General features: G+C 36.0%; 1 protein-coding gene across 2 annotated transcripts; it reads left to right on the top strand.

Moving 5' to 3' along the window:
* The first annotated feature begins 32,884 nt into the window (after positions 1–32,884).
* LOC141402038 (zwei Ig domain protein zig-8-like) lies at positions 32,885–86,348 on the top strand. Of its 2 annotated transcripts, none has more exons than XM_073982663.1 (6): positions 32,885–33,121; positions 38,139–38,341; positions 43,805–44,015; positions 46,947–47,074; positions 47,214–47,382; positions 85,738–86,348. In XM_073982663.1, the coding sequence occupies exons 1-6, from the start codon at positions 33,052–33,054 to the stop codon at positions 86,064–86,066; spliced, it is 1,110 nt and encodes a 369-aa protein (XP_073838764.1). In that variant the 5' UTR covers positions 32,885–33,051; the 3' UTR covers positions 86,067–86,348. The 2 variants fall into 2 exon arrangements, with proteins under 2 accessions (XP_073838764.1, XP_073838763.1); XM_073982662.1 differs by having other exon boundaries at positions 32,896–33,121; positions 85,720–86,348.
* The last annotated feature ends 57,831 nt before the right edge of the window (positions 86,349–144,179 follow it).

Genomic DNA, 144,179 nt, shown 5'->3' with positions numbered 1-144,179 from the left:
ATTTTGCCCGTGTGAAAGTGTATATACCCTCGTTAGCATAAATGCTGATGGTATAAACATAGACCAAGTTTTGTGACCACTGGGAACTTCATCTGGTAGGTTATAGCTAGTTCAGTTGAAAACTCTAGCTAAAATACTACAAAATTCCTACAATCGGGAGGTAAGTCTATATGAGGCCTCTACCAAAACTTGAAACTTCTTTCACCCTAAATACGCACGAGAATTTACAAAGGAGTTCTAAAACAGACATTTCCAGTAGTGAGAAGCATTTTCGGATATCCCGAGTGACAATTTCAGTACGATTTTATAAACATTTGTACACTTCGAGTCATCAAAACTTAAATTTTTGAAAAGAAATGAAGATATCCTGGAGGTGCCGTCATATTCTACAGATGCAGATATTCTCTAAAATGTATAGGAATCACTAATTATGAAGGTCTTGGGCGTCAATTTCTTTCACCCTAAATGTGGTCGACAAATTACAAAGGCGTTCTAAAACAGCCATTTCCCGTAGTGCGAAGCATTTTCGGATACCCGAAGTGGCAATTTCATCACGATTTTACAAACTTTTGTACACTTCGATTCATCAAAACTTAAATTTTTGAAAAGAAATGCGGATATCCTGAAGGGGCCGTAAATATTCTCTAAAATGTATGGGAATTAGAGTTGAGCAATTGAACGACATAGTTCACAATCTAGTTCATTGGACACCGGTCGTTTGTTTGAACAAAATGCGTATACTTATACTCATACGTTTTTGAACTAGGACAGTGAACTAGGTCGTTTAATTGCCCAACTCTAATGGGAGTGACTTATGCGTAAAATATACGACTAAAGGAGACAGTACGCTTCCAAAAATAAAGTTGTTGAAAGAAAAAAGCAAGCTTTGTTAGGCATTACACCTGATTATTTAAAGAATCCTTGTCAAAGCAGGACATACAGGTGTATCCCTAATCAGGAGGGATATACTTTTACTGAATATTACTGAAAGTACTTCGTTTTCAATATAGAGTGAATATGCATCGATATTCTAATACAATCTTTCTGTATTCCCAAGTATTAAAAGGGGGTTCTATTCAAATGAACCATATTTGTTGCTTCAATTTTTGACTTTACTTTGTTTTCCTTGCATAATTCGTATACAAATTGGATTTGAACGCAAATGAATGACTAAGTTTACTCCAAACACAGGAAGCAAAATATAATAAAACTGAAAAACTACATATCTTTTGCAGGGGGGTTCCATTCAAGTGAGCGGCAGTGTATATACGCCGTCATTACTGGAAACGTGAGGTATCATTATCCGTATTTTAAATTGACATATCGGGGTTTTTGCGCTATATTATTACAACAAGTTAGAAAGTATCAGTCAGCTGTGATGACAGCCTCGGAAAAGTAAACTCAATACTTATAACTTCCCTGTGTTTTTTTAATATTGGGCCAATTTTCCGTCGTAACAAGGACCAAGAAGACAAGAAATGCAAACAAAAAAATTTAAACAATCCGAGACGATTCTTTAAACGGCACTCTTTCCAAAATTTGTGTGGGAGGCACCCGAAGGAGAGTTCCGATGTAGTCCATATTTGGACGTAATCCAAGTCTCTAAGAAATAATACAATGTGCAAAATTAAGACCAAATCTGTTTCTCTCTTCGAGGGTTATCTAGGCACTAGTCAGTTTAGTTGGCGTCGTCAAAGGAAGTATGTATTTGCCCGAAAAAATTGTCCCTTCTGGAACTATCGTGCGAATAACACTATGCAACACAGAAAATGCAAACAACTTCTAGTATGCATTTTTTGAAAGTACATATTTAGACTACAAAAACACTGGTAGGGGTTTGTCAGATCCAGTGCGGATTTTATGGCCTCATCTAAACCGGGCTAATTCTATACTTTTTTGCATTTATCAGGCCTTTATCTCAGAAACGAGTAGGAATTTGGCGTTGCTGTCTTTAGCAATATTGTAGCCCTAAACTAATAGAATTTATCTTTTGAAAAAACCACATAAGAAAAATTCCATCTAGGGCATCAACATCTATAAAATATAAAAAATTTTACATAATTGCTGAAATTCTCAGTATAGGCTAAACTATTGGGAGCTGAACCAAGTAACCTTTTGCAAAAATCTTCCAATTAAAGTTCTCAACAATTCTTCAGAACATTCTGAAACTATAAAATGCTTACTTCAGAATTTTAGAAATATTTTTCGGTAATTTTTATCGAATCGATCAATGAAAAAAGACCAATATTTCGAGGTAATATTAAATTATTTTTTACCAAAGGTATCACAAAAACTTCAAGACCCCGTACAGAATTGTAATTGTAACAATTTAAAAACCTGGGAATCCTTCTTTCATTATTTGAAAACTTTGGAATGTAAATCTATTTCTATGCAATAAAATCACAACAATAAAAAAACCAATTATATGTTAGGCAGTAGTTCAGTTATCTAACCGCTATATTCATGTTGGTTTTCAAGTTTATTTTCGTAAATTGCCGAAATATGTCTCCTAGAAATAAAAATTGAATAGACCAAAAATTGAATTTGGATATTTTTCACACAAATGTTCAACCGCTAAGAACTATCCACTCATTACCCGTGACCAAAATTCTTACCTTGTGTAACTCTGTTATCTGAGCACGTATTTACATCAACATAATTGGCATCTATGGAAAGGTAGAAAGATCGTCTTTCAAAAATATCCTTATGTAAATATAACTCAAGGTATATTTTCATAAGGTAAATGCAATTACAACTAACAAATTTACAAAAACAACATTGTTGTTTTAGAAAATGTAATGTCAAAGAAAATATTGAATAATGGGGTCGTTCTAAAAAATTCTCAAGAAAAACATAACTACATTTTGAAAATCCTCTACAATAGAACAAATTTGAATTAAAATGTAAATATAAAGCATTCAGAACTGTCGTAGGTCATTGTTATTACACGTTTACGATGGAAAGAAGTATTTTATGGTAGCAAATTTCGAAGTTTCAAATTTCATGAGTAGTCCCTATTACATTTAGAAAACCAAATTTTTAAAACGTAAAAATACTGCTGATTGTCACTTCTACCTTATATAAATATGCTTTGGGAACATATAGCTTTATTTCGGTTATGAAAGTACTAAACTCTTCGTTTTATTGCAGGAGTAGTACATATATCTCAACTAATAATACTCCCTTCAAAACAGCTCATATGGGTCGACATTTTTTTCTTTCCAAAACATGGACCAATATTTAAAATTTTCCGAAACGAGCGAAATACATAAAATTGGGCTAAACCGACTAGACCTAAACCTGGATGTTCTGGATTTGGATAGTCAACAACATAGGGAGAACCGTTCTATGGAGGCTTTATAAAACGTTAACCTGTACCGATAAAGTTTCGTAACTCCAGCGAAGACTAAATACCACATTTCAGTTATTCCCATTGAATATTGTGGCTAAAACTTTCAAAATACCGAAAATTGTGAGGGATCTTCGTATGGGTGGTATTTTGAGGCCACAACTTTCAAAATACCATAAATCGGAAGGTACGGTCCTATGGTGGTATTTGAGGACGTCGACCTATACCGGCACATTTCGGCTGGACTGTTTCATACCTTTGTCAAAAACTTAATACAGCTACATATTTTGGTGGAGAACGAGCTAAATGTAGAAAATCGGGAGGTACCGTTCTATGGGGGCTATATGAACACATGGACCTATACCTATACAAAGCGTGGACAGATACAGATAAATTTCTGGGAGAAAGTTTTGCATCCCAAAAGAGAACGAAATATCGAATTTCAGCCATTTTGGTAGTATAGTATAGCTAAAACCTTCAAAAATACCGAAAATCGGGAGGTACCGTTCTATGGGGGCTATATGAAGGCGTGGACCTATACCAACAAATTTCATATGGAATGAAGACTAACCACCAAATTTCAGCCATTTCCTTCAAAGTTACAACCGATTCTGTGGTCAAATGGGACTAATACATTCAAAATATCTTAAAACGACGCGTACTATATATGAGGCCTTATATGAGGGCAATACCAAAACGTGGACCCATATAAACAAAATTTGGTAGAAATAGTTTTTAGCCTCTGTAGACACAAAGTGCCAAATTACAACCAATTCGGTGGTCAAATGGGACAATATCTTAAAATTTCCTTAAAACGTCACTTACCAAAAGTCCACTTTCAATACCAAAAGTCCTACATACATATAATAGATTTTACCAAAATTTCATCCATCTACTTCAATCCATCCATCTACTTCATCCATCTACTTCAATCCGTTCGGACACTAGACTGATTTCCATAGACGGACAGACTGACGGACATGGCTATATCGATGTAGAATTGCACGCTGATCAAGGGTCTACAATGATTATTTCGAGTAGTTACAAACGGAATGACAAACTTAATATACACCCCATCCTATGGTGGAGGGTATAAAAACGGTATATAAAATTGGGGGTCAACGACGAATATTTCGGGGTGTTACATGAATTTTTAGCAAAACATAATTGCTTTCCCGCATTGCACAGTGGATCCACCCATTGGCCAAAAATAAAAAAATGAATGTCAAAATTTTGGTACAACATCTGGCAACTCTAACAGCAATGACATTGACCTTTTTAAAAATATATTAGTTTTTGTTTCATTCGAACGCGATCTTCTTAAGAATAGCTTCAAAAGTCAGAACATTTGACTAATATTTTTTGTTGTGAGTTCAACCTATATTTTAAGTGCAAGTAAATATATTCAAAATATCGCGAAACTAATACGTATAGCAAAATATTATAGTGGATTTTGAAGGAGGGGTTAATAGCTTAATTTTCATTAAAAAATAGTGTATTAGCGTTTTGTGGAATTCTAGTTAGCTGCATATTTTCTTAGTGTATTTTGTAATGCCAATTCGATCATATACTTAAATTTGACCTAAGGTTTTAGTCATGATGCCCAGCAGTGCCCACCTCGGGAATAATTTTCCAAAGTAGGTCATGGGTTTAAGATTATTTAGTATTAAAATCAGCTGCCATCTAGTGCCAGACTATAAATGGTGGGTCGCTGACTAAAGCTGCCCTATAATAGCGTTTCTATGGATATATTAGCGTATAATTATTAGCGTACATTAACATAATTGGCATCAGTGGCAAGATGAAGAAATCTTCTTCCAAATTTGTCTTACGTTGGCTGTACGTGCCTTCCAGGAAGAACGCTATGAGATCTATATTAAAAACTTTACCAATTTTCCGGCAAAAATTTTGATTTTTTTAATACGCTAAATTGGTTGGATTTTATGTTGTTTTGAAGATTGTTTTGTTTCCCCAAGCCTATTTTTGCATCATAAGATAATCGGGACCTTTGTTCATGTCATTTTGTATTAACAGCATAAAACAATTGTTACCGTATACGCCCTCCAGAGGGGAAAGGGGGGAGAATGTTACGCTCATGGTTTCTTAAAACACTCTTCGCAGTAGCACAAAGGTGTAACCAGCGCATTGTTCTGATTTTTACACTCTAAATATTTTTGGCCACTTTCTCCATACAAGTGGATCCACTGTGCATTGTGAAGAAGGGTACAATTATAACCATTTATATATCAAAATTTATACTGAAGATATGCTAATATTTTAACTGAAAATAATAGCTCTGTTCCAGAACTAAAAAGTTTTTACAATTTTTACAATTTTTACCACTTTTACACATTTTGCGTTCCCGTACACAAAATTTATATGAAAATCGTTTACGACTTTTACAAATTTTACGAGTTTTACCACTTTATAAAGTACGGCCAAATATTTGATAAAACTTTAACGGCTTTTATATGAGACCATGTTGAACAAAAGCATGGCGAATGCGCCCCAATTTACCATATACGATGAATCATTTCGCCAGTCACTCAACTCCTTTTACTAAAATAGATTTATTTTATGAATGATTATAAAAACTTATCTAAAATAAAAATAACCATACGTTACTTCAAAAAGTATATCTATATATACGCATACAGAAACTACAAACTTAACTACATACATAAACCCATATAATGAACATCTCTTGCTTACTTTCTACGGATGTGAATAATCGTTTACTAACACAAGAACCACCCTCAACCACATAAGCACCCAATTGTTATAGAGATTCATCTGTAACTAAGCCTTCAAATGACAAAGTTAAATCCTGTTGTTGGCTCATGTCCTCAAACGCCCTTTTGACCATATAGAAACTTCTGTGACTTAACATGTTTGATTTTTAAGGAGAGCGCTACCAAATGACCCAGGACTTTGTTTTAGTACAAACAAACAAACGTATACATGTGTATATTATGAAACAATATTGTAGTTTCTTTTAAAAACCAAAGGTTTTAGTATGTTTACTTATCGATCATGTACTCAAAGAGTGGCATAACTCAAAAAACGTGTTTTCTGAGTTAGCAGTTAAATTTTCATGCCAATGTCTTTAAGACTCATCGAGTTATACCTCATTTACTACGAGTTTGACATAATTCAACAAAGCAGTTTTTTTAAGTTTATGAAATATTAAAACACTTAAAAATCATGCTTGATCTACAACTGAAATTCAGCACTGATATCTGGCTAACTGTTTGCAAAATAGGGTCCAAGTTTTTATTCTATATTTTGTGTCATAATCTTTTTATGTTGGGAAGTCAAAGTTCAAAAGCCAATTTAAAACACTTTTTTCTCGAAACTGGATTTTTTGAGATGTGTCACTCTTTGAGTAAATGAGCAATATGTGATCTATTTGCCTAATGTATTGACATCATTCATCCAATGGCCAGCTTGTGACGTTACCAGTTATTACAGCCTTGAATAAGTCATGCATGACATTGTATATGGTTTGTTTGAAAAAAACCATGTCATGGCGGTGACAAGTAAGTTTAAGTTGTGCAATTGACCCTATAGACCGCATACACTTCACATAAGCATGACCAGATATTTTTTGTTTTCTGTTCATTGAAGCCAATCAATTAGAAGGAAAATTGTGGTGCAGAATAGGGAACCTTTAATTGAAAAAGAATTGTGTCTGGTTAAAGTAAATAAATATTTACAATGGTATTTGTTCATAAATTAGTTATTAATTACAATACCATCAGGAACTTTATCAAATGTGAGTTTAATGACTTTTCGATAATGTTTTTTCCTCCATTACTCCTCTTGGGAGCATAGGGTTTCTACAAGATGTTTCCACTTATTTCTATCACTACAATATGTTTTTTATTTCATCAAATTATATGCAATTAAGTTTCTTTATGTCTGTGAGGATTGTTCGTCGCCATGTTGTTATCGGCTTGCCTCGCCTTCTACTGCCTTGGGGGTTCCATTCCAGCGCTTCTCTGCAAATACTTTGTGGGGGTTTGCTAATAGTGTGTCCGATCCAAGTCCAAGTCCACTTCCTCTTCGTATTTTGTATATTTATTGGCATCCTATTTATTTCCCGCCACAGATCAGCGTTGGAGAATGTATTTGGCCAAAATATTCTGCATAGGGTTCGTAAAAATTTGTTGATCTGCGTTTGAATTTTTTAGTTAATTGCATTTGTTGTGCGCCAAGTTTCGCTTCCGCATAATAGCGTCAATTAGAAGGGATATCTGCACGAAATAAAACAGGATAACTATATTTTAAACAAAATTTAACGAATGTGTATATATCTGTAATACATGTAGTTCGACTTTTTTATACCTTCACCATAATGTGGAAGTTGTAATTAAATTTGCCATTCCGTTTGTAACTCATCGAAATATTCGTCAGAGACCCTATAAAGTATATACAGTATAGTATAGATAACCCGTACAACGCGGTAATCCGGACACTAGAACTTTTTACATTGTATACTCGGTAATCCGGACATCAGATATTTTTCCTACCTCGATAATCCGGACATCAATGTTTTTTCATATCTTGAGCTTTATATTTTTATTTATTTCATTGACGTTTTCGTTCTTAACAATAGAAATTGTTGTATAAATAAGAACATTTAAGTTTTTCAAACTTTCCAGTCCAAATCTCGACTATTAGATCTGTCCAAACTATCAGAATCTCTCAAATAATTTTCCTATCGTTCAACCATTGATGACTGGCTATGACAAGCAACAGAATGTAAACCTACGTTTGGGTAGCCTGGTTCCCTGAAAAATCGATGTTGAGTGGTCCTTAGGGGAATTAGTTCATTAGTCCTTGTCCTAGTCCATATCCTCCAGAGTTTGCTACCTTCTGGCCCCGGCCGTGCTCAGTCTGGGGCTGTTCTTTTCCTTCGGAGATGGATTTGTCAAGTTTAAAGCAAGCATGGCCACATTTGGCACGGCGGTGCCGATGATTTTCGGCAATTTACACGCACACGACCCGAATGCACAGAAAGAGCGTACAAACGAGAACAAATGTTTTGATTTGTTATTGTTTTATAGCTTGCGTGAATACAAACTTACTAACACACTATTCACGGTGCTCTTGAAACAATTTTAAATGGAAGGTGCTTACACCTCGGAAGTTTTTGCGGATTCTGAAACTACAATGTTTATAGATGAGAAAGATCAAAAAACAAAAAAATCGCCGGAGCGCTTTTTAAGTAAATCGCGATTTAAGTTGACATTTTTAGGGGTTGTTTAGATTTTCACGATTTGGCTTAGAAACCGCAAGTCCCATCAAAATGACACTAAAGAAAATTTTTTAGCTATGAAAATTCTCTACAAGATTGACCTTTATGGTATTCTCGTCGGTTTTACTGTTTTTGAGATATAGAAGTTCAAATTGGGACAATTCAAATTCAATTCAATTCTGTATCGCCACCTTATAAAAAATAAATATAATTAAAAAAATTAAGTAACATTGTTTTATTTATAAATGCACTTAAAAGTAGAAAATAATTTTTCATGATGGAATCTCCCAAATAAAACGCTTGCCGTTCAATATTGTCACAGTTTTTAGTTCAAATGCAAGCGTTTTATTTGAGAGATTCCATCATAAAAAATTATTTTCTACTTTTAAGTGCATTTATAAATAAAACAATGTTACTTAATTTTTTTAATTATATTTATTTTCTAGTTTTTAGTGCATTTAAAAATAGAACACTGAAACATATTAATTTTATGATTATTTTTATTTTTTTTTTTTGTAAATACATTTTTATGATTTTCAATTTTATTTGTATATACTTGAGATTATAAATGATATTTAATGATGGGCTTACATTTATTAATTAAATGTATAATGTTAGTAAAAATTTATTTAGGTTGGTAGTTTCTCATCCTGTTGATTTTAATTAACGCTTCGTTATTGCATGGCTTCTTTTCTGTTAATTTCGAGCAATCCAGTTCTTCTATTCTTAATCCATCCAGCGATCTTACACGACTCAATGCCACATATGCTTGTCCTTCTTCGAAAAGCTTGGATCCTAGATACACCACTGCGTAGTCCACAGTCGACCCTTGTAATTTATGAACAATTGAGGCCCATGATAGTATCAGTGGAAGCATTCTTCTTTCAGCAGTTTCGTAACTGAACTTAGCAGAAAATTGTATTCTTTTTGGCTGAATCACATGTCTACCAATTCTATCAAAGTCAACCCTTACTGACGGTATATCTGGTTCGTACATTTGTTCTCTGCGGTAGTGAGGCCAATTTATGTTCGTTATAAATCCTATTGCTCCATTAACTAATCCCTTTGTTTGATCAATGTTAGATCGTAACATCACTTTAGCTCCAACAAAAATTTCCAAAGTTTTTGGTAATCAGGCGGTCTTATTGATGTCACTAGAGATGACTTCATCCAAATCTCTGTTTCCCAATTGGCGTGTTGCGTCTACTAACTGATGGGGGCGGTTCCGCTATATGGGGGCTATACCAAAACCTGGACCTATGTCCATAATTTTCTGTACCATTGGAAACCCTAGTTGTCAAAAAACAGTCAGTACCGCTGGATGGGAGCTACAGGAAAAAATATACCCATATTGGTTTTGGTTTCGTATTCATGTATTGTCATCCAAATCTGAAAAGTGTACAAAGTTTTAGTTCGAATGGTCAACTACAACTGTGTAAAAAATGAGTAACCAGATATGAAAAGCAAATTAGATAAATAACTGTAAAACAGTGTAAAAATGGACCAATATTGGTTTTGATTTCATATTCATGTTGTCAAAAAGCAGCCAATACGGGCTTAAAATTACGATAAAATACCTTAAATCGAGTGGTACCGCTGGATACAGGAAAAAATGGACCCATATTGATTTTGGTTTCATATTCATGTATTGTCATCCAAATCTGAAAAGTGTACAAAGTTTTAGTTCGATTGGTCAACTACAACTGTGTGAAAAATGAGTTACCAGATTTGAAAAGCAAATTAGATAAAAAACTGTAAAACAGTGTAAAAATGGACCAATATTGGTTTTGATTTCATATTCATGTATTGTCATTCATATCTGAAAAGTGTGCAAAGTTTTAGTTCGCTTGGTCAACTGCAACCGTTTTAAAAATCAGTTACCAGATTTGAAAAGGGGGGTTAAGTCAGACACCGTAAAACACTGTAAGAATGGACCAATATTGGTTTTGATTTCATATTCATGTATTGTCATCCAAATCTGAAAAGTTTGCAAAGTTTTAGTTCGATTGGTCAACTGCAACTGTGTGAAAAATTAGTTACCGGATTTGAAAAGTAAAATACCGGAAATCGGGTGGTACCGTTATATGGGGGCTATAGGAAAAAATGGACCCATATTGATTTTGGTTTCATATTCACGTATTGTCATCTAAATCTGAAAAGTGTGCAAAGTTTTACTTCGATTGGTCAACTGCAACCGTTTTAAAAATCAGTTACCAGATTTGAAAAGGGGGTTAAGTTAGACACCGTAAAAACACTGTAAGAATGGACCAATATTGGTTTTGATTTCATATTCATCTATTGTCATCCAATTCTGAAATGTGTGCAAATTTTATGTTTGATTGGTCAACTGCAACTTTGTGAAAAATTAGTTACCAGATTTGAAAAGCAAATTGGATAAAACACTGTAAAACAGTGTAAAAATGGACCAATATTGGTTTTGATTTCATATTCGTGTATTGTCATCCAAATCTGAGAAGTGTGCAAAGTTTTAGTTCGATTGGTCAACTGCAACCGAGTTAAAAATGAGTTACCAGATTTGAACTAAACACACACCAAGGCAAGTTAAATAAAACACTGTAATAATAAAAACACTGTAATAAAAAAATGTCCTGACTGCAAATTCCTAACATAAACTTATATATCTAAAAAAATGGTACAACTAAGGATAAGTTACTTAAGCCAGTCTTGTAGAGAATTTTCACAGCTTTCAGATTTTCTCAGGTCCCATATCGATAGGACTTACCGTATTCAAGTAAAATCGCGAAACCCTAACAAAAAAATCTAAAAATGTAAACTGAGGTTCTTTATCTCAAAAACGGTACAGGCTGGGAACAAATGATAAACGTCAATCCTCTAGAGAATTTTCACAGCTACAACATTTTCTTTAGCTCCATTTCGATTGGACTTGCGGTTTCCAAGCAAAATCGTGAAAACCTAAAAATCTCCTAAAAATGTGAATTTAAACCGCGATTTATTTAAAAATCCCTACAGCGATTTTTTCTTATTTTTGGATTTTTCTCATCTATGAACATTGCTGTTTCACAATTCACAAAAACTTCCCCTGTGTAAGCGGTTTTCATCAAAAAGTAAGTTAAGGCGCACCCTTCATGATACTGTTTTATAAGAGGGCGATACAGTCAGTGCATTGTCCCAATTTGAACTTCTATATCTCTAAAATGGTAAAAACTACGAAAATACCGTAAAGGTCGATCTTGTAGAGAATTTTCATAGCTACAACATTTTCTTCAGTCCCATTTTCATAGGGCTTGCGGTTTCTAAGCAAAATCGTGAAAACCTAAACAACCCCTAAAAATGTCAACTTAAATCGCGATTTATTTAAAAAGCGCTCCGGCGATTTTTTTTGTTTTTTTGATCTTTCTCATCTATAAACATTGTAGTTTCAGAATCCGCAAAAACTTCCGAGGTGTAAGCACCTTCCATTTAAAATTGTTTCAAGAGCACCGTGTATTATAAGTTGCCAATATTTTAAATACATTCACAATTTCTCCGTTCTCTTTTTGGTCATGTCTGGTTTAAAGTAGCTGTTTGTTGATGTGTTTTGTATGACATTCTGTTGGTGTGTGTTTGTGTATGAATGGTGTTAATCGAATGTGAGCAACATAAGATGTATGTATGTATGTTGCTTGACGTTCTTCACCCACCCTGCCTGCTAACAAGTCTTTTTATGTCAGCTCTAGAATACCTCTCAAAGAGACATCCTCCCCATTCGTGATATAAAACCGTAAAAAAAGTTTAATAAAAATAATTCGTGAGTACCAAAAGGTATATTAATCGTATGTATTGAAAAGAGTTAATATCGTAATAAGATAAAAAATAAATGAATTGATATTTGATGAGATGAGTGAATAGAAATTTTAAAGATAGGGATCTTTCAACAAAAAAAAAAATGACTTGTTATGTTTTATAGGATCGCAATCTTCTATGAAATAATTTATATTACTATTGGACTTACCCAATTACTCCATCGCAGTCTCCAGGCCTGTTGATTTTGGAATATGATGCCACTTCTTTATACCCTCAGCATTTATGCTAACGAGCGGCATTCGTAATATTTTGTCCAAATATAGTTTAAGTTCGAACATAAACCATATCGGTAAACTCCTTCAGGTACCTCCCCCACAAAAGTTCAAAAATGTTCGGAAAAATTGTTCGCACGATAACTCTATATCTACCAGATATAGATCAGGTTCGAATATGGACTTTGTTTGTCCACTCCTTCGGGTTCCTATCACACAAAATTACGGATAAGTTCACTTTAAGACCTGCTATCGAATTTCTTTGATTTTTTGAAGCAACTTGCATTCGCTGTCTCAATTACGACGGTAAAAGTTTTTTCAGTGGCAAGACCATACTTCTCGAGAAAACAGCCGAAAGGTGTAAAAAACCCAACGCCACCATGTGTAGTGGCTGGTGAGCACGATGACTCTAGAACTAACCCATTTGGTCCAAAATATGGTCATCCTGATATTTTGTCGAACTTACAGTTCGATGATAGGCAATACCGGTCCACAACTTCCGGTAGTCCCCCAAATATTTAAAAAATGTCACTTAAATGGTATGCACGATATCTCTTGAACAAATTTGTTCCAAACTTTGGATCTCCTAATAGTATTGTACGTCCTCCACAAAAGTTCAACATTTGTGTCTAAGTGCAGTTTAAGGTCTGTTCGAAGATCCTTTGGAAATGTATGCCGATGCTGTTCGGTGTTGTCCTGCTTACAACGGTGTTATGTTTTCCGTGGACAAGTCCATGCTTCCTGGCATAAGTTATACTATGACCCACTGAAATGATTAGTGGGCGCGATATCTATCGAAAAGATATGGCTCCCAAAATAAGATCCACTTCCATAATGGACTATGCCGGTCCATTCCTTTAAGTACCTCCTCTGCAACACTTTTGAACTTTAATCGTAATCCATATTTTCGCTGGCAGGTTCAAATGTCCAAAAAGGCCACAAAATAATGAAAAGACCCTAAATACATTCGATCTGACCGTAGATGAAAGTTTCTATTCACATAGGCTGAGGGTATATCTCTGTCGGCAAAGCCGACTGATACTTTTTTACTTCTTTTAAATCGTAATTCCATTTCATATGAATGTTGCGATTACTCAAGATATTTGAGTAATGTGTGTGCTTCTAATAAAAACCAAAACTAGTAACAAATGTTGATGATGCAGGAGATCCCTCTTGAATATATAAATTTCGAGGGAAACGTTGTAAATAAAATATTGAGGAAATTGCAGCTTATTTCAAATCTTCAGACATTGCAATAGATGACTTAAATTCCATCTAATTTTCACCAAAAAAGAAACCAATTACGATTTTATGACGTCTTGAAACCATTCACTAATATTGAAATATTGGTTATCCTTTCGAGGATATTTCGGACTATGAATTAGTTGCCTTTTCTAATTGTCAGCCTTCCGATTTGAAGGTAAAAATTCGGTCTAATAATGTGTGTTCAGTTCGGCCATAAATAGTTTGTTTCAAGCACGAATAGGATTTAAATTCCAAAATAGCTTTTATCCACCAGTTCCTCCTTCCTTAAAAGGATATAGTTCCACAGGATATATATTTACTCGGACCTATCAAATAATGACCTTTTCTTTTAAAAATTGTTAGTTCTTTTCTCGTCGAAGTCTATATATCGATTAAAATTTTTCTTTTATATTTATTTTCAAGATGACAAGTTTTTCGTTTTGCCTACTGCTCCATCAAAACTTGCTATGCCCCCAATACATATATTTTCTAGGGCACAAATAAATAACTAATTACAAGGTGCTACAGTGAAAATGTGCAGGGGTTCTGATGCATAAATTCTGCATTGTGGGAGTCCATGGAAGACTAAAATACATTTGTTTTTTTTTGGGTCACTTCGTTTTTTGATTTTATAACGGTAAATGTAGTGAAAAATGGGTTTCTTGGATTTTCAACCTAAAACGAACATAACTTCTTTTTTCCACAACGGACTTTTACAGAATATTTTTTATTTAAAAGGTGAAAAACATGTTTTTCGAAGAAGCCATAATTTTTAATAATCAAAAATGGTAAAGTTATACTGATTTAAATGTGACAAAAACGCACTAAAAAACAGCAAAATGCTTTTCCTCGTTCTCTAGGCTGCGTAGAAGACACCAAACAGCCTAATAATTTACTTCTATCAAGAAGGAAATTTAGTTAGCTTTACAATATGGGGAAAACCAATGAAATCGGTTGAAAAATAGATGAGTTATGGCATTTTTTGTGTTTTAACATTTTGGTTTTTCCTTTATAAAAGTTGGTACCTTTGGGCGTATGATTGTAATTTGAATTTGTCTACTTAATAATTACGCACAAGGTACCAATCTTTTATAAAGGAAAAACCAAAAAGTTAAAACACTAAAGATGGCATAACTCATGCATTTTTCAGCCGATTTTATTGGGTTTTCCCATTTTGCAAAGCTAACTAAATTTCCTTCTTGCTAAAAGTAAATAATTACGCAGTTTGGTGTCTTCTACGTAGCCTAGAGCACGAAGGAAAGCATTTTCCTGTTTTTTAATGCGTTTTTGTCACACTTAAATCACTCTAAATTAGCCATTTGTTACCCGATTTTTAAAAATTATGGCTTGTACGAAAGACATGATATTCACCTTTTAAACAAAAAATAATAAGAAAAAGTCCGTTGTGGAAAAAAAGAAGTTATGTCCGTTTTATGTTGAAAATCCAAGAAACCAAGTTTTTCACTACATTTACCGTTATAAAATCAAAGAAACCAAAGGTATTTTCGTCTTCCATGGACTCCCATAAAACAGAATATATGCATCAGAACCCCTGCAAAAAAATTTTGTCAACTTTTGTAGCACAGTGTTATATGCTGGACTTTGTGAGGTGACCAAAGTCACATCCTCCTATTAGTGAGAAAGTTCCTTGGGGCATGTAATGTATTCCAAGGATATTTTACCTAGAAACTTTTAAATCATTTAAAGAGTTGGGGTTAATAGATTAGTTTTCAATGGGATTTATAGCTAACGAGGAAACGAGTAGAGTCCTTACATAGGAATTTCAATAAATTTAAAACCAATTGGTGTTGCCCCTTTTATTTTCTTTCTTTAACATACAAAATCACCGGTAATTAAGGATTGTTGTAATGCATTACCGTAAAAATGCAACCAATAGAATTAAATTACATTTTGTCTTATTCGTAAGTTATAAAATTTATATAAAGCAATCCAGAACAATTCCAGAACTGGAAGAATTTACTAATTTTACTATTTTTTTCCGATAAAATAAAAAAGAATAACTTCTTGCAGGTTCTGGAACAGAGCAAATGTTTCTTTTTCTTTTGCCGTTCTATGGTGGCAATATGAGGGCGTTGGCCTATTCCGACATAATTCTGGGGAAAAGTTGTACCATCCCAAAGAAGACTAAGTATAAATTTCAGCCATTTCGGTGTGATAATGAAGCTAAAACCTTCAAAATACCGAAAATCGGGCGATACCGTTCTATGAGGGCTATATCAAAACGTGGACCGATATAGCCCATTTGCAATACCAAACATCATAGGAGTAATAGAAACTTCTATACAAAAGCTTTGTCCTGATTTCAACAGACTGACGGACGGACAGACGGACATGGTTATATCGACCACTTACAACGCGGACATAACGCCCAATTTTTTTGGCATTGTGTCCGATTTTTTTTTTTTTGGCCTTATGTCCGGAGTTTTGGCGGACATAACACCCAATTTTATTCTGGCCGTTAAGTCCGATTCTATTTTGGGTTAAATTCGAATGTTTCTAATTTATGACACACCTTTTTGCAAATATTATAATCGCGTATAAAGCATTCCATTTATGTAAAGATTTTGATAGAAAATCGCGGTTCAATGCACGGAATTGCCAAAATATATTTTTGCAGATTTTCCTACTTTCAAGGTATCTATATCCGCCGTTTTAGTGTATGGATTCGAACGCGGAAAGACTCATTAAATCCGGCGCGTAAAAAAACTAAAATCACGCGGGGTACAAAGGTACTTGGGTCACAGTCGCAATTTTTAAAGCCAAAACATAGGTTTTCTAAAAAAATTTACTCACCAAATTTTCGACTTTGGACTCCTATTACTAGGAAGCTGTACAGAGCACACTCATCAAATATACAACAAACGACGTGGAATCACGAGTTCTACAATCGTATAAATTGTTTATGCCTTTATCTGGATGCACCCTTTAATTTTAACAAAAATTCAAAAGACGCCGAAATCAAAACTTCAAAATGTCATCATAAATTTTTGTGTGATGAAGTGTTTATATCGAAAACCATACATTGGAACCTTGTAAATCAAGGAGTATTCTTTAATTCTTTCTTTGAGCACAAGTCTGAATGTGACGTGGTTTGGCCAGAAATCAAGGAAGTACACAAAAAAACTTGTTTACTTCAACACATTTTTACCCATTTTTTGTATTGCCACCAACACAGCTTCCACGTAAATTATTTGTTATGGTCCATATTATCAGATCGTGGCTAAAACACTTCAATCAACTGAAATATATTCATATTGTATAAAATATATTTATAGTTCGCGATTTATTAAATGGTAAACCTCAACTTTAACGATTGCAAAACTTTTTTGAATATTACCATATATGGTAACATGGGGCGCCTTCGCCACGTTTTTGTTCAAAATGTTCTCATACCGACACCGTTAAAGTTTTTTCAAATATTATTTTTGGTACAAATATTAGCGTATCTTGACTATAAGTTTTGATATATAAGTGGTTATAATTTTGTTTTTAAAATATTATTTTTGAGAATTTACAAAATGTATAAAAAGTGGCAAAGCCTCCCCACCCATGGGGCAGTTTCGCCATCGATATTGAACATTTTCCAACGGACTCTAAAACTGTAATTTACCATACTTTTTCCTTAAATATCAACATTATGCGAAAAAGGAACATGTTTTCTATTGAATAATCAAAAATGATTCTAAAATTCACAAATAGTTACCGATTCTAGCGGTTAATTGAAATAGGTTCCTTGAATTTAGGTACAAAAATCATAATATAACCAAAACAAGATAAGTTTATGATACTATTTGATTTTAACTTCACATTATAGTGTGGTATATCTATGGAATAAAGAATTGAAGTTAAACATGACAAACTTCTGACATTAACCCACCACACCCCTATCATGGCGTAGGCGCCCCAACCCCAACATATCTCATAATATGAATATATTAACATTTATTATTGTTTTTTCATGCAAATTATTGGGATTTCTACTCTTCAGTAGTTGTCTTCTAACGGTATAAAATATGTTTTTGATATCACAAAAGGTAAAGAAGATATAACAAAAAACATCTACCATAATTATTTTTCCCAATACCCTCAAAACACAAAACCGCGTGCGTCCGCTGTCATACCTTTGACACAACTGCCAACTTTTGGGAGATGATAGATCATTATTAAGCTCACAATTTTGCCTTTAACGGATTTTTTCTATCAGTTATAGTTTACGATAAAATCGGCGATGGCGTACCCGCCCCAGTGGCGAAGGCGCCCCATGTTACCATACTCGTACACTTTCATACGGGTAAAATGTTCCTCATCGAAATAATGGTCTTAGACTCCAAGTATGTTGGAACAAAGTCCGTTTCAGACAATAAGGAGTCGATTTACAGATGGCCGTCCGTCTGTCTGCCTGCCTGGCTGGAGCGCACGATAACTATCCAACGGATCAACCGATTTGGTCCAAAATTTGGTAATATTTTGTCCAAACTTATTTTAAGTTCGAAGATGGGTTGCATCGGTCCACTCCTTCCGGTACCTCCCACACAAAAGTTCGAAAATGTTCGGAAAATTTGTGCGCACGATAACTCTTGAAGGGAGGAACCGATTTGGTCCATACATTGCACATCGTGAAATTTCTAGCAGACATAGACCAGGTTCCAATGTGGACTCTATCGGTTCACTCCTTCAGGTACCTCCCACACAAAATTTCGGAAAAGTTCAGTTTAGGACCTGCTCTCGGATGGGGTTGGTTTTTGTTGTAGCAACTTGAATTCGCTGCCCCAATTAGGAATATACAAGTTTTGTCAAAAAATAATTTTATGGCCTGCTTACGAATCGCTTTTATCTTTGTTGTAACAACTTGCCCCCATGACGGCGGTACACGTTTTTTCAGGGGCAAGTCCATACTTCCTGAGAAAATAACCCGAAAGCTGTAAAAATCACTATGGCACTATGCGTACGATAACTCTCGAACGGATCAGCCATTTCCGTCTAAAATTTGGGCTTCGTAATATTTAGTCCAAGTTTGAAGATTGGTACTGTCGGTGCGCACCTTCCGGTACCTCCCCCCTCCCACAAATGTTAATAAATTTCACTAAAATATTACGCACTATATCTGCTGAACGGATCAGCCGTCCAAAGCCTTGATCTATTAATATTTTGTCCAAATGTAGTTCTCCTTAGAGTACCTCCCCCACAAAAGTTCAACATTTTTGTTTAAGTATTGTTTAGGATCTGTTCGAAGAACCTTTAGCAAATTATATTGATGATATTCCTTGTGGTTCAGTTAAGCGATTTTATATTTTTCGTGGGCAAGTCCATGCTTCCTGACATCGTGGCCCAAAACCTCTAAGTTATACGGTGACCAACTGAAATGAATGGTGGGTACAAAATCTATAAAAAGAATGAGTCCCAAAATAAGATCTACTAACAAAATGGACTATGTCGATTCATTCCTTCAAGTACACCCTTCGCAACACTATTGAACTTCAAACCAAATATATTTTTTGTCGGCAAATTTCAAAAGGGGATACAAAATCTCTAATCCGTAGATTCGATATTGTCAATAGATGGACGTTTCAATTCACACAGGCTGATTATTAGCAAAGATGGGGTTAACAAATTGCTTGAGGCGTGAAATGAGAGGTGAAGTGTGTCTCAGAACATACCCGATAATCCCTCAGCAACTACTGACTTACTACTGACATACTAGTTCCAATGTCACTACTGACTTTCGAATGACTTGTTCATACCAAATGTCTATAGGAAATTACGTGAGATGTCTACAGTTTGTCAGTAGTACTGTTAAAAATTTCAGTAGTAAGTCAGTATAGATTCACTATTGACGCTTTCAACTTATGTATGTATGACCGGACGCAATCATATAAAAGAAATTCCTTGGAAAATACACCTTTTTCAGATGTAATTCGAATCTTTTAATTGTAAATCGAGAATTCCATTTGTAATTCGTAACATTTTATTTGTAATTCGAGAATTCCAGTTGTAATTCGAAGCATTTCAGCTGTAATTCGAATTATTCCATTTGTAGTTTGAATTATTCTATTTGTAATTTGAATTATTCCATTTGTAATTCGAATTATTCTATTTGTAATTCGAATTATTCTATTTGTAATTCGTATTATTCTGTTGGTAGTTCGAATTATTTTATTTGTAATTCGAATTATTCTATTTGTAATTCGTTGTAATTGTTGACGACCTGTTGACAAAATGGTGACTTTGTCACCATAATAGTAGACATAGTGGTGACATGTCGACATATGACCCCATAATTCCTACAGGGTATATATATCGAAATGTAGTCGTACCTACATGTGTTTATGTGTCTATATTTACTATATCCTTTTATGTTTTGTTATTTGTGTTGTTCAAATCAATCAACGTCTTTATAGCACTGCCTTTTTATAGCTGATTTGTATTCTTTATCTGTTTTTTGTTTTCCTATGGCCTACGAAATATTTAACGCCTACGAAAGTATATTTATCATAATCGTAAAAAGACTAGATTGTCTCACTAATGGTAACTCGTAGAGCTAATCGCTAACAATAAACATGGTGTTTGTCTATTTTATTAGCCTTGATTTATAACAATATTATCCTAATTGCCACTAAATCAGGGTTGATACTAAACTTATTTAATTAGTTACATATGTATGTACATAAATATTAATGTGTCATATTTATAGACGATATTGTTAATAGAACTGTACAATATCCATATTCCAAACAGTGGATAGTAAATAAAAAAATGTCCACTGGCAGCACAATTACCGCCTCACAGGAAGAATGATGAAACCAAAGTCCAAGAGTGCATTGTGGTCGAACTTTTATGGGAAGAGCGGCCAAAAATACTTAATGTGCAGATAGCAATACGAAAATTTCAGTAAAGGTTAGATTAGCAAGACAAATAAAAAAGCAACAAAATTTAACATAGGTCCAACTTTTTAGAATGGTACCCCCTGTTTTCTGGCATATTGGAGTCTTGGCCACATCTTTTAATGAAATTGCTAATATTTGACTATTGGTATTCCCTAATGTTAGAAAACTTTCTTGTAAAAAAAATTTCGAATTTTGTCCACGTTTTGATAGGGTCCCCATATAATGGTACCGCCCGATTTTCGGAATTTTGAAGGATTCATATAAATTATTAATTCAAAAGGTAGAAGTGCCAGTTTATCTTTTCTCTTTTTTGATGCTATTCTCAAAGGGAACAGTAAGAAGTATTCCATAAAAAATTTATTTTAGAGAATTTTAACATGTTAGGAGTAAATATGAAGGAACATATTTGGTACCAAAAAATTAGACTTTAATTATACCCTCAGCCTTTAGGCTAGAAGGGTATATACACTTTGATACGAAAAATGTATGCCGGTCTGGCTTGTGCGCACAATAACTTTCGAACAGTTCAACCGATTCGAACCAAATTTTGGGTATCGTAATATTTTGTCCAAACTTAGTTTAAGTTCGAAGATGGGAGATATCGGTCAACTCCTTCCGGTACCACACCCACAAAAGTTCAAAATTTTTCTGTTAAATGGTCTGAACGATAACTCTCTAAGGGAGCAATCGATTTGGTCAAAACTTTGCACATCGTATTATTCCTTCCAGATATAGATCTGATTCGAATATGAATATTCGCCTAAAGTGAAGTTTAAAGATTCCTCTCAGATGGTTTTTCATTATTTTTCAGTAAGTTTTCCTTGCGCCTCCCTTTATGACGGTTCAATTTTTTTCTTGCGGAAGTCCATACTTCCTGAGATATTGGCCTAAAAGCTCCAAGAAACCCTGACGGCACCAACCAAAATAGCAAATCCGCAATATAATGCTCGCAGGGAATTTCTGATTGGTGCAGGCTTTGCACATCGTATTATTTCATTCAGTCATGTATCAGGTTGGAATATGGATTGTATCGGTCCACTCCTTCGAGTACCTCCCACACAGAATTCGGATAAAGTGAAGTTTAAGAGCTCCTCACGGATCGTTTTGAAAATTTTTAAGTAAGTTTTTTTTTGTGGTTCGCTTTACGACGGTACAATTTTTTGCCGGAGTAAGTCAATAATTCCTGAGATATTGGCTTAAAAGCTCCAAGAAACCCTGACGGCACCAACCAAAATGGCAAATCCGCAAGATAATCTTCGCAGGGAGTTTTTGATTGATGCAGGCTTTGCACATCGTATTATTTCATCCAGTCCAGTATGGGATTGAAATATAGACTATATCAGTCCACTCCTTCGGGTACCTCGAAAACAAAATTCGGATAAAGTGAAGTTTAGAAGCTCCTCTCGCATTGTTTTGACTCTTTTTCAGTAGATTGTTGGAGCGGCCTGATTTAAAATGGTACATTTTGTTCCGGATTTAGTCAATACTTCCTAAGATAATGGCCCAAAAGCTTCAAAACCCTGTCGGATATTGTGCAAGGTAACTCTAAAACTTTTTCAAAAATTTCTTTTAGACTTATTTTAACATAATTTAATATTTTGAGTCCTTTATGAGGAAGTTTGGTTGCCAAAAATGTTTGGTATATGTCAATGATTTGGTATAAGCCCACGTTACGGTACCTTCAGATTTTAAAGCAAACTCGTGATATAAAATCAATATATTTTATATACGGCATAATTATTGTGTTTGGTTTGGTTTTGTTTTTTTTTTTTTCTTGGTCAGTGGCGGAGGGTATTTCTCCGTCAGCACAGCTGACTGATACGTACTTACTTCTTTTTTTTAATATTGGCCAGTGGCAGCAACCACTGTGCAGTGGTGAACTAAAGATACTAAGGCCACGCATGCAGCATTTCCGAACTGAGATGGGAAGAAGAGGAAACAGCTGGAAAACGTGGAAAGACTGAACAGATGAGGTGTAAAGTATGTTGTATATCGATCACATCAGTCAAAGCTGAATCTCAAAACAGGCCAAGTAGTAGAAGTTGTTCCAAGGACCTTTAGACTGTAATACAAAAAGGCGAAAATATTCCTTGTTTTCAGCAAAAAATAGCATCTGAGTAACATCTGGCAAAAAAAAAACAAAATTATTTGCTTCATATAACACCAAAATAAGTTACGATGCAAATATTTATTCCGAATGTCTGTGCAAATTTTATTTGCCATAACATTTCACTTAACAAATTTTTCCATGAAAAAAACAGCGTTAAGTTTATTTTCTTTTCAATCTTATTTTACTTTGAACATTGCTTTGGCAAAAGTTGTGAGAAAGAAACTCAAACACCAAAAGGATGGGGGTAAGACGAAATAACTTATAATCGTTACTATGGCAACAACATAAATACCAAACAAATTCAGGAAGGGCTGGGTGGTGGCCGGAATAAGTTAAATCGCAATGCTGGTATGGCTGACAAAACTAAACGAAATATTCGTTGCTGCTATAAAAAGAACAAAATTTGCCACTGATGTGATTTTTACGCTTCACATCATAGACTAACAAATAAAAAATTACCATGAAGGAGAACCCAGTTTACTTACGTTAGGTACTAAAAGACGTAAAGCCGGGGTGGAAGGGTATGGGGTTTATAGTCGTATGGATAAATGCCCTTAAATTTTAATTCCAAATTGAAAATGTCATTTAGCATTAGCCTTGTAGCGTCGCCAAAATGTATGTAAATGCTACAAAATAATATCACAAAATAAATTGGAAATTGAATTGAAATGGAAAATTTTGTAATGAGTGTGTTGTATGTTCGACTATGTATATATATGTGATTATTCTCAACTTGATGGCATCCATGCATATTTTCCATTAGTTCACTTTTGCCAAATTCATAATGAGAATTATTGGGATTTTGGTAAATGACATTTATTACTATATCGATTTGCAATTACATTTATGTATGTATATGCTTACATACATACATTGTGTGTGGAAGTGAATTTGTACATTTGTGACAATTTATATAATAACAATGTTGTTAGTCTATGGAGATGTGTGATACAATATTGCGTAATGAGTTCATATCATAATGGCATATTGTTATTTGTCATTAATATCAGTTATTGCTTTATTTTTGCATATGAAAAAAGATTTTTGACAACTAAATGATGTCAAAGAAATATTGGAAACATTTCCAAGAAATGGTTGTTGTTTCAGGTTAATGCATACCATTTTCATTGAAAGAATGAGAGGGTCACTCTGCCATATTTAAGCGTTATCGAGCCAACAGTTACATGTATTGGTGAGGCAACGATTAACAAATTAGGAGTAAAAAATCATTAAAAATTAAGAAAAAAAATACAAGTAAGAACGGCGTTAAGTTCGGCCGGGCCGAACTTGTTATAACCTCCAACACAAGTTGTATTACAGTAAAATGGAACAATTAGTTTCCTTTCGTTTATGAGGAAGACTACTTAATAAATTTATGCAAATTTCTTCGATCTATACCGAAAAATTCATGCGGAAAGTTTTTAGACTCAAAGAAGACTAATTACAAATTTCCGATTTTTCGGTATGATAATGTGGCTAAAACCTAAAAAACCCCAAAATTAAGAGGTATGCTTCTATAGGGGATAAAGGAAGACGTAGACATATACTAATAATTCTTTTTGGGAATTCTTTATAACCCCCTGGAAGACTAAATAACAAAATCCTGTCATTTCGGTGGGATATTGCCGTCACAACCTTTAGAATTACGAAAATCGGGAGCTACCGTTCTATGGGGGCTATATAAAGGCGTGATCTATACCGAAAAATTTAATATGGGAAGTTTTATAGCCCAAATGATGGCTAAAAACCAAATTGCAGACATTTCGGTGTAGTATTGAGGCCACAAACCTTAAAAAACCGAAAATCGGGAGGTACCGTTCTATGGGGCTATATAAAGACTTGGACCCAGCTAAGTCTAAGTACCAAACTTTGGCCACTTCGGAGGAATATTGAGGCCAAAACCTTCAAAATACCGAAAATCGGGAGGTTCCGTTCCTTGGGGTTTATATGAAGCAGTGGACCTATACCGACAAAATTATGGAGGAAAGTTTTATTCTCCCAGCTAAGACTAAATACCAAATTTTAGACATTTCGGAGGAATATTGAGGCCACAACCTTCAAAATACCGAAAATCGGGAGGTACCGTTCAAAGGGGGCTATATGAAGGCGTGGATATATACCGACAAAATTCCGGGGAAATATTTTATACCCCCAGCGAAGACTAAGTACCAAACTTAAGCCATTTCGGCGTAATATTGAGGCCAAAACCTTCAAAATACCGAAAATCGAGAGGTACCGTTCTATGGGGGCTATATAAAGCCGTGGACCTATACCCACAAATTTCATATGGGAACTTTTATACCAAACATAATGACTAAACACCAAATTACAGCCTTTTCGACGTAATATTGAGGCCACAACCTTCAAAATACCGAAAATCGAGAGGTACCGTTCTTGGGGGCTATATGAAGGCGTCGACCTATACCAACAATCTTCCAAGGGAACGTTTTATTCTCCCAGCTAAGACTAAATACCAAATTTTAGACATTTCGGAGGAATATTGAGGCCACAACCTTCAAAATACCGAAAATCGGGAGGTACCGTTCTAACGCGGCTATAGGGAGGCGACGACCTATACCAACAATCTTCTAAGGGAACGTTTTATTCTCCCAGCGAAGACTAAATACCAAATTTTAGCCATTTCGGAGGAATATTTAGGCCGCAACCGAAATCGGGGGTGCCGTTCAAAGGGGGCTATATGAAGGAGTGGACCTATACCAACAAATTTCGTATGGGAAGTTTTATACCCCAAATGATGACTAAACAGCAAATTACAGACTTTTCGGCGTAATATTGATGCCACAACCTTCAAAATACCGAAAATCGAGAGGTACCGTTCTATGAGGGCTATATGAAGACTTGGATCTATACCGACAAAATTGCGGGGGAATGTTTTATACCCCTAACGAAAACTAAGTACCAAACTTTAGCTATTTCGGAGGAATATTGAGGTCACAATCTTCAAAATACTGAAAATCGGGAGTTACGTTCCTTGGGGTTTATATGAAGTCGCGGACCTATACCGACAAAATTGTGGAGGAAAGTTTTATTCTCTCAGTGAAGACTAATTACCAAATTTTAGCCATTTCGGATTAATATTGAGGCCACAACCTCCAAAATACAGAAAATCGGTAGGTACCGTTATATGGGGTCTATATTAAGGCGTGGATCTATACCGACAAAATTCTAAGGGAAAGTTTTATACCCCCAGCGAAGACTAAATACCAAATTATAGCCATTTTGGAGGAATATTTAGGCCACAACCTTCAAAATACCGAAAATCGGGAGGTACCGTTCTATGGGGGCTATATAAAGGCGTTGACCTATCCCGACAAAACTCTGGGGGAAAGTTATACACTCCCAACGAAGGCTAAGTACCAAATTTCAGTCATTTTGGTGTGATAATGAAGCTAAAACCTTAAAAATACTGAAAATCGGGTGGTGCCGTTATATGGGGGCTATATCAAAACGTGGACCGATATAGCCCATTTGCAATACCAATCATCCTAGGAGTAATATAAACCTCTATACCAAATTACAAAGCTCTATCGTAAAAATTGCGAGCTCTATCTTGATTTCAACAGACGGACTGACGGACCGTCATACGGACAAACGGACTTGGTAATATCAACTTACAATTTTACCCTGATCAAGAATATATATACTTTATAGTGCCTCCGATGAATATTTCGATGTGTTACAAACGGAATGGCAAATTTAATTGATAATATGGGGGGTATAAACATGAAATTATCAATCAGCTGTTCTGACGGAGATATACCCTCAGTCACTGATCACAACGAAAAACAAGTACAAAGTATCGATCGGCTTTGCCGACAGAGATATGCCCTCAGCCTATGTGAATTCAAACTTTCATCTAGCGACAAATCAAATGTATTTAAGGTCTTAACAGTATTTTGTGGCTATTTTAGGACATTTGAACTTACTGACAAAAATGTGGATTGAGATTAAATTTCGAAAATGTTGCGGAGGAGGTACTTGAAGGAATGCGCCGACAAAGTCCATTATGAAAGTGGATCTTATTTTGGGAGTCATATCTTTTTGATAGATATCGCACCCACTAGTCGCTTTTAGTGAAAACCAGTTCAGTAGTGGGATTCTCTAACGCATTTTTTGGTTACCGACAAAAATCGGTAAAATTAAAATCCTTATAATTTCGGTAATTAACGATATTATTCCGTAAGTTAACGACCAATAAAAAGTAGTCGCAAAGTTCTACCGATAGCAACAGTGTTGTCAACTTTTACTTCAACTTTTCATTCATAATTTTTCGTTTTAATTTTAGCGATTTTTGTCGGTAACCAAAAAATGCGTTAGAGAATCCCACTACAGAATTGGATATCGCTCCCATATATATGTTCGCCCGATGTGAGATACTTGGTGCACCAAGCACGCAAATTCCACCCATTTTTGATGAAATTTGAAAATGCCAGCGTATTCAAACTATAAATATGTGTGCCAAATTATACTGAAATCGGTTCAGATATATATGTTCACCCGATTTGATATATTTGGTGCCCCATGCACACAAATTCCGCCCAATTTTTATGGAATTTGGAAAATGTCGTCGAATTCAAACTAGAAATAAGTGCGCTAAATTATTCTGAAGTCGGTTCAGATTTGGATATAGCTCCCATATATATGTTCACCCGATTTGAGGTATTTGGTGCACCAAACACAAATTCTGTTAATTTTTCACTTATATTTTCGGCCAATTTCATATTTTTACGCACCGAACACAAAATTATACAGATAATCTGAAGAAATTTGGAAAATATAACGCAATTGTGTTATTCTGAGCTATCATATAGAAGGCTCCGCCCGACGTTAATGTTTTCCTAACTGGTTACGACATAAGTTAGAGTTTTTGACCGAAGTGCCTGTAATTTGATACTTGAGGTTCCCAAAACTTCTCGACCAATAATTGTCAATATTGGTTCACGTCTTGAAGATATTGGTATAGCACCCATACAACGGTACGTCCCAAAAGTTACCTGAATTTTATATTTGAGGTTGCCAATGGTCACAAAAATTGACATTTTAGGTCCGAATTAATTTAAATTAGGTATCTGGCGTTCCCAGCTCACCACCTAAAATTGTGGCCATTAGAGCCTTAATAACAGAAACAAAATTATTTATTCCGTATAAGGTCAGAATATATAAAAAAAAATAAGATTATGAAAGTAGAGCTGAAAATATAAGACATGGGTATCGGCGTTTTTAAAGTTTACATCGGAAAGTAACCAAACTAAGCGGGGCAAGTTCCGTCCATTTCTAGTTTTTTCGAAATATTCGAGTTAAGATATTATCGAATCCATGCATTTTATATAGTGTCTTTGGCAACTTTACAGAGGAGGATGTGGGCAATATTCTTTAAACCCTCATGCGGTTCATCAAAGGGGTCTTTTTGGCCCTTTTTTCGAAAATCTTTCAGAAACTCCTTTAAAATGTGACCATACAAATCCAAATATTCTACAAAATTGTTCGTCATAAAATTTTACTGTAGGGCTCAGAATACACCAAATCTGTAAATCATATCTAATTCCCAGAAATCTCTAAAAATGAAAAACACGTTTTAGGGTTAAAGTCGGACTTCATCTGAGTTTATTCAAAATTGTCCCACAAAACATAATTTTAGAGAGATGACATCAAAGACAGAACAAGTAAGCAAAGGCTATTGTCGGACGGGGCCGACCATGTGTTACCCTACACCGCAACCTGTAGGAATTAGCTATGTGCAACCACCTTGCACGCTGAATGTCCGGGTTCGATTCCCATCAAACTGTCAAGGGTGGTAAAATATCACTTAGTAATGTTGGCGATATTTCCTGAGTATTTCAGCCATGAAAAACGTCTCTACAAGTGGCAACTTAGGACACGCCGTTCGGACTCGGCGATAAAAACTAGGTCACATATCAATAGCTTAATATGAATCCATTGATATAAGAGAAGCCTCCCCTGTCTTTACTGGCATGTTTGTGGAAAAATATATAAATTATACATTTCTTAAAAATATTCGAAAATTGGAAAATTCACATTGATTAGCCCCTTATGCTACATCTTCAAATTGTCTTTGAATATCAGTTTCCTTTTTGTAATACACCTAAAATAAATATATATACCATGCAATTTGGTATATTTGATAACTGGGAAAATTGCGAGTTTATTGAAGATCTATCGCCCAAAATTGTGCACTTATACCTCACTTATGCTTCGAAAATAGTTCATTGTGAGCATATATTGTGATATAAATAATATATTTTATACCGGTAGAAATAACTAACAATGAATACATATTCAAAAAATTTGCATGCAAACAAATTTATTAATTCCAAAATGATTCATATTCAATTACACATCAAAGAAAATACTATAAATTAGCTGCGCTAACGGTGATATACCCTCAGCCTTTGCCGTAAAAAATATATTTATTTTGTAACACGAGTTTGCTTAAAAATACGTGGAATCTGTAGGTATTGTAATATGGGGCTATACAAAATCAATTTTAGTAAGCTAACTTCTGAGTTTTGGAAAAGTTTGAGACTTATTTTTTCAGATTTGTAATTTTAGTTGCTGCCTGGAAGTATGACTTACCCCGGAAAAGGGACCAGAATAGGGACCGTGAAAAAACCTTCTTAAAAAAATAATAATAATCAAATAGATACGATACGGGTCCTCAAACTGCACTTTTGTGGGAGGTACTCGGAAGACGGACCGATATAGTCCATATTCCAACCTGACACACGACTGGATGAAATAATACGATGTGTAAAGTTTCGACCAATCAGAAAATCTCCTTAAGAGTTATCTTGCGGATTTACGGCGCAAGTATAATCTGCTGAAAAAAATTCAAAACGATTCGAGAGGACTCTTAAATTTCCCTTTTCCGGCTTATGTGTGGGAGGTACCCTAAGGTGTGGACCGATATAGTCTTATCCGATCTATATCTGGAAGTTCACACAATTTTTCGAAAACAATTTTGAACTTTTTTGAAGTAGATCCGTTCGAGAGTCATCGTGTGCACCAGCCAGCTAGACATTAAGAGAGACCGATGAACGGACAGGGCTAAATAGACTCCAAATTGTGTCAAACGAATTTCGTCCAAATATACTTGGGGTCTAAAACCAATATTTCGATGAGACACATCTTTGGTCGTATTTTGTTTGTATCCCCTCTACCCTAAATCATGAGGTATAAAATAGGTGGCGATGCGACCCCATGTTGCAATATTTGTATAAAAAATCCAATTTGACAACTGAACTGAAAATTTCTCTGTCATGATAGAGACAATTTGTAGCATGGGAGGAAATTGTGGTTCTCTACACAAAACCCATTATATATTAGGCAGTAGGCCCGTTTTCTTGCAGACACATTATTGCAATTTGCATCAGGGATAGGTCAGTAGTTATTATTCCATATGTAGGCTACTTTGCCGGTATATGCCCTCCAGGAATTAAAATATGGACCAAAAATAAAATTTGTATATTTTTCATACAATATTAATGGTCTATGTAACCCGCTAAATAATATCAGATCATCATGCAAAGTTATAGACATCTTCTTCTACCTAAACTCTTACCTCGTGCATTATCGTGATTATTGAGCTATAATTGCGACCTCTAGAGTGTTAATTACTACACTACAAGCAAAAAACTGGATATATTAGGCTGTAGCTCTGTTATCTGATCACGTACATCAATGTAATTGACATCAGTGCGAAGGTCAAGAGATCGTCTTCCAAATATAACTCACAAGGGAAGAATGTGTCTTTCAGGAACAAAGATATATGCTGTATATTAAAACTTTTCACACAAAAGTTCTGGTCCATTTAACCCTCTAAATATTATCTGATCGGCATTTTAAATTGCAAGCTACTTCTTCTACTTCTTTGTCATATACTATTAGCATATTTAAAATTTCGCGTTGATCGGACTATTATTGCGACCTACAGAGCCGCTACAAAATCTGATAAAAATTATGTTTTTGGTCCTTTCACCCGCTAAATATTTCACGATCATCTCCAACAAAAATAGGGATCTATTCTGGTCTGAACCCGACCTCCATGCAACATTTCGTGACGATCGGTCTATAATTGCGGCCTGGAGTTTGATTACAATTTATAATGGACAGACGGACGGACGGACACACATCTCAAAATCGCTTTATCTCGTCGAGGTATGAAGATTGGTATACCACATTGGGGGTCTCCGACGAATATTTCGCGGTGTTACATGAATTTTTACCAAAATAAACTTATAATACCTTCGTTCGTTTGGCCACATAGTGGTGTAGGCTATATATATTATTCGTCAAATTTCACTATGGGTAACCAAAGAAATGAAATGTCTATTTACATTATATATCATGAAAATACTTACTTACTTAGCTGCCCCTTACAGAACATTTGTTTCATAGTACGAACTAAGAAAAGATAAAGAATAGCAGTACAATTTTGCAGAAAAAACATGAAAATATTTCCCAATTTTTTATGATTTTTTTCCTTTTTTCGAGTTGATACATGAAAGATTTAAAGGATTTTCGAAAAAAGGACCAAAAGGACCCCATTTTTAACAAAAATGTTCCTCACATTCTCCTCTGTAAAGTTGCCAAAGACACTATATACCTAAAATGCATGGATACCAAGATATCTTTACTCGAATCTTTCGAAAAAACTATGTAAACTCTAAAAACGCCGATACACGTGTCTCATATTTTTAGCTTTACCTTCATAATCTAATCGGTTTTTACCATCATTTTGAAAAAAATTGAATTTTGTTGCATAGTGTTATCAGTCTACCAACACGATTCTATGTCAACTATTTTCAGAAGGGAGGGTTGTTAGTGCACTAAGAATTTCAAATGCAAAATTATGCCGATTTAATGCCGTTAAAATGCCTAAAGCAAGAGACCATTGTAGGGAAGCTATACTGACTTATGTCAACATTTTTTCGTTTGGCAATTGAATATACACAGAGAACCCTCGATACAGTTAATATAGTTGAAAAAGTTTGTTATACTTTTTTTCTGGAAAAATGTTACATTTTTTAACTTGATTTTATGGGCCTTTCGGCCCAAAGCATGTTATTCGAAGTTATATGTAGAATCAATGCAAAAGATCGATGCTGTGGAAATCAGATATTCCTTTGGTTTGGCTGGTAAAATTAGGGTTCTTCGGAGAGTAAAAACCATTATGTGCAAACAGTATTCAATTTGCATTTAAATTGCAATATTTAAATTACAAATAATTTTATCAATTGCTAAATTTACCCTTTTAGAACTCACTATGAAATTTTTCAACTCTTAATATTGTGGCAAATAAATAGAAAAATATAAATACTGCATTTTTCCACAAAGAATATGTTCGTAGCAAAACAAAAGTTCTTAGTATACACTTGCCATATAGCCTGTCAGCCATGTTTATTCCGTAAATTTATGTTCGAAACATAATTTTAACTTGAACCCCCATCCAGTCTCCCTTCAAATTCTTCAAAACACACATATTTTGGAATATTTCTTTTGATGATGCTCTGTTATGGCTTTACTTTCATGTCAGACAGATACATTACCAATGTCAGTTATACATAAGTATGGTTTTGGCTGGGTGTAATAAATGGAATGAAAATTTATGTATGGATGTGTCTATGAGAAGAGAAAATGTAATTTGTTATGCTTCAACAGCTATCCCAATATTTATTTTTGCATATTTGCCAATATACATTTTGTAATGGAAAAATACACATTATAACGGAATTATGTTGTAAAATATATTTGTGGGGTTTTTCTGTTATTTAAATGAAATTTGGAATTTGTTTATAGAAAGAAATTTTCCAAAATAACGTATCAGAAAAATAGTAATGAAGGGAAAATGTGTGCTTTATATTTTTAAAAATAATTATCTTTATTCATATTTTAAGAATAAAAAATAAATGTTGAGTTTACTTAAAAATGTTACAATATTTCTTATTTCAGATTTTTATAAAGGAACGATGCAAATACGTATATATTGAAAACATGGAAAACGAGTGAAGGTACCATAACCAATGAATAAAATACATCAGTTATTTTTTCTATAAATAAAGCTAAATCACATTTGGAGCTTTATAGTTCCAGCTAAGTAATAAATCATGCATACGACACAAAGTCTACTACGGAATATCGGCGAGATTTGTCTCCTATTGGTAATAGTAATGAAGGGTAAGTTTATAATATACCTATGTTAAAACAAATAAAAAAGGCATTAAGTTCAGCCGGACCGAATTTGTATACCCTTCACCACGAAGTGTATTAAAGTTAATAGGTACAATTAGTTTTCTTTCGTTTATGAAAGGAAAGGAGCAGAATATTTTAACTGATAATAAATATGTACTCCCTTTAAAAAAGTCATCATGTGACGACATTGTTGTTCTTTCCAAAACATGGACCAATACTTACAATTTTCCGAATTGAGCTTTTGTATATTCTGGGAACACGCAATATTAAATTACAAAAAAACCTCGAGACACATAAAATTGGGTTTTTCCGTCTAGACTTAAACTTGGATATACACTAGCGGTCATCTGAATAGGTTTGAATTTTTTTCTTTTTATATGTTAAGGTATCTTCTGATGTGTTCGTATTACAGATCCATACTATTTAGTTTTTGAGAGTCCTATCCTATGCCAACATTCCCAAGAAAAAACTTGACGGTGTTGCCATATGTTCGGAAAATATCCCAATTATAATAAAAAATGTACAAAAAAAGTGTCAAATTTTTGCGATCATCAGAATAGGTTTGATTCAAATAAAATTGAAAAATTGTACTACCCATGCAAATATTACGCAATTTTTTGGTTTAGTTTAGTAAAATGGAACATTCTGATAAATCCTACAACAAATTTGACCCGCTTTATTAGGAACGTGGGTTCAATTCTCAACATGGAAAAGTTACCAAGAAATTTCAGATAAAATCAAGAAATAGTCAAACAAAAACGTTTTATAAACTTGCTTTAAATGACTTTTTGATTTTGTAAGAGCTTCAAATATTGTCTGAAAGCAAATACCAAGTATAACCATATAATTAGGATCGATAAATTAGAAAGGTCATTGAAAATAGTTGGTATTTTAGTTCAAGTTTCATTTTTTAACTATCCTCGCAGTACAAATTTAAGCATTATCATGGTCACAAATGCACCACAGTGGACCATATGTATCATTAATCTTCGAAAATTGTCTGGAAGATTGTTTCTTCGACGACAATAAAGTAGAAAATTGTAATTCAAATTTAACTCATAGGGGCATGATATCGCCGACTTTTATAGTGCTGTATAACTTCAGTAGTCCATTCTTTTAAACTTATTCGTGTTTTTTTATGACTTGTGAACAGAAAAAACTTTTTGACCTGACTACTTACTTACTTAGCTGGCCCATTACAGAACATTTGTTCCATAGGCCGAACTAAAAAAAGATCTCCATTCCACTCTATTTGTTGTTTCGGACTCTGGAATACCGCGCCTTTTCATCTTATCATCCACTTGTTTGCGCCTTCTATTCCTTGGCCTGCCAATTCTGCGAGCACCGCCAAGCGGTCCGTATTTATACGCCTTTTTAGCGGGTTCATCATCGCTCATTCTTATGATATGGCCTAGCCAATGCAATCGCTGCATCTCGATACGTTTAACTATATTGATGTCGTTGTATAACAGATACAGCTCGCGGTTCATGCGGCGTCGATATTCACCGTGAACGCAGATTGCTCCGTAGATCTTTCGAAGAATTTTTCTCTCAAATACACCAAGTACTGCCATGTCTGCTTGCGCAGGTACCCAGGCTTCGGAGCCATACATCAGCACGGGTAGTATCAGTGTTTTGTAGAGCGTTATTTTTGTTTGACGAGATGTGGCTTTGTTTTTAAACTGCTTACTTAAACCAAAGTATCATCTGTTGGCCAATACAATTCTTCTTCGTAGTGGTCCGATTAAATGTTTGCGCCTCGGAACGATCGTACATCCAACACGCTCGATGAATGTCTTCCATCTATCACAACATGATCAATTTTATTACTTGTCCTTTGATCTGGAGACAGCCAGGTGCCTTTATGAATATCGAGATGATTAAATCTGGTACTGCTAACTACCATGTTTTTTGCAGCTGCAAAGTCTATCAGCCTCATACCATTGGCAGATGTTTCACTGTGGAGGCTGAATTTCCCGACTGTTGTGCCAAAGATATTCTTCTTTCCAATTTTGGCATTAAAATCGCCCGGAATGATTTCAATGTCATGGTCATGGCAACGGTCATATGTTTCTTCTAAGCGTTCGTAAAATATATCTTTGGTCTGTTCGTCCTTTTCTTCAGTGGGAGCATGAGCGCAAATAAAGCTGATGTTGAAGAATTTAGATTTTATTCTAATTGCAGCAAGTCTTTCATTCACTGGGGTGAAGCTGGATACCAGATGTTTTAGTCTCCGACTAACTACGAATCCACAACCAAACTCATGGTTTACGTCATGGCAGCTATAATACAGTGCGTCACTTTTAGGTGTTGTTGTGACGCCTTTCCCAATCCATCGTATTTCCTGTATGGCAGTAATATCGGCCTTGTACTTTTCAAGTACGTCTGCCAATGCGAAGACTGCACCTTCTCTGTAAAGAGTGCGAACATTCCAGGTGCAGATTCGCAGATCATGGTCCTTAAAAAGTTTGAGGGGGTTTGTTTTTCTTTTCTTTCGTTTTTTCATAGTAGGCTGTTTTTTCTAGGGGAGGGTTACTAACCCGACGCCCAAACCCAAGTTTTTAACGTTCTTATGGGGGAACGCGCGGCACATGTTAGCTCACTACCTTTAACGGGTGTTAAAGGCAGTTCCCCAGGTGACACCACGGGGAGGTCAGTGTCCACTTGGAATGAAAGAGGGACCAAGATAAATCCTGGGCTTTGCCATGTTAAAACCGGTCAGGACCGTTGCTTGGTATCTTCCATCCCCTACGTCACCCACTACCTTCAAAATAACCATAATAGGGAGGTACCGTTCCATGGGGACTATATGAAGGCGAGGACCAATACCGACAAATTTCATGACGCTAAAACCTTCAAAATAGCGATAATCGGGACGTACCGTTTATGGGCGATATGAAGCCGTTAATATACACCGACAAATTTCAGGTGTGAAATTTTAAACATTCAACGAAGACTGAATAACAAATTTCAGTTATTTCGGTGGGATATTGAGGCCACAACCTCAAAATACCAAAAATCTGAAGATACTGTTATATGGGCGCTATATGAAGGCGTGGACGTATACCGACAAATTTCAGGTGGATAGTTTTATACCCCCAACAAAGATTAAATAACAAATTTCAGGCATTTTTGTCTGATTTTGAGGCCACAGCCTTCAAAACACCGAAAATGGGGAGGTACTGTTCTACATATGGGGGCTATGTGAAACGTGCACCTATGCCTACAAATTTCAGGTGGAAATTTTACACCTCCCACGAAGACTAAGTAAAAAATTTTAGCTATTTCGGTGGGATATTGAGGCTAAAACCTTCGAAACACCGAAAATCGGAACGTACCGTACTATTGGAGCTATATGAAGGCGTGGAGCTACATATACCGACAAATTTCAGTACATTTTGGAAGTGGACCTAATTTTGAAAGTCATTCCTCTTGTTAGTTTTTGTGTCAAACCAACATATTAGTTGGTCACTGTAAGGTTTAGAGCTTTTGGAGCGTTACGTCAGGAAGCATGGACTTACCTACGACAAGTAGAATATCGTTGTAAACAAGACCGTAAGGAATAGCATTTTTCAAGATGTCCAGTGGATTTTCGAACAGTCTTTAAATTGCACTTTTGTGATGGAGGTATCCGTCGATGTTGTCCCGTATAGAACCTCTTGGAACTTGATATACATATGTACGTCCGAAAGTAATTTTAGGATGTTCAAATTTTCGGTGGAATCCGATATTGAAATGTTGTGTGAGAGTTACCTGAAGGAGTGAGCCGATATAATCCATATTTGTACCTAATCTATGTCTCGAGGAAATCGATTTGGGTCTTCGAGAGTTGTAGTGCGCATCATTTTAGCGAAACATTTTAAAGTCTGGTGGGGGAAGTGCCCGAAGGAATAGACGTGCTTATAATCAAATTCCAATTGCTCCTGAAGATGTCCATTTCGATTACATGACACTTGGGTTATGGTTATAAAGTGTTACGCGATCTGGAGTTTTGCTTCCCATACCTCGATGGCATTTTGGTTGTATCCAAAAACTAGGAACAGCATTTACTACACCTCAAACAATTATTCACTCGACTGGAGTTTTGCTTCCCATACCTCGATGGCATTTTGGTTGCATCCAAAAACGAGGAACAACATTTACTACACCTCAAACAATTATTCACTCGACTGGAACAATACGGCCTTGTGATTAATCTGTCAAAGTGCAAATTTAGTCAACAATCAGTTTCAATTCTTGGACATCTTGTCGAACAAGAAGGTATACGCCCACTACCGAAAAAAGTTGAAGCAATAGCCAACTATCCCCATCCTAGAACCGCCAAAGAACTCCGTCGATTCGTTGCTATGGTAAACTTTTATCGTAGATTTTTCAATTTATTCCTGGAGGTGCAGCCAATCAACTTCCACCAATAGCATGCCAAAAGGGAAATAAGAAAAATGACAAAACTTCCGTAGTGTGGACAGAAGAGGTCAAAACCAGTTTTGAAAAATGTAAGTCCGATATGTCCAACGCTACGATATTATCATATCCTTGTGAAGACTTGCCGATCTGCGTCATGGTCGACGCTCATATGATCTCTCAAAAATAGTATTCAAACAAAAAAATTTTAATATTTCTTAGACAACTTGTTAATAAAGTACATTTTCAGTACAGAACCCTCAGAACAATAAACGTTTTCATTTGAAAATTCCAAATATAAAAAGTATTTTAAAGAAAAACGTAATAATGTGTTAAAGTTGCTCAAAAAATTGTAGTCGACCAAATAATTTAGAGGGGGGACCCCAGCCCCAAGTTTTTCGCTGACCGCATTAGCTACATTTAGGTATTTGGGGCTCCTAACTTTTTTAAAAGAAATTAATTATTCAATATAAATATCGTGAATTTCCTGGAAGAGGGTATTTAAACTTCGGCTTAATGCTTTTTGACTTTTTGTTTCTTTTAATGAATGACTTTTAAAATACGTTTCATAAAATATTGCCGTTTTCCACATTTTTTACAGATTTTACAATAAGCGAAGTAACAGAGCCCTTTAATGCTTTCAAAATCTACGAGGAGTCATTAGCTAAATCAACTACACCATCGTATACACCACCCCCTTGGATTGATCCCTATTTTGATCCGACAACACCACGAAATGTTACTGCTTTAATGGGGAAATCAGCATATCTTAGCTGTCGAGTGCGTAATTTAGGAAATAAAACGGTAAGTGATAAAAACAATAATAAAACAAGTAAAAAAATACATAACCTTAATTTAAGTGCTTTTGGAAGTAAAGTATGCATGAAATAACCCAGCAAACCAATCGTACCGACATCGTAACGAAATCGGAACAAAATTCGGATGATACGTCCGATATCTGATCCGAAATCGTAACGATATCTTAACGAAAGTTGTATGAAATAGTTGACATAATTTCGGAACGAAATGTCGGAGCGACATCGGATCGATTTCGGTCCGATTTCGTAACGAAATCTGAAAAAAATCCTTCGGAAATTCGGAATGGAAATTTCTTTCCGACATTCGTTCCGAAATCGGAACGAAATCGGTACAAAGTCTGAACTATTTCCTCTCCGAAAAATCGTTTAGAAATCGGAACGAAATCTGAACGACTCTGCTTCCGAAATCGTTCAGACGTGTCGGACATCAGACATTTGGTTTGCTGGGTAAACTAAATATATTTACTTCTCAATCCGACAATGACCTCAGTGATATCACCAGGGGAGCTACACTTAGCACCAGTTATAGACATATTTACGTTAATCTGTGGGGAAAACGGAGTGATTAGCACTGATTGGTAGACAGACAGACAGACAAATGGACTTACGTTTGATTTATGTAGAAAATTTTATGTCGATCTAGAAAATATATTTTCGGGGTCTAATATAATTATTGCAAGGAGGAGGAATGCAAAGCTTTATTCAAAATCCACACATTTTAATAAACAGAATTATGCGATACTCATACACATACAGGCACATATAAAGTTTATTACGTTATTAAAAGATTCACATAATTTTCTTGTCGAGAATATTTGCAACCCGAAGGACGTTCAGATGCACAAAGCATGAGATTAGTTGTATGTTTTTCACACGAGCTCAGAATTTTTCTTTTTGCAAGAACTTCACCGTGCTTCACACATAGGGATAAGATATGGATATCAGGGATATGCATGGATTTACAAACATATACATACACACATACATACAAAAGTTGTACATGCTAGGGCTGAAGATACTTGATGCTTTAACACTAAGTTAATTAATATGCCACTTTCTGATTTGCTGCTTGTGTCATTTCATTCTTTAATAATATCCACAACAATTACGTGATTATTTTCACTTACTATTAACTTGTAATTTTGCAGAATATATATTTAACTAGCAAAGTGCCCGCTACTTCGTATGCGGAAAGGATATATAAAACAAATAAACAATATATAACATGGAAATGGCGAACCCTGAAAATTTTATTGTACTTATACCAATTTTAATCAATAATTATTGCTATTTTAGTACTGTTCGTACCGCTTTAGTTCGATTTTCAAAAAATAAGCCGTATCTCACCCTTACATGTCAACAGCGAGACCAACATTGCACACCAATACTCACACTAAATCCAAAAAATACAGATTCCAGCACTGTCCCTACACCAAACAACACATTGAGTACCATTAAGTACTCTTCGTACCCATAAGTACGATTTTCTACAACTACCTCAATCCTTCACTTCACCAGTAACCTTAATTCCAAAAAACAGGATTCCAGCGCTGTCGGTGCACTCAAATTCAAATTGTACCATTGGGTATATTTCGTGCCCATAAGTACGAATTTCAAAAACTATCCCAATCCTACACTCCAACCGTAGTCTTACCAAATTCCAGGACTGTACCAAATTTAGTACCATTAAGTACTTTTCGTACCCATAAGTACGAATTTCCAAAACTACCTCAATCCTACACTTCAACAATAATCTCAATTCCAAATTTCAGGATTCCAGATTCCAAATCCAAATTATACCAAATTTAGTGCTTTTCGTATCCATAAGTACGAATTTCCAAAATTACCGCAGTCCTACACTTCAACATTAATCTCAATTACGAATTTAAGGTTTCACGCTCTATTCGTTCACCCAAATCCTAACTGTACCAAATTTAGTATTTTACTTACCCTTATGTAAGAATTTGCAAAACTAACTCCATCCTACACCCTAACAGCAAGCTTAATTCTAAATTTCATTATTTCAGCTCTGTTCGTTCACTCAAATCCAAATTTGGTACTTTTTGTACCCATAAGTACGAATTTTCAAAACTACTTCCATTGTACACTCCAAATGTAGTCTACGAAGTACGAATTTCTAAATTATCTCAATCCCATACTCTAACATCAATGTTAATTCGAAATTTCACCCTAAATCCAAATTGTACCAAATTTAGTACCACTTAGAACTTTTCGTAACCTTAAGTACGAATTTCCAAAACAACTTCCATTCTACAATCCAACAGTAGCCAATCTTATATTCCAGCAGCAATTTTTATTGCAAATTTCAGAAATTCAGATCTATCCGATGATCCAAAACTTAATTGCACCAAATTTATTACTTTTCGTAACCCAGAAGTACGAATTTCCAAATTATCTCCATCCCATACTACAACATCAACCTTAATTAAAAATTTTACGATTCCAGCTCTATCCGTTCAACCTAAATCCAAATTGTACAAAATTTAGTACTTGTCGTATCCAAAAGTACGAATTTTGAAAACTACTTTCATTCTATTCTCCTAACAGTAGCCTTAATTCAAAATTTCAGGATTCCAGCTCTATCCGTTCGCCTAAATCATGATTGCACCAAATTTTGTATCATTTAGTACATTTCGTACCCATAAGTACGAATTTTCAAAAATAATTCCATTCTACTCTCCAACAGTATCCTTAATTCAAAATTTCAGGATTCCAGCTCAGTCCGTTCGCCCAAATCGTAATTGTAACAAATTTAGTATCATTTAGTACCCATAAGTACGAATTGTCAAAACTACTTACATTTTACCCTCCAACTGCTACCTTAAATCAAAAATGTCAGGATTCCAGCCGCTCAATCCAAATTGTACAAAATTTTGTACCATTTAGTACTTGTCGTACCCATAAGTACGAATTGTCAAAACTGCTTCCATTCTACTCTCTAACAGCAGCCTTAATTCAAATTTCAGGATTTTAGCTCTATTTGTTCGCCCAAATCGTAATTGTACCAAATTTAGTACCATTTAGTACTTTTCGTACCCATAAGTACGAATTTTCAAAATTACTTCCATTCTACTCTCTAACATCAGCCTTAATTCAAATTTCAGGATTCCAGCTCTATCCGTTCAACCTAAATCCAAATTGTACCAAATTTAGTACCATTTAGTACTTGTCGTACCCATAGATACGAATTTTCTAAACTACTTCCATTCTACTCTCTAACAGCAGAATTAATTCAAAAATTCAGGATTCCAGGTCTATCCGTTCTACTTAAATGCAAATTGTACCAAATTTAGTACCATTTAGTACTTTTCGTACCCATAGGTACGAATTTGTAAAACTACATCCATTTTACTCTCCAACAGTAGCCTTAGTTCAAAATTTCAGGATTCCAGCTCTATCCATTCGCCCAAATCACAATTGTACCAAATTTAGTACCATTTAGTACTTTTCGTACCCATAAGTACGAATTTTCAAAACTGCTTCCATTCACTCGTCAACAGTAACCTTAGTTCGAAATTTCAGGATTCCAGCTCTATACGTTCGCCCAAATCATAATTGTACCAAATTTAGTACCATTTAATACTTTTCGTACCCATAAGTACGAATTTTCAAAACTACTTCCATTCTACCCTCCAACTGTAGCCTCAATTCAAAATTTCAGGATTCCAGCTCTATCCGTTCAACCTGAATCCAAATTGTACCAAATTTAGTACCGTTTAGTACTTGTCGTACCCATAAGTACGAATTTTCAAAACTACTTCCATTCTACCCTCCAACTGTAGCCTCAATTCAAAATTTCAGGATTCCAGGTCTATCCGTTCAACCTAAATCCAAATTGTACCAAATTTAGTACCATTTTGTACTTTTTGTACCCATAGGTAAGAATTTGTAAAACTACATCCATTTTACTCTCCAACAGTAGCCTTAGTTCAAAATTTCAGGATTCCAGCTCTATCCATTCGCCCAAATCACAATTGTACCAAATTTAGTACCATTTAGTACTTTTCGTACCCATAAGTACGAATTTTCAAAACTGCTTCCATTCACTCGTCAACAGTAACCTTAGTTCGAAATTTCAGGATTCCAGCTCTATACGTTCGCCCAAATCATAATTGTACCAAATTTAGTACCATTTAATACTTTTCGTACCCATAAGTACGAATTTTCAAAACTACTTCCATTCTACCCTCCAACTGTAGCCTCAATTCAAAATTTCAGGATTCCAGCTCTATCCGTTCAACCTGAATCCAAATTGTACCAAATTTAGTACCGTTTAGTACTTGTCGTACCCATAAGTACGAATTTTCAAAACTACTTCCATTCTACCCTCCAACTGTAGCCTCAATTCAAAATTTCAGGATTCCAGGTCTATCCGTTCAACCTAAATCCAAATTGTACCAAATTTAGTACCATTTTGTACTTTTTGTACCCATAGGTAAGAATTTGTAAAACTACATCCATTTTACTCTCCAACAGTAGCCTTAGTTTAAAATTTCAAGATTCCAGCTCTATCCGTTCGCCCAAATCATAATTGTACCAAATTTAGTACCATTTAGTACTCTTCGTACCCATAAGTACGAATTTTCAAAACTGCTTCCATTCATTCTTCAACAGTAACCTTAGTTCGAAATTTCCGGATTCCAGCTCTACACGTTCGCCCAAATCATAATTGTACCAAATTTAGTACCATTTAGTACTTTTCGTACCCATAAGTACGAATTTTCAAAACTATGTCCATTCCACTCTCCAACAGTAGCCTTAATTCAAAATTTCAGGATTGCAGCTCTATCCGTTTGCCCAAATCATAATTGTACCAAATTTAGTACCATTTAGTACTTTTCGTACACATGTGTGCACTTTCCCTAAACCACCTCCTTATGTCAACCGTACCTTTTAACCTTGATTCTCACACCAAATTTCAACCTTTAACCTTTATCCGTTCACAAAATACGAATTGGCACCAAATTTAGTACACTTTAGTACTTTTCGTACACTAATAGTTCGAATTTCTAAAAACCCTTTAGCACATCTTTCCTACACTCCATCAGTGACCTTCATTCCAAATTTCAGAATTCTAGCTCTTCGCGTTTGGCTAATACTAATGGTACCATATTTAGTACCTTTTGGTACTTTTCGTACCGTTCTAGTACGAATTTCCAAAAACCAAGCCTTATCTGTCACCTTCGGACCAAGAGTGACCCTCACCCAAAATTTCATGATTCTAGCTTCAGCCGTTTCGTCTGGGCGTTGATGAATCAATCAGTCAATCAGTCAGTCAGTCAGTCAGTGAATCAGTCACTCTACTCTTTTATTAATATAGATTATGGTTTTGAAATACCCAAACGAGTTTATGGCAAAGCATTTAAACAAATGCCCTACATTTTATTGAATATTCCACCGAAAATAATTTTCTTACTTTTTTTTGTAGGTTTCCTGGATACGACATCGAGATATGCATATATTGACTGTTGGCACCTACACATATACAACAGATTTGCGTTTCCAGGCCATTCATCACAATGGGTCGGATGATTGGATGTTACAGATTAAATGGACACAAAAACGTGATGCTGGAATGTTTGAATGTCAAATTTCTACACAACCTGTTCGCAGTTATTTTGTGGATCTGCATGTAGTGGGTAAGTGCATGTACATTAGGCTTATAACTTTTCTGTATTTTTTAACAAACATCAAAAATACAACCAAAAAGTTATATAGAGCAAGGCAAAATTTTATGAAATGAATTATCACTTTTCCCCGATTGTTAAAAAAATTTCGCATCGATTGCCTACAAGTTGTTCATTGCAGGTTTTTCTTATATGTTTTCACTATAATAGCATATTGTTACTAGATATTATTTATTTACTATTGAAATTGAACATAATCTTCATCAAATCGCGATATTCTAAACGTTTATTTTAAAATAAATAAAGCATATGTATACACATATAAGTTTGTTCAAAAAACTAAAATTAAATTGCTTCTTCATAAAAATGTTCAAAAGGCATTTAAAAACAAGTAAAAAAGCATTAAGTTCGGCCGGGCCGAACTTTTCATACCCTCCACCATAAAATATTCTGAACTAAAATGGAATAATTACTTTTCATTCCTGTCCCCAACTTTAAGTGGGTACGTTAAAATGTCAGATAATGTTTATGTACATTTATGCTTCATTCGGGAGGCCCTTTTTATGGTGCCTATATCTAACTATGTATGTTGAAAATTTTTGGTGGGCTAGAAATTGGGAGGTACTGTTATATAGGGGTTATAATAAACCATGGGCCTATGTTGACAGTTTTTGATGGGAGCCTTTAATGTCAAATAACTCCTAATTCGGTTAAAAAATTTAGCTAGAATCTTCAAAATATCGAAAATCGGTACATAACGTGGGAACTTCAAATGTCATTAACAGCTAGTTCGGAGGTATCTGGGCTATACGAAAATATGAACTTAAATGAACCGTTATATGGGGGCTATACCAAAACTTGGACCTATGTCCACAAATTTTGTCATATAAGTTTATTGACATTTAAGAACTTTAAATGTCAAATTATAGCTAAATCGCTCTGAAAATGTAGCTAAAACTGTCAAAATACCGTTAATCGGGGGTACCGTTATATGGGGGCTATACCGAAACGTGGACCTATGTCCATAACTTTTGTTATATAAGTTTATTGACACTTAAGAACCCTAAATGTCAAATTATAGCTATATCGGTCTGAAAATGTAGCTAAAAACATCAAAACACCGTAAATCGGGGGGCACCGTTATATGGGGGCTATACCAAAACGGGGACCTATGTCCACAACTTTTGTTATATAAGTTTATTGATACATAAGAACCCTAAATGTCAAGTTATAGCTAAATCGGCCTGAAAATGTAGCTAAAAACGTCAAAATACCGCAAATCGGGGGGTACCGTTATATGGGGGCTATACCAAAACGTGGACCTATGTCCACAAGTTTTGTTATATATGTTTATTGACACTTAAGAACCCTAAATGTTAAATTATAGCTACATCGGTCTGAAAATGTAGCTAAAAACGTCAAAATACCGTAAATTGGGGGTACCGTTATATGGGGGCTATACCAAAACGTGGACCTATGTCCACAACTTTTGTTATATAAGTTTATTGATACATAAGAACCCTAAATTTCAAGTTATAGCTAAATCGGTCTGAAAATGTAGCTAAAAACGTCAAAATACCGCAAATCGGGGGGTACCGTTATATGGGGGCTATACCAAAACGTGGACCTATGTCCACAAGTTTTGTTATATATGTTAATTGACACTTAAGAACCCTAAATGTCAAATTATAGCCAAATCGGTCTGAAAATGTAGCTGAAAACGTCAAAATACCGTAAATCGGGGGGTACTGTTATATGGGGGCTATACCAAAACGTGGACCGATATATCCCATCTTCGAACTTGATCTTCCGACGGCTAAAAAAATGGTATTCCCCAATTTTCAGCGAAATCGGTCAACAAATGCGACATGTATGTTGCGAACGGACGGACGGACGGACGGACATGCATAAATCGATTCAGAAAGTGATTCTATGTATATCCCTAGAAGGAACTATGGGTCTATCTCGCTTCCTTTTGTATGTTACATACAAATGCACTAACACATAATACCCCTTACCACATAGTGGTGTAGGGTATAAAAAGAATTTTCAAGGGAATTTTAAAAAAATATTTTTACAAAGACTTGGATTTGTAAAAAATATGTTTTCTAAGAGGAAGATTTAAAAAAAAAAATTAAAAACGTGGGGTTTCTTAAAATATTTCTTTAAAGGTTTAAAAAATGTTTTTTTTCAAGGACATGGGTTGTTTTTTTTTTAAAATAGAAGTATATGGAATAAAAAAAAATTCAACAACGTGGGCTTTTAGATATATTTCTTCAGGGTTTTAATTTTTTTTTTAGAAAAAAAGAAGAATTTAAGAATTATTTTTGAACTACAACCAGTATGTTCTCGATAATCCAGACATAATCGATAATCCAAATACTCGTTAATCCGGACGCTAAATAAGTCCGGATTATCGAGATTTTTCTTATCGATAATACGAACATCACTAGTTTTTACACTTCGAGTATTTTCTTCTTCTATATTTCATTTAATTGACCAGTTATATGCCTGCCACGAATGATTTAATAATAGAAATTTGGTTTTTTATTGGATTATTAACGGATTTTTTTATTGTTAGGAAATTAACAAGATTGGGGTTTCGTTAAGGAGACTTGTGTTTGTTTAGTTGTGGTTTTATAATTTTTATCATAACAGCGTAAAGATGTTACATAATTGGTCTAAATATATGGATGACGGTCTGGTACAGTCTAGAATGTTTTCTAAAATATTTGTTAAAAAAACCTCTACCAACATACCCAGAAGTACATTCGACACCTTTTCAGAAGGTTCAATTGACAAAATTTAAACTTTTGCAAGTAAAATATGAGAAATATAAAATTTATTTTATTTGCCTTTGTATTACATTTATCCTTGTATTTCTAAATGACACTACAATTGATATTAATTATATTATTATTCCATTTTTGTTTATTTGAACAGTACCCACTGCCACCATCCATGGAGGTCCAGATTTTCATGTGGATAAAGGAAGCACAATAAATTTAACATGTACTGTTAAATTTAGTCTTGAACCACCAGCTTATATATTTTGGTATCACCATGAAGAGGTATGCAGATACATATACATACATTCGCACATACATATATTTATAAATAATGCATTTTAATTAGTTGAATTTTATTACAAACATTTGTTATTAAAATTAAAATGTTTTTTTTTTATTTTTATTTTTATTTTCACTGCAGGTCATAAATTATGATTCGACACGTGGTGGTGTTTCGGTTATAACCGAAAAAGGTGACGTGACCACATCATATTTGCTAATACAAAATGCAGATTTAGCTGATTCTGGGAAATATTCATGTGCTCCGTCAAATGCTGATGTGGCCAGTGTTAGGGTTCATGTTTTGAGTGGTAAGTATATACAATTATTAATAATTTTAATATAATAGTGATCAATAGTCGCTAATGGACTGTTTCTCTAAGACGATTTGAAAAACAAATTCGTTCGAAGTACTACCAAATTCCTGTTGTTGGAAAATTTTTGTTTTGATTGAAAACAAAATTGAATCAAATATTTTGCAAAAAACTGAAGTTAAATCGTAATTCGAACGAATTTGGTTTCGAATCGTCTTAGTTAAACAGGGGGTTAGTTTTGGAATAACATCCAATTTTGTGAAATTTTTAATTTATTTATTATTTATGCAATAGTTTTGTTAGTGTTTGTGCATCAGAGATCATCAATGAGTTACTTGTCCCCGTAAGCCAATTGTGCACGCACAAGTTTTTTGGGCCTTTTGCTTTTTAATGCGTGTGTTTTCTTCCACTCTGTATTTTTTCCACCACCACAAAAAATACTTGCGACGCATCAAGACCGTTGCTTGTGCGTAATAAGTAAAACAAGTATTCATCATATTTTGCACTGTTACAAAACTTGCAATCGTAGATGGTTTGCCAAGTGACTTATCAAGTGGAAGCACACACACAACATTACAAAAGATTAACAATTCTAATTTTATTTGTTGTTGTTTCGTTTGTGTGTGATTTTATTTATTTGCTTGGAATGTTATGCGTGCTTTTGCATGTTCTTCTAACGTTTGAAAATCAGTGTTTAAAAATGATTTTTGCTCTCACTCTCTCGGAGAACGTAAGACAAACGGTTGAATTACAAGGGTTGAAAACAACACTTGATGTGCGATGAGCAAGAAAGTAAAACAGAAAATGTAATTGCGTATTTAAAACTACTTGGCAAAGCATACACAAGTGTGAAAAAATATCCATTTTTAAATAACTTATATTTGTGAGTGGCTAGCCACACTCGAACATATTTTGAGAATGGCAAGCAACACTTCCATTTATTTTTTAGAGTAGCAAGCCGCACATGTGCTTGTTTTTTAGCATGTGGCTTATGAGTGTCAAAATCAGCTACTTGCGCATTTCTCTGTTGTGCATGACCTATATCAAAGACAATTTAAAGGGATATGCGGTAAAGGGACTGAAAAAACGGTATACATTAAGCGTACATTTAATTACTGCCAATATCATTATATTTGAAACGAAACTATTCAAACGGAAATTATTGACAACTGGTGTCGCGTTTGTTACCACCGACCACTACACCATTTCTGTGTTAATCAACAGTATCGTGTTTTATTGACACTTAAAATGGTATCACTTTTCATGGGTCGCTTAACACAATTTAATGGACATTTGTCACGATGCACATTATAACAACTTAGGAAGTGTCACTATGGTTAACAGACAGACAAACTTACAACATTGCTAGCTTAAAAGCAGAAACTTAAATAAAGCACAAACAAGTAATATTTCTGATGGAAAGTGGTATTTTAAGATGCAATTATTGCTAAAACCATTTTATTGCGCGGGTTTTTGGTTATTTTTTGTCTTATAAGCTGCTAACATTGTAGAAAGGACTATCAAGGGCTTATTTACAAGTTTTCGGTAATCAAAAATGGAACCCAACGTTATGCAACGACAAAAAAAAATTGAAATATTGAAACAATTATAGTCATGTTAAAACTCAAAATATGATTTTACAATAAAAACCGGACCTTTCGAACTTGCTGTTACTCTTGTAGCAAGTTTAAATGGAAGGTGCTTACACCTGGGAAGTTTTTGCGGATTCTAAAACTACAATGTTCATACATGAGAAAAATAAAACAAAAACAATAAAGATCGTCGGAGCGCTTTTGAAATAAATCGCGATTCAAGTTGACATTTTTAGGGTTTTTTTTAGGTTTTCAGAAATTTTCTTGGAAACCGCATGCACTATCGGTATAAGGTTAAGAAAAACTTTGTAACTATGAAAATTCTCTTCAAGATTGACCTACATGGTATTTTCGTACGGTTTACCGTTTTTGAGATATAGAAGTTCAAATTGTAACAATGCACTGACTGTATCGTCTCCTTACACTGTGTGTAATTTTTTGAGTCATGTTTTATTAACCATATTCTGACACCGCAGCGTGATAGAAGACCAAAAAATAGAAGACAAGTGTCTCGCCGTTTTTCCCTATCTCATCAACTTTCCCGGTTGTAGGTCTCCAAAGGTTTGAGGCTTTGATGTAAAAAGGGCCATTTTTGAAGACTATATCTTCCAAACCGTTGGCAATTTTGAATTTAACTCAGAGGCAAAGTTTTAGATCTTGTCTTAAAGAACACAAATTGTGAACACATATAATCCATCAAACTTCACATGCAAGGTCAAAATCGCCAAGGTCAAATTTCTTTTAAAAATTTTCTCGGGTTTTTGGTTTGCAGCTATCACTTGATCAAATTTGTAGCAAACAACCAACTACAAAATGTACCTCAGATGCCAATAAACATCTTTCTAGAACATATGAACTCTGTATAGATGGTTCTTAAAGGTCAAAGTAACAAAGCAAATGGGATTTTTATCCTGTGTTCTCTGGTTCTGATCCACAGATACTAAACGGTTCAATATTCAAGAAAACAACCAACTGCAATAATGTAACAAAGACATCAATGAACAACTTTCTGAAACATGCGAAATGTCTATGAACGGTTCTAAAAGGTGAAAATAGAAAAAACATTTGAAAATATTCAATTTTTACACTTTTTTCTCCGATTCTGGTCCAAAGATACTAAACCGGCCAAAAATTAGGGATACCGTCAAAAATTCACCGGGCATGAATTTCCCAATACAAAAGTTCACCGGAGATGACTTTGCCAATACAAAAGTTCACCGGGCATGACTTTCCCAATACAAAAGTTCACCGGAGATGACTTTGCCAATACAAAAGTTCACCGGAGATGACTTTTCCCATACAAAAGTTCACCGGAGATGACTTTCCCAATACAAAAGTTCACCGGAGGTGACTTTCCCAATACAAAAGTTCACCGGAGATGACTTTTCCCATACAAAAGTTCACCGGAGATGACTTTTCCAATACAAAAGTTCATCGGGCATGACTTTTCCAATACAAAAGTTCACCGGATATGACTTTTCCCATACAAAAGTTTACCGGAGATGACTTTTCCAATACAAAAGTTCACCGGGCATGACTTTCCCAATACAAAAGTTCACCGGAGATGACTTTGCCAATACAAAAGTTCACCTGAGATGACTTTTCCCATACAAAAGTTCACCGGAGATGACTTTTCCCATACAAAAGTTCACCGGAGATGACTTTCCCAATACAAAAGTTCACCGGAGATGACTTTCCCAATACAAAAGTTCACCGGAGATGACTTTTCCCATACAAAAGTTCACCGGAGATGACTTTTCCAATACAAAAGTTCATCGGGCATGACTTTTCCAATACAAAAGTTCACCGGAGATGACTTTTCCCATACAAAAGTTCACCGGAGATGACTTTTCCAATACGAAAGTTCATCGGGCATGACTTTTCCAATACAAAAGTTCTCCGGAGATGAGTTTGCCAATACAAAAGTTCACCGGAGATGACTTTTCCCATACAAAAGTTCACCGGAGATGACTTTTCCCATACAAAAGTTCACCGGAGATGACTTTGCCAATACAAAAGTTCACCGGGCATGACTTTTCCAATACAAAAGTTCACCGAAGATGACTTTGCCAATACAAAAGTTCACCGGAGATGACTTTTCCCATACAAAAGTTCACCGGAGATGACTTTCCCAATACAAAAGTTCACCGGAGATGACTTTCCAAATACAAAAGTTCACCGGAGATGACTTTTCCCATACAAAAGTTCACCGGAGATGACTTTTCCAATACAAAAGTTCATCGGGCATGACTTTTCCAATACAAAAGTTCCCGGAGATGACTTTGCCAATACAAAAGATCAGCGGAGATGACTTTCCCCATACAAAAATTCACCGGAGATGACTTTGCCAATACAAAAGTTCACCGGAGATGACTTTCCCATACAAAAGTTCACCGGACATGACTTTTCCAATACAAAAGTTCACCGGGCATGACTTTCCCAATACAAAAGTTCCGACCTGGTTCATTATGCAAGTGGATCTTCGATAGATATCTCGACCACTAGTCATTTCATCGTGTACCTTTTGAACCAGTATGCCAGAAAGCATGGACTTATCCACGAAAAACTTAATATCGCTTAAAAAGGACCTTCGAACAGACCCTATACTGTATTTAAACCCAAATGTTGAACTTTTGTGGGGGACGTACCCCAAGGAGAGGACCGACCATTTTAGAAGTTAAACTAAATTTGGACAAAATATTAGGAGTTCCAAATATTAGGAGGACCAAATTGGTCGCCCCGTTCAAGAGATATCGTGCACACTATTTTAGTGACTTTTTTAAATATTGGGGGAGGTACCGGAAGTTGTGGACCGGTATAGCCCATCTTCGAACTGATGCTAAGTTTGTACAAAATATGACGAAGGTAAAATTTTAGACCAAATCGGTTGATCAGTTCGAGAGTTATCAGGCTCTCCAGCCACTACATACGGTGCCATAGGGGGTTTTTACATCTTTTGCGCTGATTACTCAAGAAGTATGGACTTGTCCCTGAAAAAAACTTTACCGTCGTAGTTGAGGCAGTGAATGCAAGTTGCTTCAACAAAAATCAAAGTGATTTTGGAGACGGTCTTAAAGTAAACTTATCCGAAATTGTGTGTGGGAGGTACCGGAACATTTTTTAACTTTCTCCGAACATTTTTGAACTTTTGTGCGGGAGGTACCTGAAAGAGTGGGGCGATACGGCTTATATTCGAACTTAAACTTAAATTCGGACAAACTATTACAAAGGCCAAATTTTGAACCGAATCTCACTGTTCGAGAGTTATCATTCGCTCCAACAACAACACACGGTGTCCTAGGGATTTTTGGCACCTTTCAGGCTATTTTCTCAGGAAGTATGGACTTGCCCCTGACGAAACATGGACCGTCGTATAGGGGACAGTGAATACAAGATGTTACAACAAAAAACAAAGCGATTCGAGAGCAGGTCCTAAACTGAACTTTTCCGAAATTTTATGTGGGAGATACCCGAATGAGTGAACTGATTGAGTCTATATTGGAACCTAATCTAAGTCTGGTAAAAATTTCACGATGTGCAAAGTATGGAACAAATCGTTTACTCCTTTCAAGAGTTATTGTGCGCAAAAAATTTCCCAACATTTTCGAGCTTTTGTGGGGGAGGTACCGGAAAAAGTGGAACGATATAACCCATCTTCGAGCTTAAACTAAGTTTGGACATAATGCTACGCCAAAATTTAATAAAATCAGCCAGACAGACGGACATGGCTAAATCAACTCCAAATTGTCTGAAACGGAAAGTTCCAAACATGCTTAGGGTGTTTATACCATTATTTTGATGAGGCACATTTTGGCCGTATCAAAGTGTATATACCCTCGTTAGTATAAATAATGTTTTAGACACGAACGAACCCCGTTTCAGCCAATTTGGAATCGATTTAGCAATATCCGCCCGTCTCTCTGGCTAGAACGAACGATGTGTATGTTGTTCAAACATAGTTTAAGTTCGAAGATGGCCATATCGGTGCACCACTCGGGTACCTCCTCTACAAAATTTAAATTTTTTCGGAAAAATTAAGCGCATGTCGTAATATTTCTACCATGCATACATAGATCAAGCTAGAATGGACTAAATTTGTCCACTCTAACGGGTACCTACCACACAAAATTTCGGGAAAAGTCCAGTTTAAGACACTCTTCTAGAATCGTTTTGATTTTTGTTGTAACAACTTGTGTTTCTTCGCACATCGTAATATTTGTACGAAATATAGATCAAGTTGGAATATGAAACATTTTTCGGAAAAATGCAGTTTAGGACCTCCTCTCGCATCGTTTTGATTTTTCTTGCAACAGGTTGCGCTTAAGATCCCTATTATGATGGTATACGTCTGTTGAGTGGCAAGTCCATACTTTTTGAGAAAATGACCCCAAATCTGTAAAAACTCCTTACGTCCAGCATGTGTAGTGGCTGGCGCGCACGACATCACTCGAACCTTATACTGCGTTGGTCCACACTTTGCATATCGTAATATTTCTTTGAATACCAGAAGCAATTCGAACTTGGTGCTTATAGGTTCAATCCTACCGGTACATTCCCTACAAAGGTTCGAAAATATTCGCTATAATGGTACGCACGATATCTCATATTTGGTCCAAACTTTGGATCTCGAAATATTTTGTCCAAACTTAGTTAATATTCAAAAGTGCACCCATTCAAATTTTCAACATTTTTGTTTAAGTTCGGTTAAGGATCTGTTCGACGAACCTTTGGAAATTTTTAGTCCATGCCTCCCGATATTTAGAACATTAAATTATAACCATCTAAATTTTATGGTATCTATAGAGAGGAATGACTCAAAAATTTTGTTTTCTTTCGTATACCTCATTTAATACGATTAACTAAATCATGTAGACTATATAATATGAAGTTCCACTATAGAATTAAATTCAGCTTATCATAATAGTCTTATTGAAATCAATATAGCAATACCTTCCAATGGATTTGATAAGTTCAGAGTTGAGCTTTTGAGTGGCGGATATGCTTGGTTTTAAATACATATCAAACGTAAGCACATTTATTTAAATCCAACCCTTCATATAGGTGGTAGATTTTACCTCAAAAGTAAAAAATGCAAAAACTTCCATTAAAATTTTAAGCATACCACAATTCTGTACTGAGAAGAGAAAAATATCTCCTAAAAATATGATGATGACTTTTACACAGAAAACACAAATGAACTATTTAATAATTTCTACGAAAATATTTATTTCTCTTTGACAAATTAAATTGCAAATTCACAATTTCGAGGAAAACTTTTTAATTATAGAAGTTCTAAAGAATCATTTATGCAATGATCAAACCTTTTTTAAAGGTAATCTTCACAGTTCAAAATTCATACGAAACTGCCCTGTAGGAAATGCCAATAGTGAATATATACTGACTTACTACTGACATTGTCAGCATAACTACTGACAAACTCTGGACAACACATGTAATTTCCTACACAGAAAAAAAAGCATTCATTTATGAATAGTGTTCGAAAATGTTCAGATTTTTTCATTCTATGAACCTAACTCATAAAACAATTAATACTGGTTTCTTTTTTGAATGAAACATAAATATGGGATATATGTCTATTAGGGTTATAACTTTTTTTGCAATTTTTGCAAATATCAAAAATACCACCGCATAGCCGTCTAGAGCATGAAAACCTACAGTGAAGTTTGGAGCAAATCGATTGCTCACTTCGCTTCGTTCACATAAGTTTTCGAAAAAACTTATTTGAACTTTTTTAGGGTAGGTGTGGACCGACATAGCCTACCTTCGAACTTAAACAAAGTTTATGTCTATTAGGGTTATAAGTTTTTTGCAATTTTTGCAAATATCAAAAATACCACCGCATAGCCGAGTAGAGCATGAAAACCTACTGTGAAATACGGTGTCATTTTTTCTCTATCGCGAAAAAAGTATCCGCACCAAATGCATTGTAGTTCAGTAATACATTATTTAATTTTATTTGTTATAATGATATATACATTTTTCGTATTAACTTATTAAAAGTTTTAATCTAATTTAAAATCAATGTCGAACCATTCTGGACCAATTATTTATCAAATCGATATGTTTCAGAGCATAAAATGCACTTTTGACAATATTCAAATTTTTTGTCTTTCTTTATAAACTCGTGAATTTTATGTTTAATTTATTGTACCTATCGGATAAAAAAATATGTGGTCATCTACAACGAATTCGCGAAAGTTACAGGCTGTTTTTACGAATTTTCCTGTGAGAATTGTATTTATTTTCTACAAATATTTATTCAAACAAAGCAAATTTCAAGTAAGCAAAGGCTATAGTCGTACGTGGTCGACCATGTGATACCCTACACCACAACTTGAAGGAATTAGCTATGTGCAACCGCCTTGCACGCTGAATGTCCGGGTTCGATTTCCATCAAATTGTCAACGGTGCCAAAATACCCCTCAGTAATGTTGGCGATATTTCCTGAGTATTTCAGCCATGAAAAACGTCTCTACAAGTGACAACCTAGGACACGCCGTTCGGACTCGTCGATAAAACTTAAAACTTAATATGAATCCATTGATGATGTACATTTCTAAAAAAAATATTCGAAAATTGGAAAATACACATTGATTAGGCCCTCCTGCTACATCTTTTAATTGTCTTTGAATATCAGGTTCCATTTTGGAATACAAATAAAATAAATAAATATATATAAAATGCAATTTGCTATATCTATGATGTTTGATATTTCCGAAAATTGTGAGTTTATTGAAGATCTATCGCCCAAAAATTGGGCACTTGTACCTCACATATGCTTCGAAAATAGTTCATTGTGGCCATATATTGTGATGTCAAAACTATATTTTATACCGGTAGAAATAGCTAACAATGAATAGAAATTCAAAAAAGTTAGCATGGAAGCAAATTTATAAATCCCAAAATTATTCATATTCGCTAATGGTGATATACCCTCAGCCTCTGCCGTATAATATATATATATATATATATATATATATATATATATATATATATATATATATATATATATATATATATATATATATATTAGGGTGGGGCGATTTGTGTGGAAGCAAAAAAACCTTAATGAGCCCTTCGCGTTTCTGATTCCTGGGATTGAATTGAGCAAAAAAGTCCACTGGACCATATATCTACCGTGAAAATCGAGCCTCCCGATTTTGACTTTAAGTTTTTTATTGACGTTTTTTGGATATTTTGGCATATAACAGCCAAACCATTGGGATTTTCGATCCAACATAAAGACAAAGATTGTAGCCAAGACAGTAATTGAAAACTCTCTAATACATCGCAAAAGCATTGGAACGCTCTTTCAGGCAGTTTTGGCCCTAAGAATGTGCAAACCTTTCGGAAAATGTCGATAAATGACATTGTGCTACAGAATTTGACCCGAAAAATATTCAAGTGTTCTGATGCAAAATTATATCGTGTTGGGATCCATGGACAACGACAATGCCTTTATTTCGTTTGGGTCACTTCGTTTTATTTTTTTATAACGGTAAAAGTAGTGAAAATCTGGGTTTCTTACATTTTCAAATTTAAACGGGCATATCTTATTTTTTTCCACAACGGATTTCTTTTGATCCTTCTTCCTTTTAAAGGGGTGAATACTGTCTTTTGAATAAGCTATTATTGTTTTAAATCGGTTAACAAATGGCTAAGTTATAGTGGTTTATGTCTGAAAATCCCCACAAAAAACCTATAAAGGAATTTCTCATAATTTTCAAAAATATAATGTTTTTTTGTTTTGTTCAATATTTATTTTGAAAATTATGAGAAATTCCTTTATAGGTTTTTTGTGGGGATTTTCAGACATAAACCACTATAACTTAGCCATTTGTTAACGGATTTGAATAATAGCTTATTCAAAAGACAGTATTCACCCCTTTAAAAGGAAGAAGGATCAAAAGAAATCCGTTGTGGAAAAAATAAGATATGCCCGTTTAAATTTGAAAATGTAAGAAACCCAGATTTTCACTACTTTTACCGTTATAAAAAAATAAAACGAAGTGACCCAAACGAAATAAAGGCATTGTCGTTGTCCATGGATCCCAACACGATATAATTTTGCATCAGAACACTTGAATATTTTTCGGGTCAAATTTTGTAGCACAATGTCATTTATCGACATTTTCCGAAAGGTTTGCACATTCTTAGGGCCAAAACTGCCTGAAAGAGCGTTCCAATGCTTTTGCGATGTATTAGAGAGTTTTCAATTACTGGCTTGGCTACAATGTTTGTCTTTGTGTTGGATCGAAAATCTCAATGGTTTGGCTGTTATATGCCAAAATATCCAAAAAACGTCAATAAAAAACTTAAAGTCAAAATCGGGAGGCTCGATTTTCATCGTAGACAAATGGTCCAGTGGACTTTTTTGCTCAGTTCAACCCCAGGAATCAGAAACGCGAAGGGCCCATTAAGGTTTTCAAATCGCCCCGGCCTAATATATATTGTTACACGAGTTTGCTTCAAAATACGTGGAATCTGTAGGTATCGTAATATGGGGCTATACCAAACCAATTTCAGTAAGCTAACTTCTGAGTTTTGGAAAACTTTGAGAATTATTTTTTCAGATTTGTACTTTTATTTGGAGCCGGCAGAGGTTTTTGGAACTTCTGGACTATTATCTCAGGAAGTATGACTTACCCCAAAAAAAGGTCCAGAATAGAGAACGTGAAAAAATAAACAAAAAGATCCGATACGGGTCCTCAAACTGCACTTTTCCCAAATTTTGTGTGGGAGGTACTCAAAGGACGGACCGATATAGTCCATATTCCAACCTGACACATGACTGGATGAAATAATACGATGTGTAAAGTGTCGACCAATCAGAAAATCCCCTTGAAAGTTATCTTGCGGACTTGCGGCGCAAGTACAATCTGCTGAAAAATCCGATCTATATCTTGATATGGAAAGTTTGGAGCGAATCGATTGCTCACTTCGCTTCGTTCACACAAGTTTTCGAAAAAACTTATTTGAACTTTTTTGTGGTAGGTGTGGACCGACATAGCCCACATTCGAACTTAAACAAAGTTTGGGCAAAATATTACGATTTATAAAATTTGGTTCTAATCGGTAGATCCGTTCGACAGTTATCGTGTGCACCAGCCACCTAGACATTAGGAAAAACAGATGAACGGACAGCGCTAAATAGACTCCAAATTGTCTGAAACGAATTTCGTCCAAACATACTTGGGGTCTAAAACCAATATTTCGATGAGACACATCTTTGGTGGTATTTTGTTTGTATCCCCTTTACCCTAAATCCTGAGGTATAAAATAGGAGGCGAGGCGACCCCATGTTGCAATATTTGTATAAAATATCCAACTTGACAAGTGAACTGAAAATTTCTTTGTTATGATAGAAAGGAAATTGGTTCTCTACACAAAACCCATTATATATTAGGCAGTAGGCCGGTTATCTAGCAGACACATTATAGCAATTTGCATCAGAGGAAAGGCCAGTAGTTATTATTCCATATGTACCCTAGTCTGCCGGTATATGCCCTCCAGGAATTAAAATATGGACCAAAAATAAAATTTATATATTTTTCATACAAAAGTAATGGTCTATGTCACCCTCTAAATAATATCAGATCATCATGCAAAATTATAGGCATTTTCTTCTACCTAAACTCTTACCTCGTGCAAAATTTCGTGACTATTGAGCTATAATTGCGACCTCTTAATTACTACATTATAAACAAAAAACTGGATATATTAGGCTGCAGCTCTGTTATCTGATCACCTACAGTAACGTAATCGACATCAATGCAAAGGTCAAGAGATGATCTTCCAAATATAACTCACGAGGGAAGAATGGGTCTTTTAGGAACAAAGATATAAGCTGTTTATTAAAAATTTTCACAATTTTCACACAAAAGTTCTGGTTCATTTAACCCTCTTAATATTATCTGATCGGTATCTCGAATTGCACGCTACTTCTTTGTCATACACTCTAACCATATTTAAAATTTCGCGTTGATCGGACTATTATTGCGACCTACATAGCCGCTACAAAATTGGATAAAAATTATGTTTTTGGTCTATTTCACCCGCTAAATATTTCACGATCATCTCCAACAAAAATAGGTATCTATTCTGGGCTGAACCCGACCTCCATGCTAAATTTCGTGACGATCGGTCCATGATTGAGGCCAGAAGTTTGATTACAATTTATAATGGACAGACGGACGGACAAACATCTCAAAATCGCTTTATCTCGTCGAGATATGAAGATTGGAATACCACATTGGGGGGCCTCCGACGAATATTTCGCGGTGTTAAATGTATTTTTACCAAAACAAACTTATAATACCCTTTACACAAAGCGGTGTAGGGTATAAATATCAAAGGGGCTTTAGTAATCGCAGTCGGTGCGGAAAATTTTTTCACCGAATCAACCTAAAACACGCGTTTTCGTTATATTCCGCACATGGTATACCCCTAATGTCTATTCTATTTTGCAAAATATTAACCAATTCATTCATTTCAAAATACATCTTCTTTAAAGCAAGAAAAAGTTTTTTTTTAACTCTGTTTATATTTTTTATGAAGTTATTATTCCCTCCACCATAATATGTATGTATACTCAATAAAGTATGTATACTCTTGATCAGGGTAAAATTCTAATATCGATATAACCATGTCCGTCTGTCCGTCCGTCTGTCCATCTGTTGAAATCAAGATACAGCTCGCAGTTTTTAAGACAGAGCTTTATAATTTGGTATAAAAGTTTCTATTACTCATAGGATGTATGGTATTGCAAATGGGCTGTATCGGTTCACGTTTTGATATAGCCCCCATTGAACGGTTTTTCGGAGATTTTAGCTTCATTATCACACCGAAATGGCTGAAATTTGGAATTTAGTCTTAGTTGGTGGTATACGACTTTCCACCTAAGTCCACGTCTTTGTATAGCCCCCATAGAAGGGTACCTCCAGATTTTCGGTATTTTGAAGGTTGTGAAATCAGGTCCACGCCTTTGTATAGCCCCTAGAACGGTACCTCCCGATTTTCGGTATTTAATCCACCGAAATGGCTAAAAGTTGGTATGTGGTCTTCGTTGGGGGTATAAAATTTTCCATATGAAACTTGTCGGTGTAGTTCCACGCCTTCATATAGCCCCTATAAAACAATACCTCCCGATTTTTTTTTTTTTTTTGAAGGTTGTGCCCTCAGTATTCATTAGTGTTCGTTGGGGGTATACAACTTTTTCCCAGAAATGTTCCTGTATAGGTCCACGCCTTAATATAGTCCCCATAGAACAATACCTCCCGATTTTCGGTATTTTGAGGAGTGTGGCCACCATAATCAATCGAAATGGCTGAAATTTGATACTTAGTCTCTGTTGGGGTTATTTAACTTTCCCCTCTAAATTTGTTGGTATAAGTCCACGTCTTCATAAAGCCCCATAGAACGGTACATCGCAATTTTTGTAATTCTGAAGGTTGTGATGTCAATATCCCACCGAAATGACTGAAATTTTGAAGGTTTTAGCCACAATATCTTACTGAAATATGCTACAGAAAAACTTTTCGTCAAAAATTTTTCGGTATAGATCGATGTTCTGTAGAACGGTACTAAACACGTGCAATGGTATAACTGTTTATATCAACAAAACAGATATATCATATACATAACAGATATAATATGATATAAATGTGGGAATGAGTGTAACAGTTATGATATTGTTTGGGTTGTGTATACTCACAATAACATAACTGTTAGAAACAGTTCTGTGTTGTATATGAACGAGTGAGAACTTTATTTGTTTTTTCGTTCTCAAGTATCTGTTGTACAACAGATATTTTTCAAATACTACAGATACCAACAGATACTATAGGTGTAACAGGTTTGTGTGAATTACTTCTAAGCAAAATTTCATAAAAAATAACATTTTAAACATTTTTATTATTTAGGGGATAAATAAATATTAAAGACATGAAGTGTTATAACTGAACGCATCAATTCGAATGTTTTTCTGGGTTCAGTGAGTGGAATGTACGAGGGCTACTAGAAAAGTTTCCGACCTAATAATGAAAACGCGAATATTTATCAAAAATAGTTTTATTATATTCCAAATATTTATTGCAAATAGTTTTGTTATATTGAAGCGTTTTTTGTGGTTATTTCAAAACTTGGTTTAAAATACCTTTAAACTAGTTTATTTCCCGCAGGGAAGTGTTAGCTTGTTACATTTTTAAATTGGCGTGGTACTGATTAAAAAGAGAGAAAGATAGAGAGAGTAACATATTTGCTTTCCTATTATTAGTTTAAACAAATACTTACATATTATATGTGCCTACAACATCCCGGAAGGGAGAAGGCATACTTCTTCCATATCAATGAGTGCACAGCGATTTATATTGGGACAATGGCACCTACTTTTATCGCCGAACGGAGTATCTTACGACACAACTTGTAAATAAGTTTTCATGGAAGGGAAAAGGGATACTTCTTCCATATCAAGTCCGAGCCCAAACGGAGCATCTTACGACACAACTTGTAAATAAGTTTTCAGGGCTGAAATACTCAGGCCACCACCGCCGAAAATGTTGTTGTTCTGGTCGGAGATTGACCTTAAGAGAATAATACCTTCAAAAGCCCTTAAAACGACGCGTCACTTTGTAAGCTGAATGGACCTACAATACATTTACCGAAGTATTATCCACCTACATACTTCGGACAGTAAAGTCATTTACACAGAAGTACAGTCATGGGGCTGTAGAAGCAGGCTGATAAAGAACATATACACTTTATATGATCTTAAATTATTATTTCGAGGAGTTACAAACAGAATGACAAACATAATATACCCTCCATAACAAATTAAACGATTTTGTTTTTCCTAATGGTTTTCATAATGCAGAATTTGTTATTGTTCCATGGAATGATTCTGAAGAAATTCGAAATTCACATTTTTGATTTGGTTTGTAGTACTCGGTCCAGTAGCACCATGTCTAAGCAGATTTTGTATCCTGACTTTGGGGTCAAATAAGTTATAGGTGCTTTATATGTGCATATCATTATTATGTGACTTTTAGGAACGCGATATCTTATAGAGAATTTTACGGTTGTTGTCTTTTGCTTTAGTCACTTTTTGGTAAGGCTCACAGTTTTTGAGATATATAAAAAAACCCAAAAATATGACCTATGGCCATGAATAAGTTTCTTTGCACGCATGGGATCAACAGAGATTTTTAGGACCTCATTTGTAATGACATTTCCACCAAAATTCAGCTTTGTGGGAATTTTTCTATTTCAATTCCTATTTTGTTTGGGCTAAATACAATAAATACTTATTGTATCACACCAATATCCATTTATATCAGTTTGTACAAACCAGATATAAACAAATATGTTCCTTTTTTTCTGTCTATACCAACTCATATCATACCTGTTTGAAAAAGTATCAGTATCAACTTGTAACTGAAACTACATTCTACATATCCATACTCACTCAATGTTGAAAAATGTCGGAACTGATATATTCAGTTGTATCCATGCAGGTGTTTAAACGGTACCTCCCGAATTTCAGTATTTTGAAGGTTAGCCACATTGTTTTACCAAAATTACTGAAATTTGGTATGTAGTCTTTGTTGGAGGTAAAATTTTATCTGGTACTTGAAGGAATGAACCGACATAGTCCATTATGGAATTGGCTCTTATTTTGGGAGTCATATTTTTCGACAGATATCGCGCCCACTAGTCTTTGCAGTTGGTCATCGTATAACTTTTAGACCAGCATGCCAGGAAGCATGGACTTGCACACGGAAAACAAAATGTCGTTGTAAACAGGACCGTATACAATTCCAAAAGATCTTCGAAGAGACCCTAAACTCCTCTAAATATTGGGGGAACTACCAAAAGTTGATCAGTTGGAGAGGTATCGTGCACTCCAGCCGCTATATATAGTTCCCAAGTGGTTTCTTACACCTTTCGGGCTGTTTTCTCAAAAAGTACGGTATGACCCAGAAAAAAAAAAACGTTCATAATTGAAGTAGCGAATGTATGTTGCTCCAAAAAAATTAAAGTGATTCGAGAGCAAGTATTGAAGTGGACTTATCCGAAATATTGTGTGGGAGGTACCCAAAGGAGTTGACATATAGTCCATATTTGAACCTGATCTATATATGATACATGTATTAGGATGTGTAAAGTATGGACCAAATCGGTCACTCCCTTTAGGGTTATCGTCCGCACAATGTTTCCTAACATTTTTGAACCTTTGTGGGGGAGGTACCTGAAGGAGTGGACCGATATGGCTTATCTTCGAACTTAAACTAAGCTTCGTCAAATATTACGAAGGCCAAATTTTGGACCGTTCGAGAGTTATCTTGCGCTCCAACCACTACACATGGTGTCATAGGGGTTATTGAACCTTGTTTTTTGCATAGGAGCCAGTGAATACAAGTTGTTACAACAAAAATTAAAGCGATTCGAGACCAGGTCCTAAACTTAACTTTTCCGAAATTGTTTATGGGAAGTATCCGAAGGAGTGGACCGTTTACGACCATATTGCAACCTCATCGAAGTCTGGCAGAAATTTCACGACGTGCAAAGTATAGACTAAATCGGTTACTCCCTTCAAGAGTTATCGTGTGCTCTAAATTTCCGAACATTTTCGAAGTTTTGTGTGGGAGGTACCGGAAGGAGTGTACCGACATAACCCATCTTAGGACTTAAATAAAGTTCGAGAGTCATAGTGCACTCCAGGCATCCAGACAGATAGGCAGACGAACGGGCATGGCTAAATTAACTCCAAATTGTCTGAAACGGATTTCGTCCAAACATACTTGGTGTTAGACCCCATTATTTTGATGAGGCACATTTTGCCCGTATGAAAGTGTATATAGCCTCGTTAGCATAATAAACGTAAGACTGTCAATGTAAACAATGCTTCTTCTTATTAAGGTAAAAGTCTCAACTGTTGACAACATGTTGAAAAAGTGTTGACCTTGTCACCATAATAGTAGACAAAATGGTGACATGTCGACACATGACCCCATGCTTCCTACAGGGTAATGTCTAAAGGTACCACCACATACCACCACATACCACCACATACACCACCATACTCACCATTTCCAGTCAATTATGGAATGTGTATGGTCATCAATCAGTATAGCAGTGAACGACTGATCTACCAGAGCAACCAAAACCTCGGCATGTCAAATGATAATTCAAAGGAAATTGGAAATTTTTAAGAAACTTTTGCCCACTCATCATTGGCATCAACATCATCATGGGCCAGCCATAAATAATGGTTCAACTCTATCAAATCCATGCATTTCATACTCCATCCACATACTCGTATAGTGAGTGGACTTGAATGGAAATCAATACAATACGGAAAAACATGTTGGAATTAATGTATGCCATTAGCTCGTTGTTAGCCAGAGATATGAGAGGCAGGCAATACGGGGATGTGCGTGTATGTGTGAAGTTGGGGGTGATAAAATGCATATGTATGCATTTCATTCACATTACCCATCCACATGGAAAGATTTTTTATTCGCTTTTTGCGCAATCGATTTGAATGCGCCAGGAGGGTAAATGCATTCCTTCGGTCGGTCGGTCTGTCGGTCCGTTCCAAAGTTGTTTTATATGTACATTAACATACTCGTAGTGTTGCAAAATATCTTCCATGCTCTATGATTTACGACGACGACGATACTGCTTAGATATGAAATTTCCATTATGCTGGGCAAATAGCACATGGTCACTTCTGTGTTCAAGTGCTCGTTCATGCTGCTAAAAAGAACTGACACTTTGCATAAAATTTGCATAATAATTGAGCGTCTGCTTAAAATTGCAATCGATTGAAGATTCTATGAACACACAGAGAGAATGAGAGCTTTTATAAATGTTGCTTTTATGTGTTTTTTTTCTTTCTGGCAATTGAAATACGAAAATATTTTGTTTTCAATCAATTTTTCGCCACGGTGATAATATCGGTTGCCATAATCGTTGGATTAAATGTAAATAAGTGTTTTAATGTATGGTGATATACCGATCCTTTTCCTTATGTGCTTTTGTCTGTTTGGTTGGCTGGTGAACACGAGAAGTCTGGAAGGGAGATGCTAATCTGGTGGAAACTTGCAAATCACAATTTTTCTTCGAAGCATAGGTCAAGTTCGAAGATCAAGAAAAAATCGTACAACATGCCGAACTAGGAATACATTTCTGCTACTCTCTATTTGCTGCTTATTTCCAATTTTGAACATCATGAATTTTCCACTTGTTTACTCCATCGGATCCTTGTCCTTCCCGTTCTGCCTGTAACACCAAACGGTCCGTACTTATACGGCTTTTTCGTGTGTTTTTCATCGACCTGGCTTATATCATTGCCTAAGCAATGCAATCGTTGTTATTCGATGAGTTTAAATATACTGATGTCGCTGCATAGCCGGTAAAGATCGTTGTTCGTGCGACGCACACTGTTGCCGCTTCCATACAAAAGTGGACAAAAATAGAAGGATTTTACTTAGGTTTATGAGTTTTTGCACAAGTGCTTATGATGGCGTCGTAATGAAAATTTTCAACTTATTATTTTTGTACTTTTTGTTCGGCTTTAGGTCCTCTTTTCAATAAAACAAAATTCTATTTGCTTTTATTTACTCTGTTTATTTCCAATATTTCGGACGTCTTCGACGACCATCATCAGGGATCTTTTTTGATTAAGATAAAAACAAGAATATTAATTATATAAATTAATAACAAAATTACAAAACAATATTTACTTTTTGGTTTTTATTCAACTAACAACAACTTTCATCCTATGTGACTGGTGGTGTTGAACTGAAGTTTTTCTCATTTTTCTGATGTTTTTGGATGACGTTTCGATAAATTTGTGCACAGTGTTCTGTGTCTGACTTATAGTTTATTCTTTTTTCTGTGGGCGTATTTATTATATGGAGCATTTCCAATATATATCGACGTTTATAATTGTCCTCCTGAGTCAAGATTTTGACGTCCTTAAAATTTGGAGTGTGCCCTGTTTTGGAACAATGTGCTGCCAAAGCAGTTTTTTGTTCAAGTGGTTTGTTTTTGGCCTTTTGATCAGACTTGTGGCCACTGAGTCTGGTTTTTAATTTAGATTTTGATGTGCCAACATATACCATTTGGCATATGTTGGACTTGTCTCCATCACATTCTATCTTGTACACTAAATTAGATTTTTCATCGTTTGATATTTTTGATTTTGTGTTGCTGAAAAACTTATTGTTTGTGTTAGTACTTTTTAAAGCTATTTGGTACTGTTCTTTGTTGTACAAATTGGACCTGGAAAAACTTTGATCATTTCAATTCAGATTTGGATATATCTCCCATATACACCTTTTCCTATTTTGCTATAACTCGGTCAATTTTGATCGAATAGCCTTCTAGTTTACTATGTGTTATTTTCTTAGGCCCTTGAGTAGGTTTACTTATTTTCACAGAAATCGGCTCAGATTTGGATATAGCCGCCATTTATATGCATGCATTTTATGTCCGATCTGTTTCAAAATCATATTGTAATGAATTGGGCTACTATGTGTGTATTTTGATTTGGATATAAGTTACACATGTTCCCGATTTTTTTTACAGAACTCACACAATTTTTTTTTCTACCAATTACGAATAATTACATCACATTTTCCAAATTTCAAAGTAGGCGTGGTCCGGTATTTTGTCTCCAAATATGTAACTAGGGTCGGTGACACAACCACTTGTCTATAAATTGTATATAATCATAACTTTGGCATATACATATAGCGTTTAAAAGAAAGGCGTGGGGAAGGTACATACGTCACCTCCTCCGAAACTCATTACCCTGGCTAACCTTGAGCATTTGCTGCAAATTTGGAAATCGGTTCAGTAGTTTTGGAGATATAACATATTTAAAAAAAGTAGGCGTGGTCGAGTCTTTATGCCCCAAAGAAGTACTTAGATTCAAGATGAATTCGTAAATGTTCAAACCGATAAATTCGTTCATTATTTCAAATGTAGCAAATGTATACCCTCAGCATTTATGCTAACGGGGGTATATACACTTTCATACGGGCAAAATGTGCCTCGTCGAAGTATGTTTGGACGAAATGTGTTTCAGACAAATTGGAGTCGATTTAGCAATGTCCGTCCGTCTTTCTGTCTGTCTGGCTAGCTGTTGCACACGATAACTCTCGAACAGATGAACCGATTTAGTCCAAAATTTGGCTTCCGCAATATTTTGTCCAAACATAGTATAGGTTCGAAGATGGGTTATATCGGTCCACTCCTTCCGGTACCTCCCCCACAAAAGTTCGAAAATGTTAAATAAAGAGACGAGTGTTTTTTGAGCTTAAGGTCTTTATTGGGATGTAATTTATTTTTTGTTGTCACCAATATTTCGCAATAGTTTACATTGCATCTTCAGGGTACATCTACAAAAAGAATGTATTATGTTTATTGTATCACAGCATAGGCTTAAAATTAGTAAAAACAGACACATCAAAAACACACATATAGATCGCTTACATTATACAAATGTTTCTAAAAAACTAGTGTCAAGTTTACTTAAATCTACGATAGAATAGACTATCATCGTCGGATGTAAATATTGCACTGAGTTATTTAGTATTGCACGATCTATTTCTTCTGTATGAGATGGCGGTAGCAGTAAGAAATAGATCGTGCAATACTAAATAACTCAGTGCAATATTTACATCCGACGATGATAGTCTATTCTATCGTAGATTTAAGTAAACTTGACACTAGTTTTTTAGAAACATTTGTATAATGTAAGCGATCTATATGTGTGTTTTTGATGTGTCTGTTTTTACTAATTTTAAGCCTATGCTGTGATACAATAAACATAATACATTCTTTTTGTAGATGTACCCTGAAGATGCAATGTAAACTATTGCGAAATATTGGTGACAACAAAAAATAAATTACATCCCAATAAAGACCTTAAGCTCAAAAAACACTCGTCTCTTTATTTAATATCAACAAAAGGTCGAAGAAAATCCAAATTCGAAAATGTTCGGAAAATTTGTGCGCCCGATAACTCTTGAAGGGAGTAACCGATTTGGTCCATACTTTGCACATCGTAAAATTTTTACCAGACTTAGATTTGGTTGCAATATGGACTCAATCGGACCACTCCTTCGGGTACCTTCTACACAAAATTTTGGAAAAGTTCAGTTAAGAACCTGGTCTCGAATCGCTTTGATTTTTGTTGTAGCAACCTGTATTCACTGCCCCCATACGACGGTACAAGTTTCATCAGGGGCAAGTCCGTACTTCCTGAGAAAATATCCTTAAAGGTACAAAAAAAACCCTATGACACCGTGTGTAGTGGTTGGAGCACAAGATAACTCTCGAACGGATCTGCCGATTCGGTCCAAAATGTGCCCTTCGTAATATTTTGAGCAAACTTAGTTTATGTTCGAAGAAAAGCCATATCGGTCCACGCCTACAGGAACCTCCCCCACAAAAGTTAAAAAATGTTCGGAAAAACTGTGCGCAAGATAACGCTTGATGGGAGTGACCGATTTGGTCCATACTTTACACATCCTAATATATTAGATCAGGGTCGAATATGTACTAAATTTTTCCACTCCTTCGGGTACCTCCCACACAAAATTTTGCCTAAATTCAATTTAAGACCTGCTCTCGAATCACTTTGACTTTTGTTGAAGCAACTTGCATTCGCTGCCTCAATTAAGACAGTAAAAGTTTTTTCAGTAGCAAGTCAATACTTCTTGAGAAAACAGCCCGAAAGTTGTAAAACTCCTATGGCACCATATGTAGTGGCTGAAGAGCTCGAACCGAATACAGCGTTCTTCCACACTTTGGATATTGTAATATTTCTTCGAATAATAGATGAAATTCGAAGGTGGTGCTTATAGGTCCACTCCTTCCGGTACCTCCCCCACAAAAGTTCGAAAATATTCGCTAAAATGGTACGCGCGATATCTCATAGACATAGCAACCGATTTGGTCCAAACTTTGGGTCTCTAATATTGTCGAAACTTAGTTTATGTTCAAATTTGGACCCTATCTGTCCAATCCTTGTGGTATCATCCACACGAATGTTCAACACTTTGTGTGGTTAAGGGTCTGTTCGAGAATCCTTTGGCAATTTTTATCAAAGGTTTTCCTAGTGGCCCTGTGATAAAAAAAGTCCTATCTATCGATATCCCCGCAAATCCTATCCATACTTTTGTCGGTTAATACTTCCAAAATTTTGAAAACCCCCTAAATACATAAGTTTTTTTTTGGGGGAAAAATATTTCAATCCAAACAGGCTGAGGGTATATCTCTGTCGGCAAAGCCGACTGATACTTTTTTACTTGTTTTTTCTAATCGAACCAAAAAATATATTTGGAATAATAATTTAACAATACATTTTTTTCTCTTTTGTTGTTGCTATAAGATGCAATTTATAAAGCCAATGTTTATAATTTTGGTTTCATATTTTTTACGCGTTGTCTAGATTCTGTAGGTATTTTAATTTATTTTTTAGAGGCTTATACGGACTCTAAGGTAGTATAATTTAGATTTTCTCCCAAAGTTTTATATTTTTTTGGTTTTGCGCGAAAATAAAAACAAATTTTAGAAATTATGGTGCATCTACAGATGGATGTCAAATACTGTTACTGATATATGTATACATTTTCTCAATACCAGAAAATTTTTTTTTAAATATTCTTTTTTTTTTTAGAGAATAAAAACCGCTTTAACTTTTGCGCGCATCGGCCAATTTTGTGAACGCGAACAGATTTGAAATCCGAATTTTTTCCTTAACCTCTATACCAAAAATCGTAGTTTTGCTCGCCAAAAAATTTTAATTTCAGGAAAATTAACAGTAGTTTTTGCGGAAAATTTTAATTGGAAAAAATGAGCGTAAAAGTGGGAGTGGTCAAATCTTTTTTCCATAACATCCAAATAGCGAACATTTAAAAAAAATTATCCAAATCGGTACAGCTGTTTTCAACTGATGCAATTACCAACGAACGACATTTGATTTTTATCTATAGAGATTATATTAGGGTAGATGTATACTTCTGTAGGCAAAACCGACTGACGCTTTCATACTTCTTTCTATGTCCTCCAATATAATATGGAGTATGTATATCTCAAAAAGTTTTTCTTTGTAAATATTTGATATACGGGTTAAATGCCACGTTTTTATGTCATTCCTTTCATTTCTCCCATGGTGAAGAGTATAAAAGTAATATTATGACCAAAATACAAGTCCCTAATTTTCCTGGTTTATGCTATTCCATTAACTCGTTTATGTGTATGTATGTATGTTTTGTCATAATTCATTCAATGTGTGACAACTATTAAATTAATGGATTGATTCAAACTGATAAACCACAAAGTCTATTTTTTTTTTGCCCCGCCGTTAGAGAGCTAAGCATTAAATTGATTATTTTTTATTGTCAATTTCGTGACAAATGGCCATAAATGCGCGTTAAGTGACCTATGAAAAGTGATATCATTTTAATTGGCAATAAAACACGATATTTTGTTGAGTAACCCAGAAATCATGTATAGTGTTTTCGGTTATGGTAGAAAGCCCGACACGAAATGTCCATAATTTTCATTTCAAAAATAATAACAATAACAACAATATTGGAGTAATCAGAATGTTCACCAATTAATGAAAAAACGTTGTGGCACTGTTGTCAGGTAGCATTCATTGCTTGAAATGTAACACACAACATTGTTCCACAACATCCCATACAGGACAAGGGAGACTTCTCTCATATCAATGAGTGCACCCCGGTTCATATTTAGCTCAATGATATGGGACCTACTGTTTATCGCCGAGTCCGAACGGCGTGTCTTATGACACCACTTTATGGAGAAGTTTTTCAAGGCTGAAATACTCAGGAAATGTCGCCAACATTACTGAGGGGTATTTTGCCACCGTTGAAAAATGTTTGATGTTGCTTAGCCGGGGAATCGAACCCCCGACCTTCTGCGTGCAAGGCGGGCGTGCATACCATTGCACCACGGTGGCACCCAAATGTGAAATGTTATTCGTGTCAATTGTGTCAAAGGATGTGCGGTCATCAGTGATTTCACTGGAAACAATATATAAATTTATTGAATAGCATACACATTTTAATTGATATGACAAGTAAAAAAGCATTAAGTTCGGCCGGGCCGAACTTTTCATACCCTCCACCATAAAATATTCATTCCTGTCCCCAACTTTAAGTGAGTACGTTAAAATGTCAGATAATGTACATAAAATGCTTCATTCGGGAGGCCCTTTTTATGGTGCCTATATCTAACTGTTGACAATTTTTGGTGGGCTAGAAATTGGGAGGTACTGTTATATAGGGGTTATAATAAAACATGGGCCTATGTTGACAGTTTATGATGGGAGCTTTTAATGTCAAATAACTCCTAATTCGGTTAAAAAATTTAGCTCGAATCCTCAAAATATCGAAAATCGGTACATAACGTGGGAACTTCAAATGTCATTAACAGCTAGTTCGGAGGTATCTGGGCTATACGAAAATATGAACTTAAATGAACAATTTTTGTTGCAGAATTTTTGTTGACTTTTAAATTTCAAATTACAGAAAGTTCGTCCAAAAAATAAAGCTAAGGTACGGAAAATCGGGAGGTTTGTTTTGGGGCTATACAAAAACATGGACCTACGTTCGGTTAAACATTTTAAGTTAAATCCTCAAAGTACCGAAAATCGGGAAGTATCGTTATATTGGGGCTATGTTGAAAATTGTTGATGCAGATGTGTGGTGACCACTACAACCTTCAAATGTCAAATTACAGTTAGTTCTGTTAAAAATTGTAGCTAAAATTGCCAAATTACTGAAAATTGGGAGGTACCGTTACATGGGAGCTATATCCGAACATGGACCAATGTTGACAATTTTTGATGGAGAGGTGTTGTGACCACTAAGAACTTCAAATGTCAAATTACTGCTAGTTCGGTTTAATATTGTTGCTAAAATCATCAAATTACTGAAAATCGGGAGGTACCGTTATATGGGGGCTTTCTTGGCAATTTTTGGTGGAGAGGTGTGGTGACCACTAAGAATTTCAAATGTCAAATGTTCAAATTACAGATAATTCGGTTAAAACTTGTTGGTAAAATTCTCAAAATACCTGAAATCGGGCGGTAACGTTATATGGGAGCTATTCCAAAACATGGACCTATGTCCACTAGTTATATAAGTTTATTGACATTTAAGAACCCTAAATGTCAAATTATAGCTAAATCGGTCTAAAAATGTAGCTAAAAACGTCAAAATACCGTAAATCGGGGGGTACCGTTATATGTGGGCTATACCAAAACGAGGACCTATGTCCACAACTTCTAATATATAAGTTTATTAATACTTAAGGACCCTAAATGTCAAATTATAGCTACATCGGTCTGATAATGTAGCTAAAAACGTCAAAATACCGTAAATCGGGGGGTACCGTTATATGGGGGCTATACCAAAACGACGACCTATGTCCACAACTTCTAATATATAAGTTTATTAATACTTAAGGACCCTAAATGTCAAATTATAGCTAAATCGGTCTAAAAATTTAGCTAAAAACGTCAAAATACCGCAAATCGGGGGGTACCGTTATATAGGGGCTATACCAAAACGTGGACCTATGGCCACAAGTTTTGTTATATATGTTTATTGACACTTAAGAGCTCTAAATGTCAAATTATAGCCAAATCGGTCTGAAAATGTAGCTAAAACCGTCAAAATACCGTAAATCGGGGGGTACCGTTATATGGGGGCTATACCAAAACGTGGACCTATGTCCACAACTTTTGTTAAATAAGTTTATTGACATTTAAGAACCCTATATGTCAAATTATAGCTACATCGGTCTGAAAATGTAGCTAAAAACGTCAAAATACCGCAAATCGGGGGGTACCGTTATATGGGGGCTATACCAAAACGTGGACCTATGTCCACAACTTCTAATATATAAGTTTATTAACACTTAAGAACCCCAAATGTCAAATTATAGCTACATCGGTCTGATAATGTAGCTAAAAACGTCAAAATACCGTAAATCGGGGGGTACCGTTATAGGGGGGCTATACCAAAACGTGGACCTATGTCCACAACTTTTGTTATATAAGTTTATTGATACTTAAGAACCCTAAATGTCAAATTATAGCTAAATCGGTCTAAAAATGTAGCTAAAAACGTCAAAACACCGCAAATCGGGGGGTACCGTTATATGGGGGCTATACCAAAACGTGGACCTATGTCCACAACTTTTGTTATATAAGTTTATTGATACTTAAGAACCCTAAATGTCAAATTATAGCAAAATCGGTCTAAAAATGTAGCTAAAAACGTCAAAATACCGCAAATCGTGGGGTACCGTTATATGGGGGCTATACCAAAACGTGGACCGATATAGCCCATCATCGAACTTGACCTGCCTGCAAACAAAAGACGCATTTTCCCAAAATTTCAGCGTCCTATCTCCATTTTTGTGGATGCTAGAGTGATTACCACAGACGGACGGACGGACGGACGGACGTGCTCAGATCGACTTAGAATTTTACCCTGATCAAGAATATATATACTTTATAGGGTCGCAAATGAGTATTTCAATGCGTTACAAACGGAAAAACAAACTTAATATACCCTCCATACTATGGTGGAGGGTATAATAATTGGTTTTATTGTTGATTCTATTAGAGGGCCGTAAAATGTTTGGTCTGTGAGGGGAGGGTATTTTAAGTTGTCTCAAAAGTGAAATAATCGTAGCAGGCCTCCTTCTGCATAGCAAATAATGTAAACAAGTAAAAAGTCGATAACTTTTTATACCCTCCACCATAAAATAGTCTTAATTTAAATGGAATAATTAGGGTCCTTTCACAATTTTAGAAGGAACAACTTTTCGACAATGGATAGACTCCTACTGCCTCCCACTATAACGCTAATTCCTGATGGCCCACAGGGTCGCTAACAAAAATTTCATCACGCCATAACGTGACAGTTCGACTCACGGCGGATCTGTCCTTCGGGGTTCATAATATACTCACCAAGGCCTTTCTTCCCCTAGAGGAATTTTCCATGCCCCAGACTTTCACCACCATTTTGTTGCACAGTGTTATCTAATCTAATCTAAAAAAAATGTGTTCAGCTAGGTGAAAGGTACCACCTACGGGGCTATATCAAAGAGTCAACCTATCTTTAAATCTGTTGGCGGAAAAGTTTTATAGCTGCAGGGAGCTTCAAGAGTCAAATTGATTGTAGTTTCATCAAAACAATGTAGACCCTCAAAAATGGAACCATGCTGACGAATTTTAGTGAAGAAATTTCGTGACCACTGAGAATTTCCGAAAATTGGGAGGTACAGTTATATGGGGAACTGTTTAGGAATGGGATAAGAGTTTTTTGTTTTGTTTCAATTAGTTTGATATTTAATTTTAACCCTTTTGTTATTTCCAAATAAAACAGTTTAGATTTTAGTTTCATTTCATATTTTATTTAATTCACAATAAGTTTTCTTGTGTTTTGTTTTTCAACATTTATTTTATTTCTAAGTTCCAATTAGATTGCGTTTACAGTAGAACTTCGGTAATTCGTAATTCAAGGGACCAGCCAATTTTTACGAATTATCGAGGATTACGATTTATCGAGATTACGAATTAACGAGGTTAAAATAAAATAATACGAATTATCGAGGTTTTTTCATCTATTGAAAAACTTATATAAAAATTCAGAAACAAAACAAAACACGGTGCTCTTGAAACAATTTTAAATGGAAGGTGCTTACACCTCGGAAGTTTTTGCGGATTCTGAAACTACAATGTTCATAGATGAGAACAATCAAAAAACAAAAAAAATCGCCGGAGCGCTTTTTAAATAAATCGCAATTTAAGTTGACATTTTTAGGGGTTGTTTAGGTTTTCGCGATTTTGCTTAGAAACCGCATTTCCTATCAAAATGGGACTAAAACAAATATTGTAGCTATGAAAATTCTCTACAAGATCGCTCTTTATAGTATTTTCGTAGTTTTTACCATTTTTGAGATATAGAAGTTCAACTTGGGACAATGCACTGACTGTATCGCCCCTCTTATAAAACAATGTCATGTAGGGTGCGCCTTAACTAACTTTTGATGAAAACCGCTTACACAGGGAAAGTTTTTGTTAATTCTGAATCAGCAGTGTTCATAGATGAGAAAAATCCAAAAACAAGAAAAAATCGCTGTAGGGATTTTTAAATAAATCGCGGTCAAAATTCACATTTTTAGGTGTTTTTTAGGTTTTTACGATTTTGCTCGAAAACCGCAAGTCCAATCGAAATGGAGCTAAAGAAAATGTTGTAGCTGTCAAAATTCTCTAGAGGATTGACTTTATCATTTGTTCCCAGCTTGTACCATTTTTGAGATAAGGAAGCTCAGTTTACATTTTTAGTTTTTTTTGTTAGGGTTTCGCGAATTTGCTTGAATACGGTAAGTCGTATCGACATGTGACCTGAGAAAATCTTAAAGCTGTGAAAATTCTCTACAAGACTGGCTTAAGTAACTTATCCTTAGTTGTAACATTTTTTTAGATATATAAGTTTAAGTTGGGAATTTGCAGTCATGACATTGTTTTATAAGGGGGCGATACAGAATTGAATTGAATTTGAATTGTCCCAATTTGAACTTCTATATCTCAAAAACGGTAAAACCGACGAGAATACCATCAAGACTAATCTTGTAGAGAATTTTCATATCTATAACATTTGTTTTAGTCCCATTTTGATAGGAAATGTGGTTTCTAAGCAAAATCGCGAAAACCTAAACAACCCCTAAAAATGTCAACTTAAATCGCGATTTATTTAAAAAGCGCTCCGGCGATTTTTTTTGTTTTTTGATTGTTCTCATCTATGAACATTGTAGTTTCAGAATCCGCAAAAACTTCCGAGGTGTAAGCACCTTCCATTTAAAATTGTTTCAAGAGCACCGTGAAAAACTATTATTCATATAGCTTAAATAAGTGCACTTGATTTAAAAATTAAAATAAATGAATGAATAATTGAAAAAGCCTGTGATATGAGGTTGTAATAACAACCAACATTTGAAGCCATTCGTTAAATATTTCAGCTGTCATCCAAGCTTTTTTATTGTACCGGTATTCTACTGGGAAATGTCTTATGTTCTTTAAGCATCTGGTAACATTTATAAAATAATAATGGACCTGAAACTGGAATATTAGACTCTCGGCATTGTCCAAACCATACAACTAAAGCATTTTCTACATCGGGATATTCATGACAAAACATCATAAAAAAACTAACGGTAAAAGCCATTGACAGGGCTTAGTGATTGTGTAATTTCGCCAGAATTATTGATGCTGTGCATTTGGTGCGTAAACATTTGTAATAAAAAGATGTTAAAAACAAAATTATAAAATTTTTATGAAATTAGAAAATGTTTTGAGGTGAAAAAATTACGAGTTATCGAGGGGACCTAAATGCGTGTAATTTTTACGAAATATCGCGATTTTTTCAAGGGACCGGTAGTTTGTTACGAATTATCGAAGATTACGAATTATCGAGGTACGAATTATCGAAGTTCTACTGTATTTTATTAACAATTTCGTTTCTTTTATTTCTAACATTTTATGTTGTTTTTGGTAATTGTTTCTGTTTTTAATTCTGTGACGAGTGTTGATGCGTTGGTTGCGAAAACAAGACAGCGACTCAAATTCTTCTTAACTTTCCGTTGTTATTGAAGAGAAGGAGAAGTTGACAATGTCCATAACAACAATAACATCATTGCCTATGCAATGATCAAATGCGTGTGTTTGTTGTTGTTTAGTTATGTTCTCATTAGGAATAAAAAAAGGCAAAATGAGAAACAGGGAGAAGTCATAAACAGTTTATCCATCGTGTAAAGAAGAAATTAATGATGATTAGGTCAAATATGTGGATAAAGTGATTATGGGGCACTCCACTGTATTTTTTACATTTCCAAAAATGTAAACAAATAAATATTGATTCTAGAGGTGATTACGAATAATGGTTCAATGTTGACGAACATTGAACAGACCTATATTGACGATTATTTTTGAATAGACAAAATTGTAGCTAAAATTCTCAAAATACCGATCATTACAGCTAGTTCGGTTAAAAATTGCAGCTAAGATTCTCAAAATTCCGAAAATCGGGAGATACCGTTATATGGGGGCTATACCAAAACATGGACCTATGTTGACGATGTTTCGTTGGAGATGTTTTATGACCACTGAGAACCTCAAACGGCAAATTACAGGTAGTTCGGTTAAAAATTGTACTTAAAATTCTCAAAATACCGAAAATCGGGAGATACCGATATATGGGGGCTATACCAAAACATGGACCTATGTTGACGATGTTTCGTGGAGATGTTTCATAACCACTGAGAACCTCAAATGTCACATTACAGCTAGTTCGGTTAAAAATTTTAACCTAAATGCTCAAAATACCGAAAATCGGGAAGTACGGTTATAAGGGGGCCATACCAAAACATGGACCTATGTTGACGATGTTTGGTGGAGATGTTTCATGACCATTGAGAACCTCAAATGTCAAATTGCAGATAGTTCGGTTACAAATTGTGGCTTAAATTCTCAAAATACCGAAAATCGGGAGGTACCGTTATATGGAGGCTATACTAAAACATGGACCTATGTTGACGATGTTCGGTGGAGATATTTCATGACCACTGAGAACCTTAAATGGCAAATTACAGCTAGTTCGTTTAAAAATTGTAGCTAAAATTCTCAAAATACCGAAAATCGGGAGGTACGGTTATAAGGGGGCCACACCAAAACATGGACCTATGTTGACGATGTTTGATGGAGATATTTCATGACCACTGAGAACCTCAAATGGCAAATTACAGCTAGTTTGGTTAAAATTTGTAGCTTAAATTCTCACAATACCGAAAATCTGGAGGTACCGATATATGTATGGGGGCTATACCACAACATGGACCTATGTTGACGATGCTTCGTGGAGATGTTTCATGACCACTGAGAACCTCAAATGTCAAATTGCAGATAGTTCGGTTAAAAATTGTGGCTAAAATTCTCAAAATACCGAAAATCGGGAGGTACCGTTATATGGGGACTATACCAAAACATGGACCTATGCCCATATCCTTTGGGATATAAGTTTTATGATCACTAGGAACTCTAAGTGCCAAATTATAGCTAATTCGGTATGCAATTGTGGCGAAGAACACCAAAAAACCTCAAATCCGGAAGTACCGTTATATGGGGGCTATACCAAAGAGTGAACCGACATAGCTAGATTGTCTTAGAATTTTATCCTGATCAAGAATATATATACTTTATAGGGCCGCAACAGCAACCCACAGTCAAAATTTCAGCTTTCTAGCTTCAGCGGTTTCGTCTGGGCGATGATATGCCAGTCAGTCACTCACTCACTCACTCACTCAGTCATCACTAAGCTCTTTTATATATAGATTCCTGTAGAGAATGGTAGGTACATCAAAGACATAGAAGAAATAAGACTAGACATAATGCATACAAAATTTTTTTTATGAAACAATGCATAGAAACATTACCCTTAACAGAAACAATACAGGTTGCTGGTAACTTAAAATCGCAATTAAGAAGGAAAATTTCAAGTTATAGTACACGGTGCTCTTGAATCAAATTTAAATGGAAGGTGCTTGCACCTTGGAATCTTTTGTGGATTCTGAAACTACAATGTTCATAGATGAGAAAAATGAAAAAACAAAAAAAAAAAAAATCACCGGAGCGCTTTTTAAATAAATCGCGATTCAAGTTGACATTTTTAGGGGTTGTTTAGGTTTTCACGATTTTGCTTAGAACCCGCAAGGACTATCAAAATATGGCTGAAGAAAATGTTGTAGCTATGAAAATTCTCTACAAGATTGACATTTACTGTAATTTCGTAGGTTTTAAAATTTTTGAGATATTGAAGTTCAAATTGGGACAATGCACTGACTGTATCGCCCCCTTGTAAAACAATGCCATGAAGGGTGCGCCTTAACTAACTTTTAATGAAAACCGCTTCCACAAGGGAAGTTTTTGTGAATTCTTAAACAGCAATATTCATAGATGATAAAAATCCAAAAACAAAAAATCTTTGTAGGGATTTTTAAATAAATCGAGGTCAAAATTCACATTTTTAGGTGTTTTTTAGGTTTTCACGATTTTGCTTGGAAACCGCAAGTCCAATCGAAATGGAGCTAATGGAGCGTTATAGCTGTGAAAATTCTCTACAAGACTGGATTAGGTAATTTTTCCTATGTTGTACTATTTTTTTAGATATATAAGTTTAAGTTGGGAAATTTCAGTCATGACATTGTTGTATAAGGAGACGATACAGAATTGAATTAAATTTGAATTGTCCCAATTTCCATTTCTATATCTTAAAAGTTGTAAAACCAACCAAAATATCATTAAGGTCAATCTTGTAGAGAATTTTGATAGCTACAACATTTTTCGCATTCCCATTTTTATAGCACTTGCGGTTTCGAAGCAAAATCGCAGAAACCTAAACAGCCCCTAAAAATGTCAATTTGAATCGCAATTTATTTAAAAAGCGCTCCGGCGATTTTTTTTGTTTTTTGATTCTTCTCGTCTATGAACATTGTAGTTTCAGAATCCGCAAAAGGTTCCCAGGTGTAAGCACTTTCCATTTAAATTTGATTCAAGAGCACCGTGAGTATCAAAAACGAAATTTATAATTCCATGTCAATTGGACTGTTAAATTCGACAAAATACGTACAAAACGTATAAAAGAACATAATGTTGTATACATATCGTAAAATTACATGATGTTAAATACAAAAGCCATTCACTGATGAATTATAGCATTAAAATATCCTATCTTGTTACACCCTCCACCTTAATATGAAGGGTATAATTAAATTTGTCATTCCGTTTGTAACACATCGAAATATTAATCGGAGACCCTATAAAGTATATATATTCTGTCCGACCATCTGTTGAAATCAAGATACAGCTCGCAAATTTTTAAGATAGAGCTTTGTAATTTAGTATAGAAGTTTCTGTTACTCCTAGGATGTTTGTTATTGCAAGTGAGCTACATCGGTCCACGTTTTGATATAGCCCCCATAAAACGGTCCCACCCGATTATCGGTATTTCAAAAGTTTTTGCTTAATTATCACAGAAAAATTGCTGAAATTTGGTACTAAGTCTTTGTTGAGGGTATACAACTTTCCCCCAGAATTTGTCAGTATAGGTCCACGCCTTCATATAGCCCCCATAGAACGAAATCTCCCGAGTTACATTAGTTTGAAGGTAGTGATCTTAATATTTCACCGCAATGGCTGAAAGTTAGAATTTAGCCTTCATTTGGGGTAATGAATGTTTATATATGAAACTTGTCGGTATAGGTCCATGCCTTCTTGTAGCCTCCATAGAACGGTACCTCCCGATTTTCAGTATTCTGAAGGTTGTGGCCTCAATATTTCAGCGAATGGCTGAAAGTTAGTATTTAGTCTTCGTTGGGGGTGTTCAACTTTCCACTCTAAATTTGTCGGTATAGATCCACGCTTTCATATCGCTTTTATGGAACTGTACCTCTCTTTTTATACCCTCAGCCTTTAGGCTAGAAAGGGTGTATACACTTTGATACGACCAAAAATGTGCTCATCGAAATAACGGTTTTAGACCCCAAGTGTGTTTGGACGATATTCGTTTCAGACAATTTTGAGTCGATTTAGCCATGTCCGTTCGTCTGTCTGTTTTCGGTCTGGCTGGCTGGCTGGTGCCAAATTTTGGGTATCGTAATATATTGTCCAAACATAGTTTAAGTTCGAAGATGAATCATATCGGTCCACTCCTTCGGGTACCTCCCCCACAAAAGTTCTAAATTTTTTTTGAACTTTTATTCAGTAGGTTGTCCTTGCGGCTCCTTGTACGACGGTACAGTTTTTTTCCACGCAAGTCCATACTTCCTGAGATGTTGGCCTAAAACTCCAAGAAACCTTGACGACACGAACCAAAATGGCAAATCTGCAAGATAAATTCCACAGGGAGTTTCTGATTGATGCAGACTTTGCACATCGTGTTTATGGCCCAAAAGCTCCAAAAACTTTGCCAGCACATACTAAAATGCTTATTGCGCAAGATAACTCTAGAACTTTTCCAAAAATTTCTTCCAAACTTAATTTAACGTTATTTAATATGTATTTCGAGTTCTCTATGAATCAGAAGTTTGCATACTAAAAATTGTTTGTATACGTCGATGCTTTGGTATTGCCCCACATTACAGTACCTGCAAATTCCATGTATTTTAAAGAAATCTTCAGTGGCTGAGAGTATATGTCGGTCAGCACAGCTGACTGATACTTTCTTACTTGTTTCTTAATATTGAAAGTTGTGACGTCGATATTTAATCTTTCTATGTCTCACATAGAAGTGTACCTCTTGATTTTCTTTATTTTTTAGATATCAGCCTCATTATTTTACCGAAATATCGGAAATTTTATATTTAGCCTCCTTTGAGTCTAAAAACTTTCCGCCAGAAATTTGTCAGGTCGACGTTCTGGTGTAGCCCCCATAGAAAGTTCCTCCCGAGTTTCTGTATTTTTAAGGCTATACCACATTGTTTTACGGAAATTTCTGAAATTCGGTTTTAGTCTTCTTCATAAACGAAGGGAAAATTATTGTTCCATTTTAGTTCAATACAACTCGTGGTGGAGGTGATAACAAGTTCGGCCCGCCCGAATTTAACGCCGTTCTTACTTGTTATATTTATGTCTTTGGTACATAGAGCGGTTGGAAGATTTCAACCACGTTATCCAACTGAAATGAAAAAAGTTTGGGTATTAGTCTCTGTTGGGGGTATAAAACATTTCGGCAATGAATTGTCGGTATTGGTGTTAGTTTTCATATAGCCCAAATAGAAAGGTACCTTTAGATTTTGGGCATATTTATGTGAAATGTTTTCTAATTATTCTACCGAAAACACAGTCTATATAAAAACAACTAAAAATCGTTACGTTCGGCCAGGTCTAACTTTTTATCTAACTTTTTTAAAATATTCTCAAAGTATTCTCCTTCCTGTCCACAGGTTGGAGGATAACCCAAATACATAAATTAGGCCAGAAATTGTATCTACTGTTTAATGAGAACTATATTAAAATGTGAAACTAAGTTCACAAATTTTGGTGGAGAAGTTTCGTGATCACTGGGAATTTCACATGTCAAGTTAAATAGCGTTAACGGTTAAAAATGTAACTATGTTCTCAAAATACCGAAAATAGACCTAGGTTGACAATTCGATACCCAAAATCGGAAGGTACTGCTATATGGGTGCTATACCAAAATATGGATCTATGTTGAATAGGTAGTTCGGTCAGAAAATTTGGTTAAAATCCTCAAAGTAACTAATATAGGGAGTTACCGTCTTATGGGGACTATACAGTTATATGGACCTTTGTTGACAATTTTTGGTTGTGAAATGCCGTGACTGCAGGGAACCTCAATTGCCAAATTACGGGTAGTTCAGTCAGGCGGGAGGTACTGTAATACGGTGCCAATACCAAAACATGGAGTTATCTTGACAATTTTTAGTTAGGAAATTTTGTGAACACTGTGAATCTCAAGTGTCAAATTACAGGTAGTTCGGTTAAAAAAGTAGCTAAAATTCTTAAAATACCTAAAATCGGGAGGTACCGTAATGTCGCGATTATACCAAAACATAGATCTATATTGAAAATTTTGGGCGCAAAAGTTTCGTGACAGCAGAGTACCTCAAAGGTCAAATAACGGGCAGTTCTGCCAAAAAAAAAATCTAGCTATAATCCTCAATGAGTTATGTTAACAGCAGCTTTGATACTGCAGAGGCTCGATGACTACGGGGACGGCAAAGCAGCCCGAAGAATTGGAAGTATTGCTAAGGCCTCACATGGTCCTGCGCTTATTCGCATCCCGACGAATAGGAAGTATTGCTATATGATTCACTCCGTCCATTCACCACAAACAGTTAGTTTCTATTGCTCAGCTTACAAAGGCTTAGACTACCAAAGTTGTGCACCTTTTCTACAAGACGTAACAAAAAAAGACAAAGTTGGCCAGGAGACGCCACAGGTAGGGGGAGGGGATACTTTCATATACTCTACTAAGGACCTTAACCGAAGAGGGATTTGAACCGATCTGCTATGCAGACGTTGTTATAAAATGTCGTAGAGGAAAGAATCCAAATATACTACGTAGGAGAGCCGACATGGCTCTAAGAATAGAATTACAACTGGGCTAGACCGAGAGGTTTAAATGTTAACCCAAAAAAAAAGAACTATGTCTTTTCTCTAGGAAAACGAAAATATGAGCTTACGAAGAACCGTCTTCCTAGATAAGAAGATAAACATTTATCCAACAGTTAAGTACCTGGGAGTAATTCTGGACAGGACACTTAAATGGAAAGACCACATTCAAGAAAGGGCTAATAAAGCCCATAGCTGTTGGTCAGCCTGTTGGAGGGCCATAGGCTCAAAATGGGGTTTCAATGCTAAGATGACACACTGGTTGTACAGAAGCGTAATTAGACCGATTTCTAGTGGGGAGAACGTGTCTGGGTCTATATATCGAAGACCAGGAAACTAGAATCCCCCTTCGATTGCCGGATCATAATACGATCCCCCAGGCCGAAATCCGAGCGATCACAGAGTGTTTGAACTGGTTTAACGCTAACACGAAGCCAATCACTGCCAACATCCTAGCGGACAGTAAAGCAGCAATTAAAGCTATATCAAGCAAGACGATGAAAACAAAAACTGTCTTGCAGTGAAAAAGTCAATCAACGACTACTCCCACCATGGTTCGGTTAACATTATATGGGTACCAGGACATGCGTGGATTAGGGGTAACGAGATAGCTAACTCAGAGTTAAAGGTATGGACCAAAAATGCGCATATAAATGCATCTGAAACACATAAGAGAGAGGAAAAAACACAAAAATCCTATGGGGGGAACCCAAACGAGGATAAAACAAAGGAACTACTCTTAGTGAGTAAGAAAGACATTAGTAGACTGACAGGCATCTTTACGGGAAACCTAGGGCTACAAGTGCACCTGCACAAAATTGGTTGTGCAGGAAGCAGTGAATGCAGAGCATGCGGAGAGGACGACGAAACGTTGGAACACTACATCTGTCATTGCCCTGCCTTCGCCAAGCTAATGCCCGTAATTTCTAGCCCTAGGTAACCGGGTAGGTAGCTACCTATTAGTTATATTTACCTACGCGTTTGGTAATTTCTACGTGCCATTTACCAAGGCATGTAAATTTTGAAAACTTGTGGTAACATTGGTGACTTTCATTCATGATTTCGTAAAAACTTTGTCACATATACTCGTAAATGTTTTACAATTTTAACACATTGCACAGTGGATCCACTTGTATGGAAAAAGTGGCCAAAAATATTTAGAGTGTAAAAATCATGATTTTAATACTGAATAATCTTAAACCCATGAACTACTTTGGAAAATTATTCCCGAGGTGGGCACTGGTGGGCATCATGACTAAAACCTTAGGTCAAATTTAAGTATAGGATCGGATTGGTATTACAAAATACTCTAAGAAAATATGCAGCTAACTAGAATTCCACAACACGCTAAAACACTACTTTTTAACGAAAATTAAGCTATTACCTCCTCCTTCAAAATCCAATATAATATTTTGCTATATGTATTAGTTTCGCGATATTTTGAATATATTTACTTGCACTTAAAATATAGATTGTACTCACAACAAAAAATATTAGTCAAATGTTCCGACTTTTGAAGCTATTCTTAAGAAGATCGCGTTCGAATGAAACAAAAATTAATATATTTATAAAAAGGTCCATGCCATAGCTGTCAGAGTTGCCAGATGTTGTATCAAAATTTTGACATTCATTTTTTTATTTTTGGCCAATGGGTGGATCCACTGTGCATTGGTGTAAGTAACACGGCCGATATTGGCCCGACAACGTTACCTATGAGTTGAAATTATAAAATTTTGCTTACACGGGAGATATCTATGAACTCATAGATAACTACGCGTAGAAATTACTGGCATAAGAAATCAATTTCTGGGAAATAACATAATACGAGAACTCAGCCAAACTAGGGCAAGTGAGTTAAAAAACTTAAGAGATTACGTCAATGGTACAGAATTTCTAAACTGACAAATTTATTTTTAATAAATTAAGCAAAACAAAAATTATCCTTCTTTGGGCTTCCGAATTTAGGGTGCACAACGGGCCTACTCTGGCTTAGGTGTATGTCTATACGGGCATATGGCGATTCCCAAAACGCCCCTCTTTTCAACCTAACCTAATGTTTCGTAGCTACTGGTACCATCATCTTAACTTGAAATTTCCCTTTTCCCTAAATTGCTTGTTGTTCTCTATTATTCCTGTAGGGACTGAAACTGACTGAAACATAACTGATTTTTATCGATTAATTTCCCCTATGCCAACTGACTACTTTTACAAGGCGATCGACGAGCGCCTAAGTAGTCAGAATTGTCCATCAATATTGTTTGACAAAACTTATTTTTAAAGCACCAACAACAACATATCCACAATTTACAAAACTATCTCCCTACAATATCATTTAGTTATAATATACAAACACACATCTAAACACTACACACTACAATTCGAACCTAATATACACAATATATAATCTTTTATCTAGAATAGCAATTTCTTTATTCATTCCACCTCGAATATTGTTAACAAAATCATTGAAATCAGTTCGTTCTCTCATTTCAGGCGAACATCCGGAGGCGATGCAAACAGAATCGGCTTCCGGCTGTCATCAATGTACATGGCTGTTAACCACGACCCTACTCCTGCTGTTGTTGCTGCTACAAAAATTCCACTATAATCCTCTTTATATGTGGTGGCAATCAAATGCAAAAATGGTAACCGGGGGACAAGTAGAAACCACCAAAACCACATCAACAACAGATCACACTTCTTCTATGCCCTGCAAGCAGCGGCGGATACATGAACAACAATTTGTGGCAAACAAAATCATCATCGATTTGCATAACAATCCGGATAAATATACTATAAAAAACCATAGAAATTGCTGCTGACACCATGGTCATGAGAGCTGTCATCATCAACATTATCACTATCGTTGCGATAATCACCATAATTGTCCACATCAGCATCAGCACCAGCAGCTACAGCCAATGAAAATCTTCAGTTGATACATTCGAGAGCAGTAAGAAGTATTTTATTTCCTCTTTTATATATAAATATATGTATGTATATGTAGGATCTTGACTTGATAATTCATTGTTAGGGAGATGAATAAAAAATGAAATATAAACATATTTTGTTATATATAAATAATACATAGGTAAATAGATAAAGGAAAGAGAGAAATAGCTGTAAGAAAGAATTTATAAATGGAAAAAAAATTAAAATTTCTTTTGTATAATAAGTTCTTAAATTGCAAAGCTATATTCACACATACATACATATATTCCGTAATGTAAGGTATAGTTTAGGGATTTTCCTTTAATGGAAGGAGGCTAACAATTCATTGCATTACAATGTGGATTTTCAAATATTTCATTAACAACTTTGCGCAAAGTGTTGACACTACTACTTAGCTGGATTTTTACAGAACATTTGTTCCATAAGCCCAGCTAAGAAAAGATCTTCAATCTTCTGCTTTCTGCTGTATTTTACCAATCTGGGATATGTAGCTTTCTGATGTCTGGTTTCACTTGTTCGCTCCAACGAAGCTTTGGCCTTCCAGATTTGCGTGAACCTCCCTGCGCCCCGTATTTATACGCGTTTTTAGCGGGTTCATCATCACTCATTCTTATGACATGGCCTAGCCACCGCAGTCATTGAATCTCGATTCATTAAACTATATTGATATCGTTGTACAGTTGATACAGCTCGTTGTTCATTCGACGTCGATATTCGCCGTCAACGCAGATTGGCCCATAGATCTTTCGAAATATTTTTCTCTCGAACACACCAAGTACTGTCTTGTCTGCTCGCGGACGTACACAGGCTTCGGAACCATACATTAGCACGGGCAGTATCAGTGTTTTGTAAAGAGTTACTTTTGTTTGACGAGATGTAGCTTTAATCCTAAACTGCTTGCTCAGCCCAAAGTAGCATCTGGTAGTTTGTGTATATTGTTCCACTTCTTTTGACCTTCTCGTATCGTATGACCTTTTCCAGCAGGAAGTTGAAAAGATCACACGACAGGCCGTATCCTTGTCTGAAACCTCTTTTAATAATAAACTCTTCGGAGTTGTTCTTTCCTATTTTAACTGATTACCGAGTATCAGTTAATGTCATCTTACAAAGCCGATTGAGCTTTGCGGGAGTACCAAAATCAGGCATGGCTTGGAACACCTTTGAACGTATGGGGCTGTCGAAGGCTGCTTTATAATCGACAAAAAGTTGGAAGGTATCGATCTGTATTTCTTGGGTATTTTCCAGGATTTGTCTCAAGTTATATCTCTGGTCAATGGTCGATTTGTCCGGTCTAAAGTCGCACTGATAGGGTCCAATTATTTCATTGATCACTGGCTTTAGTCGCTCACACATTATGTCAGATACTATCTTATATGCAATAGGGAGCAGACTTATGCCCCTGTAATTGGAGCACAGATTCTTATTCCCCTTCTTGTGGGCTGGACATAGGATGCTCACGTGCCAATCGTCGGATACGCGTTCTTCCGGCCAGATGGTGCTAACTAGCTGATTTGAACAACTCGGCTGGTAGGGCATCGGCTCCTGCTGCCTTATTGTTCTTCAGTCGGTTTATTGCTGTATTTACCTCATCTTGGCCGGGCGGTATATATTCAATACCATCTTCTGGGATTGGATCTGTGGTATCTTCGTTGTCGTTAGTATTGGATACCAGCAGTTTGGAAAAATGTTCTTTCCATATCCCGAGCACACTATATGTATCAGTTACCAAATTACCTTGCTGGTCTCTACAGGAGGATGTGCCTGTTCCAAACCCATCAGTTTGATGCTTGCTGGTCTCTACAGGAGGATGTGCCTGTACCAAAGCCATCACTTTGATGCTTCACTCTTTGATAGAATTTTCGGACTTCATTTTGTCTCCTGTACATATCGATTTGTTCACACTCCCGCTTTTCCATCTCTCTCTGTTTCCTTCGAAAAAGAATTTTCTCCACTCTCCTTTTCTCCCTATACCTCTCTCGTGCGCTACGTGTTTTTACTGATTGTAGAGTAGCCCTATATGCCGCATTTTTCTCTTCGGTAACAGAATTTTTCTCTTCGGTAACAGCACCATGGGTTCCTTGGTGGGGGTCTCTGGTATCCAAATATGGATTTTGCGGCTGTTTGCATGGAGTGGGCAATATGTTGCCATTGAGTAAATATGTTATCTGGACGAGGAGCGCTTTCATTAAGCAATTGGAGCAATTGAGTGGGATATGATGTGGCTATCTGTTGTGCTTGTAGCTTACCGATGTCCAACTTCTGTGTTGTGTTGCTCGTACTTTTTTGCTGCTGCGAAGTCTATCGGCTTCATTCCGTTGTCAGATATCACTGTGCAAAATTTTTAAGGTGATCTTGTGCAAACGATTCGATCTGAGGACTTTTTGAAATTACAGACCCAAACGACAAGAAACCCTAGTTGGGGTTTGTTGTACCAGATCTAGCTCGGATTTTATGGCCCCATCTAAACATGGTTAAATATTGAGTTTTTAAAGAAATTCAGGGCTATTCTCTGAAACCAATGCGAATCTTCTTCTGACCTCTGAAGCAAATTTGTAGATAAGGACAAGAATAAAATATTTGGAGAAATAATGAACTCGAAAAACTACATTTATTGCCTCAAATTTCAAAATATATGCAAAAACTCCAAAATTTTTATACATTTCGCACCGTATCTCCAAAACCGTTAATTTTTTTCTGAATATTTTCTTTGGGAAAAATATTCCCTGGAATGTAATACACTGCTCTTCAGAACATGTTGTAAAATGCCTCTTTGCCGTTGTTTTCAGTACATTTTCAACGGCGATTTAATAAAAATGTCAATAATGTAGTGGAATCCGAAATGCGAGAATGAATTGTTGGTGTGAACTGTGTTTGGAATACGTGTTGTAAAAGATATGATGCAAACTGCCGCTGAAACAACATGAAGTACGCATTTAAGTGTTTCAGAATGTTCTAAAGAATTGTTGAGAACTTTATTTGGAATATTTTTGCAAAAGGTTACTTGGTTCAACTCCCAATAGTTTAGCCGATACTGACCAAAATTTCAGCAATTATGTCAAATTTTCTATATTTTATGGATTTTGATGCCCTATATGGAGTTTTTCTTATGTGGTTTTTTCAAAAGATAAGTTCTACTAGTTTAGGGCTACAATATTGCTAAAGACAGCAAGGCCAAATTCCTATTCGTTTCTAAGATAAAGGTCTGATAAATGCAAAAAAGTGTAGATTTAGCCCGGTTTAGATGAGGCCATAAAACTGAACTGAACTGGTTTTGTAGTCAAAATATGTACTTTCAAAAAATGCATTTTAGAAGTTGGTTGCATTTTCAGTGTTGCACAGTGTAATAAATGCGACATTTTCTTTGATTACAGAAATGCATGAGCTCAACTCCATCCTTATAATCATAAATCGACCCAGAATGTTCTGCTATCTAAATAATTGCAATATCTTTTCCTTTTCCATGTTACATACAAATGCACTGTGTGGTGTAATGTATAATAACGAACTTAAGATATCCTCCATGATATAATGGAGAATAATCTTATCTCAATTTGTTTGTTTGTTTGTTGATATGGCAACGAACCGACATTTCTATATCTACTTTGCCTTCTTTCCTATACTTCAGAGAGTCACAAAAGAAAGACAATGCTTTGCAAACGGAAAAACTAACTTAATATACCCTCCATACTATGGTGGAAAGTATAAAAAAACAAATATGGTAATGAGAATTGATGCCCCTTCCCTAGAAATAGATTGAGTAACTGTATAACAGTGATACCCTAATTAGGTTTAAGTAAATAGATTAACTATAGTTTAGATAAATGCTAGTAAAACAATAATTGCAAATGTAAATACTATAATTAGGAAATCAGTTTGATTTATCAAACACACAAATACACACAGAGGTGGAACAATGCCATAGCATATGTGTGCAGGTATACTGTTTTGTTTATTTTTTATTATTAAATTAAAAATGTAAATGATTATACACAACCTGTAACGTGGCCATCGTAAATTGACTCTTCAAAAAAGAACGAATACCTTTCAAAGAATACACAATGTCATTGATTACAACATGTTAATGATAGTTCTAACATATCCAGTTTTCTATTCAAATGGGTTTCATTAAAAAATTTAAAAATCTAATAATTAAAAATCATTATTACAAAGTATAATGAAGAAAATTGTGAAATTACCAAGAATAAAAGTTACGTAAATTAATATTTTATTACTTTAAACTCCACTGGAGCATAACAGCCATAGGCTGTTATCAGTATTATATTTAGTCCTATTATGTACATTGATTTCTATTGAATTTTATGCGGTATTTGTTATGATTATAATTATATACTTTTTTAATCATAATTAGTTGTCAGGCATTTGCTTGCTTATGATTTATGCAAATGGCATTGTAAACCCTAATCAAAAACAAAATTTCACATAAATGTGAGTGTATAAAAAATTACAATAAATCAAAAAGCAAAAAAAAAAAAACATAAAATAAATTAATTAGTTATAATGTATTCGAATTCATATTAATTATAAATGTAAATTATGAATTTGAATGGAAATATTTAATAAAAGTATAAAAATGTAACAGTTAAAACTGAAACAGAAAATGTGTTTTTAATTTTCTATTGCATATGACGATTAAAGGTAAGTAATATTACTGTGGTCCCACTTGTACGGAAAGGAGTGCCAAAAATTGTACTAATCGAGTTAACGCCTGGAAATTTTAAACATAGTTATATAACAAGCCCAAAAGGGAGAAAAACTGATTTATTGGATGTAGGTCCACATTTGGGTGTAGCCCCCATATAAAGGTACCCCCCGATTTTTTTTTTTTTTTTCTTTTGACGATTTTAGTCAGTCGATTTGGCATTTACGTTAACATTTTACGTTCTGGCGGAACAACATACAACCTTGCAAGAAATGTTCAATATAGGTCCACGTTTAGGTATAGTTCCCATCAGGGACATACGCAGGATTTCATTTCGGGGGGGCCCAACTTGACCAAAAATCATGAAATTAAAAAATGTTGTGTAGCGTTACGTAAATCTATTTTAATGGGTTATGGCCACTTATAAGAATCCATTTTAATGCATTTGTTTAAGAAATCTATTAAACCTTGAGTTACCTTCTATTTTTTTTTTTTGAAAAAATCTTTCTGACAAATGTCCGCCTATAAAGCACTGTTTTTAACTAAAGCAGTTTACGGTATCCACTGTAGTTTGAAAAAGAATAAACCGATCAGCATATATTTTTGTGGGATCATTACGAACCTAATAATCTTGTCCATTATCAAAACGGAATTAAAAAAAAAAAACAATTTTTAAAAATTTTGTAAAGCTAAATCGAAATTTCGATTTTAACAAAAATAAAAACCTGTAAAAAAATTGATATTTTTGTTGGACTCCGTCAGCAGTTTTTTAAAGACTCTCTCGGTTAATCACATGCTTTATGTGTATAATAGTCCCACAAAAACATATAAAGACCGGAGCATCCGTTTTCGAGCTACAGTGGGCACCGCTTTCAAAAGTGCCTCTTCGAGGAAATGACGTTTTTAGTTTCTATGCTACATACAAAACGCAATAAATGTTTCCCTTCGAAAGCTCATATCTCGGTAAATTGTTGTCCGATGGACTGGAGATTTTGACACATATTCTATTCTACATGTACTTTAAAATGAGCCAAAAAAATTAGATTTTTCGAATTTTATATGAAATATTGATACATAGCATGTAAATTCAATAGAAAGAATTCATAATATTTAGGATACAATTTTAAATAATTACAGAGTAGGATATTTAGAATTGAAAATAGACTATAATCATATAGGTCCACGTTATGGTTTATCGCAGAATTTTACAAACACAAAGAATTGCCGTTATCTCTGCTATAGCAAGATTTTCACTATTTCTATGATAGTCCGGTCAAAATAGACACGCGTATAAGGGGGAAATAGCAAAAATTCCCACAAAGCTGAATTTTGGTGGAGAGCTAGGGTTAGCCATTAGAAGCAACGTCCTAAAAGTCCCCATCGATCCCATGTGTGCAAAACAAGTTATTCGGGGTCAAAGGTCATTTTTGGAGCCATTATTCAGTTTTTTTAATTTTTCTCAAAAACGGTAGGACTTAGCAAAAGCCGGCTAAAGTAAAAGTTGTAGATTCAATAATTGTCTACAGGAGTGGTCTTTATGATTCTTAAAAAAGACTTACCATTTTCGAGATATCGCGATCTAAATGTCAAATAAAGAATTAGCCGCGTAAGTACATTATGAGGCGAACCGGTTAAAGTAACGACACTATGTGTTAGATACTTCCGTAAGCTTTCAAACGATATCCACTTTGCAGTAATCGGTTCGGTAGAACCGGGTCTAACCCGGTTTTTAAATTTGGCCTTTCGGGTCGAATAACCGGCGAATCGGATCCGCATCCGTTGAAAATTATACATTTCCGTAATCAGCGCAACAAACCCTACCTTCGGATAAAACTTGAAAAAAAATCGGAGAGTTTTCGTTAGGGTCGTTCCCGTTGGGCTTTCGATTATACATGTGGGTTAAATGGGCTATTTTCGCATAAAATGAATCTAACATTGAATAACTCTACTAAACACGCTCCGATTTTGCTGGATTATTTTTTAGAAGATAACTATAATTTCGCTCTTCACGAAAATATATATTTTTTGGGGGACAGACCCGATTACTTCGCTTATTTTAGCCGGTTCGTCTGAATATGTGCATATTTCCCTTATAAGTGCATAAAAATCATGTGTTTTTTAGAACAGCTATATCTCAAGAATGGTTCCTCCTAGGAAAAAAATTATAAAAGTCATACTTGTAGATAATTTTTCTGTCTACAATATTTACTTTAGTCACTTTTTGATCAGATCAACCGTTTTCAAAAAATAAATCCGAAAACCTAAAAAACCCTTAAAATTTGACCTTTGACCCCGAATAATTTTTTTTGCACACATGGTATCGATGGGGACTTTTAGGACGTTGCTTCTAATGGCAAACCCTAGCTCTCCACCAAAATTCAGCTCTGTGGGAATTTTTGCTATTTCAATGTCTATTTTGACCGGACTAATGATCTTATCTTAATTTTTATGAATATCGTCTGTCGTTGATATGTGAACATTAAGAAAAATTTAACAGTTTTGGAGATATGGTGCGGAATGTAGACAAATTATGGATTTTTTTAGATATATTATAACATTTGAGGCAATAAATGTACTTTTCCCAGTTCATTACTTCTCCAAATATTTTAGTCTGGCCCAAGGCATATTTATACAAGGTAGAAGTGACAACCTGCTGTATTCTTACTTTTTTTGTAAATTTAGTTTTCAAAATGTAATAGGGTCTACTCATGAAATTTGAAACTTCGAAATTTGCTACCGTAAAATTATTCTTTTCACCGTAAAGGTGTAATAACAATGAATTACGACAGTTCGGTATGCTTTATATTTACATTTTGATTCAAATTTGTTCTATTTTAGATGATTTTCAAAATGTATTTATGTCTTTCCTGAAAAAATTTTTGGAACGACCCTTTTATTCAATATTTATTTTTGACAATTAATTTTCAATAACAACAATGTTGTTTTTGTAAATTTATTAGTTGTTGTAATTCATGCATATACCTTATTTAAAATTTGCCTTGGTCTGGCCCTTATCTACAAATTTGCTTAAGTCCCAATTTACATTAGGCGAGTTTACTTGCGGCAATTGTCAGTTTGTGGGTGAGAGAGGGTGTTGAGAGGCAAAGGGTTACCATATACCTCACCTCTCTCTCCATCAAACTGACAATTGCCGCAAGTAAACTCGCCTAATGTAAATTGGGACTAAGAGGTCAGCAGAAGATTTTCATTGGTTTCAGAGATATGGCCCCGAGTTGCTTTAAAAAGTCAATATTTAACAATGTTTGGATAATCCGAGCTGGATCTGACTCAACAAAACGCAACTAGGGCTTTTGTATTTTGGGTCTGTACTTTCACAAAATCCTCACTTCAAATTGTTTGCACAAGATTACCTTAAAAATGTTGCACAATGTTATTTACCGGAGGAGATAGAGTCTGATTCCAGGATTATTTTTACTTTTAATATAATGTTACAAAAGAAGCGTTATAATTTTTGTTCTTCTTAATTCTACGATTAGAAGTTTTTGGACTCGAAGACAAATATTTTGATGGACTTAGTTCTATATAATTTTGACAAATAACAATCGATCCTTATTGAACCCCACATAATTATTCGCTAATAATAAGATAATTAATTTTAGAAACGGATCTTATTTTGAGGGACACTCCTGTCGATAGTTACCGCGCCCATAAGCTATTTTAGTTGGTCACCGTAGTATTTACATTTTTGTCAGGAAGCATGAACTTGTCCACGAAAAATAGGATATCGCTGTAAACAAGACTACAAAATGTCCAAAGGATCCTCGAACAGTCTTTAAACTGCAGTTATGTTAGACTTGTATGAGGGACCTAAAGATGTTGTCCAAAAATTCTCTTGAAACTTGATGTACTTTTGGAAGTAAATTTGCGAGTGGACCTAGGTAGTCCATACTAGGTTCGATTTTAGACTGAATCGGTTAGTCCCTTCGACCATTTTAGTTAACATTTTTTAACTTTTATGGCAGAGGTACAGATATAACTTAAATTTAATTTGGACAAAACATTACGAGATCCATATTTAGGACCAAATCGGTTGATCCGTTCGAGAGTTATCATGTTTCGTATCCTACTGTATATAATCTCGTAACCTTAAAGTCTGAGGCTACAATTATACATCGGTGATGATAAGGAAAAAAAAAATAAAGTGACGCACAAAAATTCATTTGTCTTCATTATTTTCTCATACTGTTTAGCAGCTAATTTGTCTAAAATAGGATAAAAAAATTTTGGCGATGCCAGTAAAACAAATTTCTAAATGGCTTTCATGATGTAGTCCACGAAGGATAAATTTTATCCAATAGACATTTTTCATATACTTCCATTCCCACAATACTCAACTCGTTATTTTTGTTGTTACAGAATGAGTTTTAAGCTTCGAGAGCTATATATAGTTCGAATATGACATAAAGTTGGAGTATATTCATTATGGAATTCGCATTTGATAGTGGAATGATATGACATGAAGAAGTAATTCAGATTTCATTGGAAGTTTCTCTCAAAAACAGCGTACAAACAAAAAAATTTCAAATATTTTCTTACAAAACTTGTTAATGATGAACATTTTCTGTTCAGAAACTTAAGAAAAGTATAAGTTTTAATTTGAAATCTTCAAACATACAAACATTTTTATGAGAAAAAATATAATAAGTAGTTGCAGTAGCTTAACAAATTTAGTTCGACCAAATCATTTCGGGGGGGGGGGGGGCCGGGCCCCCTGTGCCCACCACCCCTGCGTACGTCCCTGGTTCCCATAGATTTTAGCCAGATTTCCTAACCGAGTTGGCTGTAATTTTGTATTTTGCAAAAAATGTTCAATATAGGTCCAATTTTAGGTATACCTCCTCATATTCGGTATTTTGATGATTTTAGCCGGATTTTCTAACCGAGTTGGCTGTAATTTTGTATTTTGACTTCGGAGGGAAGATCATACGTCCATGCAAAAAATGTTCAATATAGGTCCAAGTTTAGGTATACACGCAAAACAAAAAACGGCCTCTCTAACATATGTCCCAAACATATTTTGCAGCAAACATATATATGTTTGCAACAGTCCCAAACATAATATATGTTTGGGTCTGCAAACAAATATATGTTTGGGTGCAAACATATATATGTTTGGGTGCAAAGATATTTATGTTCGGGTGCAAAGATATATATGTTTGGGTGCAAACAAAGATATGTTTGGGTGGAAACAATTTTATGTTTGGGTGCAAACATTTTATATGTTTGGGTGCAAAAAATACAAACCCAAAAGGCACAAAAAAAAAAACAAACACATGCACCAGTGGGCTGGTGGGCTGAGAGCAAGGGAGCGTAAAATTCCATGTAAAACACTTTAAAACAATGGAGGGCAAATTGCGAGAGACTCATGTATTTTTTACACTTTTGTGTATGAGGCCGAGCATTTCTACTTTAAAATGTGTGCTCACTTGCTCTCAGTAAGAACTCACTGACTGTGTATGAGGCCGAGCATTTCTACTTTAAAATGTGTGCTCACTTGCTCTCAGTAAGAACTCACTGGCTATCTCTATAGTATACACACAAATGTTGTGTTTTTTATTGAAAAGCAAAAGAACAACAAACACATAGGTACATACATAATTCCAAAGAAATACCTAACACACTTTAATAAAAGAAAAACTGATTGAAATAATTTGTAAATAGTCACACTTTTAAAAAGGAAAAATAAATAGAAACGTAGTTAAACGCTTCTCCTTAGTTGTGAAATAAAACAAATTGTCCTCATAGTTGAAATCATCAGCGGGGAATCGGCATCTAGAATCAAATGATTATGTAATGTAATAAATAAATATGGATATGCCATATTTCAAATATACATTAGTATGTATATAATTACCAATATTTCTTCCTTGTCCAATAAAATATTTCCATTCACCTTATTGATTCAATTATAAAATTTTCAATCATAAAATGTGTTGGGCATTTAATTTACTAAAAAGCACAATTTCTTTAAGAAAACACAAAACACTGATTTATTCACTCACTTTACCGTCTTGACTCTACAAAGGCAACTAAAACACTGAAGAAAGAAAAAAATGTAATTCATATCATTTCTTCTTTTCATATCATTTCTTCTTTTCTTTTTCGCCAGCTAAGTTGGTTAATAACAACAAAACAAGAAACACGCGAGTTTGACGCATACATATTATGTTTGGATCCAAACATATAGTTGTTTGCAACCGGTCCCAAACATATATTTGTTTGGATCCAAACATATTTCTAACATAAATTTTTCTGCGTGTAGGTCCCATATAAACGAACCTTCCTATATTCGGTATTTTGACCGAATCCTCTCGATTAGGCTGTAGTTTAGCATTTTGAGTTCTAAGGGAACAACCACCCTTGCCACCTTGCAAGTAATGTTCAATATAGGTCTACGTTTAAGTATAGCTCCCATATAAACGTACCTCCCGATTTTCGGAATTTTAGCGATTTTACAAGGCTTACAGGGTGGCAGCTGGATTTCTTTTTATCGTAAACTATAGACTTCCCCTGTATTTTAAAAAGAATATTTACTTGTCCTTACGGGGTCTACATTAGTAAAACTCAACATAAATTTATAGCAATAACATTAAAAATAGCACAAAAAGTCATTTACTAAGAATTTATTTTTGAGGAACTTAGAAAACTAATTTTGAATTTGTTTTTTCGTATGAATATTGTCAATGCCATCATCTATAAGTTTTATTTTGGAAATTTTACATTTACCTCCTCATTTTTTTATAATTTCTCTCATAAGCTACTAATTCTCTCCGGATCTTTTTTTCATTTTTAAGGTACCACATACAAATCTCAACTTCTTCGACTTAATTTGGCATATTGCCGCAGTAAATTGGCAAAAATAATACTTAATTTCTTAGCTGGACCATTACAGAACATTTGTTCCATAGGCCGAACTAAGAAAAGATGTCCATTTCTCTCTGTTTGTTGCTTCGCACTCTGTAATACCGCGCCTTTTCATCTCATCAACCACTTGTTTGCGCCATCTATTCCTTGGCCTGCCAATTCCGCGTGCTCCGCCAAGCGGTCCGTATTTATACGCCTTTTTAGCGGGTTCATCATCGCTCAATCTTATGATATGGCCTAGCCAACGCAATCGCTGCATCTCGATACGTTTAACAATATTGATGTCGTTGTATAGCAGATACAGCTCGTGGTTCATGCGACGTCGATATTCACCGTCAACGCAGATTGGTCCTTAGATCTTTCGAAGAATCTCAAACACGACAAGCACTGCCATGTCTGCTTGCGCAAGTACCCAGGCTTCGGAGCCATACATCAGCACGGGTAGTATCAGTGTTTTGTAGAGCGTTATTTTTGTTTGACGAGATGTGGCTTTGTTTTCAAACTGCTTACTTAAACCAAAGTAGCATCTGTTGGCCAATAAAATTCTTCTTTTTATTTCACAACTGATGTCGAGGTAGACAAAGTCTTTTACTACCTCAATATTATAGGAACCAACTTCCACAGTCGGTCCGAGCTCAATGGACGCATTGCGCGTCGACACCATCAACTTGGTCTTTTCGCCGTTTACCGCCAGACCCACTTTAGCAGATTCTCCTTCGACCTTCATAAAGGTATCAGTTACTTCTTTTACTGATCGGCCAATTTTGTCTATATCATCAGCATAATCAAGTAACATGTGACTATTGGTGTAGATTGTGCCACTTCTTTTGACGTTTGCCTCTCGTATAACCTTTTCCAGCAGGATGTTGAAGACATCCCACGAAATGCTGTCTCCTTGTCTGAAACCTCTTTTGGTACCAAACTTTTCGGAGAAGTTCTTTCCTATTTTAACTGAGGACCTCGTGTCAGTTAAAGTCATTTTACAAAGCCGGATGAGCTTTGCGGGGATACCAAATTCAGACATGGCTTGGAATACCTTTGAACGCAGCGGGCTGTCGAAGGCTGCTTTATAATCGACAAAAATATGGTAGGTGTCGATCTGCATATCTTTGGCGCAGGCTAAATATCAGGTCAATGGTGGACTTGCCAGGTCTAAAGCCGCATTGGTATGGTCCAATTATCTCGTTGACCATAGACTTTAGTCGTTCGCACAATATCCCTGACACGATCTTGTAGGCAATAGGGAGTAGACTTATTTCCCTATAGTTAGAGCATACAGTCTTATCTCCCTTCTTGTGGACAGGGCACAGGATACTCAGGTTCCAATCGTCGGGTACTCGTTCTTCCTGCCAGATGGTGCTAACTAGCTGATGAATACACCTTATCAGCGTGTCGCCTTCGGCTTTGCTTATTATTCTTCAGCCGATTTATTGCTGTCTTTACCTCATCTTGGCTGGGCGGTATACATTCAATACCACCTTCTGGGATTGGGACTGTGGTATCTTCGTCTTCTTCGCTGCTATTGGATACCAACAGTTTTGCAAAATGTTCTTTCCATATCCTGAGTACACTATCTGTATCAGTTACCAAATTGCCTTGCTGGTCTCTACAGGAGTATGTGCCTGTACCAAAGCCATCAGTTTGATGCTTGACTCTTTGGTAGAATATTCGGACCTCATTCTGGCTCCTGTACATCTCGATTTTTTCACACTCCCGCTTTTCCATCTCTCTCTTTTTCCTGCGGAAAAGACGTTTCTCCTCTCTCCTTTTCTCCCTGTATCTCTCTCGTGCGCCATGCGTTGCTACGGTAGTAGCCCTATATGCCGCATTTTTCTCTTCGGTGGCAGAACGACACTCCTGATCATTGGTGGAGGTCTCTGGTATCCAAGAATGGATTTTGCGGCTGTTTGATTGGAGTGGGCAATGCTTTGCCATTGCGCTGATACGTTATCGGGATGAGGAGTGCTTTGATTAGGCAATTGGGCTAGTTGAGTGGAATATGCTGTGGCTATCTGTTGTGATTGCAGCTTACCGATGTCCATCTTTCGTGTTATGTCTGTTCGTACTTTGTTTGCTACGTTTAATCTGGTACGTACCGAATCAATGTTTGCGCCTCGGAACGATGGTAAATCCAACACGTTCGATGAATGTCTTCCATGTATCACATCAAGCTGCTTACCAGATGTTTTAGTCTCCGACTAACTACGAATCCGCAACCAAACTCATGCTTTACGTTATGACAGCTATAATTCAGTGCGTCACTTTTAGGTGTTGTTGTGACACCTTTCCCAATCCATCGTATTTCCTGTATGGCAGTAATATCGGCCTTGTACTTTTCAGGTACATCTGCCAATGCCAAGACTGCACCTTCTCTTTTTTTTTCTTTTCGACGCCCAAACCCAAGTTTTTAACGTTCTTATGGGTGAACGCGCGGCACATGTTAGCTCACTACCTTTAATAACACTGTATAATAAAAATTTACTGCGTTTAGAGAATATTTATTTCAATCGCAATCAAATTTGTCGACATGCACGGTGGTGCCGAAGTTTTTCGGCAATTTACACACATACCACACGATTACGAAGAAAGAAGGCAAAGGCAACAAATGTTTTGATTTGTTGTTGTTCAATAGCTTGTTTGACCTACCAATTTACTACCACATTTGTAATACTTGCGGCATTGACACAAAGACATATTTAGAAGTTTTACTACATAAATTTGAAAAGCAAACAGAAAATATTACTATAATTTTTTTTGGAAGTCTCGAAACAACTGGTACCCATAAAAAAAACAAATAAAACTGTATCAGTCGGCTTTGCCTACATAAATATAACCCCCAGCCTGTGTGAATTGAAACATTTCTTTCCCAAAAAGCTGTTGTATTTAGGGGGTTTTCAGAATGTTTGACCGACAAAAATATGGATTTGGAGGGTACCTAAAGATCCGACATAGTCCATTTTGGAAGTCATTCCTCTGGATAGATATTGCGCCCACCTGCCATTTCACTGGGTCACCATATAATTTAGATCTTTTGTACCATTATATCCGGAAAAAATTACTTGTCTACGAAAAACATATTATCGCTGTAAACAGGGCCACTAGAAATACCTTCGGTAAAAATTTCCAAAGGATCCTCGAACAGAACCTTAACCGCATAAAAATCTTGAAGATTTTTGTGCGCGGTACCACTAGGAGTTGATCGATAGAGCCCACTTTTGAATATAAACTAAGTTTGGTCAAAATATTTCGAGATAAAAAGTTCATGTGATATCGCGCATATCATTTTAGCGAATATTTTCGAACTTTTGTGGGGGAGGTACCGGAAGAAGTGGACCTATGAGCTCCAACTTCGAATTTCCTCTAATATTCGAAGAAATATTACGATATGCAAAGTGTGGACCAACGCTGTATTCGGTTTGAGAATTATCGTCCGCACCAGCCACAACACATGATGTCCGTAGAGGTTTTACAGCCCTTATTACAATCGTATAGGGGCTATGAGCGCAACATGTTGCAAGTAAAATCCAAACGATTCGAAAGAAAGTCCTAAACTCCACTTTTCGAAATTTTGAGTGGGAGGTACCCGAAGGATCCATATTCTTATCGGATCTAGGTCTCGTAAAAATATTACCATGTGCAAAGCATGGAGCAAATCGGTTACTGTTTTCGAGAGTTATCGTAAGTGGCATTTTAGCGAAAAGTTTTGAACTTTTGGAGGGAGATCCCCGAAGGCGTGGACCGATATGACCCATCTTAGAACTTGTTTTAATGTTGCTCAAAATATTGCGACTACCAAATTTTGGACTATCTCGGTTTGTTCGTTGGAGAGTTATCGTGCGCTCCATCCACTGCACATGGTGCCATAGCGGGTTTTCACAGCTTTCGGGCTATTTTCTCAGGAAGTATTGACATGTCCCTAAAAAAAACTTGTGGCGTCGTAATGGGGGTAGCAAATACAAGTTGTTACAACAAAAATCAAAACGATTCGAGAGAAGGTCTTAAACTACACTTTTCCTAAAAATTGTGTTGGAGGTACCCGAAGGAGTGGATCGATACTCTTCATATTCGAACTTGATCTATGCCTGGTACAAATATTACGATGTGCAAAGTATGGACCAAATCGGTAAGTCCCTTCGAGAGTCATCGAACGTATAATTTTTGCGAAAATTTTTGAACATTTGTGGGGAAGCAATTATCTTCCCCAATGGTAAAGCTTTAATATAAATGTTTATAAAGCAAAATCCGTCTATTTTATTGGGAGAATTAAGCAAAATTAAGGAAGTTTTTTTGACTAAAATATGTGCTTATTTCGGCTGTAACATCGAAACTATTATACCAGTCTGTATGATTTTAGTGTCATTTGATTCGCCTTCAAGTTTTGATCCCCAGCAAATTTTTATGTAATTTTATGACAGTTAAATGGGCCTTTATTTTGAAAAAAGTTGACTTAAATTCAATAATATATCAATTTTTTCTGAATTCTGAGTAACATTTTACATGTATGTACATGCAATCTACTCGCTGAAGTCGCTTCGAGAGAACTTTTTAGTAACAATTGTGCTCATTAAAATAATTAGCGTTTTTATTATTTTTTTTTTTTTAAGACGAAATAGAACCGCCGTTACTTTTGTCCGCAACAACAAAAAATTGGCTCGCGAGCAGATTCGTACTGGGAAATTTTTTCTTAACCTATGTACCAAAAATCCTTGATGTAGCGCAAAAAAAATTAACATTTTTTTTTGAAATGGGTTTGTATATACACTTTCATACGGGCAAAATGTGCCTCATCAAAATAATGGTTTTAGACCCCAAGTATGTTTGGACGAAATGTGTTTCAGATAATTTGATTTAGCAATGTCCGTCCGTCCGTCTGTCTGTCTGTCTTGCTGGAGCGCACGATAAATCTCAAACGGATCAACCGATTCAGTCTAAAATGTGAACTTCGTAATATTTTGTCCAGACTTAGTTAAAGTTCGAAGATGGGTTATATCGGTCCACTCCTTCCGGAATGAAAGATAACTCTCGAACGGATCTGCCAATTCGGTCCAAAATGTGGTCTTCGTAATATTTTGTGCAAACTTAGTTTTAGTTCGAAGATAAGCCTTATCGATCCACTCCTTCAGGTACCTCCCCCACAAAAGTTCAAAAATGTTAGGAAAAATTGTGCGCACGATAACTCTTGATGGGAGTGACCGTCCATACTTTACACATCATAATATATCTGTCAGATTTAGATCAGGTTCGAATATGGACTACATTTGTCCACTCCTTCGGGTACCTCCCACACAAAATTTTGGATAAATTCACTTTAAGACCTGCTCTCGAATCACTTTAGTTTTTGTTGAATCAACTTGCATTAGCTGCCTCAATTACGACGGTAAAAGTTCAGGGGCAAGTCCATACTTATTGAGAAAATAGCCCGAAAGTTGTAGAAGACCCCTATCGCACCATATGTAGTGGCTGGAGAGCTCGAACCGAATACTGCGTTCGTCCACAATTTGGATATTTTAATATTTCTTCGAAAATTACATGCAATTCGAGGGAGGTGCTTATAGGTCCAATCCTTCCTGTACCTCCCCCACAAAAGTTCGAAAATATTCCCTAAAACTTGGGCCCTATCTGTTCAATCCTTGTGGTACCACCCACACAAATTTTTCTCTCTGTTTGTCTGTCTGTTCGAGGATCCTTTGGTCATTTTTACAGAATGTTTTCCAAGGGACCCTGTTTACAGCGATATTATGTTTTTCGTAGGCTAGTGTGATAAAAAAAGCTCTATCTATCAATATCCTCGCAAATTTTAGAGCTTTAATACTATCCACACTTTTGTCGTTTCATACGCCTAAAGTTTTGAAAACCCCCCTAAATACATAAGTTTTTTTTTTTGGGAAAAAAGTATTTCAATACACACAGGCAAAGGGTATATCTCTGTCAACAAAGCCGAATGATACTTTCTTACTTGTTTATTTATTATATTATAATTTTATACTTTTATACACAACAAAATAATATGGAGGGTATATTAACATTATTTTTCCGTTTGTTACGCATTGAAATAATCATTTGCGACCCTATAAAATATATATATTCTGCGACAGGATGCAATTCTGTGTCGACCTATCAATCACTCCAGCGTCCACAATAATTGAGCTAGACCGAGTGCCTTTTTGCCACATGCAGGTTCGGGATTTTTATGATTTTAGCTATTTGCTGTATTTTGACATTTGAGTTTCCTAGTGCTCACAAAACGGCTTTACCAAAAATTTTCAACATAGGACCACGTTTTGATATAGCCGTCATATACGTATATATCTCGATTTTCGGTACTTTGATGGTTTTAACTACTGTTTGTGACTCAAAACCCTTAAATACCGAAAAGGTAGCGTTATAGGGGGGCTATACCAAAATGCTGACCTTTGTTTACATTTTTTGACCACTGGGAACTTCAAATGTCAAATTACAGCAAGTTAAAATTCCTCAAAACACCAAAGATCTGGAGCTACCGGCTATGCCAAAACATGGACCTATGTTGATAAATTTTTATGGAGAAGTTTTTTGACCCCTTGCGAACCTCAAGTGTCAATTAACAGGTTAGGTTAAGTTAGGTTAAAGGATAGTTAGGTTACTGTTCATCCTAGGTTGATGAAGATGATGTGATGTGTGGTAAGAAGATGATGAGTATGATGAGGTACATATGCAGATGAGGTCAAGTTGATAGCTTGGTAAGATTATGAGGTTGATGAAGTAGTGATGAAGATGTATGTTGATGAGGTTTGGGGTTATTGCTCGTTGGGATTGGATAAGAAGATGAGTTGAGTGTCAGATTGTAGCAGGATCATTGGCCAATTGCTATACTGGAAGTAGATATACGATACTTACGTTAGTTACATGCAGAAAATATATATGTTAGAAATATGTTTGGATCCAAACAAATATTTGTTTGGGTCTGATTGCAAACAAATATATGTTTGGATCCAAACATAATTAGTTTGTGTCCAAACAAATATATGTTTGCAACATTTTGTAACATATCTCAATTTAATATGTTTGTGTACCAACATATTTTTTGTTTGAACATATTTTTTATGGGTGGAGAGAATTTTGGTCAAAGAGAGTAACAACAGGGCTCTCGCAGCTGCTGCCCTGCCAGCAATTGGAAGTGAGTTTCGCACTCCCTCGCCTAAGAGGTCACTCCGGAGACACCCCAAGGAAGATAGTCGGTGAATTACACAAACAATTTCTATAGCCTTATTGTGATTACGTTTTATCGCGTATGCCGACACTTCGGAGTGACTTCCAAGGCGATTGTTTACATTCATTTACCCTGCAAGCAAAAACTATCGCGGAAGTGACTTAGGCGTGTCGCCCAGGGCGATGAAAACAGTCGCGCCGATAGTCGCAGAAGTCACCCTGAAGTGACCTCCGTTGTGAAGAAATGAACCACGCCGGCGTGTCGTCTTGGAAGTCACTCCAGCGACACTTCTAGAAGATCATTTCCGCGATAGTTCTAGAAATTAAAAAAAATATTTGTTTCTATTTATTATACCCTATACCACAATGTGGAAAAGGGTATTATAAGTTTGTTTTGGGAAAAATGCATGTAACACCGCGAAATATTCGTCGGAGACCCCCAATGTGGTATACCATTCTTCATATCTCGACGAGATAAAGCGATTTTGAGATGTGTGTCCGTCCGTCAGTCCGTCCGTCCGTCCGTCCGTCTGTCCATTATAAATTGTAAACACGCTCCAGGCCGCAATTATGGACCGATCGTCACGAAATTTTGTATGGAGGTCGGGTTCAGATCAGAATAGATCCCTATTCTTATTGGTGATGATCGTGAAATATTTAGCGGGTGAAATGGACCAAAAACATAATATTTATCTAATTTTGTAGCAGCTCTGTAGGTCTCAATAATAGTCCGATCAACGCGTAATTTTAAGAAAGGTAAGAGTATATCATAAAGCAGAAGCTTGCAATTTGAGATGGCGATCGGATAATATTTAGAGGGTTAAATGGACCAAAACTTTTGTGTGAAAATTGTGAAAAATTTTAATATACAGCTTATATCTTAATTCCTGGAAGTGACATTCCGGACAAGTGAGATATACTTGAAAGTGGAACGCTTGACCTTTCAATTGATGCCAATTATGTTGGTGTGCATGATTAGATAACAGAGTTACAGCCTAATATATCCCGTTATTTGTTTGTAGTGTAATAATAAACTCGCTAGAAGTCGCAATTATACATCAATAGTCACGAAATTTTGCACCGGGTAAGAGTATAGGTCGAAAAAGATGCCTACAATGTTAAATGATGATCTGATATTCTTTAGCGGGTGAAATGGACCATTACTTTTGTATGAAAAATATAAAAATTTTATTTTTGGTCGATATTTTAATACCTTGAGGACATATATATTTCCAAAGTAGCCTACATATGGGAAAAAAACTACTGACCTTTCCTCTGATGTAATGCAATAAAGTGTTTGCTAGATAAAGGGCCTACTGCCTAATATGTAATGGGTTCTGTGTAGAGAACTACATTTTTATCCCAAAAGTTTATGTAACACCACGAAATGTTCGTCCTAGACCCCTTATTTGGTATGCCAAAATTCATATCTCGACGAGATAAAGCGATTTAGCGATGTGTGTACGTCCATTAAAAATTGTAAACAAGCTTAAGGCCGCAATTATGGACCGATTGTAACAAATTTTTGAAGGAGGTTGCGTTCGGGCCAGAATAAAAATGATTAGTTTTTGGTGATGATCGTGAAATGTTCAGGGGATGAAATGGACCAAAAACAAAATTTTAACCAATTTTGTAGCGGTTCTGTAGGTCAAAATAATAACCCTCAAAATTTTAAACAAAGTTTGAGTTTATGCTGAAGAGGAAGCGTACAAACCAACGTGAAGATCAGATAATACTTAGCGGGTTAATGGACTGAAACTTTTGTGTGAAATTGGTAAAAATTTCAATAACGTAGCGGTTAAACAACGGAAGTAGTAGTACTACATAAGTGGGTTTCATTACATTTTAGTTTGTGTGAACTAAATTTTCCTTTCCTGCTACAAAAATGTCTTTGTCATGCTAGATAACTATTTGGTTTTGGTCATAAGAATTATACATTACATCTCTGGTATTTGATAATTAAATTTTCACAATTATTGAAAAGAAGTTCCGTTGAGAGCGTTTGTCCAGGGATAGTGGTATAGGGTATCCCATGGTCGGCTCCGTCCGACTATAGACTTTTCTTACTTGTTTTTATTTACATTTTTTATTTTTATTTATTTTTTATATTTATTTATTTTTTTATTTTTATTTATTTTTTATGTTTATTTATTTTTTTATTTTTCTTCTCTTTTAGAGAAATTATTCTTTGCAATTTCCGCCTACATTAATTTTGTCATTTTAAAAATGTGATGTTTTGTTGCCTGACTTGGGAAGCGAACCCCGACCTTCAGAGTGCAAAGCAAGTGCTTACCACTTGACCACCGCCTCATATAATCATCAGACAGAAAATGTTCTATATTTGTTCAAATGTGTTGAATCATTAAATAAATGTAAACAATCACCTTGGAAGTCACTCAGAAGTCACTCCGAAGTGTCGGCATACGCGATAAAACGTAATCACAGTAAGGCTATAGAAATTGTTTGTGTAATTCACCAACGATCTTCCTTGGCGTGTCTCCGGAGTGACCTCTTAGGCGAGGGAGTGCGAAACTCACTTCCAATTGCTGACAGGGTAATTATTTAACACATTTGAACAAATATAGAACATTTTCTATGTGATGATTCCCTGCAAGCAAAAACTATCGCGGAAGTGACTAAGGCGTGTCGCCCAGGGCGATGAAAACAGTCGCGGCGATAGTCGCAGAAGTCACCCTGAAGTGACCTCCGTTGTGAAGAAATGAACCACGCCGGCGAGTCGTCTTGGAAGTCACTCCAGCGACACTTCTAGAAGATCATTTCTGCGATAGTTCTAGAAATTAAAAAAAAAATATTTTTTATTTTCTATTTATTTTTATTTAATTTTTTTATTTTTATTTTTTAAATTTTTTTATTTTTATTTTTTTTTTATTTCTCTTCTCTTTTAGAGAAATTCTTCTTTGCAATTTCCGCCTACATTAATTTTGTCATTTTAAAAATGTGATGTTTTGTTGCTGACTTGGGAAGAGAAATAAAAAAAAGCCGAAAAGTGAGCATCATTCTCATTAACATGAGAATACTCGATGCTTAAAGAGTTCAGGTTTTCACTAAAAAATCATCATTTCAAAAACTGAAAAGCCAATTGATAATTCCCTTCGCCGGGATGAAATCATGATATTGGTAGCGATCAGTAAATTTTGCAAGCTGTCAGTGCGTTTTGTAAACATTTTTCTCTGCAAAGAGGAAAGTGATGAAGTTAAGCCAATGGGGGAATACTCCAGACTTAGACAATCATAAAAATAAAAAAATATTAAAAAATAAATAAAACTAAAAAAATAAAAATAAAAAAATAATTAAAAATAAATAGATTTTTTTTTAATTTCTAGAACTATCGCGGAAATGATCTTCTACAAGTGTCTCTGGAGTGACTTCCAAGACGACACCCCAGCGTGGTTCATTTCTTCACAACGGAGGTCACTTCGGGGTGACTTCTACGACTATCGCCGCGACTGTTTTCATCGCCCTGGGCGACACGCCTAAGTCACTTCCGCGAGAGTTTTTGCTTGCAGGGTGGTTTAAAATAAAGAGCTGTGTGCGTGTGCATTGTTCCGATTTCGTTACGATGTCGGTACGATTGGTTTGCTGGTTTAATAGGTCTCATCGTCTCACCATCACGTTGACAACGTATCAACAAACCACAACACAACCCCCACCATCGTCTCACGATAACATTGAGACTTTACCCAGCTAACAATTTTTTCCGAGGGCTCTGATTTCCGATTTTTTCCGAAATTTTCTGAATATTTTTTAGATATTTGTCGATTTCTCTAATATTTTTCTAGAAATTGTACCGATTTTCTAAAACTTTTTTTTAAGAATCTCTGCACAGTTTCTGAAGAACCTTAAGAATTTCGTTCCGATTTCTAGTCGATTTTCTAAGGGATTTTTTTTTTGTTCGATTGTTGTCGAAAAACTATGTGATTTTTTATACAATTCGCATATACAATTTTTGAATTGTTTTAATATAAATGCAACATATAATAATTCAAGCTAGTGTTGATAGCTTCAACATACTCGTGCACATTCTTCTACTATTAATCACAAAATGATAACAAAAGGGAAAATCATTAGGACGTTTGAAATTAGAATCATCCATAAATAGCGCATTGAAAGAATTTCTTCCGATTTTTTTCAGAAAATCTAACTTTTCTTCGAATTTTTCCAGAATTTCTTTCCAAATTCGGACCAATTTTCTTCAAAAAATCTAAATTTTCCACCGAATTTTTTTTTTCTGAATTCGTTGCGAAACTCTAATAATTTGTAAGAATTTTCTTTCCGAATTCGGTGGACACGTCCATACAACGTTTGTACAGAATTCGGCATCAGAATCGGCAACTTGTGCAGAGGTTCTGACCGAAATCGCAAAGAATTCGGAAACTCAGTTAGTTAACTCACAAACCGACAAACCAAACAACTACAGTGCGTTTGGTGTCGGAAAAACAAAGTTCGTATAGTCAAATACTTCACAACTAGAGTTGTGTCGTTCATGAATGAACCGGTTCCACGGAACGATTCCGTGAAAAGAAAGATCCAGGACATTCGTTTATGTCGTTCATTTGGATCCCTGATGGCCAAGACATTGCTGCTTACAAAATTAGCAGCAGAACCACCATAATTCGTTTTACACACAAAATCTACTTACACAAGCTGCGTTAGCGCAAGCATCACAAATTTGCACACACAAAACAATCAATGATTCAGTTACCTCATATCGTTCAGTAAATCATATCGTTCATCTCGTTCTTTTAGCTTTTTTTGTTCATATTCAAAACCACCACCACGTTCAGAAAACCAACTCCATTTTTATGCACACAAACAAACTCATACACGCTGCGTTAGCGCAAGCATCACAAATTATCACACACAACACAATCAATGGTTCAGTTAGCTGATATCGTTCAATAGGTCATATCGTTCAGTAGCTCATGTCGTTCAGTAGATCATATCGTTCATCTCGTTATTTTAGCTTCTCTGGTTCTTTTTGCTTCTTTCGTTCATATTCACCACAATTTTTGCACACAACAAACTCACACAAGGTGCGTGCGTGCGGAAGCATCACAAACTGACACACACAAAACAATCAATATAGAAAAGAGGAACCATGAACGATTTTTAATAGATAATGATGGACTAAAATGTTTTATTGAATGAAAAAAGAGCCAACGAATGAAGTGAAAGACCCGGATCTTTTTGGTGAACGGAATGAAAAAGATCGATCCGCTCAATGAACGAGATTGCGCAACACTATTCACAGCTACAAATTTGTAATTTCTTTAATTTAAAGGCAACATCTAATATCTCAACCTAGGGCTGATAGACTCAACATGTATGTACATACATATAACAACTACAGTGAAAATCTTTAGAAGAAACGGTAAGTAGGTGGTTGTTAGTCAATAAAAACAAAAACTCGCCAACATTTTTTTTAATCTCTCAGAAAAACCAGTATTTTTGTTTTGCTTTATGAAAGGCGTTGTTATGTTTGGGACTGCTTGCAAACAAAAATATGTTTGCTGCAAAATATGTTTGGGACATATGTAAGAGAGGCCATTTTTTCTGTGTGTATGGACCCTTGCCGAGCCAGTATAGGTGCTTGGCCCAGTGGAGTAGGATATGAAGGTCAGAGTGTATATTTCATATCTACTCAATATTCGGTGTCTTCTTGTTTGCAACAAGGAACACCTACAAAGTAGATGTTCGATAATCCTTATCTCCTCTGTATCTTCACATAGGCTGCAGTAGTCAATGTCACTGACATCCCGTTTTGAAGTTAAGGATCTCACTCTGCGGTACCCGTTATAAGCCCCACGGCGATTTTTATCCCTAACTTATCTAGTGAGAGGAGGGAGGTCGTTCTACCACCAGAGACCACAGGACAAATTGTCTTGAATATCCTACAACCAAGTCAGCAGGTACCGCTATATGAGGGCTTTACCAAAACTTCATAGATTCATGTTTTAGTAAAGCCCACATATAAATGGGTGTTCATGGAGAAGTTTTATGACCGCTGGGAACTTCTACTGTCATGTTACGGCTAGTTCAATCAAAGCGGGTAGATAAACCCCTCAAAATACGAAAACCGTGAACTACTGTTGTATGGGAATTATTCCGATACATAGACCTATGTATATATGTTGAACAAATTTTGGTGGAGAAGTTTCGTGAATGCAAGGAACCTCTAATGTCACATTATGGTTAGTTAAAAAATTTAGCTAAAACGCTCAACATGCCTAAAATCGTGTGGTACCTTGATATGGGGGCTAAACCAAAACATGGATCTATGTTGACAATTTTTGATATCAAATAAATGGTAATTCGTTCAAAAAAAAAATGATGTTAAGTTCGGCGAGGCCGAAATTGTTATACCCTCCACCACGAGTTGTATTGAAATAAAATGGAACAATTAGTTTCCTTTCGTTTATGAAGAAGACTAACTACCAATTTTCAGCGAGTTCGGTAAAACAATGTGGCTAACGTTCAAAATACCGGAATTCAGGAAATACCGTTCAGTGGGGGCTACATCAAAACGTCGATCTATACCTACAAATTTCTAAAATACCAAGTTTCCGATATTTCGGTAAAACCTTCAAAATACCGAAAATCAAGAGGTATGCTTTTATGGGGAATAACCTGCGGAAGGAATTTCAGTCTTCCGGTGGAATATTGACGTCACAACCTTCAGAATTACAAAATTCGGGAGGTACCTCCGATGATTTTCTGTCAGAAAAACGTTTACCTCCAACAAAGACTAAGTAAAAAATTTCAGCATTTTCGGTGTGATAATGAGGCTAAAACCTTCACAATACCAAATGAAGACCGAATACAAAATTTCACACATTTCTGTGGAATATTGAGGCCACAACCTTCAAAATACCGGAAATAGGGAGGTACCGTTCTATGGAAGCTATACAAAGGCGGGGAGGTAAAAGCGTTTCTGACTAAAATTCGTCGGTATAGGTCCACGCTTTCATATAGACCACACAGAACGGTACCTCCGTTCTATGGCTTTATTATCCCACATAAATGCCTGAAATATGGTATTTAGGCTTCTTTGGGGGTATACAACTTTCCACGCCATAATATAGCCCCCATAGAACAGTACCTCCCGATTTTCGGTATTTTGAAGATTGTGGCCTCAATATCCCACCGAAATGCTTGAAATATTATATTTAGTTTTCTTTGGGGATGTACAACTTTCCACCTGAAATTTATGAGTATAGATCCACGCCTTAATATAGCCCCCATAGAACAGTAACTCCCGATTTTCGGTATTTTGAAGATTCAGTATACCATCAGTATCCCACCGAAATGGCTGAAATTTGGTAATTAGTCTTCTTTAGGGGTATAAATGTTTCAACCTGAATGTTGTTTGTATATGTCTTCGCTTCGCTGGGGGATATACCCCATAGAAAGGTACCTCCCGATTTTCGGTTCTTTTTAAGGTTATGGCCTCAATATCCCACCGAAATGCCTGAAATATGGTATTTAGATTTCTTTTGGGGGTATAAAACTTTCCACCTGAAATTTATCGGTATATATCCACGCCTTCATATAAACTCCATAGAATAGTTCCTCCCGATTTTCGGTATTTTGAAGATTGCGGCCTCAGTATCCCGAAATGGCTGAAATTTGGTAATTAGTCTTCGTTAGGGGTCTAAAATTTTCCACTTGAATGTTTTTTATATATGTCTTAGGAGGGCACCTCCCGATTTTCGGTCTTTTGAAGATTATGGGCTCAATATAGCATATGGTCTTTTTTGGAGGTATAAAACTTTCCACTTGAAGTTTGCCGGTACCTCTTAGAACGGTACCTCACGATTTCGGTATTTTGAAGGTTATGGTCTCAATATCCTACCGAAATGCCTGAAATATGTTATTTGCTCTTCTTTGAGGGTATAAAACTATCCAGCTGAAATCTGTCGGAATATATCCACGCTTTCATATAGCCCCCATGGAACAGTACCTCCCGATTTTCGGTATTTTGAAGGTTGTGGCCTCAGTATCACAACGAAATGGCTGACATTTGGTATTTAGTCTTCGCTGGGGGTATAAAATTTTTCGGTAGAGGTCCTCATCTTCACATAACCCCTATAGAACGGTCGATTTTCGGTATGTAGTTTGAAGATTGTGGCCTCAATATCCCAGCGTCTGAAATAGGTACTAAGTCTTCGTTGGTAGTATACACGTTTCCAAATAAAATTTTTGGGAATTGCTCCAGGTTTTGTATACCCCCGGAGAACTGCACCTCCAAATTTTCGGTATTTTAAAGATTTTGGCTCCAATATCCCACCGAATGTTTTAAATTTTTCGGTATTATCAGACGGTATATACTACTCCTGTAATAAGAGGAAGAGCTTAGTACTTTCATAAACTAAAGGAAACTAATTCTTCCTATTTACTTTAATACAGTTTGTGGTGGAGATTATAAAAAGTTCGGCCCGCCGAACTTAACGCCGTTCTTACTTCGTTATATTGGATTTAGAACCGTTATTTCCATGTTAAGCCAAAATCAATGCGGAATCCCCTCGCCACATGGGTATAAATATAATATATGATTTTGCTTAAAACGGACAGCAATGTTTCCATGCACTATCTTCCTTAGCATTCCCCTTATTGTATGTTTCTAAGCCACATTTCGGAAATACTTATAAAACGAATTAAAAATGTCGTTTAAAAATGTGGCAGTAATAAATCTTGCATGCAATTAGTTACTGCATATGTTCCCGTTCTCGGAGCCCGGTGGCAAGCACCTGAATCTAATTTTCTGTTTAGGAAAAAGAAACTTGTATAATGTCCATAAAACAAACAATAAAACTCAGCACAAAAAGCCAACTAATGTGAATTACAAGTACTGCAATGGGGAAACGAAAGAAAAAACAAACAGAACTTTGACCAGTTAAAAAAACGCATACCATTATTTTCACTCCAAAACAGAGGACCGCAATTTATCAGCATTACTTTGTATTACGCAAAACACAAACACACTCACTCAAAATGGAAAACCAAACAATACACAAATGAAACAAACAAAAAGAAAAGAATGAACAGGAAAAAGATATTACGAAATGTTTAAAATACCAGAAAATCTCACAATTAGAAAATAAAAGTCAATGAAGGATGAAAATCGTAATGACCGGACCAAAGACCAAACCAAAGCAAAGAAAATGAAGAAACCAACTAATCTTGACATATTAGTTGTAGTTCAGGACGACAAGAAAATGCAAAAGTAGACGAAGAAGAAGAAAGGCGAGTAAATATCTTACACAGAAAAACAAATGAAAGATGCTACGAAAAAGATTGCATATTTTTGTTGTTGTTGTTTTGGAAACATTAGAAAAGTGGTTTTTGGTTTCTTCTGCTCCACAAAGTAAACAATTACAAATGCTAAATAGCTACAACTACAAGCTGGCAAATGACATTGCTCATAAATCTTTTTTTGTTTATTTGCACATCTTTTCTAATTCACTGGCAAGCAATAATTGAAGTCTATTAAAAAATGCTACCAAAAAAAAAACGAAATGTCAAATGGACAGTTTTATTAGGAGGTCATTGTGGTGAAGGACGAGTTGTAATGATGTTTTTTGTAATTTTGAAATAAAGTTGTCATAAAGGAAATTGTCAATAAACCAGTAAAAAAGTATCAATCGACTCTGCCGACTGAGATATACCCTCAGCCTCTGTGCATTGAAAAACTTTTTTCCAAAGAAAGTGTATTTTGGGGGTATTCACATTTTTGGAATATGGAGTAAAGCTCAAAATTTTTGCGGGAGAGGTACCTAAAGAATAGTCCGACATAGTCCCTTTTGGAAGTGCGCCTTGATAGATAGCGTTGGTCATCATGTATTTTAAAGCTTTTGAACAATTATATCAAAAACACATGGACTTGCCCACGAAAAACATAATATCATTGTAAACAGGGCAAGTAGGAGTACCTTCGGTAAATTTTTAATATTTCGATAAACAAAGTTTGGACCAAATCTGTTGCTCCGTTTATGAGATATTATGCGTACCATTTTATGGAATATTTTCGAACTTTTGTGGGGGAGGTAACGGAAGGAGTGGACCTTTAAGCACCACCTTCGAATTTCATCTAATACAGGAAAAAATATTACGATATGCAAAGTGTGGACCAACACAGTATTCGGTTCGAGAGTAGTAGTGCGCACCAACCACAACACATGCTGGCCGTAAGGGTTTTTTACATCTTGCGGGTCATTTTCTCAAGAAGTGTGGACTTGACACTCAAAAAACTTGCATATATATGTATAGTAATAGGGGCCTTGAGTACAACTTGTCGCAAGAAAAATTAAAACGGTTCGAGAGAAGGTCTTAAACTGCACTTTTCCGTAATTTTGGGTGGGAGATACCCAAATTAATTGTATGGAACAAATCGGTAACTGCCTTCGAGAATTATCGTGCACAACATTATAGCGAAAAGTTTTGAATTTTGTGGGGGAGGCACCCATAGTAGTGGGTCGATATGCCCCATCTTAAAACTTGATTTAAGTTTCGCAAGAATATTACGAAAGCTAATTTTTGGACCGAATCTGTTTATCCGTTCGAGAGTTACCTTGCGCTCCATCCACTACACATGGTGGCATAGCGGGTTTTTTGGACTTGCCACTGAAAAAGCTTTTGTCGTCGTAATGAAGACAGCGAATACAAGTTGTTACAACAAAAAACAAAACGATTCGAGAGAAGGTCTTAGACTGCAATTTTTCGAAATTTTGTGTGGGAGGTACCCGAAGTCGTGGACCGATATAGTAAATACTCGAACTTGATCTATGTCTGGTGGAAATATTACAATGTGCAAAGAAATATTGTCATGCGCATAATTTTTGCGGAAACATTTGAACATTTGTGGGGCTGTACCCGAGGGAGTGGACCGTTATGGCTCATCTTCGAAGCTAAACTAACTTTGGACAAACAAGTGAGAAAAGGCTATAGTCGGTACTTGGCGACTATGTGATACCCTACACCACTACCTCTGTGCACAATCTTTTCACTCGAAAACATTTCTTTTAGGGAGATACGAAAGTTTTCGCCTATCCGGCTTTTATTCGAAATGCCTTAAGGTGAACTGAACCAAAATAATTTATATTTAATTTTACATTTGACTACTATCGACATCACCAACATCAATATGCTTCTATCTCTGTGAGAAAATTTCGTGATGATCCGACAAACTTCCGACCTGTTGTGTGATGGCAGAAAAAGTGGAAAAAGGGATGTATTACCGACTATTGCGATATCTCTATTTGACCACCTACGCCAACCTACTTTGCATAACTTTAAAGATGGGATTTTCTACTTTCTTAGTCAGGCTTTGCTTTTAGATTGTCCCCAACCAAAGGTGTGATATTCGTCATTATTATAAAAATAGCAAAAATTAAATGTTGGGTTCTATTAGCGACTATTGCGATATCTTCGTTGTTTGACCACCTACGACAACCTACGTTACATCGTTGTGATGGTGATATTTTCTACTTTCCTTGCCATGTTTTGCTTTTTATATACCCCTTTTAGACGCAGAGATATTTGCTTTGGAAAAAATTCTGTATTTTTATATAAATAAGTTTTTTGCCCATTACGACCCCTAAATATTATCCGACCATCACCGAAATCAATAGGCTTCTTCATCTGTGAGACCCCCGTTAACCCTCATAATTTCCTGACGATCCGATCAAAATTGCGACCTGTAGAGTGATTTCCAAAAAATTGAAAAATGGGATGTATTACCAACTATTGCGATATCTCCGTTATTTGGTCACCTACGCCGACCTAGTTCGCATCATTGTATTGATGGGATCTTCTACTTTCATGGTCAGGCTTTGATTTTGGAAAGTCCTCAACCAAAGCTGTGATATTCGTCATTTTAATTAAAATCGCAAAAATGAAAAGATGAGTTTTATTTGCGACTATTGTGATATCTTCGTTGTTTGAACACCTACGAGAACCTACTTAACATCATTAGAAAGGTGATATTTTGATTTGGTGATAGAAGCTGAGATATTCGCTTTGGAAAAAACGTTGTCTTTTTATACAAATAAGTTTTTTGCCCATTCCGACTCCTAAATATCCTATGACGATCACCAAAATCAATAGGCTTCTTCTTCTGTGAGACCCCCATTAACCCTCCAAATTTCGTGACGATCCGATCAGAATTGCGACATGTAGCGTGATTTCCAAAAAAATGGATAAATGGCATGTATTACCTACTGTTGCGATATCTCCGTTATCTCTAAATATTATCCGACGATCACCAAAATCAATAGGCTTCTTCCTCTGTGAGACCCCATTAACCCTCCAAATTTCGTGACGATCCGATCATAATTGCGACATGTAGCGTGATTTCCAAAAAAATGGATAAATGGGATGTATTACCGACTATTGCGATATCTCCGTTATTTGGTCACCTACGCGACCTAGTTTGCATCATTGTAAAGATGGAATCTTCTACTTCCAGGGCCAGGCTTTGCTTTTGGAAAGTCCCCAACCAAAGCTGTGATATTCGTCATTATAATTAAAATCGCAAAAATGAAAATTTGGGTTTTATTTGCGACTATTGCGATATCTTCGTTGTCTGATCACCTACGAGAACCCACTTTACATCATTAGAAAGGTGATATTTTCTACTTTCATTGTCAGGTTTTGCTTTTGGTATACCCCATACAGAAGCTGAGATATTTGCTTTGGAAAAAAACGTTGTCTTTTTATCCACATAAGTTTTTTCCCATTCCGACCCCTCAATATTATCCGACCATCACCAAAATCAATAGACTTCTTCCGGGACCCCCATCAACATCCAAAATTTCGTAACGATCCCATCAGAATTGCGACCTGTAGCCTAATTACAAGGTTTAGATGGACAGACGGACGGACGGAAACACATAGCCAGATCGACTCAGCTCGTCGAGACATTCATTTTGGTATAAATAAGTATGAGTCTACGACCATTATTTCGAGGCGTTACAAACTTTTTGGCCAAAACCAACTTATAATACCCTCCCCACATAGTGGTGTAGGGTATAAATATTACAAAAGAATAATTTTGGACTAAATCCGTTCGAAAGTTATCGTGTGCTTCAGCTGGACAAACATACGGACGGACATTGCTAAATCAAATCCAAATTGCCTGAAACTGACGTAGGGGATGAAAGATACCAAGGAACGGTCCTGACCAGCTTTAACATGGCAAAGTCCAGGTTTTATATAGGTCCCTCTCTCATCTCAAGTAGACGCTGACCTCCCCGTGGTGTCACCTAGGGTAGCTGCCTTTAACACCCGTTAAAGGTAGTGAGCTAAAATGTACCGCGCGTTCACCCATAAGAATGTTAAAAACTTGGGTTTAGGCGCCGACTTAGTAACTTAGAAAAAAGGAAAGAAAAGAGAAATAAATCCCTCTAAAGTTGATGAACCCCGCAAACGTTTTAAGGACCATGATCTGCGAATCTGCACCTGGAATATTCGCACTCTTTGTAGAGAAGGTGCAGTTTACGCATTGCCAGATGTACTTGAAAAGTACAAGGCCAATATTACTGCCATACAGGAAATACGATGGATTGGAAAAGGCGTCACAACAACACCTAAAGGTTACGCACTGTATTATAGCAGCCATGACACAAAGCATGGGTTTTGTGGCAAATTTGTAGTTGGTCGGAGGTTAAAACATCTGGTCTCCAGCTTCACCCCAGTGAATGAAAGACTCGCTGCAATTCGATTAAAAGCAAAATTCTTCAACATCAGCTTTACTTGCGCTCATGCTCCCACTGAAGGCAACGACGAAGAGACCAAAGACATGTTTTACGAGGGTTTAGAAGAAACTTATGACATCAAAATTATACTAGGCGATTTTGATGCCAAAATTGGAAAGGAGAATATCTTTGGACCAACAGTCGGGAAATTCAGTCTCCACAGCCAAACATCTGACAATGGTATGAGGCTGATAGACTTTGCAGCTGCAGAAAACCTGGTGGGTAACAGTACCAGACTTAAGCATCTCGATATGCATAAGGGCACCTGGTTGTCGCTAGATCAAAGAACAAGAAATCGAAATTGATCTGCAAACATGGACTCGGACCACAACCTTGTTGCAGCAACGGTACGTACCACATTAAACGTAGCAAACAAAGTGCGAACATACAAAAGACGGAAGTTGGACATCGGTAAGCTGCAAACACAACAGATAGCTACAGCATACTCCACTCAACTAGCCCAATTGCTTAATCAAAGCACTCCTCGTCCCGATAACATATCAGGACAATGGCAAAACATTACCCACTCCATGCAAACAGCCGCAAAATCAGTACTTGGATACCAGAGACCTCCACCAAGTAATCCATGGTATGACCAGGAGTGTCGTGCTGCTACCGAAGAGACAAATGCGGCATTTAGGGTTACCTTACAATCAGTAGCAACGCGTAGCGCACGAGAGAGATATCGGGAGAAAAGAAGAGAGAAGAAACGTCTTTTCCGCAGGAATTAGAGATGGAAAAGCGGGAGTGTGAACAGATCGAGATGTACAGGAGACAGAATGAAGTCCGAAAATTCTACCAAAGAGTGAAACATCAAACTGTTGGCTTTGGTACAGGCACATACTCCTGTAGAGACCAGCAAGGTAATTCGGTAACTGATACAGATAGTGTGCTCGGGATATAGAAAGAATATTTTTCCAAACTGCATTTTGAGTGTGATCTTTTCAACATCCTGCTAGAAAAGTTTATACGAGAGGCAAAGTTCAAAATAAATGGCACAATCTACACCAATAGCCACATGTTACTTGCTTATGCTGATGATATAGTAAAGATCAGTAAAAGAAGTAACCGATACCTTTATGAAGGTCAAAGAAGAATCTGCTAAAGTGGGTCTGGCTGTAAACGGCGAGAAGACGAAGTTGATGGTGTCGACGCGCATTGCGTCCATTGAGCTCGGACCAACTGTTGAAGTTGGTTCCTATAATTTTGAGGTAGTAAAAGACTTCGTATACCTCGACACCGCCGTAAACACAACTAACGACATCAGTTGTGAAATAGAAGAATTGTATTGGCCAACAGATGCTACTTTGGCTTAAGTAAGCACTTCAAAAACAAAGCCGCAACTCGTCAAACAAAAATAACGCTTTACAAAACACTGATACTACCCGTGCTGATGTATGGTTTCGAAGCCTGGGTAGCGTGTTTGAGAGAAAAATTCTTTGAAAGATCTATGGACCAATCTGCGTTAACGCTGAATATCGACGTCGCATGAACCACTAGCTGTATCAGCTATACAACGACATCAGTATAGATAAACGTATCGAGATGCAGCGATGTCCTTGGCTAGGCCATATCATAAGGATTAGCGATGATGAACCCGCTAAAAAGGCGTATAAATTCGGGCCGCATGGCGGTGCACGTAGAATTGGCAGGCCAACGAATAGATGGCGCAAACAAGTGGATCAAGAGATGGCAAGGCGCGGTATTCCAGAAAGCGAAGCACTAAACAGCACTTCTTGGTTCGGTCTATGGAACAAATGTTCTGTAATGGGTCAGCTAAGTAAGTAAAGTCAGTAAGATTTCGTCCAAACATACTTGGGGTCTAAAACTATTATTTCGATGAGGCAAATTTTTTCTCTCGTTAGCATAAATGCTGTGGGTATAAAAATGCATGGCCGACACTCTTTAATAAAACGTTAAAGGTACCATTGTTAAGCGGTACAGCAAATTGTGGTCTATCTTAAAGAGTATTTGTACGAAACCTTTATACCCATTGAAAATCAGAGGTGATACATTTTAACTGACCACATCTTAGGGAAGTTGTCATTACTGCCACAATACAGGGAAATAGGTGGTACTAGTATACAGGTTCCAACACCTCGACATACACAAGGCTACAAGGATATCCCAGATTCGAAAACAAGAAATCAGATTTATCATGTTGTTGAGTGCTAAAATTCTATACTTGAGTACCAAAACCCTCCACCAATAAATTAATTACGATATAATTCCTAGAATCACATACTGTTCTCCGCTGACCAAGTATTTACAAACAAATGTATGAATATTTTATTATGACCTATGCAACAATAATGGAGACAAAAAACAAAATTTTCATAAATCACTTCTTGATTACTTTACCTTTTTTGATTTTTTTAAGATTTGTTAATCTTTAGAATATTGCTATTATAAACCGGGGTGCACTCATTGACAAGATAAGTCTCTCTTGTTCTTGTTGGTGGAACAATTATTATTATGTGATTGATGTGACTTCAATCACTCTTGCCTTAAGCCGATTTCCTAAAAACATTAAACTAATTACGTATGAAAGTAACACAAAAACGGAAACTTGCAGTGAGTGCAAATGAACTAAAATTATGCAGGTTCACAAATACCACATAGCCATACATGACTTTGCCACAAACACCCGCATAGTGCTTACAACGTAAGTGTTACAAATAAATACAATGACAACAAATGCAGACGCATACACAAGGATATGGCTGTGTAGGCATGTATGTCAATGAAAATGCATATTATTAAATTGGGTCAATGAATTGCAACAAACACAATAAGAAAAGAAGAGAAAAAATAATCTCAATGGAGACGACACACATTTGAAATAATGCATATGTACAAACGTCATTACAAACTCCATGAGTGACACCCTCAAAGCAATACAAACAATTCCCATATGTATAAGCAAACACTCAAACAACGAACATTGAAAGGAGCAAAGGTGGCTTATAAGAATGTGTTGCAGCAAAGAGTGCCATTGAAAGTCTTAAGTAGAAAATACTTCTTAATGTTAATACGATTGTGAGAGAGAAATAGCACTTAAAAGGAAAACACCATTTTAAAGCTTTACAGTAATGTTATACAAGTATGTTGAGCATGCATGTACATTGCATGTATTTTTATTTTTTAGGTAACATATTAATTAAATAAAAAATAATTAAAAAAAAATTAATTACAGTGTTTTATTTATAAATGCACTTAAAACTAGAAAATAATTTCTCATGATGGAATCTCTCAAATAAAATGCTCAAATAATTAAAAATTGTGACAATGTTAAATGGCATTTATAAATAAAACAATGTAACTTAATTTTTTTAATTATTTTTTTATTTTTAACTTTTACAATTTATTACGAAAATGTAGACAAAAACTTTAAATTGCTTGAAATTGAGTGGTACTGTTATATGGGGCTAAACCAAAATATGACCCTTGTCCACAATTTTTTTTTGGGGGATTTTCTGTACAATTGGGTACTCCAAATGTTAAGATGCAGCCAAAATCGGACTTAAAATTAAGACAAAATCCTCAAAACACCTGAAATCGGGTGGTACCGTTATATGGGGAGCTATAGGAAAAAATTTTTGGTTTTGGTTTCATATTCATGTATTGTCATTCAAATCTGAAAAGTGTGCAAAGTTTCAGTTCGATTGGTCAACAGCAACTGTGTTAAAAATGAGTTACTAGATTTGAACTAAACGGACACCAAAGCAAGTTTTGGTTTAGTTTGGTTATAGGACGCGCAGCTACCGTTGTTGGCAGCTACTTCACTCGGAGACCTTGAGGTCCATTGTGATCATCCTTAGAAAAGAGTTGAGTGTTGTGGTAGGTCTATTGTAGAGTTTGAAGTGTTGGTTGTTCAGGTTGTGATGGTGATGTGTGCTGGTGTAAATGGTGGATGTTATGCGGTGGTTTGTCTATTCCTGATTCTGATGAGGTGGAGTTTTGGTTTTATGGATGTGATTCAGTTATGGATGTGGGTGTGTGTCTGCTGAAGTTGGAGATATGGATGTGATGAAGTTGTGAATGTGGGTATATGGCTGCTGTAGTTGAAGATATGTTGATGTAGTTGAGAATGTGTTGATGCAGTGGATATGATGTAGTAGGATATGGTTTAAAGCTGAGCCGGTTTCTATCCCCCTGTGTGAAGAAGAATAGAAAAGTGGTTGATTAATTTTGTTTGCCAAGCCAATTAAGATGTTTGGCAAATTTATATATGTAGATGGGATCTATGTCGGAGAAGAAAGTCAGAGTATTTCTCTCATATTTACCGAAGAATCGATGTCTCCTCGTGAGTAGTGAGGGGCACCTACACAGTAGATGTTCGACCGTCTCTGTTTCTTTTGGGTCTTGACATAGTCTACAATAGTCTACACTATTGTTGTCCCATCTAGAAGTTAGGGACCTGACCAGGTTATGACCCGTAATGAGTCCTACAGTGGTCTTTATCCCTAACTTATTAAGTGAGAAGAGAGAATTGGTTCTATACTGAGAGTAGCTAGGCCAGATTGCCTTGGATACCTTACAACCAGGTTCCCTGTGCCATGTTTGTCCTGCCTTCTCAAGAAAGAAACCGCGAAGTTTGCGGATGTAGTAGCACTTTGGTGGTCTGATAGATGACTCAACTGGTAAGTCAGTCGACTGAGATCCACCCCTTGCTAGTTCATCCGCATGTTCATTTCCCTCTATATCACTGTGTCCTGGAACCTAGCAAAGGCCAACGATATCACGTACTTCAAGCAGAGCATTTTTGCAGTCGAGGATAGCTTTTGAGTTTATGGTCCACGACTTGAGGGCTTTGAGGGCCGCTTGACTATCGACAAAAAAAAGTCACCGGTCCTGTAAGGCTGCTACCAAGTTCTTTGACCATCTCAACTGCTTTCCTAATTGCAAAAATCTCTGCCTGAAAAACGCTGCAGTTATCATTGAGTTTGAAGGATTGTTTAATTTGTGGATTTTCGCAAAAGACGCCGGCACCTGTGCCATCCTCCATCTTAGAGCCGTCTGTGTAGATGGCCAGACCGCCAAGAGGAGGGCCGAAATAAATAAAACACTTAATAAAACACTTAAAAATAAAATATTTATAATACACCTATATGGGTGCCACCGTGGAGTAATGGTATGCACACCCGCCTTGCACGCTAAAGGTCGTGGGTTCGATTCCCCGGTCAGGCAACATCAAAAATTTTCAACGGTGACAAAATACTCCTCAGTACTGTTGGCGACATTTCCTGAGTATTACAGCCATGAACAACTTCTCTAAAAGTGGTGTCTTAGGACACGCCGTTCGGACTCGGCGATAAACTGTAGGTCCCATATCATTGAACTAATATGAATCGGGGTGCACTCATTGATATGAGAGAAGTCTACCTTGTCCCGCCTGGGATGTTTGTGGAACAATTATTATAATTATATATATGAAGAATTTATTCTTTGTGATGTTGCAATTCATCTACAGGTTACAATAAATCCTAAATTACTTAGGTGGTAGTCTACAGAATATTTGTTTTATAAACCGAACTAAAAAAGAATTCCACTCCTTTCTATTTGTTGCTTTTCTTCCCACCACCATAATAGGAGTGTATAATTAAATTTGTCATTCCGCTTGTAATACATCGAAATAAAATAGATATTCTTGATCACCATAAATTTCTTAGTCATGGTTACTTCGACTTAGAATTTTATGGCGATCCGTCTGTCCGTTGAAATCAAGATGTAGCTCGAAACACATGAGACAGAACCTTATAATTTGGTATAGAAGTTTCTATTACTTCTAGAATCATTGGTATTGTAATTGGCTATATCGGTACAAATTTTGATATAACCCCATAAGAACGGTACCTCCCGATTTTTGGTGTTGTGAAGGTTTTATACTCATTATCGCACCGAAATGGCTGCAATTTGGTATTTAGTCTTCGTTGGGGGTATATGACTTTCCCCCAGAAATTTGTCGGTATAGATCCACGCCTTCATATAGCCACCATGAAAGCTTACCTCCCGATTCGGATTTTGAAGGTTGTGCCCTCAACATCTCACCGAAATGGCTAAAATTTGGTATTTGAAATTTATCGGTATACTCGTAGGCCTTGATATAGCCTCCATAGAACGGCCCCTACCAATTTTCGGTATTTTGAGGAGATTAGCGTAATTATCTCAATGAAATGGATTAAATTTGGTATTTAATTTTCCATGTGGGTAAAAAAATATTCCAGAAGCGAATTATCATTATATGTCCACGCCTTCATATAGTTCCCATAGAAGCGTACCTACCGCTGTTTGATATTATGAAGGTTATGGCCTCTGTATTCCACCGAAATGGCTGAAAGTTGGTAATAAGTCTTCGCTGGGGCATACAAATTTCAACCTGAAAATTTTTTGATATTGGTTTATACCTTCATATAGTATATTGAAGGTTTCAACATCTTTATAAAACGTATATTATCAGTATAGGTTCACGTCATTATATACAGTCTGTCGCAAAAGTTATTATACACCGTTGAAACCAAAATGTATTAAGGATAAAAAGCACAACAACTTATTGAAAACAACAAACAATTAGTTTTATTTGATAGACAAGAAGGTTGTCTTCCGTAATAACAATTAAAAGTGCGCAATATTTGCATACATTAGCAAATGTACGGTTCGAATTCCAAAAAGACCAAAATTTATGTCGCAAAAGTTAGTATACAACGGAGAATCCTCGTGGAACTGTGTAAAAAATTCTTGATATTTTTGAACAAAATGAAACTGAATCTGTACATAAGATCATAAAGAGTATATTAATGGGTTTTAATGGCAGTTATAGTACTTCAAGAAATTCCCGTTTTTTCAAACAGGGCAAGTGGAAACTCAATCAAGATCACCCCATATTAAAACTTTAGAGCTTTTCTCAGCATTTCATGGCTTTAGAATTCATAAACAGGACATAACACTCGGAATTTTGTCGCTACAGTTGTTGTATTAGTAGATGGCCAATTTTTGTGGATTTTACGATCCAGTCTACGTTGGAATTGTCACTATAAGTACTATAACTGCCATTAAAACCAATTAATATACTCTTTATGATATTAAGTACAGATTTAGTTTCATTTTGTTCAAAAATATCAAGAATTTTTTAGACAGTTCCACGAGGATTCTCCGTTGTATACTAATTTTTGCGACATACATTTTGGTCTTTTTGGGATTCGAACCGTACATTTGCTAATGTATGCAAATATTGCGCACTTTTAATTGTTATTACGTAATACAACCTTCTTTTCTATCAAATAAAACTAATTGTTTGTTGTTTTCAATAAGTTATAGTGATATTTATCCCTAATACATTTTGGTTTCAACGGTATATACTAACTTTTGCGACAGACTATATGTAGGTCCCATAGAAGCGTAGCTCCCGATTTTTTATATTTTGAATGTCATGACATTAATACCCCATTGAAGTTTCGTTGGAGGTATAAAACTTTATCCTGAAATTTGTCGGTATAAGTCCACGTATTTTTATATCCCCCATAGAAGGGTCCATCCCGATGTTCCGTATTTTAAAGTCTTTAGCGCCAATATAGATTAAATTTGGTATATAGTTTTTCATGGATTTATACATTATACCCAAATAGAAATATCAGCATAGGCCCACGTCTTTATATAGGTCCCAAAGAAGCGTACCGCCCAAGGTTGTGCAGAAATGTGATTGTAAGTCTTCGCTGTGGGTACAAAACTTCCCACTTGAAATTTGTCGACATAGGTCCATGCCTTCTTATAGCCCCCATAGAACGGTCACTTCCGAATTTCGGTATGTTGAGGATTTCGGCGTCATTATCAAACCGAAACTGATTAAATTTGATATTTAGTGTTCCATCTGGTTATACAGTATTCCCAAATAGAATTATCAGTTTGAGCTAAGTCTATTACGCTATTTTCGGTATTATCGAGGTTATGTCCTCATATCCAACCGAAATGGCTGAAATTTGGTTTGGTCTTCGATGGGGTATTAAACTTTTGACCTGAATTTTGTCGGTATAGTCCACGCCATTATATAGCCCCCCCTAAGGCCCCTTTCCAATTTAGGTATTTTGAGGATTTTCTTCTTTCCATGGGGGTATAAAATATTCCAGAAGAGAATTTTTAAAATAGGTCCATGGCTTCATATAGTCACCATAGAAGATTTTGATAATTAGATTTTGATATTTTAAAGGTATTGGCCTCAATATCCCAGCGAAATGGCTGAAAGCTTTCGTTGGGGGTGTAAAAGTTTCAACCTGAAATTTGTCCGTCCCGATATTCGGTATTTTGAAGGACAGCGTAATTATCAAACCGAAATGGGAAAAATTTGGTATTTACTGTTCCATGGGGGTATATAATATTCCACAAGAGAATGATGACCTCGCTTCTTTTTTGGTATTTTGAAAGTTGTACCCTAACTATCCCACTGAAATGTCTTAAATTTGGTATTTAATGTACGTAAAACTTGCCACCAGAGATGTAAAACTTGCCACCAGACATTCGTCGGTATTGATCCACATCTTCATATAGGCCCCATAGAACACGCCTTCTCAATGTTTGGTTTTTTGAAGATTTGTCTCCAATACCACACCGCAATAAGTGAAATTTGGTATTTAGTCTTCTTTGGGGGCATAAGGCCTTCCCCATGAAATTTGCAGGTATAGGCCCACGCCTTCATATAGATATTCTGTAAGGATAGGACCAGAGGAGATGTTCAACCGTTTCCTCTACTTCTTCGTTTCCGCAGCTGCGGCTGTGGTCATTGTCTGGATTTTATTATGATTACCAATAGTCCAGTGATCGGTTGGCATCGCAAATAGTCCTGCCATATTCCATAGATTTTAATTTTGTTTGCTTTTTTATACGACCAGCCATAGCATGGATGATATACTTAGTTTTTTTTTCTGTTTGTTACCCATCGAAATAATAATTTGCGACCTCATGAAATATATAAATAATCTTGATCAGGTTAAAATTCGGAGTCAACCTATGCACATTGGGCCCAATGGCAGGTTTCTGAGGCAAAAAGTCTAGTTTTGAAGTCATATATTTGTATAAATTAGTAACGGGATTAGATTCTTAACACTTTGAGCCACTTAGAAACAAAATCATTTCAACCTGGCAACGCTTCGTGGTCACATACCGAGCTGTCAAAGATATTGCATGTTACTTTGTAAAATTTTATAAAAATTTATCCAACGAAGAACAAATTTGTTTCGCTCGGCAATTAAAAACCGCTGATTTAATGGATAAAACGTGTAAAGGTATATAAATTAATATTCTGATTAAGAAATAAAAGAAGTTAGATTTGGTAAGGAATATTTGAAGTAGACTTGTGGTGTATTTTTTGTGTAGTTCGTATTGTAGTTTAAATAGTTTTTGGAATAAAACTCGCGGTATTGCGACGTATTGTCGAAACTATATATATCTGATAGAAGGTAATAGTGAGTACTATATGTGTAAAAAAATTTCATGTCCGTATGGATCCGAATACTTATAGAAAATTACTTACAGATAGCGTGACACTTAAAAATGTGGATATTTTAATTTATTAGACTGGGTTGGGACTGGACGATGCTCAATATGACACAAGTCGCCAAATTTTATAGTAATCTTATCCGAGTTACACCAAGCATTGAAATCTTCAATATTCTAGATCTTTAAATTTAATAACTGGTACTACAAACACCTACTAAATTTCAAGATCTTAACCTGTAATTATAAAGTTTTCAAATAACGGGCGCGATCGCGGTTTTCTACTTCCAAAACATAAATTAATGATAGAGGTCACAATTACTATTGTTTTGTATACCAATGCGTCTAATAATCTCTGAGATTTCGCGTTTGGCTAAAACTTGTTGTGGGGGAGGTCCCCCACCCCCTCCATTTTTCGGTATAAAAAGTACCTTACGATCTATTCTCAGACCTTATGAATCTACAAACAAAATTTTATCAAATTCGGTCCAGCCATTTCAGAAGATTTATATTTCGAACATCATGGTATACCTGAAAAGGTTTCTATATATATGTAGATATATATCTGAACCGATCAGAGCCAAATTTTCAGGACTTGATTCTAACCTGAACAGGATTTACCATATCAAATTTTAAGGCGATCGGATGCAAATTGTGACCTTTGTGGGGCTTAAAAATAAAATCGGATTAAATCGGATGAAACATATACATGAAAACTATATCTATATCTGAACCGATTCTTACCAAATTTTGCAGAAGTACTTTTATGCCCATTAAAAACATTGGAACGAAATTTGGTAGCTCTAGCTGCTTCCAGTGACTTGTTGCCTCAAAAACCTGTCATTGGGCCCAATGTGCTATGCTAGAACGTTATATTTTGCACCCTAGTGTTTTTTTTTCCATAGGCTGGTAAAGTTAAAGTGGGTTATATCGGTCTACGTTTTGGTATAGCCCCTTTATCTTAATAATGATACCTCCAGAAAGGCACCTAAGATGTGTCCTAGCGACTTCGTGTATGACTATGTCTGTCGAGCGCATGTTGTTAGAGTTCTCCACCTTTTCTCGAATATACACATCGATGGGTTTTTCTAAAGGCTTATTGGTCTAAAGCCTTTAGCATTTGTATATCTTCATCTTACTACTTAGCTGGCCCATTACAGAACATTTGTTCCATAGACCGAACTAAGAAAAGATCTCAAATTCTCTCTGTTTAGTCGCCTTGTCATCTCTTCGTCCACTTGTTTGCGCCATCTATTTGTTGGCCTGCCAATTCTGCGTGCACCGCCATGTGGCTTGAATTTATAGGCCTTTTTCGCGGGTTTATCATTGCTCATTCTTATTATATGCCAACGCAATTGCTGCATCTCGATACGTTTAACTATATTGATGTCGTAGTATAGCGGATACAGCTCGTGGTAGAGCTGGCAAACTATCGATATCGGCCCCATTCGATTTTTTCGATATTTCCGTTTCAAAATATCGATAAAATCGATACTATCGTAGATTTCCTACTCCTATTTATTTAGAATCCAAAATTGCCGACAAATGTGATTTGTTTACATTTCGCATGTCAGTGAAATACGAGGCGAGTTAGAAAAGTTTGTGTCCTAAGCAACACGCAGTGTCGTCAGTCGTCATTTGACCTTTTTTGGAAAGTGTGACAATTTTTAGTCTGAGCGTACTCAGGGCAGTTTGACATGTGTTGTGTACAGTGACTTGAAAAAATCACTTTGCAAAAAAATGGAATTTACTTGTGAACATTTTCGTCCGATAATTTTTCACAACTTTCGACGTGGATAATCGCGACAAGAGTGCATCGATCAAATTAAATCTTTGTATGTCAATAAAGGACCATCCTATAGCACTATGAAAAACTGGTTTAATGAATTCAATCGTGGCCGACATTCGCAAAAATAAAAAAAACCAAGTTCCTGAGGGTCGTCCAAAAACGGTCGTTGTGCCAGAAAAATTAAGCCCTGCGTGAACGGATAGTGCAAGATTGTCGTGTTATGTACCGTGAGATAAAGGCATCCTTGGGCATTTATTCCACCAACTAACATTTGATATTGCATGAACACTTGGCGCAAAAAATGGGGGTTTTCTCGTCGGATCCCGCGTTGATCTGTGCAAGAAATTTCGAAAAACTACGGTCGCGGTAATTTAAAAGACGTTTATAAGCAAATGCAGAAAATAATTTCGACACGATTCGAGAGGAGCTCTTAAACTTCACATGTTCCGAATTTTCTGTGGGAGCTACCCGAAGGAGTAAGCCGTGATAATCCATATTCTAAACCGATCTATATCTGGAAGGAATAATGCGATGTGCAAAGTTTGAAACAAATCGATTGATCTCTTCGATAGTTATCGTTCACACCATTTTACAGAAAAATTTTGAACTCGAAGAATTGGACCTATGTGGCTCATATTCGAACTTAAACTAAGTTTGGGCAAAATATTTCGAAATGCCAAATTTGGTTCGAATCGCTCCATCCATTCGAGAGTTATCGTGATCACCAGCCAGACAGTCTGACAGACAGACGGACGGACGTCGCCTCGTCAGCTTAAAGGCTGAGGGTGTAAACATTTCTGGCTATTGCTTCTATGGCTTTTCTTTAGTGATGTCAAAATGGCCGATAGTATCGATATAAAAAACTATTCGTCGATATTGGCGTAAAAAATTAAGTATCGATAATATCGATGTTTCCATCGATGGTTTGCCAGCTCTAGCTCGTGGTTCATATGACGTCGATATTCACCGTCAACGCAGATTGGTCCGCAGATCTTTTGAAGAAATTTTCTCTCAAACAAGCCAAGCACTGCCTTATCTGCGTGCGCAGGTACACAAACTTCGAAACCACACATCAGTTTGGGTAGTATCAGTGTTTTGTAAAGCGTTGTGGCTTTGTTTTCGAAGTGCTTACTTAAGCCAATGTAGCATCTGTTAACCAACACAATTCTTCTTTTTATTTCACAACTGATGTCGTTTGTTGTGTTTACGGCTGTGCGAGGTATACGACGTCTTTTCCTACCTCAAAATTATAGGAACCAACTTCAACAGTTGGTCCGATCTCAATGGCATTGCGCGTCGACACCATCATCTTGGTCTTCTCGCCATTTACCGCCAGACCCACTTTAGCAGATTATCCTTCTACCTTCTAAAGGTATCGGTTACTTATTTTACTGATCGTCCCATGATGTCTATATCAACAGCATAAGCAAGTAACATGTGGTGTAGATTGTGCCACTTCCTTTAACGTTTGCCTCTCGTATAACCTTGTCTAGCAGGATATTGAAAAGATCACACGAAAGGCTGTCTCCTTGCCTGAAACCTCTTTTGGTACAAAACTCTTCGGAGAGGTTCTTTCCTATTTTAACTGAAGAAATTGTGTCAGATAGAGTCATTTTACAAATCCGAATGAGTTTTACGGGGATACCAAATTCACACATGGCTTGGAATACCTTTAACGTAGCGGGCTGTCGAAGGCTGCTTTATAATCGACAAATAGGTGGTAGGTGTCGATCTGCATCTCTTGGGTCTTCTCCAGGATTTGCCGCAGGGTAAATATTTGGTGAATGGTGGACTTGCCTTGTCTAAATCCGCATTGGTGTGGTCCAATTATTTCGTTGACCATGGCCTTTAGTCGTTCGCATAATATCCCTGACACGATCTTATAGGCAATAGGGAAAAGACTTATGCCCCTATAGTTGGAGCACAAAGTCTTATCTCCTTTCTTATGTACGGGACGCGTTCTTCCTGCCAGATGGAGCTAACTAGCTGATGCATACACCTTGTCAGCGTGTCGTCTCCTGTTTTAAACAGCTCGGCTGGTAGGCCATCTGCTCCTGCTGCCTTATTATTCTTCAGCCTGTTTATTGCTGTCTTTACCTCATCTTGGCCGGGTGGTATACACTCAATACCATCTTCTGGGATTGGATCTGTGGTATCTTCGTCGTCTTCGCCACTATTGGATACCAATAGTTTGGAAAAATGCTCTTTCCATATCCTTAGCACACTATCTGTATGGGATTGGATCTGTGGTATCTTCGTCGTCTTCGCTACTATTGGATACCAATAGTTTGGAAAAATGCTCTTTCCATATCCTTAGCACACCATCTGTATCAGTTACCAAATTACTTTGTTGGTCTCTACAGGAGGATATGCCTGTACCAAAGCCATCAGTTTGATGCTTCACTCTTTGGTAGAATTTTCGGACTTCATTCTGTCTCCTGTACATCTTCATTTTTTCACACTCCCGCTTTTCCATCTCTCTTTTTACTTTGCAGAAAAGACGTGTCTCCTCTCTCATTTTCTCCCAAAAGTAGCACTATATGCCGCATTTTTCTCGGTAACAGCACGACACTCCTGGTCATACCATGGATTCCTTGGTGGAGGCCTCTGGTATCCAAGTACTGATTTTGCGGCTGTTTGCATGGAGTGGCCAATGTTTTGGCATTGTCCTAATATATTTTAGGGACGAGGAGTGCTTTGATTAAGCAGTTGGGCCATTTGAGTGGAATATGCTGTGGCTATCTGTTGTGATTGCAGCTTACCGATGTCCAACATCCGTGTTGTGTCTGTTCGCACTTTGTTTGCTACGTTTAATCTGGTACGTTCCTTTGCTGCAACAAGGTAGTGGTCCGAGTCTATGTTTGCACCTCGGAACGATCGTACATCCAACACGCTTGATGCATGTCTTCCATCTATCACAACGTGATCAATTTGATTTCTTGTTCTTTGATCTGGCGACAGCCAGGTGCCCTTATGAATATCGAGATGCTTAAATCTGGTACTGCTAACTACCATGTTTCTTGCAGCTGCAAAGTCTATCAGCCTCATACCATTGTCAGATGTTTCACTGTGGAGACTGATTTTCCCGACTGTTGGGCCAAAGATATTCTCCTTTCCAATTTTTGCATTTAAATCGCCTAGTATAATTTTAATGTCATGGGCAGTCCAACGGTCATAAGTTTCTTCTAAGCGCTCGTAAAATATATCCTTGATCTGTTCGTCCTTGTCTTCAGTGGGAGCATGAGCGCAAATAAAGCTGATGTTGAAGAATTTTGCTTTTAATCGAATTGCAGCGAGTCTTTCATTCACTGGGGTGAAGCTGGAGACCAAATGTTGTAACCTCTGGCCAACTACAAATACGCAACCAAACTCAAACTTTTAGGTGTTGTTGTGACGCCTTTCCCAATCCATCGTATTTCCTGTATGGCAGTAATTCCGGCCTTGTACTTTTCAAGTGCATCTGCCAATGCGTAAAACGCACCTTCTCCATAAAGAGTGCAAACATTCCAGGTGCAGATTCGCAGATCATGGTGCTTTAAACGTTTGCGTGGTTCGTCAACTTAAGAGGGGTGAGGGGTTTGTTTTTCTTTTCTTTCGTTTTTTCATAGCAGGCTGTTTTTTCTAGGGGAGGGTTACTAACCCGACGCCCAAACCCAAGTTTTTAACGTTCTTGTGGGTGAACGCGCGGCACATGTTAGCTCACTACCTTCAACGGGTGTTAAAGGCAGTTCCCCAGGTGACACCACGGGGTGGTCAGTAGGCCGGGGCGATTTGTATGGAAGGAAAAAATATGTATATCATTAGAAAGCTAATAAAATGGTCAATCAAATGACAGCAAGTAGCTGATTACAAAATTTTTGGTTACGAAACTTTTCAAAATAAATATTGAACAAAACAAAAAACATTATAGTTTTGGATAAAATGTAGGAAAAATAAGAAATAGAAAATTTTATATATTTGAAAATTTTTGCCTTTTTTTAGGCGAAGATCATTTTTTAAGATTAATTTTTTAAATTTTTAATCGAGCTTTATGATCTATTATGCAAGTGAAAAAGGAAAGCCGACGATTCGAACCCACACACCCACCACTATGTGACATGCATGTTTCGTCTTCGGTAAAGACTCTTCAGACATATCGGATGTGGAGCGGCTTCGATGTCCTCGAACTTTTCTTCTTTCAAATGCATTTTTGTTTTTGTATTTTACAACAACAATGAGGATTTTCCCATTTAGTTGTGCTTTCATGACAAACGCTTAGCGCTGCCTTTGAAAGTTATGAGTTTGGCTCTGAACGCTAACACGCCGTGACAACACTTTTTTCATGTGTTTTCAAGGACGTGGGTTCAAACCCCAGCCTGGCTCAGCTGATTTTATTTATTTGAAAATTTTTGCCTTTTTTTAGGCGAAGATCATTTTTTAAGATTAATTTTTTAAATTTTTAATCGAGCTTTATGATCTATTATGCAAGTGAAAAAGGAAAGCCGAATTTTATAATTTTGCGCTATGGAAAAATGAAATTGATAAGGACAGTTATCGATGTGGTTCAAACTTCTGAATTATGGCGAAATTAATTCATTCTTGATGGACTTAAAAAAAACAACATAACACAAATTCATCTCGCCATAACTCAGAAGCTTGACCTATGACATAACTGCCTTTCCAGATTTATAATATTATCTTAATCGACTTTCATCGCCAAAAAGAACCCAGTGATATTTTACATCAAAATCGGTTTAAGAACTCGGTTTTTTGTTCTAGCTTCGTAACCAAAAATGTTGTAATCAGCTACTTGCTGTCATTTGATTGACCATTTTATTAGCTTTCTAATGATATACATATTCGGTTAATCGATTACTTAAAACCGGTTCCAAAATCGGGTTTAATATCAGAATATCCGTTTCCAAAATTTAGATAACCGGATCTGTCCTCCTATAAAATTTGTTATTAACGTGTTCGTCATTACAAGAGCTATTTAAAAATAAAAAAGGACCATGAAAACTGGGAAATATCGATTGGTCATCAATGAGAACCATACCTAAAATCTTCTGAACAACATCTCCCCTTGTGGTACTCTTACTACGGTTCAAAAAATAAAGGACGAAAAGACATGAAAGGAATTGAGTTACAGGGATGAAATATTCTACAAAAAGATTTACCATTTGATTTGACTGAAGACAGGTAATGTCGAAATGAAGCTACAATAACGCTTTAGAGAGATATAAAGCTATTTGATCACAAATTAAGGGGCCAAAATTAAACCTTTAATCACGCAATATCTCGGAAACTTGATCTATGGTGAAAATTTCCTTTTGGGTTCTCAGTACACTCACAAAGGGCTTTCATCTACAAAAGAAATTTTCCACCCACTGACTTTGAGTTCCATTTTGTAGCACAGTGTCGTTTATCGATATTTTCCGAAAAATGTGCACCTTCTCGAGGCCATAACTACCTGAAGGAGCGTTCCAATGCTTTTGCGATGTACTAGAGAGTTCTTTATTATTGTCTTGGCTACAATTGTTGTCTTTGTGTTGGATCGAAAATCTCAGTGGTTTGGTTGTTATATGCCAAAATATCCAAAAATCCTTGAAAAAAAAACTTCAAGTCAAAATCCGGGGGCTCGATTTTCACCGTAGACATATGGTCTAGTTGACTTTTTTGCTCAGTACAATCCCAAGAATCAGAAACTCCAGGCGCCCGTGATGGTGTTCAAATCGCCCCACTCTAGTGGTCAGTGTCCATTTGAGATGAAAGAGGGACCAAGATAAATCCTGGGCTTTGCAATGTTAAAGCCGTTCAGGACCGTTCTTCCATCCCCTACCTCACCATATAAAATATTACACCATATAAAATTCAGGAACATATAGTTATCATTAAGCCATTTTTCACATTTGGAGACTTCTCTCTTACACAACTTTAACTAATAAAATACATGCATGTGTGCAGGTAAACAGACAAAATAATTTTTAACTTTGTTATGTGAAAACATCTTCGGACTTATTTTCTTTTTAAGTTAAGCTTAAGTTTGAGTTCAAAAAAATATAAATTACAAAACACGTACAATGACTCGGCTCCACACTTAGTCATGCTTTGGATGCCACGAAAAATAAATAAAGAAAGAAAGAAACTTCAACGCAAACATCCACACACTATTTACCAATTGCCTCAAAAGAAATCTTACGTCAAGTGTAGTGTAAACTTTTCATTCCAAAACCAATGTGAACTGCGAAAAGTACACAAAAAGAACACAAATCAAGCTCACCGACATCAAAAGCAAACATCACACACACTTAAACCAAACATCCCCACACTACATACACATTAGGGATATAACTTTTTGCACTTTTTTGCAAATATCAAAAATACCACCACATAGCCGTGTAGAGCATGAAAAACTATTATGAAAAAAGGTGTAATTTTTTCTCTATCGCGAAAAAAGTTTCCGCACCAAATGCATTGAAGTTCAGTAATGCATTTTTTAATTTTAGCTGTTATGACAACATATTTGCTTTTAATTAAATTTTTTATTTTTTTGTAATTTAATTTAAAATCATTACCAAAGCGTTCTGGACCAATTTATTCTCAAATCGCGCCATTTCGGAGCATTTTAGGAATTTTTGACACTATTGCAATTTTTGTTTTTTCTTTATAAACTCGTGAATTTTATGTTTATATTTATTGTACCTATCGGACAAGAGAATATGGTGTCATTTGCAACAAATTCGCGAAAGTTACAGACCGTTTTTAATGGCTTTGCCTGTGAGAAATGTATTTTTGTCTATAAATATTTATTCAAACTAAGCAAATTTAAAATTATAAGTAGAAAAAATACCAAAAGGGTTTTAGTAATTGCGGTCGGTGCTGAAACTTTTTTCATCGAATCGATCTTAGAAACGCGTTTTCATTATTAGGACAAAATTCCCCACATGGTACTGGTGTTGTATTTTTGCAGAAAACAAATACAATTCTCACAGGCAAGGTCAACAAAAACAGCCTGTAACTTTCGCGAATTCGTTGCAAATGACCCCAAATTCTCTTGTCCGATAGGTACAAAAAAAATAAACATTAAATTAACGAGTTTATAAAGAAAAACCAAAAATTGCAATAGTGTCAAAAGTTCCTAATATGCTCCGAAATGGCGCGATTTGAGATCAAATTGGTCCAGAACGCTTTGATAATGATTTTAAATTAGATTACAGAAAAATAGAAATTTTGATGAAAAGCAAATATGTTGTTATAACAGATAAAATTAAAAAATGCATTACTGAACTTCAATGCATTTGGTGCGGAAACTTTTTTCGCGATAGAGAAAAATTGACGCCGTATTTCGTAATAGTTTTCCATGCTCTACACGGCTATGTGGTGGTATTTTTTTGGTTATAGCCCTAATACACATGTATGTATGTATGTAGGTGGCAACGTCTCGCATATAGCTGAAAGAATTTCCCACAGCATAGTTGGGTTTATTATAATAATTAAAGCCGTTTGGGTATTAACAGCCAACGCTGTCGACCGCTAACCTAACCAAAGTGACCTACTTTATACGGCAGAAAATGAAAAAAGTTAAGTTATTGCCAAAAAAAAAAGAAAGCGTATTTTCTCAGACACATTTATATTATACGTTTATATGTATTTATAGCGAAGTATGATGACTGACTCGCCAAACACATTTAAATGTGTTTCATTTAATTTAATTAAATCTCAACGTTTACTCGCGCTGTCGCCAACCCACTGTAAAAAGGTAAGGGGAGGAAATGTTCTACTGTCTGTAGGGGCCAAGTGTGGTTGGTGCTTTCTGATGCCTTTAATGTACAAAAATAAATTCTAAAGAAATAAAGCAAAATAGCAAAAGGAATTTCTTTGAAAGAACGTTAAATGCTGTTTTTAGTAAGTAACTGTGGATTTAGACCGAAGCGAGTAATGTTTTTCTGAGAATACGCCAGCAAAGCGAAAAAAAAGAAGTATTTATGAAGAAAAAAAAAACAGCCGTATCTCACCCTTACACCTCAACAGCGAGCCACATTTGTTGAGGCATTGTAATTAACGGCTTTCTGTCCTCAGAAGGTGAAACATTCTTGTAAAAAATAAACCCAAGACCAATTTTAGTACTATTTAGTACTTTTCGTAGCCTTATAGTAGGTATTTCCAATACCAAGCCATCAGCGATAAAATTTCAGAATTTGTACGCATTTCAAAAAAAAAAAACAAGTAAAAAAAGTATCAGTAGGCTTTGCCGACAGAGATATACTCTTAGCCTATGTGAATTGAATAATTAATCTTCAGACAGATCGAATATATTTCGGGTCTTTGGCCATTTTGTACCTTTGAACTTGCCGACGATAATGTGGATTAGGATTAAAGTTTGGCGGAGGGGCTACTTAACGGAATAGACGACATAGGAAGTGGATCTGATTTTGAGAGTCATATCTTTTTGTTATATATTGGGCACACTAGTCATTTCAGTGGGTGCCACCGTGGTGCAATGGTATGCACACCCGCCTTGCACGCTAAATGTTGTGGGTTCGATTCCCAGGCCAGGCAACATCAAGTTTACAACGTTGGCAAAATACCCCTCAGTGATGTTGGCGACATTTCCTGAGTATTTCAGCCTTGTGAAACTTCTCTACAAGTGGTGTCTTAGGACACGCCCTTCGGGCTCGGCAATAAACAGTAGGTCCCATATCATTGAGCTGATATGAATCGGGGTTCACTCATTGATATGACAGAAGTCTCCCTTGTCCCATCTCGGATGTTTGTAGAACAATTATAGTCATTTCAGTGGGTCATCTTATAACTTTTGGACCAGTATGCCAGGAAGCATGGACTTGTCCACGGAAAACATAACATGACTGTAAACAGCAGGACCACGATGAACAGCATCGGCATTCATTTCCAAAGCATCATCGAAGAGACCCTAAACTGCATATCGACACCAATGTTGAACTTTTGTGGGGGAGGTACCCTAAGGGAAGAAGAAGTTCTCGTGCTCTGCAGCGACTACATATAGGGGTTTTTACACCTTTCGGGCTGTTTCCTCAAGAAGTACGGACTTGGCCCTAAAAAAACATTTATCGTCGTAATTAAGGTAGCGAATGCAAGTTGCTTCAACAGAAATCAAAGTGTCTCGAGAGCAGATCTTAAAGCGAACCTATCCGAAATTTTGTGTGCGAGGTACCCGAGGGAGTGGACAAATATAGTCCATATTTAAACCTGATCTATATCTGGTAGATGTATTAAGAATTGTAAAGTATGGACCAAATCATTCACTCAATTCAAGAGTTATCGTGCGCACAATTTTTCCGAATATTTTTGAACTTTTGTGGGAGAGGTATTTGAAGGAGTGGACCGACATCGCCCATCTTCGAACTTAAACTAAATTTGGACAAAATATTACGAAGGCCAAATTTTGGACCGAATCGGTTAATCCGTTCGAGAGTTATCGTGCGCTCCAGCCAGCAGGACAGACAGACGGACGGACATGGCTAGATCGACTCCAAATTGTCTGAAACACATTTCGTCTAAACATATTTGGGGTCAAAAACTATTATTTCGATGAGGCACATTTTCATCGTATTCAGAAAAAACAACTTCTTATATTATCGTTCATGCAATAACAAAATGGTACCAAATTTAGTACCTTGGAATAACCTTAAAAAAATTACCTTCTTATATCAACCATTTATACCAACCGCGATTATTATTTCCAGCTCTATCAACATTAATACATAAGAACGAATTTCCGAAACCTCCTCCTAATATTTCAAAATTCCAGGTAACCCCTTACCACAATAGGAAATTGTACCATTTAGTACTTTTCATAGTAAGCATTTCCAAAACCATATCCATGTCGTAACCGCACATACCAACGGTGAACAAATTTTAGAATTCCTGCACAGTTCCTACACCCGATAAAACATTTAGGCCGCTTTAGTACTTTTCGTAAATGTATGGTACGTATTTTTTAAAACACGTCCATATACTGACGTAACACACCAATACTCAGCCTACCTCCAAAAAATACAGATTCCAGTTCTGTCCCTACACCCAACAACAAACGGAGTACCATTTAGTAATTTTGTATTCTTATGGTACGTATTTCATCAACCAAATATCTCAACCCTACTCTGACATTAATACAAGATAATATCAGTGATCTTCATCTCAAATTTCAGGATTGCAGCACTATCCGTTCACCCAAAACCAAATTGTACCAAATTTAGTACCATTTATTTCTTCCCGTACGAATAAGTACGAATTTCCAAAACTTCCTCAATCCTACACTCCAACAGTAGTCTGAATTCTAAATTTCAGGATTCCAGGTCTGTTCATTTACCCAAATCCATATTGTACCAAATTTAGTACCATTTCGGACTTTCCAAATTTCAGGATACCGGCTCTATCCGTTCACTAAAATCCAAATTGTATCAATTTTAGTAATTAGCGTACCCATAAGTACGAGTTTCCAGAACTTCTTCAAACCTACAGTCCAACAGTGACCTCAGTTACAAATTTCAGGATTGCAGTTCTATCCGTTATCCAAATCTAAATTATACCAAATTTGGTACCTTCCGTACCCATAAGTTCGAATTTCCAAACTTCGCAATACTACACTCCAACAGTAATTTTAATTCTAAATTTCAGCGTTCCCCAAAATCTAAATTTCTCCAAATTTAGTGCCATTAAGTACTTTCCGTACCTACCACAATCCTAAAAATCATGGTTAATTTAGTAATCAAGGGTTAATTTAGTTAATTTTTTCAGAGCAGGTATAACAGCCATCATTATTGCATTTAGGACCATGCCAAGATCATGGATGTTACGACTCGTATGTCAGGTATATTGACTGGACCATAGCCGTAGACTATCCCCGCATTTTCACATACAATATCAGGAACCTATGAATTATCCTGATGACGCTATTTTACTTTATAGTACTAAAATACGTAATTTTACAAAGTCCGATCTGGGTTATTAATATTTCCCTATATATATTCACAATAGATATTTCAAAAACAGTTTGGATCGAGCACACATAATCTTCTGAAAGAATTTATTATGAAAAAAACATCAAAATATATATTTTGTGACCGCAGATAACGAAAATGTGAATAAAAAAGGTAGAATATGGTCCAAAATCATATATAAAAACCGCAAGCTTCTGGAGATGTTAAATATTATAGCTACAAATTTCTTTTGTTCAGATACTCATAACGAAATTGATTTGGGACATTTCTTCTTTTGACACAATCCCCAAAAAGTGAAATATTTTAGGAGATTTTGACTAAAACTAAATTTCATGATACTTTCATGCATCAACTCGAAAAAGAACAAAACAAAAAATATTTGGGTGTTTTGTTGGCAAAATTGATGAATATATTTTCATTATAATTTTGTTTTTTTTTTTCAAAATAGTCTGGCTTAATCCCATTGTTGTTGTTTTAATATTTTAAAACAACTATTTTATTAGTGGAAAAGATTTGGCATTGTTCGCCAAGGGGTAAGGCAGGGAATACTATAGTTTCGATCCACGCCACTGGATCTCATCAGTTCCCTTGTTTCTTGTTTGTGGATATTCTCCACCGAAGTTATTTTTCAATAACTTCTTCAACAAGAAACTTTTTATGCCCAAACATCAATCGTCAGCTCGAAGTATAAAGGTAAGCAAAGAAAAAAGTTCAATGAGAAGTTTTTCCTTGGCAACCTCATACAACTCCGACGAAAGTGTCTGCGAAAACACTTGTATGTGTCGTCGAATTTCGACGAATGCACAATAAAAAACGCCACAATGCTTCAAATTGAAGACACTGGCACGACGTGTGTTGTTTTTGCTGTAAAGCAGACCAACCAAATTTTGGTGTGTGCATTCGTCGAAATTCGACGACACATACAAGTGTTTTCGCAGACACTTTCGTCGGCTGATGACCATTGTTTCCGTTTCCTTGATATTAATGCGTAGACCCCGTCTTGTCATTTCGTTTATGAAAATGTTTATATTTTGTTGTAGGCTTTCTTCACTGTTGGCTAATATAGTCACATCGTCTGCATAAGTTAGCATTGGTATTTTAACAGGTTGCATTTTCCAATTTCCCATATTCAATGTTCGAAATGACTCCGTACTCGTCTTTATAATGTCGTCCATTAGAATTGTAAATAAATATGGGCTCAATATGTCTCCTTGTCTTACACCTTGGTTCGTCAGAAATTCTTCCGAGGTAGAGTTTCCCGTTCTCACGTAATTTCGGCATCTATATATATAAACAAGTAAGAAAAGTCTATAGTCGGACGGAGCCGACCATGGGATACCCTATACCACTATCCCTGGACAATCGCTCTCAACTGAACTTCTTTTCAATGATTGTGAAAATTTAATTATCAAATATCAGAGATGTAATGTATAATACTTATGACCAAAAGCAAAAAGTTATCTAGCATGACAAAGACATTTTTGTAGCAGGAAAGGAAAATTTAGTTCACACAAACTAAAATGTAATGAAACCCACTTATATAGTACTACTACTTCCGTTGTTTAACCGCTACGTTATTGAAATTTTTACCAATTTCACACAAAAGTTTCAGTCCATTTAACCCGCTAAGTATTATCTAATCTTCACGTTGGTTTGTACGCTTCTTCTTCATCATAAACTCAAACTTTGTTTAAAATTTTGCGGGTTATAATTTTGACCTACAGAGCCGCTACAAAATTGGTTTAAAATTTTGTTTTTGGTCCATTTCATTCCCTGAACATTTCACGATCATCAGCAAAAACTAATCATTTCTATTCTGGCCCGAACCCAACCTCCTCAACAAATTCGTTACAATCGGTCCATAATTGCGGCCTTAAGCTTGTTTACAATTTTTAATGGACGGACACACATCGCTAAATCGCTTTATCTCGTCGAGATATGCATTTTGGCATACCAAATAAGGGGTCTAGGACGAATATTTCGTCGTGTTACATAAACTTTTGGAGAGACAATATGTAGCATGGGATAAAAATGTGGTTCTCTACACAGAACCCATTATATATTAGGCAGTAGGCCCGTTATCTAGCAAACACTTTATTGCAATTTATATCAGAGGAAAGGTCAGCAGATTTTTTCCATATGTAGGCTACTTTGCGAAATATATATATATGTCCTCAAGGAATTAAAATATCGACCAAAAATAAAATTTTTATATTTTTCATACAAAAGTAATGGTCCATTTCACCCGCTAAAGAATATCAGATCATCATTCAAAATTGTAAGCATCTTTTTTGGCCTATACTCTTACCCGGTGCAAAATTTCGTGACTATTGATGTATAATTGCGACATCTAGCAGGTTTATTATTACACTACAAACAAATAACGGTATATATTAGGCTGTAACTCTGTTATAATGCACACCAACATAATTGGCATCAATTGAAACGTCAAGCGTTCCACTTTCAAGTATATGTCACTTGTCCGGAATGTCACTTCCAGGAATTAAGACATAAGGTGTATATTAAAATTTTTCACAATTTTCACACAAAAGTTTTGGTCCATTTAACCCTCTTAATATTATCCGACCGCCATTTCAAATTGTAAGCTTCTCCTTTGTGATATACTCTTACCTTATTTTAACTTACGCGTTGATCGGACTATTATGGAGACCTACAGAGCCGCTAGAAAATTGGATAAATATTATGTTTTTGGTCCATTTCACCCGCTAAATATTTCATGATCACCACCAATAAGAATAGGGATCTATTCTGATCTGAACCCGACCTCCATACAAAATTTCGTGACGATCGGTCCATAATTGCGGCCTGGAGCGTGTTTACAATTTATAATGGACAGACGGACGGACGGACGGACGGACGGACGGACACACATCTCAAAATCGCTTTATCTCGTCGAGATATGAAGATTGGTATACCACATTGGGGGTCTCCGACGAATATTTCGCGGTGTTACATGAATTTTTACCAAAACAAACTTATAATACCCTTTTCCACATTGTGGTATAGGGTATAAATAGAAAAATGTTTGTATGTTTGTTTGTTTGTTTGAAATTTATAGACTCAAAAACCGCTAAACCGATCTTGCTGAAATTTTCAGGGTATATTACTACATCGCCTGAAAGTAACATAGGCTATAAAAAGTTTCGAAATTCCGCTCTGATCCGGAGATATAGCATCAGAATCGGAGGTACCTCCAAAAAAATTAAACTTTGTATGCAAAT

The sequence above is a fragment of the Musca autumnalis genome, unplaced genomic scaffold, assembly GCF_047663935.1.
Source record: "Musca autumnalis isolate F117 unplaced genomic scaffold, ASM4766393v1 scaffold_4, whole genome shotgun sequence".
NCBI classification, from domain to species: Eukaryota; Metazoa; Arthropoda; class Insecta; order Diptera; family Muscidae; genus Musca; species Musca autumnalis.
Note: the sequence above shows the minus strand (reverse complement) of the source record. Positions and strands in the feature narration are given on the sequence as shown.

What these genes read in the sequence shown, in the direction of transcription:
- LOC141402038 (XM_073982662.1), top strand. Translation starts at nt 33,052, where the DNA reads ATGCATACGACACAAAGTCTACTACGGAATATCGGCGAGATTTGTCTC. An exon ending in ATTGGTAATAGTAATGAAGG is followed by an intron (nt 33,122 to 38,138) that starts GTAAGTTTATAA and finishes CATTTTTTACAG; the next exon opens with ATTTTACAATAAGCGAAGTA. An exon ending in TAGGGTTCATGTTTTGAGTG is followed by an intron (nt 47,383 to 85,719) that starts GTAAGTATATAC and finishes CATTGAAATCAG; the next exon opens with TTCGTTCTCTCATTTCAGGC.